This window comes from Lytechinus variegatus, chromosome 7 (assembly GCF_018143015.1).
Source record: "Lytechinus variegatus isolate NC3 chromosome 7, Lvar_3.0, whole genome shotgun sequence".
Classification (NCBI taxonomy): domain Eukaryota; kingdom Metazoa; phylum Echinodermata; class Echinoidea; order Temnopleuroida; family Toxopneustidae; genus Lytechinus; species Lytechinus variegatus.
Window position 1 is genome coordinate 4,714,027 of NC_054746.1, and position 144,179 is coordinate 4,858,205.

A 144,179-nucleotide genomic window follows, 5' to 3' on the forward strand; every position below is an offset into this window, starting at 1 on the left:
TACTTGAAACCTAGTACATCGTTAGTAGCACGGAAATAGAGAGGATGTATAAGCGTATTCATCTAGTCTATAAAGTAATCAAAACTTCCGATAACCCCTTCGGAGCTTCGGTACTAAAAAGGAACAAAAAAATTAAAGAGGAGATGGTTTGAACCCCTGTAACCCCCCACCCCTGCGGTACGCTATACTGCGTCCGTTCGTTTCCGTTGTGTTTCCACATTTTTTTTTTCGCTAATTGTGTCCATTTCTGGATCGGATGTAAACGGATGGAGCCACCCCCGAAATGTTGCTCTTCCGCTGTGTAATTTATGAATGCGTTTTGTATCCGTTGGCCAGTGGGACCAGGCCATAGAGAACACGATTGGCCCAATACAATTTAAAAGATAAATAATTTACCTATTCTGACCCTAAGCAAAGTACATCCACCGTGACATTGTACGAGTTAATCAAGTAAATCAACTGATATCTCAGGAAATATTCCTGAAGTTATTGCATGAAAATAATTACCATAACATGTCTTCATACAAATCAGAAAGGCTTACCTGACGTAGCAAATGATAATAGGTGGTTTGGAAAGAATTATGCTTGATATCTATGCTAAATTCTGAAATATATACCCGATATAAATAGAGTCTAACCCCAATGTTTGAAAGTGGTGTTAAAATGCGAGATTATTTCTTTTTACTCTTTTATTTATAAATGAGAATGTTAAGTCCTGAAAATCTTATGAATGAATAAGGGAATGAATCTATCCATCATTTCATTCAATCCCAATTATGTAATAAAGTATTTAAGTTAAAAAAAATACAGGCATTGTATATGGAACTACATTTATGTGATTGTTCAATCGTAATATATGTTAGTAATGACTCACTAAATAAAAAATATATTAGAATATGAAATGTATCCTGTGATATTGACTTCGTTTACGTAATTATGTAGGGGAAGGCGGGGTAAGTTGAGCATATGGACAAGTTGAGCCACCAGCCCCAGGCCAATAATGAATGAGTCAGACATTGTGGTGTTGTCATGTATTGATGACCCATAGCATAACCCCTAAACCCACCACATTGTTTTCAACTTTGAAACAAAAAGTAGTTTTTTAGAGGGAAAAATATGAATTTCAGCCAAAAAAGTAAAAAAAGAGTGTGAAATAGATAAGTGCTTTATACACACACACGTCTTTGAATATAATAAAGACATGATAACAACATTGTTAGTCCAGGTATGGATCTTCATTCTTGTCATAGTCTTTTATATGATGGATGCATAATAAATGTGTGGATACAAAATTATCGCACTAAGTTCGGACTGGGGTAAGTTGAGCCAAACAGCATGAGGCAAGTTGAGCCATGGTAATTCTTATGGTAATGTATCTTAAAAAACAAACAAACCATAAAAATCGATTGAAATGCAGGCTGAAAGGAGCAAATTTACATGACTGCTCTTTTCCTTTTAAAGGATGTTAGTAGATAGAGAATTAACAAGTGAAAAGACTTTAAACAAAAAATTGACATCTCCCCCATACATTTTGTACATAGTTTTTGTGGCTCAACTTACCCCAGAAGGTGGCTCAAACTTACCCCACAGATGGGGCAAGTTGAGCCATTTGACACCTCTTTTTTCAAAGGTGACAATGACTTTCAGTGTGGGGGGGGGGGGGGGGGGGGTAGAAAGTTACATATAGGTGAAAAATATTTCAGAAGAATTAAATTTCAAGGCAAGGTACTTATTTCGACAAGATTATTAATCATATCAATTCTAACATGCAAAAAGTAAAAACTGTCACAACTTACCCCGCCTTCCCCTAACCTTCTTCTACTTCTTCATTTGAATATGCAGCATATAAAATGTAGAATGTATTGTAATATATCTATCTCTACACCGTGATATTTGTATCATTGATAACGTATTTCATTAAGACTTTACTTCTTGGGTATAAAATAACAAAACATACATCGTTATTCAATAATTAACCTAACAGTTAATATTCTTTATCTATGTTGTGCACGGGGGGATAATGTACTCGAAATTACAAATCTGCTACCAAAAAGAACAGGTAGTGACTATATCGCTTCTTTCAATACAAGCATACTACCATCAGTGCGTGAACCCATCCAATTGAAAAAGTTTCATAAATGCACGAAAGGGAGAAGGAAGTTACAATGGGGGTATTACCCACGTGTCTTAAAAGTCAGATCAGAAATTATCCAAAATGAATTGTATGATATAAAATCTATATTTTCCCATTAAAGGTTTGATCATTTCATCCAAACATCTTTCCAAAACGATATATGTATATATATATATTTTTTTTTGGGGGGGGGGGCTTTCATTTTTCACCAAAGGGCTATTTGACAGAGGAACAAGCTTCAAAATTAAATTATACCATAGCATTTTATCCACATGAAATATTGAACGAATAAATATGACAATGCCTTATATTTATTCATCAAGATGAATATGTGGCCGACCAAAACATAATATGATCAAATTCGACAACAAACCCGATGTTTCTACGAAGACCTTTGGGTAATTCCGTAAACTAGTCAACCTTTTGTACATCCAACCCCCATTTTTGTCTCACCTGCAAAGCAGAGTGAGACTATAGGCGCCGCTTTTCCGACGGCGGCGTCAACACCAAATCTTAACCGAAGGTTAAGTTTTTGAAATGACAGCATAACTTAGAAAGAATATGGACTTAGTTCATGAAACTTGGCTATAAGGTCAATCAAGTATAACTGAACATCCTGCCTTAGTTTCAGGTCACATGACCAAGGTCAAAGGTCATTTAGGGTCAATGAACTTTGGCCAAGTTGGGGTATCTGTTGAATTACCATCATAACTTTGAAAGTTTATCGATCTGATTCATGAAACTTGGACATAATCAAGTATTACTGAACATTCTGCCGGAGTTTCAAGTCACATGATTAAGGTCAAAGGTCATTTAGGGTCAATGAACTTTGGCCAAGTTGGGGGCATCTGTTGGATTGCCATCATAACTTTGAAAGTTTATGGATCTGATTCATGAAACTTGGACATAAGAGTAATCAAGTATCTCTGAACATCCTGTGCAAATTTTAGGTCACATGACCAAGGTCAAAGAAAGGTCGTTGAACTTTGGCCATGTTGGGAGTATTTGTTGAATAACCATCATAACTCTGTAAGTGTATGGATCTAGGTCATAAAAATTGGACATAGAGTAAGCAAGTATCACTGAACATCCCATGCGAGTTTCAGGTCACATGACCAAAGTCAAAGGTCATTTAAGGTCAATGATCTTTGGCCATTTTGGAGGTAATTATTGCACTGCTGTAATAACTTTCAAAGTTTATAGATATAGTTTAGGTATTACTGACAAGTCTTAGGTCGCATGATCAAGGTCAAATGTCATTTATTATCAATGAACGTAGTATTGTATCATTATATGAATGGTGTTTTTTGTGAATAATTATTTTATAGTAATTTTCAAAGCCAGCACTGCTGCTATATTGAATCGCGCGATGCAGGTGAGACTGCCAGAGGCGCTCCGCTTGTTCTCAAGTTTTACTTCACTTCATAAACTGACCATGCCATGCATGGTCATATTTGAGAGCATTACAGACTGTCATGAGAACCAGAAATTAGAGACAGAAAATTTCATGAAGGTCTCACATACATGGGGTCGGATGAACATGTTGTATAGAATTGCCCCTTGGCAACAATAACAATGGCAAGTACATGTATATCCGTCAAAATCCGCAAATACGTTTGTTTGGCAAATTCATCTAATTATTTAATTACGTTTTACCCAATAATCATTTTCTATGATGTGCATGTGAAAAGCTTCAGTTTGTCCGTTTTCCGTATTTTCCGATTTTGCAGGATTAATAAAATCTATTTACAACTAAAGGATGTTATGTGTGTAAATCATAATAGAATCCAGAGTACATACGAGAGTATAGTACACATCAGTTCTTCTGTCTTAGATCTTAAATACATTCAGATAAGCGAATAAACAGATGTAGGATAAAATGAAATCAAAGACATGAATATGAATATGACCATCTTATGTAACAAATAAACGTACATTTCTCACTGATGTGTGCATTTCTTATGATCTTACATTTTAATTTAAGAGAGGTTCTTATCAAAAACGATATTATGCAATATTTTCTACAATAGTGATAAGGATCATGACGGTTATTTCATATTCATTCTGAGTTCATTTTTTTTTTCATTCCGGAATCTGAACTCGGCTCAGTCTCATTCTAACCTCTGATAGTGAACGCTGCATCCGATCAAAACGTCGTGGAACCTTTCTTCGCAATAAGTTCCTAAATTTTAAACGATAAAATCAAAACCAAATATTATACACGTTATAGAACCGATATGGATGCTATTCTCATTTTCCACGAGGATCTTTACAAGGGTTCAACTTGCATCCCTGCTCCCATCAAAATACAAACTGTTTCAATATTCATTAATCCTCTTAGCAGCGTGTGCCAATGTGTATATAGATTTGTAATCCCAACATGAATTTATAGCCATTAAGCCATAATCGCCACTTATGGAAGGGATTAGACAACCTCAAAATATTAGTGGAAGGGCCCTATACCGACACATAAAACTCTCAAGTGTTTGTTTATTGTCAGAGACACTTCCCCTGTTACCTTTTTTTTCAAAGTTTTCATATGGATAGACATCAATTCAGGTCCGATTGATAAATATGAAGCTTTAGAAATCGACAATTTATGCGTTGAGGTTTGTCATGAGGTGAATGGAAGCGCGTTGGAGCCTAATAATTTGGAGACAAAATATGATTGTGGGTGGTTTTCTTTCTTTTTTTTTGTGGCAATTGAAGTCGGAGATTGAGAGAATGAGCCAAAAGCCAGAGTAAACCCATTTGGGGGTAACACAGGTGTGCTTGGGTTATGTCGTGATTGCGGTATAACCTCTTTTTCTTTAATGAAAGGCGAAGGTTGATAGAAATCCATTCTACGGGCGTTACTATTATGATACGTCAGCACAGCTTAAGTAAAATAATTCTCCAAGCCACAATGCCATCGGGACGCTTAAAGGGCACTCATTGTGAACACTTCATGTACTCAGGATTTTTTGTGAGAGAACCCCCCTGTCCTTTCTTTTTTCAACCTTTTTATTCAATGTTTCTTCTCTACCAATGTAAGTTTCCTAAAGTTATTTGATGGATGGTTAAGCTATAAAAAGATACTGAAGTATCAGAGTAAATATCCATTTTATATCTTGCAATCGGAAATAATATTTACAATGTGAAGAACATTTCTCTTAGATTACATATGCACAGTTTACTTGTGTTAATTTGGAGGCCACGACTATCGTATGCGCTTAAGAAAACACAACTCCCTTACACACACACACACACACACCCTCACTCACACACACACCCGCGCACACATAGATCAGACAATTTCACAAAATACTCATTTTTCTTGGAGTAGTTAACCATGTATCCAGAGTGCAATGTGTTCTCCAAAGAACTTTGAATATGAGCAGCTATTGTGGTAAATCGACAAATATTGTTTTCTAACTTAATCCAGAATATGCAAAGCAATACGTGCTTTAAGAAGTGCTTTCAAGACAACATCAACAACCTGTTAAGACCGTGTGGAACCCTTACAGTCGTCGACAGTACGTACTTCCTGATTGGTGCATTTCTGCCTAACTTATGCACACTTTACAGGCAAATTCTCGCTCTGCATGTGGACGAGGTGTACGTTGAAGTAGTGTATGCCACCAGCCCGATCCCGATTTGAGAACCGAAAGGGTGCATTCATACACCCCCTCCACCATTTCTGCACCCCTATCCGCCAAGTGGAAAGGTTTATTCTGTTTAACGTCCTGCTTTGGAAAGGTAAGTTTGATTTTACAAAACAATCTTGATTACATTGTGTTCACTCGAGATGATAATTATTTTGCATTAGGTTTACAATAGTTTCTATTTCAATAACACGATTTTGTTCTTAAGGGATTATATCGACTATATAAGTTCATGAAAGCTCAATCTCTGCCTCGTTCTTTCGCCGAAACTTCGGCGGTGTCAATGGCATACGATGTAGGGGCTTTTCCGGCCATTCTGCGTGGTTTGACTTATATATTGTCATGTCATTTAAATAAACGTCTCTGATATGACATGAATGAGATGTGAGAAAATCTAGTGACGTGTATGTCCAGTGTGGAAATTTTCACATAGTGATTCTCAGTACTATATATATATGTATATATATGTGTGTATATATATATATATATATATATATATATATATATATATATATATATACATATACACATACACACACACACCCTCACACATATTATAAATCCTTATTATTGAAAAGGAGAGGAAATCGTAATGTAGATGCAGAATTTAGTCATAAAGCATTAAGGTAAAAGAAATAGTTCCATAGTCAAAGTTTTCAACGTAGCAAAAGTATGATATTCACAAACTAAGAAGTTAATAACTACATCAATATTTTCTACTGTTTTAATTTTCTCATTTTATATTTCTTTCCGACTTTAGAAAACCTGAAAACAGAGGGAAAATAAGAATCCTTTTCCCCAATCGACATCTTAATCAACAGGTAAGAAACTATCAGTAGATATTATACTGACGTAAATTACTGGAATTTTCTTCCGGAATTTCTAGTCATTATGCATACATGTGATTTGATGGAAATAGATCCTTGAATAATTATCTAAATTGCATTTTTATTTGAAAAAAGACACGTAAATGATGCAGAATCTATTTGTTTTTCTCAGTACTGTCAACTTTGTTAAAAGAATCATCAATATATGAGTGTTTTATTAAACTTTAGAAATGCATGAATTATTCAAAACAATACTCTATTCATATAATTCAACATGAACCAGCCTATATACTTTTCGTAATAGTTTTTAAATGATTAGTTGAATTAGTGTGTTAAGGGTATATGCTAGAAGTTTGTACCCCCAAAATAGTGAGAGTGTGTGGGTTAAAATGTGCGTGTGTATTATTTTTGTATATGGTGGAGTTTTCAGAACCTACAGTGGCGCTACAAGTGCATTTTTGGCAATCTATTAGACTTAGAACTCTAATGCATTTATAAGCTTGCCGATATTTTACTATATTGCTATTATACTTCGATATACTCGTATCAGATTGCTGAATTAAGTTAAAGGAATTTATTCTGCAAACTTTGCTGATAGAAATCGAATAAAAGATTGTTCCATTGTCTCACTTACATACACTCATTCACTAACCATTTAGAAGACAAAAAATGTATATGTAATTGTTAAGAAATTATTAGCAATAATTCGGTATGTAAGCGAAATCATCACGAGAAACATTGCCTATATTTCTCTTAAAAGGAAAGATGAGTATGTTCTCAAGTAAATGTTTAAAGAGTAATCCTGTGAACACCTCAAACATTTTCAAAGAGAAAGAATAAAAGTACTCGAAATCATTGCTCTACCGTCATGGCCGCCTTTTTTCTTGATTTATCGTGTATGACACTCAAAGAAAAACTTTGCATGCCAATTAACACAGTAATCTTAAATGTCTGATTTAATTTGAAATGCCTACAAGACATACAGTGTCAGTTGTATCGTGCATAACCACAAATATATACGTGATAACCACAAACTCCTTGTAAAATACACATTTTTCAAGTCTTTAGAGTACAATATTGCTCTTGATCATCGTCATTAATCATAGTGATATATGTAGTGATTATGACATATTGCCTCCTGCCCTGTTCGTTATGAGCCATTGCCAGCCAAACCTGGTGGCTCGAAAATTACTTTGTCAATAGAAAATGGCGTAATCTTGGGATTATCCCACTAAGTAGATTATAACCTTTTGTGCACTTCGCTTTCCAATAGAATATAACATTTCACTTATAATATCACGTTTATTTTAGAATAAGTGACAGAGTGGACCTGGAAAGTGCATCGAGGAAGCGGTATATATTTCGTACTCGTGGATATAGTCTTCAATTATTTTTTGCTTGGTATAAATCGTTGGCACTACTCACGATGCCAACAAGTGCGTACGGAGCATCGACTTCGCGCACAGTTATGTGTGTATCGTTTATGGTTTTTTTTATGGATGACATTAAAAAGAAAACATTTTACTATATTTGAGCTCTTATAATTTGTTTAAATATTTCCTTTATTTAAGCTAAAATGAACTAAAGCAATAAGAATATTCTAGTAGAGCTGTTCTAGTAGATTTCACGTCATGAGCTGGAGCGTTGTGGCCCAGTGGATTAGTCTTCTGACTTTGAAACATACGGTCGTGGGTTCGAATCCCAACAATGGCGTAATTTCATTCAGCAAGAAATTTATCCACATTGTGCTGCACTCAACCCAGGTGAGGTGAATAGGTACCCGGTAGGAAGAAATTTCTTGAATGCTTGAGCGCCTAGGTAGCCCACCTAAAGCTGGGGGTAATAATAAAAGCAGGGTCTGCTGGGAACAATTTTCATAACTGAAGTGGCTTACCTGGGTATATTTACCAATATCATTATTATCGTTAATATGAGCTTATGTCTTTCTTCATAACAATGATTGGGCAGTAAACATTATTATAATGTTTAACTGTGCATACGTATTGTATTATGTAGTACTAACAGAATGTCGATAATTAGATAACAAATTCAACCAAAACAGGTTAAACCGCAACTTTATCAACGAATGTGTGAGCAGTCACATCTGATGGTTGCATAGTTACGTAACAAAGAATAGGTGACGTCAATTTGACTTAGAAACCAAGTGCAATATCTATAGATCCACCCAACCCCCCACCCCCCCAAAAAAAAAAATTCCTCGGTGAGATTGGGCAAAATTGAGGAAAAACAAAAAAATCAGAAATATTCATCTTACAACTAATTACTAAAAATCAGTGATCACAACCAATTTCTGAAAACAGTATTTGCAGGTGAGGATATGAAGCCTTTGGCCTTAAAATACATATTTTCAATAGTGATTTAAGTTCACCTGATTTGAATATACAATTATGTCGTTTCTTAATTTAGATTCATCCAAAAACGTAGTGTATTAAATTAAATAGTACTCTAAAATCTATGAAATTCAACGTTTATGTTATCAAAAGTAAATTCGAATATGGGATATGATACTAGACGAACCTAACCTTATATGGGAAATTCCGTAAAATAATCAAACGTTTTGTACATTCGACCCCCAAGTTTTACTCCACTTCATAAACTGACCAAGTCATGGTCATTTGAGAGCATTACAGACTGTCAAAATTCAAATTGAATTCGAACCAGAAATCAGAGACAGAAAATTTCATGAAGGTGTCACGTTCATGTGGTCAGACGTACATATCTTATGGAATTGCCTATATATGATTTCAAAACTAAAGATTTTAATTTTGATTTTTTATATCTCCGTGACCACTGTACGTTTCGATTTGTTTTAAATCTCTTATATTCGGAGTGTACAACTGAATACAAATTAAGAGAGCTTTGAAATTAACAGATTACATGTTTTATGCTTTACAATGATTACTCTCCGTGCAAAAAATGACAACATAAAGAATTTGGAAGAAATGATTCTACGAATAGATTTGAAACAAGATGTGTTCGGTAAGGTTTTAGTGCTACTTGTATAGGGTATATAGGCCAATATAGCCAAGGTCTTATATCAGTGTAGAGTGTAAACTAATTAGGTAACCGGGTCAATATTTACATTGAGCCACCAATCAAGACAAGTTGGAAATCATTAATTAACTCCAGATCTATTGTTTCAGGCTAGGTTCTTTACCGAAGATAAATGTTAAATTCGTAATGACAAAATATCGCAGTACAACACTTAATAGTGCATGCAAGTAGGCAAGTGTATTAATGTTAAGAATGATTCGAAGTAGTATAAGATAAGCTCCCTTGTCTCTGATAAAATCGAAACATTTGGACAATTTTCATGATAACAAAAACATGTTTCATGAACACGCTGAAAATTATTTTATCTCCACATTCAAGCATTCATTTCCCAATTTATGTATCTATTTCTCATTTTCATGATTGATTTTCCTTATAATTCAAAATAACAAAAGTAAATATACTCTAATCTGCTTTGCTCGTATTACTTTTCTAGAAAACATGCTGTTTAATCTCATTGAAAATTAATCATCACTGTTCTGTTCACCCTGATTTCTGAACAATGCAGTGTGTAATTGAGTATGTAATGCAATGATTAATGAAACAATTAAGTTGATTGGTTAAATCATCGATCTACTCCCCCTTAATCTACCCCTTAATCGAATTCCACTGACAGGCTATATACCACACTTAACGTAACTTAAGGACTAATAGTTATGTTACTCAACCGCTAATGATGCGCTATCAGCCATTTAAGATTTATGACTTTGTCTTTCTCTCATAATTATCTGCACAGTGAAGTCTGTTAACAAAACGGTCTAATTGGTATATAGCCTCCGCAAGAGTCACCATAGGCTATAATAGTAGTAATGCATGGTGATAATGGCGCTTTGGACCAGTGAGCAAATGATGTATGCATACTTAGAAGAGAATCGCGTAGTCAATGTATACAATCTAAACAAAAACGTTGGGAGTGTTTGCGTAATCGGGTCTACAATTCAAACATACATGAAGTCAGTGTGGCTCTTGTGGCGGGGAGTGCATACAGTTATGGAGTTTTATTAGATAGCTCCATGAAAAAAGGGTCCCTTTTCTTATCATCAACCTGTTCCATTGCTTGCAGCAACGTCATCTCTCGTACACTAATTATTCACAGGACCAAAAGTACACATTTTCATCACTATCCTTAAGTTTATGTCCGATATTCACTGTAACAAAATTAAGGACAAAAAGAAAACAAATAAGTGAGAAATAACAACAACATCAATAATAATGATTATGATAATGATAAGAAAATATTCAAATAATTTTGTAAATCTTATCATCATTTTCACCATGTTCTTTTAGAAAGAGCATGATTTCTTTTTAAATTGCGCGTTCCAGAAGGAGAAAGTGTGTTTTCAATATTTACCAGCATGTTTCAACCCTCTCTTCCTTTTTTACAAGCTCATGGTATTCTCTTAATAAGCATATTTTACGAGGCCGCCATCATTTTCAAGCTTAACCGCTCACGATGGCGGTCTCCTGCATTCGTTTAAACTGATATTTTCTTTTAATCTAATATCGCTTCTTGTTGATATTTATTTTTCATTGCTTTGTTATGACTATTGCTTTATTGTTTTGTAAAACTGAAATGTATCACCTTTGTAGATGTTATAATGCATATTTATCTTGAATGCAGAAATAAAATAAAATCAATCAATTTTGACTGTCGGGTTTTAAACCACTCCCTCCCCACGCAATCTCTATCTCTCCACCGCCCCCCCCCCCCCTTTTTAATTCCCCGATCTCTTTTGAATATGTCTTCTTGTCCCAATGCGGCTTTTTTTATCACTTCAGGGGCCCGTTGCAGAAAGAGTTGCGTTTAAACGCAAGTCAAAAAATCAATTGCAAGTCCCAAATGCGCGCTGTTGATTGGTCGAAAATCAAGTTGCGCATGATTTTTAGAGTTGCAATCGATTGCAACTCTTTCTGCAACGGGCCCCAGATATGCTGTGGTTTGGTCTTCATACGTTACCAGAACTTAGCATGCCAATGCAGAATCATTCATTCAGCTGGCTAAAAATATGGGGAGCTTTTCATAAAACAAAATAGTGATTTGCGCTTAGCCAATCAGATGCAGGGATTTTGGTAGCTTATAATAATAGTCAATAAATGTAACGCTCCAATGGATGTGAATATAGAGTTGAGAAGAATAAGAGTAGAAATTGAAAAATATTTGAAATTATTTTCATGACATAAAAATGATCATACAACATTCACAACATTCAACAATGATTTAATGCCTAACCAAACTATTTTCATCAACAGCCATTTTCTTCTTCAATTTTGAGTGCTGCATGCTTGCATGCTTCAAGCATAGAGCTGGCTTCATGCTTCAAGGTACTGTAGATAAACACATTTAATTTCTTTGTGGCGAATTAAAAAATAAAATACATGTGGGTCGTCCTCGACAAGTGAAATATGCACCATATATAATTATTCTCATCTGTTTTATATACTCATTCATTTGTCATTCTAAATGGTATAAACTGCTTACATACAAACTCAGTGTAAAAGGGCTGATAAACAAATGCCCCTAACTGAAAGAACGCTGTCTACTCCTCTCTGCGCGTTATTCGTCGGATTATGAACGCTACACAGCACTTGAATTCTGCGTGGAAAACAAGATATTTCTTTTCAAAGGTTAGGTCAAAAAATGAAAACAGCCTCGTGTCACACGGAAGCTAGAAAGTAAGGGTATTGTTGGAGACGCCCTGGGCTCTGTTAAGTCTTACAGGAGTTACAACTTAGGTTACTCTCATACAGAGTAGTGTTAGACTGGGTGATACAGCCAGGGTAACCCCACTTCCTGTGTACAGATCATACTGGTAGCAAACTTGTACCAACACACACACAAAAAAAACATTAATTAAAATAAATGCCCGATGCAGAATGGATTTAGATTTCAGCTTTGTCTTTCACAAACATTGGACCAATGTAAGGGAACCCAAAGAGAATTAACTTTAGATGTAGATTGAATGATATTTCTGTGTTCTGACTATGCATTCGACTTACAGATGACAAATTATTGGGAAACCACATTTGGGTGAATCTATTCACCTGCCTTTTATATTTCACCCAATGATGTGGTTAGATGAAAAGATATTGTCAAAACTGATGAATGATTATCATGATTGTAGTATTGTGATGCGAACCAGTTGGGGTGAAAGAGCAGACCAATCCTTAATTCTGATTTTATTTTAAAGTGGTTACAAGCATTTGCGCATATTGTACCTCAAGTTAATGCGATGATTTCTATTTTAACTCTCTTATATTTTTTTGTTAATAATTGTATATGATATAAACATCTTGTGACCTCCGACCCCAATATCAATCGAGGTTAAAATTGGATTGAGTAAAAATAAAAAGATATCTAAGAAGTTATACTTAACGTTGTTATATCGTGGCTTTATTAATCGTTATGTATGCTGGTAAATGGGTTCTTGACCGATCCCAGCAGAAAACCATTCAAAAGACTTAAAATCAATGATCCAATATAATTCATCCATTTACGATTGGAATGATAATTATTATCAATCCTTCAGCTTGTATAACACTAATTTGAACATGGGAGAGTGAAACACGATATCAATAATTGAAAATAAGAGAATACAAGTTTAATGTAACCCTATATCACCGTCTTACGAAAGCGGAAAGCGCGCGCGAGGATGTACGCTCGCAGGTGGACACACACACTCGCCATTTTGGCAGCGTTGGGTTTCCAAAATGAAATGTAATTTTGACAAATCTAAGCTAACAAAGCGGTACATCAAAGCAATGGGAAAGAGAAATAAAAAAAAAGATTCTAGAAAATTCGGGTAATTATTGCAGATGTTTAACGAAATCGATTTGTTTATTTCATTTTTATTTGGGGGGAGAGGCTAAAAAGAACTATATAATAAAATCAATTTTAGGCCTATTATTTTGAAAAAAAAATGAATACAATTATGTCCCATAATTATCATAAGATGTTTTGATAGCATTTGATTTTATTTTAAAGTAAAATGTGAAAACAATAATTGGTGATACTAATAAGAGTGGATGGCATATCTGCGATGATTTCATGGTGGCAATGTGACATTGGTAGTCAAAAACATATTTCAGACAAGATAATGAAATGATTCATTATTTTGGTCATTATTTTGTAGGTTCCAGTTCATGGATTTTAAGGAAACTTTGCCTTACCCTTTTTTATACCTTGATTGTATTTATTGTGGAAGTGACTGAGGTTTGCAAAGTGACATATTGGTCTATTGCTAATAATGTCTACCAGTAATACATCATGAGCAATGATTTATGCATGGGTTTTTTAAGGCTAGTGCATGCATGTATCATTAGGCAAGAAAAAACATTCTTCGTTTCCATTTCCCCAAAACGACATGTGTCTAAGATTGAATGTTATCGTCGATGGTATACGTTGTCGTTTAATTTGGCTGGAAGCTATATATGAAGAGAGAAAAGATGAGAATGGGGAGAGGGTGAAATGAACTGACATTTTAGCAAAGTAGATCATCTGTCAACGAATTCCCCATTGCTGGACCTGTGGGATACATAGATGCCCGCGTGAGGCCCGCCTCGCATAGAGGCTCCACCGCCCGATAGACAGACAAACGCCCCCCTTGCTTGATTAAAATCTCCGCTCCAACTTGGGATACGGGCGGGGTGGGACGCAGCATGCAAACCACTGCACATTGAGATGAAAGAGAGAGATAGAGAGAAGGGGAGACGAGAGAAGGGAAGATGGGGATATTTTCTAAGATAATTAATTGGAGTAACTTTGCTCCTGCCCCACGATTGATTTATTCGCCAACGGTTAGAACGCCTTCAGCTTCCGCATCACTGTATCCCTTCCTCTGTGTCCATATGCCCCTCCGATCATGACGATGGTTGGACCGTGCCCGTGACACCTAATTGAATTAATTGTTAACGAGCTCACTGTGTTTATACCTGATTACGGGAGATTGATGATTAATTAATTGGGTTAGATGCCCCACACAAACGATACAGAACGACGGTAAGCGCGGTGGGAAGGAATTTTACACCTGACAGGATCCAAAATAACAAGTTCTAACCTCACTCAATTTTCAAAGACGTATATAAGAATTGATAGAATAGAGACCATGGCTTCACCCCCAAATTGAGAAGATGGATTCGTGTATTTTGTTTCCGACACCCCTCCCCATCAGAAAAAATCACAGGATGAAAAGAGGAGGGGAAACGGAGAAGAATCATCCGTAAAATGCTTTTAGGCTTTGAGTGAGCATCTAGCACCAGGGAATCTTTGGAGGGGTAATAAGGGGGTTTGTTTGGGAGCCTCGGGATTCGGCTAGGGGTAATGAAGGATGGGTTTAGATACTGGTGTCTTCATGGAAATTAGACATAAGATGAGATCTTTATTCTAAAGGAGGGATAGAGAGAAAGGGGGAGGGAGAGAGATATGGAGACGGGAGAGGGAGGAAGAGATAAATGACTTTAAGTGATTAGCTTACTGCATTTTTCTCTTTCCCATTTCAATTAAATCAATGTATGGATATAAATGCATTCCATTGGGGGTTTCCCCCTGCGTTTTTAGTAACGCATGTTTTTATTCATCTTCTCTTTTTTTTTGCTTCTTAATTACTTTTGATTTCGCCTTCAAAATGCGGTGCTGAGATAAAAAGGCGGATACTTTGTTTCCCGAGATCCTAAATCACTTAAATCTAGTATTCCTAGGACGCCATTCATCCATCATCTTATTACTGATATTGTATACTAATGAATGTGAAAAATCATTGCATGAAAATCCTCATTTTCCATCCAGTAACTTAACTCTGAAATTCAATGTTTTTTAATAAATTTCAAGAGAGAAAGAAATTGTTTCGAGTTTATTCAGACTTTTACAAAACATTTTCATATAAAAATTTATTTGAAATAGATCAAACCATTTTAGATGATATTTTTAATGGCATTTTACTTGTCAAAGGGTTGATCTGAATGTTACACCGTCCGTTCTAAATAGAATGCTTAATAATGATGATGACAATGATAATAATAATGATAATGATAAGTGATAATTATAACAATAAGTAATAATAACTAAGCACGAGAAATCTTATTGATCATCATCGTTATTATAAATATTGATTGGAAAAAGTATACTAAATATTCGAAATTCAATAAAATGGTATACAAAAAGGGTAATTAACATCTAGTCTCATCGACTTCAGTGCGCACACTCTTAAATAGTTGGGCAAATATATTTTTAACCAACACTGGTTAACATACTGGCCACACAACACTATTTGTTGGGTAATCAGTTTGCTATATGGTTGCTAACCCATGAGATTTTACCCAACTTTCCAATTGCCCAACAGTTGGTTGTATCGACATTAGGCCATTGTCCAACTCTAGAAAATCAGCTACTGGGCAATTGTAGTAGATTTAGTTGGAACTTCCAACTATTAATATTGGGCGACAGTCATGAAAGTCGGCAAGTTCCAACTAAACCTGAGTATCTCCTGTAACTTTCTTATAACTAATTTGAAATACGGGTTCTCTGAAAATTAAACTGCTTAGTATGTGAGTAAACGTTACAATAAAAATCATAATAGTTTGGGAACGCCCCAGGCACCAGCTGGTAATATTTTGCATTTGGTGCTGGTTAGTAAATTTAACTAATCTTTTGTGCATGATTAGAAAAGGTATGATCTCGTGAATTCCATTCCAAAAATTCCTCAAGACTAAATATTTAAGAAAGCCTTGCATTTTATTACAAGTTTAGTTTTTCTCATTGCATATCAATTTTGCTATTTTCACATGGCACACGACCGATTTCACAAAATGCAACATGTAAAACATAATTGCCCAGCTTCCCCATCTTTGGTATACGATGAGATGACAAGCCCTTATTATACCTTACTATCTCATACCCAATGAAATTCACCAAACTTTTTGGGGAAAATGTTCTCATCACCACATGGTGTCAGTAAAACATCATCAAATATTTGAGTAAACACAATCGCCCGAAAAATGGTAAAATAACTGGAATGCTCAATGAGTAAATAACGATTGCCCATAATCATGGTATGTATTTTTCAACCAACCAACAACATACCAACTAAATTAATCCATTTTTTAAGAGTGCACTACTGTTTTGTGGAACTATGCAGATATTTAGAGTTTGAACTTGTTTTTAATATTCTCCGCATTAACATGATTAAAGTAAGACGGAGGGGTAGTAATCCTGTAGACTGTGTGTTTTCCGTATCAAATTTACATGATCTTCTCTTGATATGAAATGACTGTGGACGGGTAAAGGCCTATATACTAACGGGATGGACGCATTGGAGACCGTTCATGAACGCATCGTGGTCGCCAAAGAGACCAAGCAATGATTTCTGTACTTACGTCCTAAAACAAGACGGAGTTACAACAACTTGTAGAGCGGATTGAAAGTGGCTACACGGCACGGGCGCGTTGGGTGCTTTTCAATGTCAAATTTAGATCATCTTAACTTGATATGAAATGAGTATTTCCGGGTATAGCGTGGACGCATCTGAGATCGAGTATGAACGCACCATGGTCGTATCAGAGGCGAAGGCAATACAGATACTATCCCGACTATACCAGCACGGTTTACGCTGTGAGAGGAACTGGTTGGGAGAGATAAAGTTGCAGATAATGGTTTAAATTAATTATTGTTATGAAATAATGTTTCCTCATATTTTCAAGATACAGTATCATACCAGAAGACTTTCAAATCAGTATTTTAAATGGAGAGGAATCGTGTCCTTAACACTTTCCAGGGTAACTTAACAGAATTCTTTGTCCATTTTATGTACATATATAATTATTATGTCAATCCAACACCTTGCACGTTTTGTGGAGCACTTCTGGGTTAAGCGTGTACTATTGCTTAGGTATACCAAAGACCCATGGTCTCTGTGTTTGAACTGATGAACACTCATGAATGTGCATTAAAACACGTTCAGACGATCTTTGTCTACCATTCATTAACCATTCATTGGTTAGGTTAGGCGGAGTAAATCTCTGTAAACCGGCTTAGCTCACGTCGATCCCATAAAAGGGTGCTTGGTTCGCCCCCCCCCCTCTTCAAACCCCCAAGGCTGACCCAGTACTTAGTACTCATCAAACATCTTCTTCTAAGACAGTGATAGACAAAGAGATGTAGAAATAGATATATAAAGAGAGAGAGAGAGAAGGGGGGGGGTAAAATATTAAATAATTTTAAGCTTACTCTAAAGCTACACAAAATTATTATTGTTATTATCATTATTTTTATTTATTATTTTCATAATTATTATTATCATTACTATCATTATCATCATTATAATATATGATTATCTAATTGTTATTATTGTAATTATCATTATTATTATTATCATCATTACTATTATTATTGTTATTATTATTTATCAATATCAATCCAGGCTTACATTCAATAGGTTTCTTCGTTCTGCAAATGAAAATTTCTCAACTGTCAAAAAACAAAATTTGGGGATTCATAGGTTATTTTCAGGCTCTGTTCCCACGTCTCTGGAATTCTCTTTCATCTTCGCTTTGATCTATTCCCAATATTACAGTATTCAGATTCAAATTAAACACTTCTGTCATGAAAAAAGAACATGTTCAACATCGCTCCATTTACAGAGACCTTGATATGTATATATTTTTTGTATAATAATAATAATTTCTAATTCACTTTGGTTGTATATTTCAATTTTTTTACATTGTGCAGCGCCTTGATATGGATTTCATGAAAAGCGTCATATATTAAGACTAAGTTATTATAATCATAATAATAATAACTATTAATATATCATCATCTTCTCATTATTCTTGTTGTTACTACGATTTTCCCATAATGACGAAAAGCGGCTACAAAAAGCAAACAAAAAAATGATACGAATATAAAATGAAATCTTACAATCATAGGGGTTTATGGTTTCCATTTTTATTTATGTAAATATTTGTGACTGTTTTGATGTTTTGGTATTTTTGTAACCATATATTGGTCTGTGAGCGGCCTCGTTATTTTGTGTTTTTTCTCTAATGACTTCTGTAGTGATTCACGAAGTTCCTTTACGGTCAAAATATTTTGTACATTTATTTTGTATAATTGTACTTTGTATTCCGATGTCCTGTGATTTCCTATACTGTAATGATGCCAATGATATCTATTTATATACAAATGTGGAAAATAAACGTAATGAACTTGAAAAAAAAATCATGAACAATCTTAAGAATCTGGATTTGAAAATAGACAGCAAAACTCAGTTGCTTTGAAATAATATTTTAAAAATGATTGAAAAAATGTTGTAATTATATACAATTCAGACGGTAGTGGCTGTATTTTTTTTAACCATTACATCAAGCACCGCGACGTTTCTCGAAGTGCCTAAAAAGTTTTAAATTGCGATGCATCTTTTTGGTATCCATGTCTTTTTGGAGACTATAAAATGTGCGTGAATGTTTGGTATTACATTCCACCCCCTCTCTTTCCTGCAATATGTGTTTTCAGTTGTATTTCTTTATCTCGACTTCTGTAAATGCTGGATGCCCTCCAAATTATGATAATGAAGTTAGATGAAGTAGCAATGAAAGATATCTATCATTTTGAATCATTGATTTGATGAATATCTCTAGGATAATCCCTCTCATCTTCGTCTTGATCAAACTCAAGATGACATCTCCCGTACTTTATCCCGACCCGGTTTCACAAAATATAATCATTATGCGTACGAGAATCCCTGATACAAGACTGATACTCCGCCAAGAGTGTCCTACTCGTATTGTTTCATTTGTATGGTTTTTTATTTTTCGACATACATACATAGTCGAAGGAACAAAACCATACAGACCATTTTTGTTTCAATACACATGACGCTCTTTTCACCCGAAATGGTATAAAAGCAACATTATTTGAAACAAAATAATTCATCATTTCGAACGCGATAATACTGTATCTGCTTGTTTGACAGTACCGTATTAGGAGGAGTATTATTTCTAAAACATGAATTTGAATGAAATCGCAGTCAAGCTTAGCTTAGTGGCATCCCCTGCAACCTTTCAAAAATCGATATGTTTTCGTACAAAATGCAAATTGTTCAATGTTTTGCTTGTCAGTTATACGTATATCATTATTGTATTTTCTTTGTTAATGTGATTATGAAAAAGTGTTGCAGGAACCAATAAATGAAATGAAATAACTTAATACCTCACCGATTTCACCTGTCATATCAACATATATCTGGACCCTTCAGAGAACCAGTCACTTTGACTGAAGTTTCAACCCATTTGTGGATAATCAATGAAAAAAGTTGGACTTGCTCGTAATTTAAAAAAAAAATATGCTATATACAAGAATTCAAAAACTCATCCTCTCATTACGTCATTGTGCAGTGTGGCCATTTTTTTTATATTAATTTTATAGTTGAAAATATGTCGATTAATCATCATGAGACATTTTTTAAGCTGTGCTTGATTTTACTGGAAATTGTTAGCAGATTATTCTTTGGTGTTCATGGTTCCATTTTCCATTTTAAGTTTGGATGTACCGTTTGAAAAGGTTTTTTACATAAATTATACACATCAACTTTGACAGTTTTGTCTACTTTCATGGTTCATACATGTATATTACCTGAGCATTGCGTCTGCCTTTTGCCCGATGTTTCCGTCCCGTTATCATCCCACTGTCTCCAAGTGTTCAAAGTCGTTCCTTGCAGACGATACGACATTAGTCGCCTCAATAATAATATGTGTGAAGTGCATTCCCGCCAATGGGATTAGAGCCGCCGCGAGATTTTCAATTTGACACGGAGTGTGGTGCTAACCTAAAGAGGGAGAGAGTCGGGAGCGGGACTTCGTAAAACTCGTTTAATCACATTCCAATGGGCACTGAGACTCAATCAGTTAACATCAAGAGTAGATTCAAGGTTTACATTGTTGAGTTATGATATAAGGTTTTCTTCTTCTACTACTCCTCCTCCCATTTTATTCTTCCTCCATCACCTCTTCTTCTTCTTTTTCCGCCTCCTCCTACTTCTCTTCTTCTTCTTCTTCCTCTTCTCCCTCTTGATATTACTGGAAATTATATAAGCAGGTTATTCTTTGGTATTCCCTCTTCTTTCTTCATTTTCTTCTTCTTCTTCCTCTTCTTTCTTCTTCTACTTCTCTTTCTTCTTTCTTCTTCTTCTTTCTCTTCTTCTCCCTCTTCTTTTACTTCATCATCATCATCTTCTTCTTTGTCTTCTTTACCTTCTTACACCTTCTTATTCTCTTGCTAATTGAGATGATGTTAATATTGCCATCGATAATGGTATACATTCAAATCTCAAAATCATCGAACGCTGTCAAAAGAAAATAAATGAGCTTGCCTATCAAATGCTTGTGTATTTATTACTTAGCTCTTGTTGTTGTACTAATACTACAAAGGAGGTATGCATGGGATACTTTTTAATGCATAAATTTGACCTCTACATAATCTCCCTTTTTCACGTTGAGAAAAACCAACCGAATTCATATCTTCGCTTGCAATCGTACGCATATACTCAGCATTTTCTCCTGAGAGGTATAGGATGGAATTTCTAGAAATCAGACTTCGTCTCTTTTTACGCTCTACTTGGCTAAAGCTAAAAGGGGCTCACCATCTCGCCCCTGAAAAAAGGAGAATAATATTTAGAAAAATCCAAACACAATATTCACAAACAGAAGTACATGGGGGTTATCATGCAATAAATGAAATAAGGTGGGAGTGAGTGTGATAGAACAGAAGATATAGAGGCGTAGCTATCTATCTTAAAAATCTTACCCCCCATTCTTATCTCTTCCCATCCCCCTCCCATCTCCCAATCTCAATCGTACGGGCCCCGAGTGGCCAGCCCGCTACTACCGGGTGAGTGAACTTTCAACGGTGCGCTAAATATTAATAGGATCACTGCTAGGTGGATTAAGCTGCCTCTGAGTTTTCCCGAACTATTTCCACTCGGTGGTGAGCCATTCTCGAAATTCAACTAGATAGATTTCACTTCAATTCGCCCTTTCCCCCGCGGGTCAGACACTATTAGGCAAATCAACTTTTTCTTCTTCTGCTATACCGGGAGCAGAGTCCAAGATTAAATTAATCACTTTGACGGCGGTGGATGTTCATTATCACATTTTATATCATGAATACCGAACCATTGAACTTTGAAGAGCCAGTATTAATACACACCTCTAACTAACATTTTGTAATAGGATACGATAATCATCATGGATATTGTGGTAGTATAGGCTCATATACAACCCCCCCCCCCACTCGGAACAGAAATATGTAGTGGAAATCAAATCTTCCATATCTGTGAATAATAGACCGTAAAGCCTAATGAATAGCTCGATAAAAAAAAGTACAGCGACCTAATTCATTTATTGAAACAAATCAAAATCAAATGATATTTGACCATTCTTTGTTTTTGAAATGGAAAGAGAAAACATCGGTTTAAATTTATTTCATTTTGGGCCAATTATATTTAGTGAACATCAATTCACACTTTAAAAGGGTTCGAATCCTAACTCGGAATTTGGGGAGATACATGTCCACATTTTCTAATTCTCTTGTGTGATTTTAGAGTATCTGAGAGAACTATTTCAGTAAAAGTTTTTTGGGTACTCATTAAGAGGGCAAATTGAAGTAATTAATTCAATATTTCCTTGTTCGTAGATTATTCAATCACCTTATTTTCTTCCTTGAAAATTGTATAAACATAAGTCGTTGAACAAAATAGAAATGTTTGAAATTATCTCAATGAATCTGAACAAGTTGTTTCTTAAAACCACCTTCCATTTTCATTATATAAAAAAATAGGTTTTAAAGTATCTACATAATCTCATATCGACTTGGATTCTCAAATAATGTTTTCATGCTTTTGGTTTTATTTCATTTCCCGGGGGATCATTGCTGGTATCATTATCATGACTGATATGTTATCATAATACCATTATGATTATCCTTCATAGTCTATCATTGTCATGTTTTTACTCCCTATCATCATTGATCAAATCATTATCATTATCGGTGGTTTAATGATAGCCAAGTAATCGTCACATTTTTTACTATGATTTGTCATAAACATTAAACAGTAAATAAAATCTTGTGGGGAAAAGTTTAAAACAGATAGCAAAAATCCATTGTATTTTTTTTCAAAATCATACACGGTAAAAACTGCGGTGTTAAAACTGACACCAATTGGCGTTAAGAGAGAACCACCCTGAGGTGTTAAAGTTACACCCTATAGAGATTAAACATAACACCAAAGAGTGTAAATGTAACATCAAAAGGTGTTTTAATAACACCTATAGGTGTAAAACTAACACCACCAATTTAACACCGGTGTAAAATAACTGGTGTGGTCCTCTATGTACACCGGTTAACACCACAGTTTTTGCTGTGTAAATTTTATATAATCCAATTGCTTTTCCATTTTGGCGACCATATTTATATAGATATAATAAAGGATAGAGTCGCGTGTGACCATTAATCAATGTTTGTTTTGGTTATTACTAAACTACTTATCTGAAGAGCGTAACGAGTAGTTGACCTGTGTTAAGATTTTATTTACACCGGGTCAAGTAGGAAATACTTTATACCAAAAGAGTATTCATACCGAGTCAATATTGAATTGAAAGTGATAGTCGGGAATAGGTAATGTTTGATCATCGCCACTGAGTATACAAAATGGTAGGTTCTGATTGATTCATCGCGAAAAACTAAATAAGAAATCAAATCTGTACCCTTCTAAGTAAAACCGTGTATACAAAAGCATAAAAATTACCAAATGATTATGATATTTGCATGGTCAGCCCCCCACCTTTGGTTCACAATGATAAATTTATATATATATGTTTCACTTTAATACATGCATAGGTCAATTACTAGTAATGTATAATTACAACAATCCAGTTCCTCACGTACTTGATTCAATGTTGCCTCAAAATCGTTCATTTCACCATTACCCTACAAGACAGTCTAAGGAGTTTCATCTACCTCTTTTTAGAACATTGTTAGCTAAAAAGAATTGATGGCCCGAGATTCTGGAACTCCCTCAGTGAAGCCCATGGCCACATCCCTCAGTTCTTTCTAAAAAAAAATACTTTAAAATAATTTTCTTAAATCTGACATCATTTCCTCAATTTTGATTAACCATATCACTAGATTCACCATTTAATGCCCTCTTAAATTATATATTTTTTTAAAACGCGCATATATAAGTCCTGCTCTATTATCTTTCTTGACCACTTTTCACTTTTATTTTCATATCCCTTGTGCGTGTTTCCATTCTATTCTTGTTCTTTTTTTTTGGTTCTGCTGTTCTCTGTTCTGTCACCTATGTGTCCGTCTTCGTAGGCAATTCTACGAAATCATTTAGAGGGGTCCACATTATACAAGCATTTGCTTTTTTAGTGGATACCTCCATTTTCTCAGATCTTTATACGTCTATGATAATGTCTATGATAATTTGCTTATATCATATACTTTGTTTCGTTTTACTATACTGTAAATATATACTGTACATAACTTAATTTATATTGTTTGTATAAATTTCATTTGCAAATGTCATTGTTATTATTTTCGACCATTTTACTTTGTTCTGTTGAAAATGAAATCAAACGAATTGAATTAAATACAAGTGTAGGTAGGGTTGAAACCTTTGGGCTTCAGTACTTATTTTTTATTTCTCTTTTGTCTGCAAGTATATATAAAGTAAATCATACAACATAATTATAATCATAACTTTCAATGTAAATGAAATGATCAAGACGTTTCCAATGCCAGATAACTCTCGCCTATATTTACCAAAATATAATCTATTCTTTTCGTGAAGTATGAATACATTATTAGAGATATTCATTTTGTTCTAGAATGTTTTGAGATGATTATATTTAATTTCAGAAAACAAGTGCTGCTATTCAAGGAGCCTTGGGAAGGATAATAGCTTATAGGTCTTCTTCCTTCTTAAAATCATGATACGAACACCACAGGTTCAGGTGGTTCTTACTTTATGTCACATGCTTAAAATAGGTAAAGATCTTGTAAGTTTTTGTCCTAGAAAAAGAAATATATATACGTTTTCGTATGACGTCGTGTGGCAGAAATAACATCAAGTTGTTGAAGAGGGTGGTTCTACTGAGTACTGAGTGATCTAACTATAAAGATTCTTCAGATGGGAGGACATAGGTCTTGATAGTTGTGGTTTGAATGAAACCTGACAAGTCTGACGCCAATGATTCATTTTCTTTCTTTTTGACGCATCTTCTGGACATCTTGTCTGCTGGTTTTTGTGATTAGCACTGAGAACGGGTCACAGGGAGAATAGGAAGACATATGATTGCGAAGATCAGCGGATCGAGCGCATCAATCGCGTTAGCATCCGCTCAAACAAAAAAATGAAGAACATTTTCGTCTCTACTGCATGTCGTTGAATGCGATTGAACGCCATTCGGACGGTAGAGAGCTCGCGAAAGAATCGGGAACCGCACACAACCACTTAACTTAGCATCATCAGTATTGGCAGATATGAGTCACGTGACCAAACACTGTGAGACCGGCTGTGATTGGTCAATAGGAATCCAGTGAGAATGAAAGGAAGTCGGTCAAAGAATGGCTCTTGTACTTCTAAACGCACGACGTCGTCATAAACTTCTCTCTCTCTCTCTCTCCCTCCCCCTCTCTCTGTCTTCTGCTGGGGATTTTTACTGTCATTTTTTTCTGTCAGGAGCTGGTATGTATAAGCAGTGAGAGCTTCGGGCACCAGACTTGACCGCTACTAGCTGCTTGGCCAGCACAAACCCGATTTTACTCTCCGACTATCCGCTAATATTAATACCTGATTTAATCCGAGTATGTGCGCTTAACTAGTAATCTCATAACGTCTATTGAACATCGTGTAATTATCATCAGCTTATCCTGTCGTACTTGTCGTTCAGTTGCTTTTTAGGAACGTCGTTGGATAATTTTGCAATTTTTTGTCTGCTCATTGTTTCAGTAAGATTTGCAATTTGACACTTATCTTTTAAAGATACAAACACCTGCTAAGCTTCTCTAACTTCAAGTAGAGAACAGAAATCATCTTTGTGAAGATTCTAGAAAAGAGAATTTGTGAATAACCAGTATACGGGGAAAGGCATTCCAAACCAGGTATTTTCACCGCTCCTAAAATCTTTACTGATACGTTTTAACGGAGAAGAAACATCTTTTTATGATCTCTAAGCGATAAAGTGAAGTTACATCCAGACAGCTTTGGAAGCAGTTTTCTAAAGATTGTTCTCATCACGGATTCTTATCCTATTTTTCAGTTCGTGAGGCGGATCGACCCTACAGCCGCCAAGCTGGATCACTCTACACTGACAGGTCCCCGGACCTTCCCGGTAGCGAGCATGGCGTACACCATCCCTCCCGTACCGCCGCATCACCACCACCATCAGAACAAAATGAACGCACTCGGTGGGCCGTACTCGGTCAACGGGCGTTCGCTGGCGTCGCCAAACGTTGAACTCATGCATCCCGCCATGTCCTACCCAAGTAAGTTCAATAGTTATCGTTTATTATAAATCCTCATCATGTTTTCCTATATATATTTTAGTCATCAGTTCGAAGTCCATAATGAAAATCATATTCTATTAATAATAATGATAATGAAACATTTTTGTAGAGCCCAAAATACATCTAGACAAAATTGCATGTCTTTAATCGCTTTTTATACAAGTGGAGATTGAGTGGAGAGAACTGGGTTCACAATTCTTTACAAAATTTTTAATAAAAGGGTTTTGAAACTCTTTCTAAATTTGTCCTAATTATGTTGGTATGTTCCTAGAGTATTCTGACAGATTATTCCACGAAACGGCAGCTGCATAATATTATGAAAATGATCTTTCCCCATATGACATTGCCACTGTAATTATGTGGGACTTGCTTGTTCTTGTGATTTTTTTAAACTTGAACAAAGTATTCTTTATGTATCTCAATTCATTGAGATATACAATGGAGCAAACTGATGGGTGCTTTATTTTTGGGGTAAGATCAAAATGATATGCTCATCCGTCTGCAATAAATAGTTTGATATAGTATACGACCTGTAACTTGTAATCAATGTAGGATCATCTTTTTTTTTGGCGTCTCAAAAGCTTGTATATCGGGCAGATGTAACGCGTCGGTTATCAAAATCTCAGTATCATTCGTAAAAAAAAATTTTTTACAAAACTTTATTGGTTAATTTCAATCTGGTGAAGTTTACCTTTAATCTGTGTACTATTAACCGCTTTATGCAATTTACATTCTATTCAGTATGTATTTACAACAAATTGTTTAGACGTTCTTCATCTCTCACGGGAAATATGGAATACACTGTTGTCGTCAATATTTCTAGATTTTAGAATCTTGATAATTAGCTATATTAATCTTATCAAATGGAAACTTGTTGTCGAACGGTAAAGGAAATGATAACAATGATCATATTTTGAGAGTGTGAATAAAAGAGAATGGTAGTTGAATCATTTTTTGTCGGAAAATCAAGATGCAATGCAGAATTATAGGAACGCCTTTTTTCAAGGTTGTGGAATTAATCATTCTATTTTAAATCCTCTTCAAACCCAAATCAGTTGACTATGCGATTTTACAAGTGAAAACACTTTATTGATTGATTTAAACCGAGCTAAATTTACCTTAAATCGGTGTAATGTTATTTATTTTTATTAATTGGACGTACATACGTAATTATAAAACAATGTAAGAGCATGAAGAGATTGCATTGTATAATAGAAAAATTAAAAATCATACATATTGCGTATCTTCAGCCTATATTTTGATGATTTTGTTTCAGAAAATTATGCAGGTAAATTTCACTTTAATGAGCATGCATATTCCATTCTTTATCAAACTTGCACAAAAACACATGTAAGTCGTAAAGGTCAAACTGATTGGTTAATTAGGATGCCGGTAAGTAATTATAATTTTGATGTGATCAGATAGACATTCGTCTGAAATATATTACATGGAAGTCGAGTTGTGTCGATATCTTTCTTTTTAAATTCGGTATGCGGCTATTTGTAAGAAGTGCTGTACGACTGACTATGTAAATACAGCCTTTTTGTTGATTCAAATCATTACCATTAAGACGCTTAAATTCGTGTTATACAGTATAGGCCTAGGGAGTGCATCTCGTATAGGGCAGTGCAAACTTATATTATCTTTGGACCAATCACAGAAACCAAACTCTTAGATTACCGATGGGTACCAAACTAATTTCATTTCATTGATAAATTGTTTTTATTTGATTGATTTACTGATGGTGAAAAACACCCTTTTCAAAATTGGAAGGCAAGAACGAGATTGACGCCATTGCAATATTGGTCGATGATGTACTGTCAAACTAGATGAGTCGTTTAGAATAAGAAATTCATCAATCAGAACTATTATGTTATCATTATATTGATTATGAATAATAATATGATTGTTATTATTATCATTATCATTGTTAATATTATCATCATTATTATCATCATTATTATTATTATTATCATTATCACCATTATTATCGGTAGTAGGTCAGTAGCAGTAGCAGTAGTAGTAGTAGTAGTAGTAGTAGTAGTAGTAGTAGTAGTAGTAGTAGTAGTTATTTATTCAATCAGCCGGATAATTATTTTAAACAGTTAATTACATTTTAAAAGCTTAGAATCTATTCAGGCCTAAGTAGAGTATCAAAAGAATCAACCGAAATATATTCACATTTTCTCTCCCACAAATTATTTTACCATTGGATTTTTCACTGCTGTCTTAACTATTGCTGACTCAATATACTGTAGGATTAAGTTTAGAATCAAGACACATATCAAATTTCTTTTATGTCTTCATCATGTATTTGAAGTATGTATGATAATAATTCGTTTCTCGTTTGTAAATTTGAGGATCACCCAATGATGCCAATGCAGGTCCAGTTAACATCGTAAACCAAAAATCTTCCTACCAATTAGGTTCCTATTTCTTTATTAATAATATTTATGATACTTCCGTGAGGTCTATGTAATCTTTAATCAAATGAATCAGTCATAAATCCACATAGAAATCATATGAGAATAGGTCAATAGCACGATGAAGTTTTATAAAAGAACAAAATTATCATTCTCATGCGGTGAATTAGTATCGATATCATTTTTGGTGTCGACAACACTCTTTTTATGATATTATTTTTCTTGTTTTGTATATACGCCAATAGCCCTGGGTCTGTTTTGCTCGTGCAAAATTTGTTTATACTATTACAGGGCAGTATCATAATCGCAGTGATCTGTTTTAAGTCGGCAATCAAAGCTATCACTGATTCAATCTATTTATTGAACTACTAGTTCTGGCTTAATATGTTTTCTTGCACTAATACCAAGTCGTGGAGCGCTACTATTGTTTTCTTAAACATTCTCTCACATTATAGTGAAAGAATAGAGCGGGTGCAAAGGCACCCATCTCCCTGTCATTCCTCTTATTCCTTATAAACCTTCTCGGGGAATAATAGTAATCGCCCACATGCATGCATGCTATTGTTCCTCTTTAAATTAAAAGTCCAGAGCTATTCTGCACCCCTTTCGGAACACCCCATCGTTAAAACCTGACATACAGAAGACAAAAATCGATCGCTTCGGGGCCGAATAGAACGGAAGGTTTGGGGGTTTAGGACCGGAGAACAGAAGGAGGCTGAGGTATGAATGGAATAAAGAATAACTCTTCTACCCAGATAGTCGAGTACTAATCAACCGACACCATACCGTGACATAAGCCATCTCTGCACCCCTTTTCACCGAATATCGATCTTTTTTTTTTTACTTTCTTTGTCACCCCTTTCACCAGCTATGCACCATGTGGAGTCATAAAAGATCCTTTGCAAGCTTTTAAATGAAAGTTATCTGTACCTCCCCGATGACCCAGTCACTCCGTTGAAGGGTATGGAGCTGTGTCCTTTGGTAGCATTTGGAATGCATGAATCTTGCAACATCGATTTTATCAAGGGAGTAATTTTAGACATAACAACCCCAAAGTATATATTAGAATGGAGGCGTGTCCTCCGATCGAATTCAAATAATATTTATTGTTCGTAAAATGGAAATCAACATAAGCGCCCTAAACAAAACGGGCGTTTCAAGTTTGAAAAACAATTCCACAACTTCAGTAAGCATGCTAATATTAGAGAAAAAATAAAACATTGAAATTATTTTATCAAGTTTCTCGTGTACCAGATAGGGACTTATCCAGGGCTTGATTGTGACTGAAGATAATACTATTAAAAAAAAATGTCTTCTAAAGCGAGTTATTCGGATTAAAAATGAAATGTATTTATTATCCAGACACAAATTAAAACATTGTGACAGTTAAAAGTCAATATTGAACTTATGTATCTAAAGCAATGTAGAATGCTTTCTATTTCACAATTACTGGCTAAGTAATAAATCAAATACATTTTCAAAATGCTACCGATTTACTTATAAAAAAAAACCACGGATTGTATGCTAATCTGTATGAGCTATTGAGTCCATTCAGTGATATCATTTAGACGATTGTAAAAGGGAAACTCTATACACTTAAAGAAAAATTACCCGACACTTGCTGTACATTTACTTGATTAATCAAGACTGACTTGTTTGTATAGCCGCAACTGACTTTTGATAGGCCTATCACTAGTTCATGATTGATTTCAAAGAGTAATTTGAAATCAAGCGACCTATAATCATTATGAAAACTCTAAATGTTATACGCATGCACGTGGTGCGATTAGTGAAGTTTAATCTGATGATCGCGATTATGAGCCTTCTGATCTCATCCTCAAGTGTCGTAAGTCGGATTAACATTGGTCTTACTCTGTTCGGAGAGCGATGGCATCAGCTTTTACTAACGGAGTTGTAGTATTGATATTGTGCTTAATTCGACGTTTAAAGATTATTGGAATGATTAATACTATTAATTCACAAACACGCCAAACAGTCTTTTGTACATTTACAGGAGTTGATATCAAATCCTTAAAATGTTGTTTTTCGCCTTTGATATTGGATTAGGGTTTTGAATTCAGGAGTTGACAAAAGGCGCAACAAGACACCATGCCAACGCGCGCCAATTACTGTGGTCATTACCACCGCAAATTCTATTTTCACAGAAGATAATCACAAATAAATTTAATCATTTTATATGGCAAATCAGTACATTTCAAATTTGAAACGACAATACTGATGCTAATCTAACAACTCATAATGTCCTTTAATGACTTGAGATCGAGAATACGATTTGAAACTTTTTAGACTGCGTGATTATTGACAAGGAAATATGCCATAAAATGACTACCTTGGGAGCTATTTTGATTAAGGAATCAAGTTTTTTCTTTCGTTGTACCATGTGTATTCTTTTTACACATTTAGGCAAAATTGTTAATCTGCTCGAAAATGGAATATATACATTGAAATAAAAAATATCCACAACATTCCTTTAGTTGTAGATGACTGCAATTGATTTCAATGACAAACTACATTTATTTATCATACTATTAGAAGAGATTGAATCCATTAATACTCTTGGTTGAAATTGCATTTCATTATCAGCATTGAAGGTTCTTCCATTTTGGATGCACAAAATGTAATGATTGTTTGGTAATTTGGAAGTCTAATGATAATTATTGATTGTCAGATCTGGAAGGGGACTAATCCAGGGTTCGATGTTAAAGAGTGCGTGAAAGATGATTTCTTTATTACAGACGATACCCTTCTTAACATCCCCTCTAAGGAGGGTTCGAGTGTCGTTTCAATTCTAATGATGACGTTCACATGAGGAGAAGTTAGTCAGGGTTGAGGCAAATGATGCTATGCTTAGCCTTCTTGGTACCCCGATGCCGCAAAGCCTCGTGAAGGATGCGCTCGGTCTGGAAGGAGAAAGGTATCGCCGTGAAAGCGCGGGAAACAACGCATCCTCGCAGACGGTATAAGAGCTCTCAAGTTGAGGAGGGATTTCAAGGAGTAGGAGTGACTTCGGAGGATCCCTGGGGGGAAATGATAGGATGGAAGATAACTCGTACAGTTGACGCAAGAAGGGGATATTTGTTAAACGGTGTCATCTGCGATTTCACTTTATTTGATCCTCAAGGAGACGAATCGATGTGGAGCACGTACGGCGCGAAGAGCCTCGACCTCTTGGCAAAGTGCGATTTTTTTTTGTGCAAAGATTTTTAGTCATCCGGAATTAAGAAAATTATCTGCCTATTCACCATTTTGAGTGATGGAGTAAATGAGACATAACTTATCTATGCAGGATTAGGTTTGCAAACTACAATATTTTGTTCATGGATATTTTCAAACATGCTAAAAAAGCGCTTAGAATAGTGTTAAGCACTATTTATATAACTATAACCCCCATTTCATTTTATTACGAATTTTAATCAGTTTGTGATGATCTTATTGAAAAATATTTCAACTTTTTGATGATTCATTAAGGATTTCTTAGGGGGAAGTGAACTAAGTCTTTCTTATATCACAAATTAAGCCTTTTAATCAAGGCGCTCATTAATCACATCGCTGCGTGAATCAAAACAAATAACAGTCTCTATAAATAATAAGATAGAAATTACAAAAACTTGTGCATCATTTTCATAAATTTTATACCATGCTCTGACATCATTGGTATTAAGTCTCTTATAATTAGATCAAAGGCACATTGCCTCTATGAATGTTCATCTGTAAAGATGTGCTATAAATGCATGATATGTATTTTGTTTCTTTGTGGAATGAAGGAGTGTTGAAGGTATGTATTTGCAGTCGATGGATATTACAATCGTAGCTTTGTAATTGATAAATTTTTCACTACAATAAGTCAATCTCGACTTTCCGTTGCGAGAAGCATTCTCATAATCTTATTACCAGATTAATTAGGGAGCCTGCAATTCACTTGTAAGTATTTTGGTTGCACCCAAAGGTTGCACCTCTCACAAAAGAGCTACATTATCGTTGTTAATTAATCAATGGCAATCAAATACAGATAGATTGATTTATGATAAACTTGATTTTACATTTTAATCACAACATCAATGATATCTTTAAAATTTTAATGTACTTTTTCAACATAACTAAGTAAAACAATCTCAATACGTTTGTCATGTTTGTTCAGAGGAGAAATAGAAGTCATTTTAACATATTAAGTTCAATTACAAAGGACAAATGACCGATTTCAGGAGCGTGGAATGTTTTTATAGAGGAGTATGATGAGTACAGGAAAAGTAACCTTTTTGTTTGTGTTATCATTTAAAAAATTCCTAAATTCTTTTTTACTTTCTTATTCTTTTCCAGAAAATATTTTTAAAAAATACGAAGTATCTTCTTGGCAGGCAACTAGGGATGGGTGAATGACCGTCAGAAAAGAAGTAAAACAAACATTAAGCGGAAAAAACAACATATTCCCACGAGCATTTCCTTTCTTAATCTGTCCATGTCAACAACAATAAAAACGATATAAATGTTTAATGGTGTCGGCATTGCGATGGTATGCTAAAGATGTGTAATGTTTTCGTGTTTGTACAATGTATATAGGAGAGATGGCTAGATGCGGGCACTCTTGAGAGGTGTTTGTGACATTGCATGTCAGGATATGTGTGTGTGTGTATTCACATTTTAATGACATTGTTTGATCGATATTGTAGGCGTAAGATAATTCCTGCCCCCAGAATGGGGTGTGAATGGATGGTAGTCTTTTGATTGGGGAGGAACCTTTACAAGATGCGGGTCGATCTATTGTTTATCACTTCGTAGGAATGCGAGAAGAAAGCGCTTTGTCCGCCACCAAGTCTGTTGTGGACGGACAATAGACCGTGGAGGAGTTTTGTTTTCTTCGAATTCGCTGACTGACCATCGTGAATGAATGAATGACGAGATCACATTATGGATAGGCTCATCGTGTTCTTCATTCTAATCGGTTTGCTTCCAGAGTGATCTCGTACACACACTCTCACAAATCGCATTCGGTGCACTCTTGATTCATACCCGCTGCCAGGCCGGACCCAGAGCTGGACACTGATTTAAGCCTTGTACTCTCAAATCTGAACTTGTGACCATGGAAACACTCGCCAACCACGCTAACCGTGAAATCAAAATGGAGTCTACTTCTCCACAGGAGTTCAAGATGTTGAACATCAAGTCGGAAAAGATGGAGAGATCTGGGTTGCCGTCGTCGTCGCCGCCGAGACTGGCCATCGACTGCGGGGACCCTGCTCGGTCACCAATACCATCACACATGGAACCACCGGGAGGTCACAGGGTACCCTACCCGGTACAACTCCATTACCCTTACCAGTATGCCTATAATAATCCTATGTACGGAGAGGGAACCTTACCACCACCGCCTGATCGCTATCTTCCGCCTCATCATCAGCAGCAGCAGCATCCGATGTATCAGCCACCCATTAACGGCCCAATGTCCAGTGAAAAGCCGCATTCTAATGGCATCGGTAAGGCAGTGGCGTTTTCATGTTTGCACGCCATAAAAGCTCTTGTTGGTATCGTGGTGAAGATCTTCCTTTTCTTGTTCTGGGTTGATATAACTCCTTCAAGATTTAATATTCTTGCAGATCTTGCAGATCCCTCAAAAGGAATAATTCTAAAGCTATTTGTTCCATATTCTGACATATGGTTTTACTATCCTTTGTCTGTCTACATGGTCTAGGTATATGTTAAAATTATGGAAAGCCAAAAAATATCAGCCAAGCTTATTTTTCATAACCGAATTCCAATTGCTTTTTCTTGTTTGCCCGCCATAAGTTATTTTTTTTGTATCATAATTATTATCAAGCTGTTTGGCCATACCCTCAAATCCGCTTTTACTCACATGTGTCGAAGTATTATATTGAATATGAAAATCCTAAAAATGTCAGCCAAACTTCTCTACGTTTTAAACACAAAGTCATTCAAACGCCATCGCAAGACGGAGGCGTTTATGCTTTTGCCCGCTTTAAAAGTTTTATTTTGTATCACGTTGAAAGTACCTTGAAAGGCATATACAGCTGCTTGAATCACGTTCCAAAATCTGGTTACATTTACATGTGTCCATATATATATTAACGTTATTGAAAGTAAAATAATGTCAGTCAAACTTGTTGCCTTTTATATTTCTTATATTTACGAATCTCTAACTGGGCGTTGTGGCGTGCGCCTGTAATCCAAGCTGTTGGGAAGTTACAAATTGATGCAGAGGTTCGAGGTTCGAGCCCTGGTCACGTCTTTCGGATGGTGACGTTAAAGGTCGGTCCCAGACGTAAATAATCATATCTGATTGATACACGTCTGACAAAACTCAAATACACACACTCTCTTTACCCGTGATTTAAATATGAAGACAGTTTTTGTAGTTTTAGGTTGAGTGCTAATTGCGATAATTTGAGCGTCTATGCGGCAAGCGCTTTGTGGCAACATTTGACATCCCATAGCTAAACCAATTTCTGAATCACGTCCCGAACTAGCTATGTGACTGTATGGAATTTTGTTATGCTCGTCAATAAGCATAAACGAGACAGTCGACACACTTTATATGGGAGCTTCTGCTTCAAATATTTGGAATCATATGATAATAATGTGCATGTAATAATTATCATCATTATGCAACATCTATATGGCACACAATGTTTCCGAGCGCTACATACTATTGTATGACATTGTAATAGATGATGGGTGTGTAGACCTTTCCAGTGACGTAATATATATATTTTGGTGTGATTGGTAGATAATTTCATATCAACCTTTTTGATAATCTCGATGAAAATTCAGTAATGCAAAGAGACACTGTCATATCAACCACGCTAACGATGGCTTTTTGTAATAAAACGATAGATACATGTAGGTCAGTGCACTATTCTGTTTGTTGTAGTGCTCAGGGCTTGTTTCCATTGATTAATAATAGTGTCAATGGCAGTACGACGCGAAGAACAAGGGTTGCTATAATTATGGTTAATGTTCCTCTTTAAGACTGTGGTAAATGATGTTTTTCCTCATTTACCTCAATTTGTAGTGGATTACCAAGGAAAATCATTCTATTCATCGTAAAAACTGTGGTGTTAACCGGTATACATAGAGGACCACACCAGTTATTTTACACCGGTGTTAAATTGGTGGTGTTAGTTTTACACCTATAGGTGCTATTAAAACACCTTTTGTTGATACATTCACACTCTTTGGTGTTATGTTTAATATCTAGGGTGTAAGTTTAACACCTCAGGGTGTGGTTCTCTATTAACACCAATTGGTGTCAGATTTAACATCGCAGTTTTGACAGTGTATCCATCTTAAAAGGCAATATTGATTTTTTTTTTTACTGAAAGTCCACATCCGGGTCTTACCCTCAACGAGAGGCGTGTAATAAAAGGAATGGTCAAGGTTGTTAGGAGGAATCAAGGCAACAATAAAATTAGAAGATAAAGTTTTTACGAAACAATTTGTTCTTTTTTATTCAAAGTGATTTTTAGGCTTCACTTAAGGCAGGGGGTGCAAGAAAGTATTTGCATTTAATTGTTATCGTTAATCTACAATATATCTTTTTGTGACTATAGCAAAATTGTTTGTCCTTATCTAGTCCAAAATCAATTGTGAATTTGCATATAAGTTGCTATTAGTTGCTAGACATATTTGATCAAACACTGACTTGCAGTTGATAATCAGTTCCTTAATATACCAAATTGGTATTTTCTACCACGTCTATTAGAAAGGAAAGTATATGTCTATATCAATATGATATTATCTGGATAACCAATCGACGGTTGGATCGGCTATCAATCCTGTTACTTGAGAGGAGATCGATTTTAACTTGATGGATACAAATCTATTAAGTTGTATTGTAATTTAGATTAATGATTATAACGATAGCATTATGTTGATCATTTTCTAATGCACCGGCGTTTTTACAGCGTGTTCGCTTACGGTAATAAGGTATGGGTCTGAAATACGAGGGAGAATTTTTCTAGACCCACACCGCATTTCCCTGTTTTCATCAGACTTGCCAAATAGAACCAAATCAGGTAGTTGATCAATGGTTGAATTTCTGTGACAGATTTTCAGATTTTATCTGACTCCTAAGCAATTATCATTAAAAGAGGTGACACCATTCATGTACATAATTTCTACACACTGCAGCACCGCCAAATCATAACAGTACCAACAAAATACGGAAGCTTTTGCGGCGGGGTTCTTTGTATCTATTCACAACTTCAAAGATACCATAAATCATTTTGACTATTTTTTTTTTGGGGTTCAAATCCTGTCTTGGTAGAAATTTGGCACATCCGATATTCATTCGCAGCATGTGATAAGTACACGTCCTCGGCTACTTATCTGAATTCATTATGGGTTTGGTATATTGTACGATGGCCACATGCATGAATTGAAGTTGGGATGTTTATGGCCAAGCTTCGTCCCAATTTGCACCTCTCTCAAAAAGAAAAGAGGCCAATTTTCCGGTTTTCTGAAGGAGCATTCTATGGAGCACAAACCAGAAAGTTTGTCTTAGCCATGCAGCTCCATTGAAGATGGATATCTGATAGGCCTGTACCCTATCGGCACTCGTTCGGTCTCCCTTAGAACACCCCCGTCCGCTGTCTTTCTCTCTCCATCACACCCACAATAGAACGGGGCTAAAGGTGGCCCCTTTAAGGATGCCGCACCCAACAAACTCCCAATTCATTTCATTATTGAATGTTTCATTTTATGATAGCCAACTATTAAATCGACGCTTGTGTTTTCTTTCTTTCATTCCTTGACGGAGCGAATTTCTTTTTTGGTTGTTGGTGGGGGGGGGGGTGATATGATCACGCGTGGCTATTGTAAGATTGACTATGATCCCTAAGGTTTATAGTACCAGTGTATAAGTAAACTATGCAGCAGTGCTATAGCCCGGTATTACCCATGTCGCTGTGACATTGAACTTGCACCCCTTACATCGGCTACTAACCCGCCATGCTTTGTATGTTTCGCAGGATCCACTTACCTCTCCTTCCCCAAAGCCTTCTTTTGTCTGGCTTCTCCAATTTTTGGTCTAATTATCTAATTACAAGTGAACATTGAGCTGCACCTAAACTTATGTGACCATCTGATCAAGTACGGTTTTGGAAAAAATACATTTCATCTTCAAGCTTTTATTGTAATTAAATTCATGCATGGTAAAAGTGACTGTTCGTCGCTCTAACAATAATTATGAACAATATGGAAGTTAATCTTGTAGCCACTTAACATCATTCTTACGATTCACTGGAAAGCAATAAAAAAAACTTTTAAAGATTTGTTTTCTTGTGTTTTCAGTGAATGGGGGTATTCTCTGGGATACAAAATGGTGATTTTATCTTGTTTATCGCATATGCTGAGTGAAACATGATTAGAACGCTCTTCGGAGTAAAATGTATTATTAAAAATAATCATCAGATGTCATCGACTTAAAACTGGGTTAATGAGTACAACAAAACAAAATGAATGGGAGTGGTGGGTCTTGATTGTAATCTTATATGACTTCAGTTTCGTAACATACACGTGTCTTTGAAAGCCAACTTGTTAATCGGAAGCCTTTGGTGAAATATTTTATTTCTGTTTTTAGACCCACCTCGTAAACAACGAAGAGAAAGGACGACTTTTACCCGAGCTCAGCTTGATGTTCTGGAGACGTTGTTCAGTCGGACCAGGTATCCAGATATCTTCATGAGGGAAGAAGTCGCCATGAAGATTAATCTACCCGAGTCAAGAGTACAGGTGAGTTATTACCCCCTCCCCCTCCACACACAGACTCTCTCTCAACCACACTTTCTCATACAATCATCACCCATTCCCTCGTTTACACAGCAAAAACACTGTTCGTACATTTACACAAAGGTGTTTACTGAACATTAAGGTAGTTGTTTAACAATCTTAACAATCTTGCTTTATTTATTGAAAATAAAATATTGAAAAACAAACTCTGTTGTCTAAGATTTAAAACGCTTGTTTAGTCCGCTAAAACAACTACTGTTGATCTGGTAAACAACGTTGTATAAAAATTAAACAGTTTTTTTTCTGTGTATATCTTCGTTGATTGTCGATAAGAGAGGGGCTTCCTGGTGTGTTCTGATGTAAACGTAATTCGCAATCAAATATTAATAATTTTATTTTGTATTTTATTTATTTAAAATATATTCACTCTGGAAAAACAAAAGATCAGTATGAAAACAATTATTATTAGTATTATTATTCATTTGACCAAACCATAAATAATGTGAATTCGGAAATTTGTAAAGCTTCAAAGATGATACTGACAGAAAACAAAAACTTTATGGCCCGTATTCTGAAGTCATGTTTAAAGTTGCGGTTTAAGTATTGGAAGCCCAAAGTATCAATTTTGTATTAAGTTGTATGTTTCTTATGTTTACTGTGCTCTTTCCTGATTCATCGATGGTGAAGACAATCATTGATTTATAATTCCTACACAATTATGAATGATTTGAGAGCCAAGGCTGAAGTATATCTCTACTGTTAGTGATTATGTAACAAGTGGCTGTCCATACTTAAACCACAACTTTAAACCTGAATTTAAGTTAAACCTGCTATCAGAATACGGGCGTGTGATTTTACACGCTTCTAAACTGCATGGGGAAGACCTAAAAAACAACCAATATCTGACAGTGATATGAAAAAAAAGGTTTGTTATTATCTTGAGTTCTAAAAATGGCTAGGTGGTTTCAAGAGCCAAAGATTTGGAGGCCATGACTTATACATATAGATATAGGTACTCATGTAATTCCTACTCAAAATCATCGTGCTGGCAGTGACATCTATATCATATATTATAATTTCAATACCAAAATATATTCAGGACTATTCACTCATACATTCAGCAACATATCTCTAATCTGGTACAATAGTTGATACACAGCAAAAACTGTGGTGTTAACTGGTGTACATAGAGGACCACACCAGTTATTTCACATCGGTGTTAAATTGACAGTGTTAGTTTAACACCTTTAAGTATTACAACACCTTTAGTAGTTACATATACACTCTTTGGTGTTATGTTCAATCTCTAGGGTGTAATTTCAACACCTCAGGGTGTGGTCCTCTCCTAACACCAACTGGTGTCAGTTTTAACACCACAGTTTTTACAGTTTATCAAATCTGTTCTTTTACTTGTCAATTTATTAGACCAAATCTGAAATTCAGTGAGTGTTGTCCCCACAGTCGGATTTTATTTTGTTTTAAAATAGAATTAGATGATAATTAGAAAGTTAACATATTTCGATGTAGAAATTATAAGCTAATTTACAGTATAGTTGGGGTACTTTGTATTATTACAAACCAGGGCGTCGTTTCATAAAGCTGTTCGTAAGTTAAGAGCGACTTTAAGAACGACTGGTGACCCTTTCCTACACGCTAAACAATCGCCAATGAACAAACCAATTACAACAAGAAGGGATCACCAGTCGTTCTTAAAGTCGCTCTTAACTTACGAACGGCTTTATGAAACACCCACCAGAAATGGTCCGTTGGTCCCTTCATAATATGACGCATGTGTGCTTAAGGGGTTTAATGACCGCATGGTGGATTGTTATCTGTATGAGATATGAAACAATAGCCGTATTCCATTAATTCTTCACTCTTAAAACAATTTAGCGAAAATTGCTGAAATATTGCCAAAAAATGAATAAATCCAGCTCACTTTAACGTCTTCTTGCATACCACACAACCCATGAATATATACAATACATTCAAAGGCTCAATTTGCATGAGGTATCCTTATTTTCAAAGAAAACTTTGTTCATAATCCTGCATGGAAATTAACGGAGACCGTTCTTATAATAGTCGAGAATATGCAAAATCCCTAACTTTGTAATGATACATAGCGCACAATCCAAATACCGAACAGTAACAACTTAATCTATCTGAATGGGTCAATAAGGGACCTCTTTGAATGCTATACCATTCATTTTTCATGATAGAGTAGTAATTACCATCAATTACAAGTGGCAATATCAAAATAAATCAAGGGTGAACTTAATATCAATATAAAAAAAACACATGACTGGGATACTTTGTATTGTACCTCTATTTTTTATAAAGTATCTTTATGTGGCGTGTCTGGATTGCATATTACCGAAAACTGTTAGTCCTTGCCGTATTGACATTCAACAAAAAAATGACATTTGTGGTCGAGTGTGACTTGTTTCTTGCACCCAGCCTCTTTTCATCCATCCTACTCGCGGAACATATCAAAGCAAAATTGTAAGATTGCTTTTCATACAAAGAACACGCGCAGTCCCGGCATTTGTTTTGATATGCAGTATCAGAAGTAGTGAATAATCGTTAATACCTCGTATGCCTTTGTGCAAACCGTTTGACTATGTACATGCAGATTTAGTATGCTAATCCTTCGATCGCTTCGTCTACTCGAGAACGCACTCCCGAGGATTACACCGACACTAACACGTAATCTACACTTTATTTTTTTTCCATGCATCTATGGCAGTAATTTGCCAGACTTCTAGCCCCGGTGTGCTGCACCATGCAGACATCACCCTACTGTGGGAAAAGGGAATTAATTCGCTACTTTCCACTAAGTGCGTGGCTCACTACTGTTTTTCTCATATTTTCTGGATTGACATAAAAAAAGGAGAATGGAATTCTCGGGTTTCTACTTGTTCTTGCTAGATTGTCGGTGTAACCAAGAAAAAAGAGAATAAGAGGAGTATTGTCGAGTCGGGTGCTTGAGCCGCGGGGGATTGGAGTAGGCTCACAATAGACCAATCTTACATTCAAACACTCAAAGACCATTGCAGTGCCTTGGGCGGCAGGATACGTGAATACTCGCTGGCTTGTCTAATTAGCCCCGCTTTCAATGTTCAGAGGTACCCCCTCCACCAGCATGTCGCCCCCATTGATATACCCCTAGCACAACCCGTTACCAGTGGAATGTAAGAAACAGACAGGACTTGGACCCACGTGTGGTTTACGGAGTCTCAAAGACCACAGGTGTACGCTACTTTGCTCCTTTTTCATATTCGCCGAGTCTTTTGTCGGCTTCAAAATGAATGAAGGTGAAAGAAAGAAAAAGAAAGAGAGGGAGAGAAAAAGGAAAAAAAGAAAGAAATCACCATGGAAGTGCCTCGGGCTGTGAACGTGTGGTAAGAAGTGAATTGGAGTCTATAAACGATGACTTGTTAATGTATTCTGGTAGTTAGAGTGTCAGGGTGACCCTCGTGAACTTCACCACAAGTTCTTCTTTCCTTACCCTTCGATTTTTGAACACGGTAATTGACCGAAATCTGAATCCCAAGTCTCGATTAGAAACCTCGCCAGGTATTGTGAGTTGCTGACTAGCCATCCATTGTTCAACGGGCTGTTTTGTGCGACTTTCCTGCATGTTCCTAAGAAAAGGGAAGAAAATTGTGACAGGTATCTGGAACAGCAACCCTCTGGTCCATTGAAACGTGCCCACCAAAAAAAAAAAAATGAAGGCCACTCAAACTTGAACTACTTGCTACCATCTGAAACCTATCTTCGAAAGTCGACACGGGGTAATTTAACAAGCCTGGTTTATGAACGATGCTCTTATTTGTTAAGCACAGAAACGTGGCCCAATTCACGGTCAATCAACTTGTAGTCATGAATCGAGTCCCAACTCCCCTGTTATTCACCAAAACCCATTTTCCATTTCCCCTCGCAAACAATTCTCATTCCATTTCGACTTCGATGTAGAGAGCGTTGTCACTCCGTTAAAAAATGCCTGAAATCTCAAAACAGCACAAGTGCTGCAACAACGTTGATTCAGTCACTTTGTAATATTTTGAAGGTCGAACATTAAAACATCTTTGGTCGAGCATTTCGAAATATTTCTTTGATTTCTTCTTTTTAATAGTACAAAATTATTTTTCGGATATTTAATTAAATAAGTACTTGTTTCGAAAGATATCTTCAAAGGGAGAGAACTTATTTTTGGAGGACGAGGAGGAAGTGAGAAGGGTTCCGACCTAAAGGGTGGGGCTGATGTACTTGAAGAATCTCTGAGGTTTCCTCTTTCATAATGGGATGGGAATACATGCGATTGTTCTCATTTCTCTTACTCCCCCTTAATCAAATGAAACAGTTTTGTTTACGAACAAACACGCACGCTCACCCACTCTCACCAGCACTCCCGCTACAAGTTCCTTTCACAAAAGATCGCTGAAGTTGAAAGAAGATGAACAAAAACAAACTTCCATTAGATGGCCATAGTTTAGGTGCAGTCGGTAAATATAACCAAACGCAATTACAGATCGAAATTCAAGATGAAGTTTTGAGGTTTTTGATAGAAAAGTCGACCCCCTCGGTACTTGACTCAAGAAAAAAAATGAGTAACTTTAATCATACGAACTATCTAGATACTTTCAATGGTCTATGTTTCAATCTGAACTCTCGGTGCATTTTGTAACTGTACTGTATGTCACCAAGTTTCTACATTAAGCATGATTACACTAAAGACTGTTAATTAGTGATGCAATTAGCAGTGTTTTCTAACCTATTATCATCATGATCATTAGAGGTGTTTGACGATCCGTCAAGTAGGAAGGAAGTGGCATAAAAGCCTCCCGTCTATTGAACTACATATTCCGTCGCAACTATTGTTTCATCTTCCCCTAAAATCTGCCGATGTACAATGATTACCTCATCAAAAATTACATGACTTGTAATTTGCTCCCGATGTATATCTGAAGAAATTCAGAAGAGAATGCAGTTCGAGCTGACATTCTTGCATCGGGGTGACGAGGCAGAAATTAATTACTAGATGATGAGGGGGTGCCAGGTACTTAACGCTCCATGATTAATTAAGCCTTGATTGGGTCACTTTGATTGTCGTCGTCCGATTGAGATTAGCATACTTCAGAAGAACAAAAAGACAATTGACAATTAAATAATGTCGAATGAAACGTTTTATGAATGAATCTTCTATAGAGTTTCAATATTTCTGTTCTTTTCGCGAAGGAGTGGATTTTCGGATGTATTTCAAAAAATGGCTGCTTATCAAAATCGGTATTACTTACACCAGACAACTCAAGATGGCTACGTTGATATATCCAAACAAATTATGGAGATAGTACTTATTAGATAGGCCTTTGAGATATACTTCATTTTCTATATACAGGAATTTTATACATCTTTGTACACTCAGAATTAATTTCAAATTCAATTTCACTTAAGAGAGTGATCACAATTGTAAAAGCATTTTTATTTTAACGTTCATATATGGATGTTTGACGAAGACATCATTAGTGCTCGGTATTACACCTTTTTGAATATTTTTTTACCATCACCCGCCGTTGGTTTACCATGGTTTTCATTCGTGGCGGATTACTCATGGCGATGCATACAAATAACACACACATTTCTCACTCTATATGGGTGAATATGCACCCATGGAATAACCGCAATGCTATTTAAAGTGTCCCATGCTCAAACACAAAGTACGTTCTCTCTTTACACAAGCCCCACTCTCTGTGTGCTTGCGTTCAAATCAATAAAGCTATCGCTCTTACGTAACAATTTGATATGGACCGAGTAGTGCTTGTCTTTACCATTTTCCCCCCATTTCTTAAGTTGCATTGACCATTAACTTAAGAGCTCGAATAACCAGAAAGCTGACATAAAGTTTATGGAAAAATGTAGGCTTATATCAAGCATACATTCAGTGAGTCGATTGAAGCTCACTTTATAAACTCATAGCTGAAACATTTAAAAGTAAAAAAATGAAAGTCTTAAATATCACTGTTGCTGGGGATGTTATTTAAGCAATGACGGTTGCACATATTAATCAGTCTGCTTTTTTACACAGCATTTTAAGAACACACATTAATTTTCATGCCCTCTACAACTTCTTGGGCATTTCTGACGTATTAAGCTCAATAATGATTTTTAATAAGCTGTCGAGATTGTACAAATAATTGGAAACAATGTATTCATAAATTGTATTAAAGACTTAACAAAGTGTATCGGGTAATCCCTCTATATCTACAGCTGAAATGGTTTATTCTTGAAAAGACTTTGCAAGACTGCAAATTGAAATAAATTTTGGGAGGGTGACGAAAGAATTCACTCCTGCAGGACTCGTTTTCGCCTAAATTTGAGACAAGTCCTGCAGGCTTTTGTGGAAAAAATAATCAGCTTTGTTGGAATGGTTCTCCTAGTGCAGTCTCATTACCGATCGATTGTTTGGACCGGTCCGTATACAGAGACTGGTCCCATCATCTCGGCAGGAGTTCCCTGCTTGGTTGAACCTTAATGCTCACCCTGTGTACTGAGTAATTATTGACATTGAGTAGGTTGGGGTTGAAGGACCTCTCGCCAAAGTTGTGTACAGATTAACCCAGCTAGTAATGAAGAATGCTCAGAATAAGGAAGGGGGGTATAACGATAATGGACTTTCATTAGAATCCTCCTAATAGCTGACCAATGCATTATCTAACATGGCAGTCATGAATTGAAACGTATTTCGTATATTGACGGTAGATATTTTGGGAATGTTGTTTGATTAATGGTCCTTTTTATCTTTCACTATTTTTCTTTAGGTTTGGTTCAAAAACAGAAGAGCAAAATGCAGACAACAGCAACAGCAGCAACAGAACGGTCCGAACAGCAACAGCACGACGAACAAACCACGCCCTGCTAAGAAGAAAACGCCACCGCCAACACCGCGTGAACCCGACGCGCCGACCACCACATCCAGCGATACGCCCCCTTTCAAAGCATCGCCATCCGTCTCGTCGAGCATGCCCAATAACAACAGTATTTGGAGCCCGGCATCGATAGCCCCTCAGCCCATGACAAGTGATCACTTATCAGCAAACATGAGTAATAACAGTTGTATGCAGCATTCCTATACCATGCCGAACGCGCAACCCGCTGCAGGCTACACGGCGCAGGGTTACCAGTCACCGTACTTTGGCGCCGGCCTTGACTACCTCTCTCACATGCCGCAATTCCCCGGCGCCATCAACCACCAGATGGCATCGAGTGCTATGAACAACGGGCCGATGACCACCATGGCGTCGCAGCTGCCTCCACCCCACCACGCCCATATGCCCATGGGGTCGATGTCGAGTGCAGAGTGTATCGACGGTAAAGAACAGCCACAATGGAAGTTCCAATCCTTGTAACCCACCCTGACAGAATCTCAAGCACCGAGACGATCCCATTGAGTCCATCGTATCAATCGGGCGTGGTTCGGCAGCCAGGAAAATGTCTGGAAAATGTGCAAAAATGACACTGATGTTAACAAAATGGCGGCTCGACAGCTAATTTACGGCGCGCACACGAGGTTATGACAATGAAAGGACCAATGGGTATCGGAATCAGATTTGATTTTTAAATTGATATTTTGAATGGAACCATCACTCAGGGAAATCTCGAGACAACATGAGGTTTCTACCGTTTCGTAATGACTCCATTCCTGAAACGCAAGACATTGCCGTTCGGACAATCTGAAATGAATCACATCTTTATAATGATTGATAATAATCCATGAGATATTCATGTTTTTCTCTTTCTTTTCTAGCCATTTATGGTGTTATTAATCAAACTCGTTATCGGCACAATATTTATTGTTAAATGAGCTCATGCTAACGCAAGCAAAGCGTATTGCAAAACCGATGTGTTATGTTTTCATACAACTTTGCATACAACTTCAGTTTAAGATAAATGAGGTTAAAATCCTCAATGATCATAATGGTGGATATTTCTCTATCGGGCAAGTACATAACAAAATACTATCTTTTGAACAACTGATCAAACTGAAAAAAGAATCTGTTCTTATTCAACAATGTGCATCATGTGACTATTTAGTATGCCTATTATGAAAACATGAAAATATCGAATCAGTTTGTGCTTAATGTTATTTTAAGTTTTAGCGTGAGATCATGAAACAGATTGTGTTAGAACCTTGAATGAACGCATCTCGCGTTGTCGAGTGTGTTTAATCGTAATTACTGTTGATCAAAAGACCGTGTGAGCAAGATGAACCACCAAAAACTTTCCCACCGAAAACAAAGATGTTAACAGGATCGTTTGATTTATCCAACATGCAATGTAAATCTAGACGGTTTTATTTATTACAGTAGTTATGTAAAGACAAAGTGACAATTATGATTAGCATTAAGTCTGCATTGCATTATTGTGTTGCTATAAGTGAAACAAATTTCTTTCGTTTTCAATCATAGGATAATTCCTTCAAGGATCCAAGAACTATTTGCAATCAACTCGTCTAGGTTAAGAATAATCAGCTCAAATTTATTTGTTTCTTTGTGTCTTGTATTTGATTGATTTGCTATTCTGTTATGAAGTTAATTATTTGAATAATAAGTCGACTTTCTTTTTTAAAATGTATTCTAAGACTAACTATCGGGCGTTTGTACGACACATTTAAGTGTTGAACGAAGTTAACTACTTTTTTCAATTTTGTACCCCCTTTTCTTTAGTTTTAATTTCACACGTCGGTTGGATATACAGGGTCAATGTTAATTTATGTGTTGTATAGAAGACAAAGAAAAGAATGTCACGTGACTGTGCTGATAAGGATACATAATGGGAAACTTTGTGATTTTAAATTGAAAATATACTTATAAGTACCCACTGTGCGGATTTTAACTTTGATAACAGCCCCGATTAATTTTTTTTCAAGCGGGGCTTAATTTATATATCTTATATTATTGTGAAAGCAATCTCTCTAACACCTCCAGTATTTAGAATTCTAATATTTATGTTTTGTAAATTATGTTTTTTTTTCCTGATATTTATGTTGTCTTTTTTTCTCTTCGTTTTGACCACAAACCGCATGGTGTGTTTGAAAATGTATTGACATAATTATTTTGTCTCGTCCTTTTTGCTTTATCTTCTCATACCTTTGCCTCAAATTCAAATATTCTAAGTGTAAATAAATGATATATAGAGGGGGCAACGTCTTTATTTTTTTCCTTGATTCTATTCATTCCATGTTTAAAGTAGTATCGGACAGACCGTGTAGTATACGTAGGTTATAGATATCTGAATATCTTCGTTATTTTCCCAATTGTTTCTAGCCTGACGCAACGTTAGGCATATTATGCACAGTTGAATGAAAATATTAAAAATTGCACGAAATATTAAACGATATTCTGCTTATTCTTTTTTAAGTTCGTATCAAATAATAACTAAGATTATCGATTTGATAAAACTTATTTTGTATTCATCTTTCCGTATGAAAAAGAGTGAGGAAGTAAAGGCGACGAGAGAGACAGAGAGAAGCAGAGAGGGGGGTTTAAGAAAAAACCCTGTGATGTGCATAAAATCACTCCTTTTACGATCAATGTATACAATGTTGAGAAAAATTATATCCCCGATTCTTACACAAATACGACCGAGAGAGAGAGGAGTGTGGAGAGAGCGGAAGGGGGGGGGGTGGCTAGGTTTGTTAAGGAATGGTGCATCAACCAAAATTTTGGTGCACCCCAAGCATTTTCTTTTTTTAAAAGGTCCAGCGGTTTTTTAACTTTTCAAAAATTTTGATGTAGAATTCACGAAATTGAGGGATATATTTTGGAATACCTTATCATTGTTCAGCATGACAGTTTGACTAAGATGAGGAGGAGAACATGGGTCCCGGTTTAAACACTTTTTTATAAATCTTGGCCATTTTTCGGTGAAATTTGAATCTTAACTCAACATTGTTGTCAATCGAATGATGTCTAACGGCTGATCTAATCTTTCGATTTTGGCAATTATATTAGACTTATGATATGTACATATATATATATATATATATATATATATATATATATATATATATATATATATATATATATATATATATATATATATATATATGGTAAGGTATTCCAAAATATATCCCTCAATTTTGTGAATTCTACATCAAAAATTTGAAAAGTTAAAAACTATATATATACCACTATATACATATATAGATTCTTTGAGATCTGGACATAACATGAAAAAACATCAACTAAAATGCACTTAAATTATTCTAAACGTATAGGTTCGCAGAAATAAGACCATAGGCCTACCATTTAAAACTGTATATATGGCCCGTATTCTGATAGCAGGTTTATCTTAAATTCGGGTTTAAAGTTGTGGTTTTAAGTATGGAAGGCCAATTGTTACATAAATCAATAACGGTATAGAGATATCATATTTCAGCTCATTTGGCTCTCAAATCATTCATAATTGTCTAGGAAGTATAATAGATTATTGTCTTTACCATCGATGAATCAGGAAAGAGCACAGTAAACATAAGAAACGTTCAACTTAATACAAAATTTTGATACTTTTGGCTTCCCATACTTAAACCATTACTTTAAACCTTAGTTTAAGTTAAACCTGATGACTTCAGAATACGGGCCTATGAATTGAAGCATGATATTTATCAAATATACAAACTTAGGCAAGTTTTGAAAAATAGATTGACAACATAGTAAATATTTTTCCTTGATTAAGCAAGTTTTCAATAATAGATTAAGTAAAGAAGATTTTTTCCTCACATTAGTTCTTTTTTATATAATAGACTTTATAAAAAAGAAAGGTAAGAAAATGCTTGGGGTGCATCTAATTTTTGTTGATATATTATTCCTTAACAAACCTTCCCCGCTCTCTCCAGACTTTTCTCTACCCCCCCCCCCCTCCCTCCTTCTCTCGATTTTATTGTGTAAGAATCGGGGATATAACACTCGAGGAGGGATTCTGCTCGTCACTTTTGAAATTAATGTTCAAAACCAGCCGAATACTCCCCAAAATACTCCCGAATGTGACCACAAGAAATTTCATTCGGGATGTATTCTGATGACACCCTGTTGGATTAGGGAAGGCATATTCGGAGTATTCTGGGAAGATTATGACCTATTCGTAGCATTCAGGGAGTAACGGTCCGAGCTCGACGTACATACAACCATGCATATTCGTTCCGATCCTGGTCAACATTAGGCTGTGATCGGAGCCTGCGGGCCACATTCGGGTTGATTCTGGTCACGATTCGGGTGGGATTCGGCTTCATTTGGGATTTCCGAAATCGATTCGGGTCAATGAATTCTTGGTAAATCTGCACTCAATCGGTACCTATTCGGGATCCTTTTTATCTCTATTTAGAGAACTTCCCGAATCACAGACGCGTAGGTACCGAATCTAACAAATTCCGCCGAAATAGGCAAGAATCGGGTAGAATCAGTCCAAATTTATTCTAGAGAATTCGGTTTTGGTGTAACCCTAGCTTTGGCTGGATTACACCGGAACCGAGTCAGCTGCGAATCTATCCAAATACCCGTATTTGGGTGGTTCCGGGAGTATAGTTCTCCCTCCGAGAATGCAAGAAAATTCAGGAAGGATTTGGGGAACATTCGAATCCACCGAAACCAACTGAATTCGTTTAGAGTTTATTCGGGAGTATTCGGTTTTGGTGTATAACCCTGGCCTTAGTCAGCAGACATGCTACAACACAATTGATTGAAAAGAGCCCGAGCAAAATTGATTTAATTCGATCTGGACGAGAATAATGAATTACACATTATTTGTAAGATTATCTGGGAGTGAAATGGCAAGGATCTGCCTTTGCGACACACTGGATATCTGCAGTGATGTCAGTCACTGCGACCATGATAAAAATGATACTTGGTGATGACCATTATGAATATATTGCCTTTAATTTCATTTTTTTTTTCACTTGAAATGTTTGGCGTGCTTCAGTCATGTCAGTTGGGGGACCGCAACTGGGGACGAGAACATTGTTGAAATCTTTTGTCTTTTTATGTGGGCAATATCCGACGTTCATTATTTTCACATAATCATAATTTGCAAAGTAAAAAATACTAAACCATATAATTCAGTCTTGATGATCTCACGGTCTATACTAGATACTGGACAAGGAGAAATCACTGAATTGTAATAGAAAAAATCTCTTTATTCAGTGGTGTAGTTTTAAGTCATGAACCTATAACTTTTAACTGGCAAGTGAAATCCGAATGTTGGCGCTATTTCAAACTTGATGCGCATAGCAGGGGTCTCTAACTGATCACTGATCGCCCTCATCAACTATACTGAGATCTGTTGAATTTTACATCTTACCTTGTCTTTGGTGAAGTCACCATGAAGGCTTTCTATACTCCACCAACTTTGTTGGAGATGTAAGGTCACCGAGCTAGCAGGCTACTCACTTAGCTTTGGGTGACTTTTGTTTTGAAGGAGTCCACTGTCTTATTAGAGTTGTATCCAAAATGCAAAAACTCCGGTGTTGATTTAGCACCAGCCCGGAATCTATATGTCCACACCAGAGAAGTGTCAAACAACACAAGTTTGGTATTAGTCTAACACCATGCAGTTAGGTGTTTATACAGCACCAATTAGTATTAAAACAGCATCGGTTTGATTCCAAACTGATGTTGTATCAATATTCTCTGGTATGGACATATAGATTGCGGGCTGGTGTTAAATCAACACCGAGGTTTTTGCAGTGCATGTTCATTCCAGTCCGAGGTTCGAGGAAAGAAGCTGTATTTATGAGCAAACCTTTGGACTGGTTGACATCGGAGTTTGTTGCTATTGCTGTGCATAATCACTTTGTAGTACATTGATTCTAAAGGTGACATGAGATAGATAGATAGATAGATAGAAAATAGATAGATAGAGAGGCAGACAGATAGACAGACAGAAAAATAGATAGATAGATAGATAGACAGACAGACAGACAGATAGATAGATAGATAGATAGATAGAGAAAGAGAGAGAGAGAGAGAGAGAGAGAGAGATAGATAGATAGATAGATAATGGCCTGATAATGAAAGAGAGAGCAAAACTGTTTTAGATTTGTCTAAGTATATAGTAAGAACAGATCTGAAACTAAATTTGCTATTTCAGTTTCATGATTTAATCAAAATAACTCTTAATTGAATATTCCGAAATCTTTTTATTCCATTTACGGAAATATATTATTATCACAAAACGTTTTTTTTTCGATTTGACTTCTCTCGAAACTCCAATAATAACGCCATCTTACGTTATCATAGCAACACAGAATTTAACGAAACAAAATCGCTGGTATTCTCCCAAGAACATATACTTGTAACAAAGAATGTGAATAAATAACAAGAATATAACAAAGATGAAACATTAAGAATGGGACGCAATCATCGGAGGCTGCTACATTTTTCTTCCAAATTCTCAAAAGAAATACCCCAAAACTCGTTTACCAAATTAATGGACAAAGTACATCGTTGTGGAAGAGCGCCACCTTTTGTTGCGTTTACAAATTTTCCAAGGGGGATCATTCAAGCAAGGGTGTCTTAGACCCCCCCCCCATAATATATGTATGATTAATGATAAATCTTATTTACATTGGTTATTTTAAAGAATTCATCAGTGCTATCACTGTAACAATTAGACATGTTATTTTCTCTGAAATACACAAAACAATAATACATAAATTATTGATTATAGGGGTAGAGGGGATGACCCCATTTAAGAAAGAAAAATATGCTTAACCAATCATCCATGTATTATAATTGAGGTAAAGAAATATTAACTACATAGAACCCGCAACCAAATAATGTTGGCATAAACTTTAGCTCTTATATCAGTGGCGTAACGAGCGAAAAAAATTGAGGGTTAATTATACACGATATGGCGTATCGATCAGGCAAAATTTAAAAAGTATTTAGTAAGTTGCAACCGACATGAGCATAATTTTGATGTTTTTGTTACAAAAATCCAATTGAACAATTTCGAAAGATTCTCTTTCCTTTTTCTCTTTTTTTTTAATTGGGCCAGGGCATGCAAGACCCCCCCCCCATAATTATAAAGCACCACTCTTTGTTATGCCACTGTCTAAAATTGGATTTAAACTTTAAGAATTTTAATCTCTTATCTAATTAATGTAAAGGGATAAGAATAAGACAAAAAATAGTTCCAGATTACTTATTTCAAAGTATTTTTACTTAACTCCCCAACTCTGCTCTTGCTGCACTGCACGTAACGGCCTTCCACCTAAGGGCCAGGCCGACTCGCCCCGTGAGCAAGTGACCGCGTTCGCGTAAGTTCACCCGAAGCCATGACTAAATTCTGACCATAAACATCACCTAACTAATCACTCTCTGACAATATTTCAAAGAGTATTTTATTACAGTCGATCCTTTGAGCCATTAAACGATAATATTTCCAATGCTATCATGACAAATAATTTTAATGAGATAGTGGCATTGTAGAAAAAACAAATTTATAAGCACGAAATGGCACCAGATATATCATCAAACATAGAGCGCAGCGTTCGGGACTGGTGAGTGGGACGGCTCGCTTGGTGTTTTCGCCCCGACGAATTCGGCGAAAACGTTACCATTGCGCCGTGCGAATGTTCAATCTGCGGCTCTCAATCAGAGACTTGAATGTCTCTTTTTGCATTATCGAAAATGAATCATAGACTTTGTTTGATTTATTTACAAGTAAGTTGCATTTCCGTCGTGATAATTAGGAAAATCCATGATGTCTTCTTCTAATTCTGTAAAAATTACGTCTTCAAAATGCCTGTGTCAGAAAATTGCCGGAAATCATAAAAACTTGCCTAAAATATCTCTTTTTGAAAGTTCATCCATGGTCTGGAAAAAAATGTTACAGCTTTTGTAGACGTATACCGTAAACAAAGACATCCTCGATCACTGAAATAAAGTGCTTGCTAAGCTTTTTTAATTCCGACCATGTTACCATGACAACTTGGGAAAACCCTTATTTTTTCGAAAAAAAACTTTGGTTTTAAGGGTCATTTTACAGACATAAAACTAACCCAATTTTGAAGAATTGTGTTTAAGTTTCACATAAAACTGAATTATCTATGTTTATACTTTCGTATTTGAATATTCATATTTCTTATAGAATCTTAGTTTTTGATTGGTCAATGTTTCAGTCATGGATAATGACTGAGCGTAAAAAAATCTGAAAATGCGCATTTTATCGGCAACCAACAAGCAAGATGGCGGAACACATTAAGTTGGCGCTTTGCACATACGTGGACTGAATAAAGCGCTGCTGTATGAAGTGAACGGTGGTTCCCTATATCACGATAATGCCGTTATGTTAAGTACTTTCGAGTCACTAGTCGTAATATCGGTTGACGTGCCATCAGATTGGCTGGCACATTCGTATGCTGTGTACAAAACTAAAAATTTTCAGTATTTACAATGTTATCAACCCAAACATCTTTGTTTATTTCTCCAGCTACTCAGCCCTTCTCCTGGAGTCCTGCTTTCCCAGCACCATGCACCAGTGGTTATTATGCAGAGATTGGGAACTTCACTACCACCAAAGCCAAAGGTAACTCCTGCTCCTGGTTATTATGCAGAGATGGGGAATCTTCACCACCACCAATGGTAGCTCTGGCTCCTGGTTATTATGCAGAGATGGAGAATCTTCACCACCACCAATGGTAGCTCTGGCTCCTGGTTATTATGCAGAGATGGGGAATCTTCACCACCACCAATGGTAGCTCTGGCTCCTGGTTATTATGCAGAGATTGGGAACTTCACCACCACCAATGGTAACTCCTGCTCCTGGTTATTATGCAGAGATGGAAAATCACCACCACCAATGGTAGCTCCGGCTCCTGGTTATTATGCAGAGATGGGGAATCTTCACCACCACCAATGGTAGCTCTGGCTCCTGGTTATTATGCAGAGATGGAGAATCTCCACCACCACCAATGGTAGCTCTGGCTCCTGGTTATTATGCAGAGATGGAGAATCTTCACCACCACCAATGGTAGCTCTGGCTCCTGGTTATTATGCAGAGATGGAGAATCTTCACCACCATCAATGGTAGCTCTGGCTCCTGGTTATTATGCAGAGATGGGGAATCTTCACCACCACCAATGGTAGCTCCAGCTCCTGGTTATTATGCAGAGATGGGAATCTTCACCACAACCAATGGTAACTGCGGCTCCTGGTTATGCTGATATGGAGAATCTTCAGAAGTAGAGAGATGATGCTGTAGAATAGGCAGAGAAACTGCAGGTTGGTCAAGACCTTTTGAAAATGATAATTACTTATACAGTGCTTTTCTCATTAAGCTCAAAGCACATACAATGCAAATAAAAGGAATTATATAATGCTAAAGCTATAAAACTACAAACTACTGACTTAATGATTTTCATTAAAGAGATACCAGAGATTAAAGATCGAGCATGCGATCTTAATACATAAGAGTAATGCAAAAAATTTGTTTACAAATTATTATTGCCTCCTACTAAAGCCTCTTTATTTAATATTTATTGTCCAAGGTGGACTGCATTTGCATATCAATGAGTCAGAAAGAAGAGGATCGAGGGTATTTGAATTCTAGTTCATCGTGATTTAGCCGTGAACCAGAATAGCCTGGTGGTTAAGTCGCTGCCCGGAAAGCAGTAGATGGCAGGTTCGAACCCCACTGGTTCCAATTTTTTCTGACTTATGATTTTCATTAAAGTTCGAGCATGCGATCTTAATACATAGGAGTAATGCCGAAAATTTGTTTACAAATTACAAACTACTAAATGACCTTTTGTTGCTGTTATGTTTCTACTGCATTCCCTCTCCTTTGATTCTTTCGAATAAACTAATTTCTTCTTCCATTATTGAAGATAAGAACCAGGGGCCGAATGCACGAAAACGTCTTTGCAAGGACCGTCTTTTTAGTCGCCTATCTTTTATGATGCGCCATGTGAAATGCATTTTAGATAAATCATCTACAAACATATTTCATTCGTCCGTTAGAATAAACAAAACATTTGTTTATAAAATGATGTGATATATCATGAAATTGTATAAAATTTGATTGAAAAGCAAGCTAACGAATCTTATTCTTTATCATAAATTTCAAAAACACCCTGCTTATAGCGTATCATAAAAGACGGTCCTTGGAAAGACCCTTTCGTGCAATCGATCCCAGGAGGACTGTATGAAACACCTCTATGGATGATGTTTTATAAAGATCAGGGACCTGTTTCATGACTAGATGAGCAATATGTAGGAATGTCCTTGGACCATTCTTTCAAGATGAAGAAGATTTGCACCAAATCAATGCTCTCCATATCATGTAGGAAATTCTTATGGCCCATGTTCACACCAATGTGATATCAATATTATCCACAAAGTGAGCCTTGAATAGGGTATTGATTTCATAATTTATATTTCAATAAATAAAGATCAGGTAGATTTATATTTCCTACGGTTTTCATAATTGCTGTAGGAAGTTTGTTTTATGAGATAAAAGGAGAAACAGCTTTGAAGTAGGGCTGAATCAAGATGTTTAAATGCAGTTCCAACCACCGTTTTTGTCTCACCTGCAAAGCAGAGTGAGACTGAAGACAGCATCAACACCAAATCTTAACCGAAGGTTAAGTTTTTGAAATGACAGCATAATTTTGAAAGTATATGGACTAGTTCATGAGGCTTGGTCATAATGTTAATCAAGTATTACTGAACATCCTGCCTGAGTTTCAAGTCACTCGATTAACGCTATATAGCCCGGGCTATTTTGAAATTGCATAGCCCGGGGGGGGGGGGCCTAATAGGCCCCCCCCCTCAGATCTCGGCCGTTTATCGACCGATTGCGACCAAATTTGGTGTGTGGGTGTCTCATGTATTTTACAAGAATGCGTTGTCAAATTGGTGATATTTAATATCATTTTTTATTTATCTAATTAATTATGCAAATATTCAATTTTTTCAAGGAATTTTCATTTTTTGTCTCACCTGCGAAGCAGAGTGAGACTATAGGCGCCGCTTTTCCGACGACGGCGGCGGCGTCAACATCAAATCTTAACCTGAGGTTAAGTTTTTGAAATGACATCATATTCATAACTTAGAAAGTATATGGACCTAGTTCATGAAACTTGGCCATAAGGTTAATCAAGTATTACTGAACATCCTATTAAAGTTTCATGTCACATGACCAAGGTCAAAGGTCATTTAGGGTCAATGAACTTAGACCATGTTGGAGGAATCAACATTGAAGTCTTAACCTGAGGTTAAGTTTTTGAAATGTCATCATAACTTAGAAAATATATGGACCTAGTTCATGAAACTTGGACATAAGGTTAATCAAGTATCACTGAACATCCTGCATGAGTTTCACGTCACATGACCAAGGTCAAAGGTCATTTAGGGTCAATGAACTTTGGCCGAATTGGGGATATCTGTTGAATTCCCATCATAACTTTGAAAGTTTATGGATCTGATTCATGAAACTTGGACATAATAGTAATCAAGCATCACTGAATATTTTGTGCAAGTTTCAGGTCTCATGATTAAGGTCAAAGGTCATTTAGGGTCAATGAACTTTGGCCAAATCGGGGGTATCTGTTGAATTACCATCATAACTTTGAAAGTTTATTAGTCTAGTTCATTAAACTTGGACATATGAGTAATCAAATATCACTGAACATCCTGTGCGCGTTTCAGGTCACATGACCAAGGTCAAAGGTCAATGAACTTTGGCCGAAGTGGGTGTATCAGTTGAATTACCATCAAAACTTTGAAAGTTTATGGATCTGATTCATGAAACTTGTACATAAGAGTAATCAAGTATCACTGAACATTTTGTGCGAGTTTCAGGTCACATGATCAAGGTCAAAGGTCATGTAAGGTCAATGAACTTTGGCCATGTTGGTGTTTTTTGTTGAATAACCATCATATCTCTGTAAGTTTATTGGTCTAGTTCATAAAAAGTGGACATAAGAGTAACCATGTATCACTGAACATCTTGTGTGAGTTAGAGTAGTATTCAAAGTCAGCACTGCTGCTATATTGAACCGCGTGATGCAGGTGAGACGGCCAGAGGCATTCCACTTGTTTGTAGTTTTCCCCCCATTTTTTGCAGAAAATGCAATGGAATCAAGCATGTTAGTAGCCAGTCATGTAATCTAAAAGACAGCTCACTCAACTGTATTGAAATTGTATAATTATTAGATTATAATAGTAATTAATTATGCGCATATGCTAATTTTTTGCGAGAATATTCTTGTTTCCTTCCTTGTTTTTAAGTTATTATGTATTTCTTTGTTCTGAAATCTCTATTTTTTATTGTTTTTTTAAATCTAGAATAGTTGGTGATAGCCCAAAAGAAAGTTATGTGAGGAAAAAACAGAAAAAACATTCATCTGACAACATTTCTTGTAAAACCCATACATTGTACACACAAAAGTCAATGGAAATTGCCATTTTCGGTGACATTGGTCACGAATATGTGCTATATCTCCGCAAGTACACCCCCGATATTCGCAAACAGGGTCTCAAAATGTGCGGGAGATGTGAAAGAAAAAAGTCATGAAATTTCAGCGTATTATTTTTTGCATTTAGGCCCCCCGGGCTATATAGAGTTAAGGTCATAGGTCATTTTAGGGTCAATTAATTTTTGCCAAGTTGGGGGTATCTGTTGATGTACCATCATTACTTTGAAAGGTTATGGAGCGGATTCATTAAACTTGGACAGAACAGTATTCAAGTATCACTGAACATCCTGTGCGAGTTTCAGGTCACATGATCAAGGTCAAAGGTCATTTAAAGGACAATGAACTTTGGCAATTTTGGAGGTAATTATTAGATTGCTGTCATGACTTTCAAATCTTATAGATAAAGCTTATAAAATGTGGATATAGGGGTAATCAAGTATCACTGACAAGTCTTAGGTTGCATGATGAAGGTCAAATTTCATTGATTGTCACTGAACATAGTATTGTATCACTATTTGAATGGTGTTTTTTGTAATTATTTATTTTATAGTAGTTTTCAAAGTTAGCACTGCTGCTATATTGAATCACGTGATGCAGGTGAGACTGCCAGAGGCGCTCCACTTTTTCTGTTTTGACAACTATTTGCACTCATAAACATTCATTATTTGTATGTTTTATAATGCTGGCCGAGGCATTCCCTTTTTTAATGTTGAGATATAGGGCTAGGGAGAAGATCAAGCTCAGGAAAAACAAATGCAGGGCTCGAATTAAGAATTTAAAGGGGCAAGGCCATTTTTTAAAAGGGCACTTAAGGGAAAGGGCAGGCAGTTTTCACTTTATGGGACATCCAAGGACACCAAAAAAGGGCATCAATAATATATGCACTTTTCAATGGGGCACATGCACTGGATTACCGCAGGGCACCAAGGCCACAGCAAAAAAGGGCAGTTATTTTGGCCTTAAGTCTACAAATATTTGAAAGGGCATCAAGGCCATTTCTGAGGGCATCTAAGGCCATGGCCTTGGATGGCCTTGGATTAATTCAAGCCCTGCAAATGTTTATCATTATGATGAAAAATCCATGCACCTTTCATCTGTTGATACCTAAATACTATGGCACAATCTGTTTTATTTACAGGTTGGAAGAATAAGGGTCAAGGACAAGCTGGTAGCTGTCAACAATCAACCATTAATTGGTATGACCTTGAAAGAAACCCAGGCTGTTACAAGAATCAAAGTAAGTGCAGTGTTGATATTTCTTATTGAATTGATAACTTTATTATCCCCTGACGGGAAATTTGCTTTTCACTTGTGCATAACAAATACAAAATAATGCTTACAAGAAAATGAAGTTTACAAATGAGATGAAAAATATGAATAAATCAACAAGTCAGCATGAATAATTAAGTTAATTTAAACATAGGGTTTACATGGTCAAAATCTTGTAACAGTAATTATAACTTTCGAATAGAGATTTAAGTATAAAGAATCGGGAATCAGGGCTTACATTCATTCGGTGGCTAATTGTCAAATTGATCAGTGTCTTTTTGCAGTAGCGTTGAAGAGGTGAAAGATTATCTCGTCCTTGCTCGGGCAGATCTCGGCATGCAAAGGTGAAAACCCGACCTATTGTAGTTACAGTTATAATGGAGTGGATGGGCAGGGTCATTCATGATTCTTTTTACTTCAGCCAATACTCTTTCCTCATAATTTGTCATCGAATCTATATCATTGCATCCAATTATATGTTCTGCTACTCTCCTTGTTCTCCATGTATCTAGCTTGTTTTATATCTATCTGGGTTGCATTACCGAAATAGTAGATGATGTTGTATGTAGCAACACTTTCAATTAGTGATCTGTAAAAGAGCATTAGTATAGTTTTATCTACGTGCATTTTTCTCATACTATCTCTGATTGCACTTTTTACTCAACAAAGTGACATTTGGTGACCAGTCGAAAGATTCACATACAGTTATTCCCAGATATTTATAAGTTTGCACTCTTTCAATTTCTGACCCTTGAATAATGATCTGTGGATTTCTCTGGAAATCTATGACCGTTTCCTGTGTCTTTGAGACATTAAATTTGAGGTAGTGGTGTTCACACCAATCTTCAAACCAATTTTTGCAACTGACATACTTATTTTCTCTTCTGATATCTGATATATAGCCCAAAATTACCCTATCATCGGCATACATGTACTTGTTGATGTGGCAATTTGGCAATACACTTTTACAATTACTTGTGTAGACAGAAAATAGCACTGGGGAAAGAACACAGCCTTGGGGTGCTCCAATACTAATAGATTTGACAAGAGAGTTTGCATTTCCCATGTGAACATATTGTTGTCTTTCGTTTAAAAAATCTTGAATCCATAAAATAAGGGTAGGATGTGCTTTCATCTCTACAAGCTTGTTAGCAAGTATATGCTTACAAATTGTATTGAAAGCACTTGAAAAATGTCACAATTGCATCGTCTACTCCTCTACCTTCTCTAAAAGCAAATTCAAATATTCAAATATGAATCAGTATGGGCTGGTGTCCTGTAAACACTGATGGATTATGATTTGATCATTGTTTACACAGACCATCGTATCCCAGAAGTTGAATGACCTCTGAACTTCTTCGTCAAGAGTGAAGTTTTGATCAATGTTGTTGATATAATCGGTGAATTTGTTGATATGGTCACAATCGATTACTAATGTGTCATCCACGTATCTCTACCAAATCTGACAGGTGTATTGCTTCCATGAACGTGTTATAGGTTATAGGTATAGAGAAGTGAAATTAAGTTGGTTTTTGTCTCACCTGCGAAGCAAAGTGAGACTATAGGCGCCGCTTTTCCGACGGCGACGGCGGCGGCGGCGGCGTCAACATCAAATCTTAACCTGAGGTTAAGTTTTTGAAATGACATCATAACTTAGAAAGTATATGGACCTAGTTAATAAAACTTGGCCATAAGGTTAATCAAGTATTACTGAACATCCTATTAGAGTTTCATGTCACATGACCAAGGTCAAAGGTCATTTAGGGTCAATGAACTTAGACCATGTTGGAGGAATCAACATCGAAATCTTAACCTGAGGTTAAGTTTTTGAAATGTCATCATAACTTAGAAAATATATGGACCTAGTTCATGAAACTTGGACATAAGATTAATCAAGTATCAATGAACATCCTGCATGAGTTTCACGTCACATGACCAAGGTCAAAGGTCATTTAGGGTCAATGAACTTTGGACGAATTGGGGATATCTGTTGAATTCCCATCATAACTTTGAAAGTTTATGGATCTGATTCATGAAACTTGGACATAATAGTAATCGAGCATCACTGAACATTTTGTGCAAGTTTCAGGTCACATGATCAAGGTCAAAGGTCATTTAGGGTCAATGAACTTTGGCCGAATTGGGGATATCTGTTGAATTCCCATCATAACTTTGAAAGTTTATGGATCTGATTCATGAAACTTGGACATAATAGTAATCAAGCATCACTGAACATTTTGTGCAAGTTTCAGGTCTCATGATTAAGGTCAAAGGTCATTTAGGGTCAATGAACTTTGGCCGAATCGGGGGTATCTGTTGAATTACCATCATAACTTTGAAAGTTTATGGATCTGATTCATGAAACTTGGACATAATAGTAATCAAGCATCACTGAACATTTTGTGCAAGTTTCAGGTCACATGATCAAGGTCAAAGGTCATTTAGGGTCAATGAACTTTGGCCGAATTGGGGATATCTGTTGAATTCCCATCATAACTTTGAAAGTTTATTGGTCTAGTTCGTTAAACTTGGACATTAGAGTAACCAAGTATCACTGAACATCCTGTGCGTGTTTCAGGTCACATGTCCAAGGTCAAAGGTCAATGAACTTTAGCCGAATTGGGTGTATCTGTTGAATTACCATCATAACTTTGAAAGTTTATGGATCTGATTCATGAAACTTGTACATAAGAGTAATCAAGTATCACTGAACATCCTGTTCCAGTTTCAGGTCACATGATCAAGGTCAAAGGTCATTTAGGGTCAATGAACTTTGGCCGAATTGGGGATATCTGTTGAATTCCCATCATAACTTTGAAAGTTTATGGATCTGATTCATGAAACTTGGACATAATAGTAATCAAGCATCACTGAACATTTTGTGCAAGTTTCAGGTCTCATGATTAAGGTCAAAGGTCATTTAGGGTCAATGAACTTTGGCCGAATCGGGGGTATCTGTTGAATTACCATCATAACTTTGAAAGTTTATGGATCTGATTCATGAAACTTGGACATAATAGTAATCAAGCATCACTGAACATTTTGTGTAAGTTTCAGGTCACATGATCAAGGTCAAAGGTCATTTAGGGTCAATGAACTTTGGCCGAATTGGGGATATCTGTTGAATTCCCATCATAACTTTGAAAGTTTATTGGTCTAGTTCGTTAAACTTGGACATTAGAGTAACCAAGTATCACTGAACATCCTGTGCGTGTTTCAGGTCACATGTCCAAGGTCAAAGGTCAATGAACTTTAGCCGAATTGGGTGTATCTGTTGAATTACCATCATAACTTTGAAAGTTTATGGATCTGATTCATGAAACTTGTACATAAGAGTAATCAAGTATCACTGAACATCCTGTTCCAGTTTCAGGTCACATGATCAAGGTCAAAGGTCATGTAAGGTCAATGAACTTTGGCCATGTTGGGGTTTTTTGTTGAATAACCATCATATCTCTGTAAGTTTATTGGTCTAGTTCATAAAAAGAGGACATAAGAGTAACCATGTATCACTGAACATCTTGTGCGAGTTAGAGTAGTATGCAAAGTCAGCACTACTGCTATATTGAACCGCGTGATGCAGGTGAGACGGCCAGAGGCATTCCACTTGTTGGAACCTCTCTGCCACATTGCTGATGTTACCACGTTGAACTGCTCGGCCTACCTCTTCCATCTGTGCTTATCCCTCCATGCCCCTGGAACATGGTTGTAGACTTCATCTTCTCCATACATCTGGCCAAAATCCAAATTGGCATTCCCCATTATCGTAAGGTTGTGAAGGAAATACAAGCAGTGGCTATAGTCCTCATAATCTTTGGAGTTTGAAGTGTTGTTGCACCCAATTATTGACAGTTCTTGTCAACTCGTCTCCTTTGTGAGAGATGGTAATTGAAGATCTTCTGCTGATGTGTGACATTGGCATGCCTGTAAGGTCTTGTCATTGTGGTTCTCATAAGAAAGATGTCATCCTTAAGTATGACAAATGGAAAACATTTAAAAGTGTCCTGCTGTCGTTGAAGATTGGTGATAGATCTGGGAACCCAATGCTATTGTCTTTGATACTGTCATTCGATTCGCAGTTGTTATAGATCTGCGCATCAGATTTTTGGTCGGATTGGTCCAATCCTCTGGTATCAAACCAAACCAACTTGTAGTTACTGTTCTCCAGTATAATACAAGAACTCTTTAGTCAGGGTTTCATAGATAGCTATATCTATTATGTTCAATATCAGAAAGTCCAAACTGAATTTTTAGTATATAATACTGTTACCTGTATCAAGAAACTTTTCTTCGCACAAGAAGCTCTTCTGTCTGCACAAGAAAGGTATTGTGAACAGCTAAACAGTCTTGAAATGCAAAATTGTAAAATTTTGGATTGGCAATGCATTTTAAACATCATTTCACAATCACTTAGAGAGGATTTTTTTTCATTTTTCAAATTCAATACTGAATAGCAAGAATTAAATTTTGTCTTAAATTAATGTTTTCTCTCTGCAGCAGGCACAGACTACTATCCAAGAGAGCAAAGTCTTGAAATCATGGGTTCATCTGGAAGTCATCAGAAGTCACGTAACATGAAGCAAGCTATATGGACAAGGTTATGAAGAAGTCATTGTCATGCTGGAGGAATTCCATGACATTTGCTCCAGCAACAATTGCTCTGTTTTAATTTCTGCACACTAAACAAATGACTAACTTCAACCCTGGATTTGACACTCTACCCTACCCTAAACCTAACATAAGACACATTGCAAACCTAACCCTAACCCTACATTGTAGACAAAATAAAGCCCAGTGCAATTGTCGCAGAAGCAAATGTCTTGTCACCACTGGAAGATGGACTCAACAAACTTCAAGAACTCAACAAAGGTCAAGAAAATAATCAGAAATATGCTGTGAGATCCAGTGGTAAGTTGTGCAATGTTTATGATTTTTGTCTCACCTGCGAAGCAAAGTGAGACTATAGGCGCCGCTTTTCCGACGGCGGCAGCGGCGACGGCGGCGGCGGCGGCGTCAACATCAAATCTTAACCTGAGGTTAAGTTTTTGAAATGACATCATAACTTAGAAAGTATATGGACCTAGTTCATGAAACTTGGCCATAAGGTTAATCAAGTATTACTGAACATCCTATTAGAGTTTCATGTCACATGACCAAGGTCAAAGGTCATTTAGGGTCAATGAACTTAGACCATGTTGGAGGAATCAACATCGAAATCTTAACCTGTGGTTAAGTTTTTGAAATGTCATCATAACTTAGAAAATATATGGACCTAGTTCATGAAACTTATACATAAGGTTAATCAAGTATCACTGAACATCCTGCATGAGTTTCACGTCACATGACCAAGGTCAAAGGTCATTTAGGGTCAATGAACTTTGGCCGAATCGGGGGTATCTGTTGAATTACCATCATAACTTTGAAAGTTTATTGGTCTAGTTCATTAAACTTGGACATTAGAGTAATCAAGTATCACTGAACATCCTGTGCACGTTTCAGGTCATATGACCAAGGTCAAAGGTCAATGAACTTTGGCCGAATTGGGTGTATCTGTTGAATTACCATCATAACTTTGAAAGTTTATGGATCTGATTCATGAAACTTGTACATAAGAGTAATCAAGTATCACTAAACATCCTGTTCGAGTTTCAGGTCACATGATCAAGGTCAAAGGTCATGTAAGGTCAATGAACTTTGGCCATGTTGGGTTTTTTTGTTGAATAACCATCATATCTCTGTAAGTTTATTGGTCTAGTTCATAAAAAGTGGACATAAGAGTAACCATGTATCACTGAACATCTTTTTTGTTGAATAACCATCATATCTCTGTAAGTTTATTGGTCTAGTTCATAAAAAGTGGACATAAGAGTAACCATGTATCACTGAACATCTTGTGCGAGTTAGAGTAGTATTCAAAGTCAGCACTGCTGCTATATTGAACTGCGTGATGCAGGTGAGACGGCCAGGGGCATTCCACTTGTTATCTTTATAGGGCATTTTAACAGTGAATTGAAAATACTTATTTTTTGTTAATGGTTTGTTGGTGCAATATCAGGGCATATTTAACAATGGCCAAAATCTGATTAATTCTCCATATAGGCAACCTGCTGTGCAATGTCAGGCCTCAGGTCACTTTGATAAAAGTATTCAATTTCTTTGTGTGAGATGGTTTAATATTTGATATCAATAATTATATTCTGTCATGAAATTTCACCTGAAACTTCTACTAATAATAGTAAAAGAATAGCATGTTTTCAAGTCATTGTCAATGTTATTTTAGGTCAATTAACTTTGGATTTTATCATCAAATTAACGAATTCAGGGTTCCCACGGTCATTTTATCCTGTAATTTTGAAAAAATGTTCATTTTGATTACTTTTAATGAAACTTCTATAAAGTGTCTCATTTTCAAACATAATTTTGAACCTGATCTTATCCTCTCATTATTATAAACCAAATCCAGTCACTACCTTCAATCTTATGTCTTCCATGAAACTTAGATGGGAGTGGTCTGTCACCATAGTAACCATATGGTCAGCCATTGATAGGAGCTATGCATTGTATCAGATATCAGTACAGAGAAGTTTACCTCTTTTTTTTTTAATAAACTTGATTACTTTTTCATCTTACAAGGACTGGAGTAATTAAATTGTTACTTTTCTTTGGTTCACAGCTTTACCTCATGGCTGAGAGGAGGCTTACAAAGCTGATAGATGACAGTGCTATTTAAAGTGAGTATAGGGAAATAAAGATAGTTGCAGTGCATTGAAATAAATCTTGATTATGGAAAGCCAATAATGCAATATCAATTTTGGTGTTAGTTTGCAAGCACGATCGTGATCACCTACCATAACACCTATTGGGACTTTATAACAAGAATGATCCAAATCACTTTGTTAGCTCAACATAAAGTGAGATTTGTTCTTGAACCAGCTTCACTTAAACATAAATGCCCAGTTCTAGTGACAACATATAAATGGGTTCAAACAGAATCCAATAAAATGACCACCTAAGTGTTTATATGTATTTGATAATGAACAAATATGTACCAGATGATTTTAGTAGAAAAATGTGTAATTTGGGAGAAATGGACAGAAGAAACAAGGCATTCCAGGCAGACGTTGGTTCTTCTTTTTTTTCTTCCAAGCAATGATGATACACTGTACCACATGTGCTTATCTGTGTTTGTGATCTTGAGTGTAATAATTTTCAGCCAAGACTGTTATTTTAGATGATGTGTGATTTCAGTTATGACAAAGAGGCACTTTTCAGAAGAAAACATTTTGGAGAAATTATTTTTCAATGTTGGAAATATATGTGTGTAAACGTCATGCCTTATGCTGCAATATGCACATATGAAAAGTAGATAAAATGTAATCAAGTTAATTAGTAAGATGTGTTTGATGATGTCAATGAATTGATGCAAATCCCCAAATTTTGCTTAAAGTTTTCCAGTGTATTCTAATGGTAGTACATTTGTCCTAAATGCAAAATTTTAATAAATCCTATGTAGATGTGTCACAGTACAATTTTTATACAGGATATCTTCTTAGAACTTAGAATAATGTTTTGTTCTATCTCCTTATACTTGCAGTCATTTCACTTGGTGTACAACATGGATGCACCCCCTATCTGGGAAAGTCTACCAGAGCTAAAGATGTGACACCAATCTTGACATCATCATCTGCACTGAATGTCTGGTGTGATCATTTGTTGGTACATGCATGGACATGATGTATAATCCACCTGTATAGAAAAACAGCCTGCTCAGAAAGACCAAATTTTATAACTTTGAAACAAACAACAAAGGAACCTGTTTTGTAAATACCTCTTTTTTTTATCTCTGAGGGCAGGGGTGGATCCAGGATTTTCCAAAGGAGGAAAATTTGACATGCCCCCCCCCAAAAAAAAGGTTTCAACCAAAAATTAATGATTTTTCGTACCTGAAAAAATTTGACAAGCAAAAAAAAGTCTTCATTTTCAAAAAAGGGGGGGGGCACACCTCAGTTTCAATGGCATTTTTAAAAAGACTACCTGCATTCGCTACTAATGAACCAGGGTAGGAAATGGTGTCTATTTTTAGGAGCTAAAAGATGATTGCTGACTTTTTGGGGCTATTTCTTTCATAGTAAGAGCTACATTTTTGTGCAACAAGCACTTACACTGCGAAAGCATTACTCATCTTTCAAGACAAGATTAGCGCCTCAAAGTGTTCAATTTTTTGAATTTATAGGGAATTTTCCAATACTGTCATGAACCAATTTTCAAGTATTTTATGATGACTTTTTTGTGTAGCTCAAAGGAGCAGGTCCAAGCTATTATCTCTGAACAGTGATTTTCAGTTTGAATTTTTTTTTAAAGCCCTTTTCTCTTTCTGGAAACCTTTTATTCTGTTTCAAACGTGATCTAGAATGAAATTCTGTTTTTGAGAGAAAATGTACACATAAAAAGCACAAATTCCATTTTGCAATGAATTTCTCCCTAAAAGTATAAAACCAAAACAGATTTTTCGTTTTGATTTACGGGTAAACAGAAAATTACTGTTCCTAATTATTTGCTGACTTTCCAAATTATCTGAAATATCTGTTGTTCCATTCATGAATACAGACTAAGTAGGAATGATTACTAGGAGGAAATATGTGCTCAAGGTTACAAATAATTTTCAAGCATCATGAGGTTTATCATTAATATGGCCTGTAGGTTTTTGTGGAGTTAACTTGGTTTACATAAAGTTAGTAATTGTCTTTATTTTGTGGTTACTATTCTGCAAAAGTGGACCCAAAGGTTTTCCAGAGTTTTCCTCGAATGAGTTTTACCTCTGGTTTTTTACCCTGGATCTACTTGTCGTAGGATAATTGTTTAAAGGGGGAACGCAAGTCCTTGACCATGGGGGAAATTGGATCGCAAGCAGTTTGCAAAACACTTGTTTACTTTATACACACAATAATAATACTGTAATGCAAGTCTGTTGGATTAATGAGATAAAAATTGAAAAGCATGAATTCAACCCATCCCAGGGTCGTCATTTATTTTGAGTTGCCGGACAGCTCTTCAATCTTTCGCCCTAGACTCTTTACTGGTCTCTTGATTGTTAACCCTTTGAACCCGATGGGCCGGAATACTGGCCTACCAGTGAACGCGCAAATACCCGATAGGCCGGAATACCAGCCTACAGCCATGTGACTTCAAATGTCAGGTGATCATTTACAATGACGTCATCTCTCTAGTACGTGTACGTAGCAAAACGTGTAGGAATATTTAGTCGATAATTTCAGACAAGGGTGGCAATGGTTTCGGAAGGCATTGGCATAAAAAATGGCCAAAATATGCCACTTTTTTGTGGTTGCTCGTGTCGTATGTGTGGTAACACATTGTGTAATACGTGGCGAGTCACGTGCTTACTATGGGGAAGCAACTGATGTATCTGACTTTGGTAAAAACAGTGATTTTGAGCCCAAAACAGGGAACATGGAAATAATGTCAAAATTTTTAATAACAAAAGTTGAATAGAAAAAAAATAGATACAACAGTTTCTTTGACATTAGTTTTTGCAGACTGCTTGAAAGTTCCACAGTGTACATCTCATGCATGAGTGAATTCCAAATTTCAAACGTTTTCTCAAAAAAATTAGAAGCTCTTGCTTAGTTTTTCTGCATTTAATCAAGTACATGTTTGGTACAAGCTTAGGATGTGCCTTTTCAAACTACAAAAAAATCTCAAAATTCTTGGCTGTTTGATTGATAGCGCGAAATTGGAAATGCAGGGTGATATATAATGTCACTTATCCTATCGAATCTAATTACGGCTCGGCTGAGCAAGACAGGCTTCCCTATGATTTATGACTTGCGTTCCCCTTTAACACAAAGGCCCTCCCCCCTATTTTAATTTGTGTGCAATAGCTTACACTTATTTTCCATGAATATCATCAATATGTTCTGTCCAGTTTCATAAATTATTACACAAAAAAAGTTGTATGATATGAAACTTTTTATTTCAAATTCAAAATTATAGAGATTAAGGTTATTTCAAATGCAGGAATAGCAAAGTTTGCTATTGGCTAATTCAGTCTATTTGTGCTTTTAATTTTACAAAGTATTTTTTGTATCTTTTTAGTTGTGTCATCTGCATAGATAATGAAATTTGATATTTCAAAGGGTTCAATGATGTCATTAACACAAATAAAGACAACAAACACCCAAGTACACTTCATTGCAGGATAACATGTTATGGAAAGAATATCTTTAGACAAAATGTCTGATCAAAATGTATTAAAAGAAGTAAACTAAATTGGTCCTAAGATGTGCGTAATGAAAAAGGTGACTAATAGGTCAAAAGTCACAGAGGTTATTTCGTACTGGAAAATATCTAGTTTTCATGAAAAAAAAATTTATAGCCTTGTGAAGATTCAACTTCAAACTTACCTTTTGGCCAATGGGTATGACAAACATCATGAATCAATCTATTTTATTTCAAATTTTCATATATCCCAGTAATATATGGTGCTAGTTATGTGTTTTTCTTTTCGTTTGAATATATTATCCAGAGTATATAGTCCTGGTGATAAATTTTTGAAAAGTTTATGAAGCTAGAAAATAATTCTTGGAACTCTTTCAGGAATAGATAAATCCAACTAAAAGTCGTGCCTAATTGTTCATGCGCATACTGTATGATATTTCTTGTGCGGTCTCGTTGATTCATACACTGTAGAGGGCATCTTCTGCAGGTGATCCAATCAATATGATCTTATACTTTCTACATGCAAGTGAAAATTAAGAGCAATTTTTTTTTGGTCACACTCAAATCTTTGTGAAACACACGTTTGATTTGTTTCTTATGTCACATGTAATGCCAGATAGCTTGGACCTGCCCTATAATGTTTGCTTTTCTGTACTCTATACTTGATTTGTATTCATGATTTTGTATTTATTTTTTTATAAAGGTATGTAAGACCAGCAGCCCGGAAGATTCATTCAAGTTGCAGGACCATAGCAGTTGACCTCGATTGATGGTGGTGGGCCCTAAACCTTACAAACATGGCTTCCTGTCTGGTTTGAGCTGGGATCTTCCTGCCAGAATCACACAAATAGTGACGTCACTACTGAGAGATCTATTTTTCAGTATGCAGAGAAGGGCACTGGACAGTGTTGTGCATGGTATGCAACTTACCACAATGTAAGTGCTTTAATAATGATTTCAATGATATTTTGTGTAGCCTAGAGTATGCAAGACAATGCAATCAGTTTTCCAGTAATTATGTAATGAGGGCAATAACCATTATGGAAATATTGGGCGGCAATTTTCCCCATATCAGGATTTTCTTTCTCTTTTCTTTTAATGACTGTAATCCCTTCTCTTGACTTTTACTGTTATTTCTTCCCATTCCTGTATCCTTTTGTTGGGTATGTGTCAATCCATTGATTATATAGTCTTTCTTTATATACCTCCAAGTACTATTTGTTCTAGCTGTTGCTATAACTTTATCTTTGTTTCACGTTGTTGCAACATATTTGCCATGACTGATTTAATAGTGTGCTAAGAAGATACACAATTTTATACATATATACAGACTTTGATCTTAATTTTGATTGCGGAACAATAATGAGCAAAGTGCATTGACTTGCAATGTATTTATTCTCTTTTTCTGTATGTGTCATTTTTGGGGTCAGACAAATTTGAATTAATATTTCAAAGTTTATCGCGGTCACTTTGCCATGTACAAGTGTCGAGTGTGTATCCATCATAAAATCACAGAATGAGAAGAGATATTGTGGACTGCACGAATGTTTAGATATGTGATGATCAAGGTAGGTTCTCAATATAGGTTTGTCTGCCCAAATCTTCAACTTCGGACATAAATTTTTCACCCATTTTTATGAGGGTTGTACACTTCAATGGTTTTCCATAATGTGTAAAAAAAATGCTCCTTCAATCAAAGCAATATATGTAAGTCTGGAATCTTGTTTCAGAAGTACAATGTCAAATTTTGATTTCTAGAGACTTGCCAGTGTGGTGTTTCAAGTTTACCCATATTGATATTTGAAATATTGATGGAGCGGTTTAGCCAATATGGCTTTGGAGCTCGGTGGTATTTATGTATATCCTTCAAAAACTGGTTTGCACTCCAACAGGATGCAGGTAATCAATAATTTGTTCTGCACAAAGATGAGAGAGAGGAACTGGTGACGTCTGTATGAAGAGAGCACTGCTAATTTTGTTTCATTTTGTTTCAGTTGCATGTGACATCTTATATTTGGTGTTTGGAATTTGGTAATGTTGCGATTATCTTCAAGTACTGTCTGACCACAAGCAATGGTGCTCTTTTCAGCTTACGCATGATATCCAGAGCTCTTCTAAACCTCATCCAAAATACAAACTTCTTGGACTCGCAAATGCTGATATCTTGTGAGAATGTTGGCCTCTTTGTGGTGGCATTAGAGGAATTCTCAGTGGATCTAGATCCAGTTGGTTATTAGTGTCTTTTCCAGCCATTTGATATTTTCCTGTGTTTATTAGAATTTTCCGGATTTATTTGACATTGATAAAATGAAAGCCAATGTGAAGTCTTGGTATTATAGAGATGAAGTCAATGAAGACCATTTTGTGCTCCTCATGCATGCCGATATTATCACCAAAAGGGAAGCTTCATACATCTGATACATTTTCTGGCTTCGTCTGTAACTCTTCTATTACACTACCATGCACTTGTTTGAATTCTAGTAAGGTAGATTCTTAAAATCTTTGTGAGCATTCATTTTCTGCATCCAAGAGGAAACGTTCTTTCTTCAGAAAAAATTTTGAATAGATTTCCTGTGTAGAGGAAACCTCATCATGTTCAGGTGTTCAGAAATGTAAGAAATGAAGGGAAGTTATTGTGTTAACCCTATATAGCCCAGGCTATTTTTAAATTGTATAGCCGTTGGGGGGGGATAAAAACTCCCCCCCTGTTTTTCATCTTTAAAAAAAAAAGAGGAAAATCGTCACCATTTCAGTCATAGATACATGAAATCAATAGCTTGTAATCAGTAAAGGTAAAAATTATACATTTATGAGTTTGGCTACATAAAGAATTTGCATTTGATTTGTAAAAGGAAAGGAAATCATGTTTTTGAGCAATATTGGGTCCGACATGCACTCGCAAAACGTTGCCTAAATTCGTAACCACATACAATCGCATTGTGAATTTCATCTTAAAAGTTGCATGAGATCTTTACAGATTTATTGCGGAAAATGTTAAGGGGGGTAAAAAAAGCCGGGGCCAGATAGGGTTAAGGTATTGATGATCCTGTTTGCCATTGCCAGTTTTATTTAGAGAAGGGCCTTCACTCAATGATTCAATTTGCTTATCCTTTGATCTTGTAACATCTACACATCTTTTATGGGAACTTTCGAGTCTTTCACTTTCTTTGCAATCATCATACGATGCATAATTTGCAGACCATCATAGAATTATTTCCTTCTTGTTGCTTATAATTCGTCTGATCATGTCAGAGAAGTTTCTCAGCCAGGACCTGAAGCTTGACATGAAGTGATGCTAGGCTGTTCATTCATCCATCTTCCTGTCTGTGGGTAGGGCAGTGATTGGTAGATTTTTCCAACACTGTCCCTGTGGCTAAAGACATGATTTCCTATAGTGATTTCCTGTGAGAGTTGTCATTTGTTCTTGATGACCATTTGGCTGTAGAATTTTTGTTTAATAATTGTTTGGTGCCGTCTCTGAAATTTGACATTTAGCTTCATTACTAGGGTTCATGCATTGTATTGTAATGATTGATGGGGGATTATAAATCATTGTGGAATATGAAGTGTGCTCCCTCAGGACAAGCCTATATCGAGTTCCAACCTTATTAGATCTATCTATCATTGTCGGTGCCTCGCCTGATCACTCAGAGTTCATGGTGGCATGATGGATACAGTACATTTGGTTTTTGTATGATGGTGTATTCTAAATTGGCTCAACGAGGAAAAGAAAATCATTTTTTTCCCCTATTGGTTTCTATTTTTATCAAAATGCAGTTTTCTTTTGAATTCAAAGAAACCCAATTGCATCATGTACAGAAAAGAAAAGCCCCCCCCCAAAAAAAAAAAATAGCCAAGGAACAATATTTTGTTTAATGTGAAATGTTTAAATAAAAATATGAAATGTGAAAATGATTTGTGATTCTAGCAAAATATTTAATTGAAAATTAGAACACTGTAGTATCAGTCATGGATAGCTAATGTTGAAAGGATGTGAAATTATGAAAAGCTCCCCTGGATGGATAGTACAGGGAGGTATACGAAGAGAGCATAATCAGTTCATTAATTTCTATTTCTGTTTAGGGGGGAGATGGTTGGAAGAAAGGGTGGTGGTTTTGTTCAAGGGCGAATGAAGACTACAAAGGAGATTAACAGACTAGATTCTTATGGCAAGGAAGGAAGAAGGGAGGGTACGGGGTAGGGAAGAGAATGTGGGAAAATTGAAAAAGATTTTAGATAAATGCAGAATGTGGGTAAAGTCCCCCCTCCCTCCTGAAAAAAAATTAATTCTTGCCCACCCCCCATCCCCTGAAAACATAAGCACTAGAAAAGTCAATGCATTGTCTTCCATACTCTTTGCTACACAAAATATTATGGGGAGTTTTCACTCCACGATGCACAACAAATTCAAGAACAAAGTAAATGTACTGAAAAATGCCTGTCAAATGACAAAGAACAACCAAGAGGTCCTTGTCGAAAAGTGGCGAATCAAAACGGCAGTTTCGTTCTTTACCGAGGACAAACTGCTGATCCGGTTCACAAAATCTTGACAAAGACCTCCCAGCTGTTCTTTGTCATTTGACAGGCATTTTCAATACTTTTACTTTGTTCTTGACTTTGTTGTGCGTTTTGAAGCGAAAGCTCCCTACTATCATTGGCAAAGCCCTTTCATTGTGACAAGTTGTATACCATGCTCAACGGTATCCAGTGCCCTTCTCTGTACACTGAAAAATAGGTCTCTCAGTAGTGACATCACTAATTGTGTGATTTTGACAAGGAGACCCAGCTCAAACTAGGCTGCTGGCCATTTTGTGAGGATGAGGGTTTGCCCCATTGAATCAAGAGGTCAGCTGCTGTGGTATCCTGTATACTTGAATGAATCTTCTGGGCTGCTGGTCATTTTTTTTTTTGTTCACTTTTTCTTTGAAAAAATTAAAAATCTTGGAAATCAAAATTTTATGCTTATTTGTGTATTTATGTGTATCTGTATGCTGTGACAAATCCCCCCTCATCAATTTGACTTTCCCGCCCTGCACCCACACCATGAATTTCAACCTCCCCCTTTTTTCTTCCATTTTGACACCCCTTTTTTATTTGGGGTGGGGTTTCCAAGGGCCCTGTTGCATCTGTTTCCATGTCAGCTACCATTGGATGGTATGACCGTATATGATACACATCATGGAGGGCATTAGAAAGAATCATACAATGTTACTTTGAAAAGTTCTAGCATGCCCAAGGAAGAGCTGAGGGTGCTTGGAATGTTTCTAAAGTAACAAGTGTGTACAATTATTCTAATGCCCAAGCAACATGATGTGCATTATTTGTTTTATAAGATAGTGATATGGATTCGTATTTGATAAACCATCTCTTCACCACGAGAGGTCAAAAGAAGCATTTTTTTCCTTATCGCAAAGAGAAATAGTAATATGTGATATGCGCTACTAGTATATGGAATTTGAATATGATCATTAGTAGCACCAGTCATTAGCCCTTTTTTCTGTTAGCTAAAATGTATAAATGATCATGTGATCTTAGCCAATCATTTGATTAAGATCCATGTCATTCTTTTATGCAACAGGGCTCCGGGCTTGTATTCAAAATTTAGCCAATCATATGATTAGGATCCATATCACTATTTTTTTATGCAACAGGGCCCCAGGGCCTGTATTCTGAAAATCATGTTATTTCTACAACCCTGTCATTAACTTATATAGAATGTCATATCATTTCTGTACTTTTCCTTAAAATAATATATTAAGTAGCCTAGACTTATTCTCATTGTACATCCCTTTTTTCATATCGAATATAGGCAATATGCAAAAAATTAGTATATAAAGCAGCCATAAATACCATTTTGAAATTTGTAATGGCATTCAATATAGAAAAGGTAATGCAAAGATAACCCAATTTTCAGAATACTGGCCAGCTTTGCAGTTGTACAATGTGCAGAAGGTAGACCAAAATAATGGTTGACTGTATTCTTCCAGTTTCTTAAAGAACATTTCTAAGGCCTACATTTTCCAGGTGCAATTTCCATCTTTTCAAAGATTTGAGAAGAAAGGCGGAGATGAAATTTTAAGTTATGAATTTACTGAGTGATACATCACTGAACATTTGTAATAAGGAGTAGGTGAGTTCCTTTTTGTTTTCAACGACCCCCACAATTCAAACTACCTTCTGCACTGTATAAACCAAATATTCTAGTTAGTGGCAATTTTGCAAGATTTTCTTGTAAAATTAGTGAAATGCAAAACCACAACAATTTCAGCTTATAAGTTTCGAGAATCTTGTCAGTTTGACATTTAAAAATATCTTCAATTCTTAATATTTTAGAAGAGCTTCTCAAAATAAATTTATTGAATACATTTTTATTTTGAAACTAAATTCTAAATTTGCTTGAATAGTATTTTAATGCATTAAGAAATGCAATACATAACGATTATAGGGAATTTACAAAACAAAAATGAATATAATTTCAATTTATTTTATAAATTATATTTTCAGTTATACAAATATGTGTTTACCAAAGTTTGTAACATCTATCATAAGATGTTTTGCCCAAGTTTTGAATATGCTCAATTCATATGCAGATGCATTTCACTAAGTTTACTTTGTTTTCCAAAATATGTAAGAAAATGAGGTAGTAAGGCAGAATGTACATGAAGGGGCTTTCAAAATTAGTAATTCGACCGTTGCGGGCATTACTATCATGTGCAAATTTTACTCTAACCAAACCGTCTCAAAACTAAGTGTAAAAGTCCCGTCAGAGGTAGATCATCATCTTCTTTGCTCATGAGCAAAGAAGATCTGCAGGAGGGGGGGGGGTGAGAAAGGGGAGGAGAAATACAATGGAAGAAAGAGACAGAGGGGAAGAGAAGGATGAACAGAAAGAGAGGGGGAAATGGCAGAAAGGAAACCGTTTTGTACTAGAATAAATACAAGTAGCAAAAATGAGCTTAACCATTGGTGGCGATTTCATGGAATTTTTGGTCCATATGGAAGGGGGATGGATGAGACAACCCTCTCCAATAAACTGCTGTAAAAAAATTTAAAAATCAAAGGGGAGGAGGGAGGGGGGGCATGTTCCCTTCCCCCTGAATCGCCGCCAACGGTTGTAACACAATCATTTATTAATAAACCATCATGGCAAAATAACAAATTCTTTAAAAATTTGGCCATATTTCATTTACACAGCAACTTGTAGTTCGGATTTACCCAGCGTTCTCCAAAATATAGCCCTACCGTATTTTCAATCTTCTGGGAGATGGGAGCAGACAAAAGCATACAACGAAACATTTTTACTTTTCAAATTACATACCTATAAAACTTAATTTTGAAGACCTTAAAATTTATCAGGTGATAATTACAAGAGCGGACTAATTCATTAAGAGCAGATGTATATATCGTTACTTAGTCCCACTTCAATCATCCCCCCCAAAAAAAAAATGTTGGATATGTCCATAAAATTGATTCATTTCAAAACGGTCTTTTGAAATATTTGCCTATCACATTAAAAAAAAATCTGTAATCTGAATTTGCATCTGAGAAGGGGTATGGTCTTCAAATTTTCTACACTTCAGAATCTAACCTGTGCACCAAGAGTGAATGAAGGATAACCACCCTAAAAAAAAGTACATGTACCAGAAGTGCTGAACAATTATATAAAAAATTACAATTTACAGTTAAGGCAAGAAGTTTACATATACCTAGGAAATTCAAAGAAAAGCTGACACTTGCCAAGCATCATAAAATTCACTGTATGTTATAAAATATTTGGGCTATCATGACAAATTTGATATCAAAAGAGTATCTCATGTTCCCCTTCATCACATTGCTTTGTCATCTGGAGCTGAAAATATTTAAGGTGTCATCCCCCCAAATCTTCAGAGTTTAGACAAATTAAAAACAAAAACTTGACAAAAAAAATCAAATTTGTGGTAGTTACTTCTCAACACAAACATTTCAGATGACACTTTTCTGTTCAGTGGTGACATATCATGACAGAAAATGTAATATAAATCATAGATTTGGCATCTACATATTTCTATGAAATGTCTGAAAATGTAATAACTAAAAATATAATGCATTTGGCACAAGTATTACTTTTTTTTCTTCTAAGAAAATTCCACCTGAAATATACTTTGATCCAAACGGCATCCCAATCGTGTGAAAGAACTTAATATGCTCTTCCATTTAGTTCCAAATTCGTCATGTCAGTATTTATATTTCTGAAGATATAGTAAATTTTACTTTGTTTGGCGAACAAATTTCACTAAATTCCATGGGTGCATGTAAACATTTGGCCTCAACTGTAGTCCTATATATAAAATCTTTGTTCATTTGACATTCGTATATGAATTAATGAATGGATAGATAACTGAACAAATGAGTGATTGAATGAATGAATGAATTGATTAATGAATGAATGAGTGAATGAATGAATGAATGGATGGACAAATAAATGAATGCATGTGGTCATACACAAGTAAATGAATGGCTAAGTGAATGAATGGATGAATGACTGAATGCATGTATGCGAGCATACATGAATTAATGAATGCATGAATGGATGGATAGATGAATTAATAAATGGATGTATGGATTGATAGATAGATGAATTAATAAATGAATGAAAAATGAATGGATGGATGAATGAATGAATGAATGAATGAGTGAATGGATAAATTGACAGATGGATGGATGGATAGATAGATGAATGAATGAATGGATGGATGTATGGATAAATGAATGAATAAATTAATGAAAATGAATGGATTGATGTATAGATGGATGGATGAATGGATGGATAGATGAATGAATGAATGAAAAATGAAAGGATGGATAAATGGACGGATAGATGGATAGATGAATAATAAATGAATGAAAATGAATGAATGGATGAATGAATGGATGGATGGATGGATGAATAATAAATGAATGCATGTGGTCATACACAAGTAAATGAATGGCTAAGTGAATGAATGGATGAATGAATGCATGTATGCGAGCATACATGAATTAATGAATGCATGAATGGATGGATAGATAATCATTAAATGGATGTATGGAAGGATGAATGGATAGATGAATGAATGAATGAATGAATGAATGAGTGAATGGATAAATTGATGGATGGATAGATGGATAGATGAATGAATGGATGGATGAATAAATAAATGAATGCATGTGGTCATACACAGCTAGATGAATGGCTAAGTAAATGAATGGATGGATAGATGAATTAATAAATGGATGTATGGATGGATGGATGAATGGATGGATGGATAGATGAATGAATAATGGATGGATGGATGCTCGTTCATGGACTTGCAAAACTGACCCTAAAGCCAACATTTTCATTTCGGATCCCTTCTCAAAGGAACTCATAGTAGTCCTACCCTAAGCAAGTAATTCCCATGTTTTCCCCTGCCTAATAATACCATTTTCACGTATCCAGAGTTGGATAACACTTCTTTCACTAAACGCTCCTACTGGGCTCCTACATTTTCTCACTTTTGGAAGTGCATGATGTTGTTGGTACACCTTAAATGGCAGGACCCCCCCCCCTGGGTTTCTCAGGCAAGCGGAAGATCAACTTGATCTTGATCACCTCTTCTCCACGATGGACTACACAGAACTTTCACCATGGTATTTTCAGGATGCTCGTCGACAGAAGTCTACCATCCACGTCCTACTCCTTCTCATAGTAAAACTGGGTCCTTTCGTGCATGAAGGAAGTCAGTCGACTTGCATGGCCATTCGACAGTGACATCATCAGTCCTCATCTCACCATCAGATAGCTGCGTGCAGATGGGCGGATGCCTTTCAAGTTCCAAGCAACTTTCTCCTATGAGTGCGTCCCACAAAAAACGAAATCGAGATTTATCGTAACTTAATCACAAATATAATAGACAAATGACCTACTATATTGTTGAAAAGCTTAGAATCTCTTCTTTCATCTGGAATTACTAAGATTATTTTTCATTCACGCATGAGTGAGCAAAAATAATTTGAAGAGGGGATACCAAAAAGTCATTTGGCGGGCTGTATCTATAGGTTTAAAAAAGAAAACCACATTTTTAAAATGTTCATTATCTGTTCTTTAATTTGATACCTCTATTACAGAAAATGGTCAAGAAATAATAAAGTTCTGGTTATTTGAAATAAGGCTTCAATTTCAATAATTTCATAAAATGAAGAGGTTCTACAGGCTAGCGTTCAAACTCACTTGACGCTCCATTTTGTTGACGATCAGCCATGCATTAATTAAGTATTTTGTTAACCATGTGATAGCTTCTGTGGAAAACCAGTGAAAACACGTTTATTTAACGAAATTATGGAAATACAAGCATTGTTTCGAGGGAACATAACTTTTTTATTTCTTTACTATTTTTTGTGATTAAGGTATCAAATAAAAGAGCACATATTTTTAGGCATGTGATTTTCTTTTTGAAATTCAGATACCCCCCCCCCGCCAAATGAGTTTTTGTCATCCTTTCTTCAAATGGTTTTTGCTAACTCATGCGTGAATGAGGAATATTCTAGGTACTATCAGTTCAATCAGATGAAAGGGGGGATTCTAAGCTTTACATTGATAGGTCATTTGTCTATTGTCTTTGTTATTAAGTTATGATAAATCATCGCTTAAACTCGGTTTAGTTTTTTCTGGGACGAACTATACAACTTATTCCTGCTCCATGAATTTCTTCGCTGACCAGGCCACATGGATGGTGATGTGCAGTCTTCTCGAGTGTATGTATCTATTCCTCTTCCAATTGTGGCTCAGGGTGTACTGCAACAGGCGGCGATCGATCTTGTTGAAAAAAGTCTTCGACGACTCCGGATTAGTTCTTTGCTGATGGAAAAACAAAACATAACAGAAAACAAATTAAACAATCTGATACATGTTCCGTTTTTCTTCTGTGTCATCGAACAATAAAGCTAGAGCCCATCTTGTAAAGAGCTACAACTTTGGTTTTGCATTATATGACAACTTCCATCAGTCAATCACAATCATGGTTTCAATGGTAGTTACCAAATTTGTCATAGTTTTAACACTAAAAAAAACCAACTCTACTCTTTTTTCTAGTGTCTACTATCAATCTGAAAAACCCCTGTAACCGAATTAAGTTGATTCCGATTGACACACATAATTGCTGTTCAAGACAACAAAAATAATATATAAATTTGCTATTTGCATAAAATGAGCAAAATCGACAAGCACAAGAAATTTCTATCTAAATTTAATGTAAAACCAGAAAAAGGAGAAAAAAAATAAACTAAAGGTACATTAAAATACATTTCTAGGGGGCATCAACGGATAATTCTAAATTTGAGCGAGTAGACCACTATATCTAACATGGGCAACATGACAGTATGGAACATGAACTGTAAGAAGTTATAAGGAGGACAAGAGCTAGATGGATCGATTTTGGGAATTTCAATGACATTATCCAGAGTAATATGCCAATTTGCTCCAAGAGAAAAGTTTTTAACCTATGTGTTTTTTTCGGCAATGACTTATGGTTCCGAAACCTGGTCTGTAGCAAAGAAAGGAAACAACTCATTTCATACTTTATAATGAGGAATGAATTTAAATATTTGTTATTTCTTATAAAACTAAAAGTATATAGAATACAAAATGTATAGTGAATGGAAGACGCCATGATATAGAAAGGAAATAGGAAACTTTTTGCATTTTAAGAGGAAATTGAAAGAATATATTTCACTTGAGAGTCAAAGAGAAGATGCAAATGATATGTTATACGGTTCATTTAGCCTGAATACTGACCATGTTCTATCCTCTTCTCTACCAGGTATCATAATTTATTTTACATAGTTTTATTTTAGCTTTTTCTATCGATATGTCCTTTCTTCTATTCTATTTTTCTCTCTTCTTTCTTGTTTATGTAAGTAGAATTGTAAGAGCAATTACATCAATTTATTTAGTTATTTCCTCTTTAAGGATATTCATAGCATAAATGATTAAGAATATTCCAGAATATCTCAGTAAAGCTTTGTTAGGCTGAGGAATTTCATTATTTCTGAATAGAAATTACTACACAATAGACTGCTCTGCTAGTGGCAGTAAAAAGGATTAGGATAGGAAAAAGAATAGGATTGGCTATGTTGTTTACATTGTTAATTTCACTGAGGACATTCAAGAGTCTTCCAGAAGTTGACTATTATAGAAAGGATAATTTTCTTTTTAAAGGACAATACTAGAACCCTCCAGAATAGTGAATATATATATATATGTAAGCTGGCAGTTTCTTCAAGGACGTCATCATATCGGATCAGAACAGAGTTTCACACCAGACTTTACATGTCAGAGAATAGTTTCCAAATGGAATACAACATTTATCTCCTGTGTAATTATTTGCATGCCATCAATGAACTGTTTGCAGTTACTTTGAGAGAAGAATTCTCAGTTCTCATCGAGATCATCAAGCTATTTTAATGGATGCTTTTCAACCCATGGATTGCTTAAATTGACTATTGATAATCATCAACATCGTCTTCACAGGCATTTCAACTTGTTACAGTGACTCTTGTTGCTTCAACATCAATTTCATCATTGCCATCATTGTGAACTTTAATTTAAGGAATCTTTGCCAGCCAACCTAGATACTATCATTTGGAATATAATCAGAACAGACACTTCAAGAGATGTAAGATCATTGTTTGTTTTTGTTATGTTTAGAGATCTATTTCCTGTAATAAAAGAAAAATAAATCCAATCTAAACGAAATTTTCATTGTTATTTGTTGCAGCATCGTAACACTTCTATTCTCCTCTTCGTGTTGTTGTTATTGTTGTCGCTGTTTTTGCTGTTGTTCTCCCTATTTTTTTTTCTTCCTCAGTCTTTTTCTCTCGTAATTCTCTTTCTTCTTCTATATATTCCTCCTCCTTCTTTTCTTCTTCTGCTTCTTTGTTATATTCTTGTATATATTATCTCTATATCTTATTTATTGGTAATAGTAAATTCTAAATTTTTTCATCGTTTTTTTTAATATGTAAATAGTATAATTTTACAGATTTTATTATCGTAATGCTATGTCGAGGACCCCACTGGAAATAAGCTTTCGAGTGTCATCCTGTGCAAGCCTATTGTTTTTAATGCTAGTGTGTACATGTAATTGTGACTTGCCAAATAAAATCAATCAATCTTTTCTGTTTTTGAAAATTCGAAGATTAGAAATGGTGTAACTTTCTTATTTACATCCGATTTTAATCAAATTTTCAGACTTATGATTGTTGCATTTTCTCTGCTTATTCAAACCCTTTTTGTTGGGTAGACTTCACTTCTAGAGGCGGAGCTTAGTAACTTTGATAATGTTCTTTCAAAAATCTACGAAACATCCTATGCACAAGCCACTCCCCCCCCCCACCAAAAAAAAGGGGGAGGAGGTAAATGGAGAGGGGGGAGGGAAAAAGAATGAGAAAGGAGAGAGAAAGAGAAGGAAATTGGGGAAAACGGAAAGGACGAAAGAGAGGGAAGAAAACGAATGTAAAGAATCAGGAAAAAGTAGGAAAAAGAATAGAATTAAATGCCCGATTTTAATATACCCTTATTTATATACTTTTAATAAATGCCCCTTTTCTTTTCTAGTTTGTGCTGTTAATGTTCGGATGGCGTTCCTTTTCTTTGAGAACAATTAGACTTCCTATAATGAAGGGGAAAAAATTAAGAATAATCCTACTTGCCTTGAAGATCCACACCAGGTCAAAAAGTGAAATTTAAAAAATCCATAGGCAGATCCAGGTGGCGAGGGGCCCGGGTCCCCTCCCCCTATTAGGGGAAATAAAAAGAAGGAAAAGGAGAGGAGAAGAAAAGATAAGGAAAAAAGAGGAGAAAGACGAGTGAATGAAATAAGGTGAGGGGAAGACCAGGGGAGTGTTTTCGACAAGTCCCATTTTATCCGAGAGTTACTATAGTAACAGTGTTTCTTAGCCAATCAGATTCAAGGAAAGATGTCAGATCTGACAACTTGTCGGACGAAAATGTTGATAAAACGCTCCCCTTGGGAGCGTTTCATGAAAGGACTTGTTGGACATTTTATCCGACAGTTACCATAGGAACAGTGCCTCTCAGCCAATCAGAATGAAGGAAATAAATAACAATATTTTCATAAATTCCTGATAATGACATGGTCCATTTTTTTTTGGAAAGGAATATCAACAAGCAGTATCTCGCGCTTAGGAAGAGGAATAGGAAAATAGTCGTCATTTTTCATAAGATGAGAAATTGTCCTTAGAATGTCCCAGTCCTACTCCTAGGTCAAAATCATTTATTAAGTGCTACCCATATCCACTTCACAATTTTCCTAAACAGTGCTTGAATTAGTTTTTAAATTGATTCTTTTTACGATCGGAATATCAAATATTTCCAGCTCGCGCTTCGCGCTTGCATTATTGATTTTCATGATAAAAATGTACTTAGAATGCCAAGATTCTAGGTCTAAATCTGAAACACGAGCATGTTTGTTTATCGAAATTCACAGCTTGTTCTTTTTTTTTAAATGGTGAAATTAAGCAGTTTCAGATCAGAATATATATAAAAAGAAATCAGCTGGTAAGCGGTGAAATGCATAAAGATGGCATATCTGTGTTAATTAGTTTTAATTAAGCTTCCGACTGGTATGATTTGTCAATTTCACTTTTGGGCTTGGTCTGGGTCTTCAAAAATTCATGAGTCACGTGAGTGGGGCAGATAAGTCATTTTTTCTTATTTGTGTTAAGATTCTTTTTTTAAGATTCTTTCTCCATGTGCCCCTCTATATGCACTTCGCTCTGCATTTTTTGTTTACTAAGATGCGTACTTGTAGGAATTTGTAAAATTGCCCAAACTGCTTTTGAGGTAGTCATATTCCTTTATTGGAATAGATATCACATTGACGATTACAAAGAGTGCTAGAATATTCGTATGTCAGTGCAGTATATACAAGGGCGCCGGAAGCGGGGGGCAGGGGGGGGGGCAAGTGCCCCCCCCAAAATAAAATTTTGGGGGGGCAAAACGAGATTTTGCCCCCCCCCCAATGTGCCCCCCTGAAAGTAGAAAAAAGATAAATTATTTAAGGACAAAAGCAAACGAATGCGCTTTTCTGCCTAAAAATTGTCATTTCCATTGTCAAAAATTAAAAATTTTGCCCCTGACGGGGCAAATACATTATCATAGTAACCCTCGCGTCTTTCGACGAAAAGTTCCTCTGTGAAACATACCTTTGATAAGCCCCTTTTCCATCTTATTAAAGTGTGATAACGTTTAACCTTTTAATGAATACATTTCAGACTAAAAGCGAATGGCAAATTGATAGTGGTCCACCAATGATTAGGTTTATAACTCTATGATGCTGGCTGTGTCGTCTAACAAACGCGCGGTCGCCCAGAAACGCTCAGACCGGACCCGATATCACTAACGCGCGTGAACACTAGTTACTCGAGCATATGGAATCTATGTCATAGCTGTCAAGCCCAGAAACCATAACATCTCGAGAAACTTGTTTCAATTATTTTATTTTCAACTAAATATAAATTGAGTTAGTACAGTGCTAACAAGTCAGTGCCCTAAAGAAAATACCAAGGTCATTTCAACTCAATATAGACATGTTATCAGAAAATTACACGCAGAATAATCATGTGTAGAGGATTATAATTTATAATTTGTGAAAATGGTGAATCCCACTCGAAAGTAACTTGAGATAATGTTTAGACATGAAAAAATAAAATCATCTGTGAAAGTGTCTTCTTGACCGGACTCATATTATCCGAGATATGAATAAAAATGTAAATAAAGAATATAAAAGAAAAAAATAAGCGTTACAGTACTGCTCTACTATAAAAAAAATCTTAAGATATTTTCACAGCCCCGTATTTTCCTCTAGTCCTTTTCATTGGCATGATTGGAAGGCGTTTTGTCTGATGTATTTTAGATTAAAAAACTTCTTCCCATTTCCTGTTACTAATCAGATCGAGATCAGTGGCAGCTATGTTCTCTGGTTCATCCCAGCTTTTGTTATTCATGGACGTTTGCAAAAAAAAAAAAAATCCGGGAGTGGGTGGGGCTGCAAGACCTAAATTTTCGAAGAAACTTAAGAGCGAGGGGGGTTGTGATGGGGAGCTTAAAAAATTTCAAGAATAAAATTGAAGGATTTCGTGCACACTTTTGGTGAATTTTGCCCTCTCGATCGGCGGCCCCCGGCTGCGTACAGTCATGTTTGTCATCTTAAAGTCTTTAAAAGGCCTATATTACATTGGTTTGAAACAATATCGTTTGCAATAAGGCTCGTAATTTGCTGAAACTGCGACCCTGATCATGAAGAAACATCAGTCTGGGTCAGAAGGGACAGAAGGAGCAAAAAGAACTCCAATACTGTTTAATTCTCAAGAAATTTATTTTGAATGCTCTTAGAAACGCAACTTTTATACTCAATTTTTACACAAAGTCCTTACCGTGGGGGGGGGGTGTCCCACAGCCTCTTCCGCTCGATCGCTTCGGTATCTCACACTGTCAAAAATATTGTGCCCCTTCGGGATTTTGCCCCCTCAAAACTGAAAGTGTTCCGGCGCGCCTGAGTATATATGCTCCACGTCTGCATGTTTGTTCGATGAGATAGGACATATCGTATCTCTGTCTATAATGTTTTATTTTTCAAGTCAATACATATATCAAAGTATTTTAACTCGCTGCTTTGTTTTTGCAATATTTTAATTGATGCCGTTTTTCAGATTTAAATATGGAAAAAAAAATCAGCTCGTGCTTCGCGCTCGCAATATTTGTTTAGTGATGTAAACTAATACATATCTTCTTAATAAATCCAAATGGCACGTGAAATGCATTGTTTCAGGTCGGTACATAAAAAATAATGCTCTCGCTTCAAACTTTTTAACTTGACCAAACTTAAAAAAAGTTGTTCATTTTTTTAAGAACTTGCTTAAGATTTAAATTGTTTTAAAAGTTTAAACAATAGTTGTAACTTGAGTGACGGTTGTAAACAACGTCCTTGAAATATTAAACATTTTTACTGCAATATACAACACAAAAATAATCGAGATATTACTTTTCTAAACAGACTATTACTAAAGTTTATTCATTTATGACCTGTTTTTCCCTATAATCTTAAGGTTGTCATTTTGTATGTATTCACCAAACATACCAAAGCGCCGACAAAATAAGCATATTTTCGAGAGGCCCCTATTGATGGAATTGGTATTTTTATTAGAAAAAAATTACAAGATTTGATTCACAATGCATATAATGATGAATAACTGGAGTAGAAATTAAAATAACTGTGCCCAGAAGACAAGCATTTACCCAGCACTAGATCAGAAGAAATTGAGTCAAACATTACCAATCTTATTTCACCACACAGTGTTACTGAGCACAATGTTATGTCATTAACTTGTACATAGTAAGAGTGAATCTCGGTGATTGTAAAACACCACTTGAGCAACTTCTAAAGACGTCCTTAAAACAATGTTTTTGACATTGAAATAATCATTTCACTTACCTGATTATCAACAAACCTATGTTTGAAATCGTCCCCGAAGTTCCAAATCCTTTTACTCTCGATCGTACGCAGTAATAATTATCAGGAAAAGGAAAATCAGAAGGATACCCAGTTTTGTTTGAGATATACATGACCGCTGTTTAAATCCTCTGGTTGTTGTTTTGTTGTTGTATTCCGTGTGAGTAGTTAGTTGTCGTACTTGATCCTGTTTGCGAAATTCATTCACTCTCTTCTGCCACACAGCTTTTCAAAAAATTCCCGCCATGAATCGCTAAATTTCGCCTCAGTGCGTAACAATAGTCGTTTCGTGAGGGGGGGTCTTCATTTTACTTGGCAACCAGTCAAATTTACTATTGTGAGTAGATTCATAGCAATTGTCTCCGTCAGTGTCGTCTCAATAAAATTAAATACTGCATGATTCTTTGGTTTGATAAAATGTTAAAGGAAATCCACCGTTAAAAAAGTTGGATTGTATAAAATTAGAGTAAACAAATATGGAAAAAAAATCAAATTGGATGAGAAAGTTAGTTTCGATTCATTTTAAATGAAAGTTAGGCTATATAGCACATCTCGTTCGGTATGCCAACGTGGGTAGCCATGACACCCCCACTCATCATTTCTTTTGTTTTATTACGTAAGCTATGAAATATTTTTATTTTTTTACCCCATTAGTAGCCTCCAAAAGTGAAAGACCATTCCCCCCCAAAAAAAATGCTTAAACAAATATCACAGTTTTATTTTGAATATGGCAATTACAAGTGATTAGTTCATGAATTCAATTGAAAATATGTGATAATTCACCCCCTCCCCAGGTTCGGCTATGTTTGTCTCTTCGCTATTAAAAAAACAAGTATACATTTCCAACTAAAACCATGACGATTAACTTCAGAATTATAAGTTATGATTTGTTTTATTTCTAAAAAGTGCCTTGAACGCCCTAATAATTGTTAAATATAGGAATGGCAATCCTACTCTATGTGAGAAAACGATAATACCGATACACCCCCCCCCGTATTTTTAGCTTAAATCATTAAACTGATCCTTTGCCGTTTTGGTAAAACGCGTTTAGAGTACTTTTAACAAATTTCAAAAAAATCACAACTCTATTCTGCGGACACTCGCAAGAAATATGAGTTTAGTTGAAAATTTGTGATATTGACTTTTAATAATGTTGACTTAAGATCTCAGTATACAATTACTGTTTACCTGTCTCGTTTTACAGCTGCTATATTCCTCCGCCATTTATAGCTCTACCATTTTCATCTCTGCCATTTTAACAATTTTTTATTACATCATATATCGGATAACAAATAACGGAGATTTTTATTTTTCTTTAAAAATTTATCAATATATTGTGAAAACAGTTATATGCACATCGTCTTGAATATTCACTAGGTGGGCTGATGATGTCACATCCCCACTTTTCTTTTTTTTATGTTATCAAATGAAAGGTCAAGTCCACCCCAGGAAAATGCTGACTTGAATAAATAGAGAAAAATAAAACTAGCATACTGCTGAAAATTTCATTGAAATCGGATGTAAAAGAAGAAAGTTATGACATTTTAAAGTTTCGCTTATTTTTCACAAAACACTGATATGCACAGCTATATACATGTATATTATTATGCATTATACAAGAACTGTTTTTTATTATTATTAATATGATGTCACAAATCCTAAACTCTAAAATGTCATGACTTCCTCTTCCTTGATGGATGTTCAACATTATTTTTCTGCTTAAAATATCAATTAAAACCAACTTATTGACAGGGTGAATTTTCCCTTTAAGGAAAAGGAAATACAAGATAAACAAGAAGAAATATTATTTTCTAAATAAGGACTACAGTGACTTTCTGCAATGGGAGAGATCATGATTTGGGAAAAAGATCTACGGCAAATGTCTTGAATGATAATAAATTTTTCAGAAAACTTTAAAACGAGTTCAGTATCTCCAAAACAGACTCCTGCTGCAGCTGGGCACACACTGAACCAAAAAAGAAAAAAAATACAGTTAAAAATCATATTCATAGCATTCTCATTATCAAAGGGTTTGCAGACATAATGAATCCCAATTCTCAGTATTTTATTACATCCCTTGTTACAAAATATTTAATTTTTTAATAAAATCTTGCTTGAGCAAACAAGAATACACTGCAAAAACTCCGGTGTTGAATTAACACCAGCCTGGGATCTATATTATGTCCACACGAGAGAAGAGTTCAAAAACACCAAGTTTGGTTTAGGTGTTAACCCTAACACCAGATAGGTGTTTATGCAACACCATATTACAACAGCATCGGTTTTATTCCAAAGTGGTGTTGATTCAATACTTCTCTGGTGTGGATGTATCATCAACACCGTCGTGTATGAGACCTTTAGAAGGTGGCATGACGGAAAGGCTTGAAGATACTTCAAAACTATATAGACACAACATGGTGGTAGTATAAGAACTATATACATAGAAACTCAATTAGATTGAGGATGTTTCGCTGACAAGGTGTAAAATCATAATATTTATATGATGGGTTGTCATGGGCAGCTGCAACAAAACAAAAGATTTTTTAAAAAATATAGCATACACACTTGCTGCAGTTTACACGCATAAAATTGTATTTAAAAAAAGCCTGAACATAAACTTTTATTGTTTAATCATGGATAGGATTACCAATACACTACCACAATCTCTTCCTGTGGGACTATAGTTTGATTCCTCTATTCAAGATCAAAATTGAAAAAAAGAAATTCCAAGGAATCCCATCTTTGACACAAAAATCAAGATTATCATCTGTACAGAGTTGATCCATTATCTTGCCTAGATACACCTGCATGCTGGGCAGCGTTTCATTAAACTCTTTGCAAAGTTACGAATGATATTATGAATGACTTCGAATATGGCAAGCTGAATGTGATTCTTATTACACCAAATTATCTAAAGTTTGTATACCATTGAGAAAAATACAGATTATTATGATGGTTCACAAACACTCTAATAAAGAATAACTCAAGTCGCAAAACAGAGTAGAATACGGGTATAATTATAAAAAAAAAGGAAGTAGGCTATTCCTTCCCACGAATGGCATTGAAGCTCTGAATTTTAGAAATTTCTCTGAAATTTCAACCTGTTCTTATTTTGATGTTTATATAGAGAAGAAAAACGAGTTCAAAATTTGAAAGGGATGGCGCAAGCTAGATAGAAGAGGGACTGTTCTTTTCACATGCTCGCGAAGTACGGAAACCTTTTTGTGTGTTTTTTTTGAAGAAAAAATGAATTGTGTATTTTCGCTCATGTTAAGCGCTTCCTTTTGTTTAAGAAACATCAGTGAAAATAAAAATGTCAAATCAATGGTGCAAAACAAGACAGGGGGTGGATGTTCAGCGATATAGAATAAAGTTTAATATCGTATACTTTTGCATATAGCATGGTACTTTTGCATATAGCACGGTACGAATTTAATGCCTCCCCTTTGAGCAGATACATTATCAAAAATCACTTGCTGAAGAGTGGAAGAAAATAGCATTTGGGGATTAGGGGTGTCTGGAAAACGAAGACCGAAGACCGAAGACCGGGGACACGTATCACACTCGTGTGAAAGCGTTTGTAGTTCACGCACGAAGCGTGTACAAAGCAGTGCAAAGTGTGTACAAAACACGTGCGCGGGTTAGAATGGACTTTGGACCTTGCCCCCTACACATGTTCTCCCATTGACATAACGCATGTCCCCGGTCTTCGATCTTCGTTTTCCAGACCTGTTGTTGGGTGTCTGGAAAACGAAGACAGAAGACCGGGGCCATCGCATCCGTCTAGCTAAAATAAACCATTATTATATTCAGATCAAATTCAGGAATATTCTGATATTGGATATGTAATGAATTATGATTGGTTAATGATTAATTGTATGGATATCGTAATGTGAATGATAATTGATTGAGCAATATATCGCGCTCAGCTCAGCTGGCATTACAATTTTATACCATTGACATAACGCATGTCCCCGGTCTTCGATCTTCGTTTTCCAGACCTGTTGTTGGGTGTCTGGAAAACGAAGACAGAAGACCGGGGCCATCGCATCCGTCTAGCTAAAATAAACCATTATTATATTCAGATCAAATTCAGGAATATTCTGATATTGGATATGTAATGAATTATGATTGGTTAATGATTGATTGTATGGATATCGTAATGTGAATGATAATTGATTGAGCAATATATCGCGCTCAGCTCAGCTGGCATTAAAATTTTATACCATTGACATAACGCATGTCCCCGGTCTTCGATCTTCGTTTTCCAGACCTGTTGTTGGGTGTCTGGAAAACGAAGACAGAAGACCGGGGACACGCGTAATGTCAATGGTAGTAAAATTTTAATGCCAGCTGAGCTGAGCGCGATATATTGCTCAATCAATTATCATTCACATCACGATATCCATACAATATTAATCATTAACTTATCAACCAATCATAACTGATCCAATATCAGAATATTCCTGAATTTGATCTGAATATAATAATGGTTTATTTTAGCTAGACGGATGCGGTCCCCGGTCTTCTGTCTTCGTTTTCCAGACACCCAACAACAGGTCTGGAAAACGAAGACGGAAGACCGGGGACACGCGTAATGTCAATGGTAGTTGCAAACGGCAGTTAAGTTGAGACTGCTTGTACGTGATTGCGCAGTATGAGGTGTATTGTACGTTATAATTGTTATGTATTAATTATGCCCTAGCTGATAACGATATCCTTACAATTAATCATTAACTTATCAACCAATCATAACTGACTACATATCCAATATCAGAATATTCCTGAATTTGATCTGAATATAATAATGGTTTATTTTAGCTAGACGGATGCGATCCCCGGTCTTCTGTCTTCGTTTTCCAGACACCCAACAACAGGTCTGGAAAACGAAGACGGAAGACCGGGGACACGCGTAATGTCAATGGTAGTAAAATTTTAATGCCAGCTGAGCTGAGCGCGATATATTGCTCAATCAATTATCATTCACATCACGATATCCATACAATATTAATCATTAACTTATCAACCAATCATAACTGATCACATATCCAATATCAGAATATTCCTGAATTTGATCTGAATATAATAATGGTTTATTTTAGCTAGACGGATGCGGTCCCCGGTCTTCTGTCTTCGTTTTCCAGACACCCAACAACAGGTCTGGAAAACGAAGACGGAAGACCGGGGACACGCGTAATGTCAATGGTAGTTGCAAACGCCGGTGCAAACGGCAGTTAAGTTGAGACTGCTTGTACGTGATTGCGCAGTATGAGGTGTATTGTACGTTATAATTGTTATGTATTAATTATGCCCTAGCTGATAACGATATCCTTACAATTAATCACTAACTTATCAACCAATCATAACTGACTACATATCCAATATCAGAATATTCCTGAATTTGATCTGAATATAATAATGGTTTATTTTAGCTAGACGGATGCGATCCCCGGTCTTCTGTCTTCGTTTTCCAGACACCCAACAACAGGTTTGGAAAACGAAGATCGAAGACCGGGGACATGTGTTATGTCAATGGTAGTAAAATTTTAATGCCAGCTGAGCTGAGCGCGATTATTGCTCAATCAATTATCATTCACATCACGATATCCATACAATATTAATCATTAACTTATCAACCAATCATAACTGATCACATATCCAATATCAGAATATTCCTGAATTTGATCTGAATATAATAATGGTTTATTTTAGCTAGACGGATGCGATCCCCGGTCTTCTGTCTTCGTTTTCCAGACACCCAACAACAGGTCTGGAAAACGAAGATCGAAGACCGGGGACATGCGTTATGTCAATGGGAGAACATTGTGTAGGGGGCAAGGTCCAAAGTCCATTCTAACCCGCGCACGTGTTTTGTACACACTTTGCACTGCTTTGTACACACTTCGTGCGTGAACTACAAACGCTTTCACACGAGTGTGATACGTGTCCCCGGTCTTCGGTCTTCGGTCTTCGTTTTCCAGACACCCCTGTTGAGGGGGTTGGATGGTAATGTTTACCCGCTCCGAACAGAAGAGCCAAAATTTTGCATTAATGCAATATGGAAAAAAAAAATTTCATACTCTTTACCCACATGTATTATTTATAACTTCTGGCAAGAACATACCATTCCCACAGCCGGGAAGGGTAAAAACTGAGAAAAAAGTGTGAGATACAAAAGGGAATGGCAGTTTTTATAATTTTCCCGCGCGGAGCGCGGAAGCAAAATTTTGTATGAAAAGAGAAGAATGTCTCGTTTAGGTTTTTATTCTTTTGGTTTTTATTCTTTTGACCAAACAAAGGAAAAACAGCAACAAAGCTACACCTTTCTTCACTTTCCTTCTTTCCCTTTTTCTTTTTCTCCTTTCCTCTTTTTTTTTCTTTTTGGGGGCGTTTTTTGGGGGGCGAGCACCCCACCGCCCCTCTGGCTACGCGCCTGTGAGTTATCCATGCTACATTGTCAGTGGAAAATTTAATTGTCCAATCATCGTTCAACCAATGAACCCCCTCCCCCGAACTACCCAGTGAGCGGATCAAGATAGAGAGGCCCCGAGAGAGGCACATCCGGCTCGTGCCTCAGCACCCCTTAACAGTTTAAAAGAATGCATTAAAACAATACTTTGTTAATAATGGAATATTATTTATGTCGTGCTTACGCAAGTACGGACCCCTTTTTTACTTCTTTTTGCTTTTTAACATTATGACATCTTGGCAGAAATAATCTCCATTAATTGGCAGAGAAAAACTTTTGGGGGGCTTGTTGATTTTTTTTTACATAGAAGACCCCTTTTGGAAAATTCCGGATCCGCCGCAGAAAACACGTTTCATTTCATCATTAGTCACATCAGATTTGATTGTAAATACTTTAACCACATTAAATTTCTTTAACTCGCAAAACAGAGTAGAGAGCTATATGCAGCGAGGAAATATTTCTTCCCGCGAATGGCAAGCTCTGAATTTTATAAATTTCTTTAAAACTTTAACCTGCTCTAATTTTGATATTTCTTTAGCTCAAAATGTGAAAGGGATGATGAAAGCTAGAAGAGGGGTTTTCTTTTCCCATGCACGCGAAGCACGGAAACTTCTGTGACTTATTTTGGAAGAAAAACAAAAATTGTGTAATTTTGCTCATAATGTTAAGCGCTTCCTTTTGTGTGATTAAGATAGTTCAGTGATGTTCAACATTTTAAATCAATGGCGCAAAGCCAAAACAGGACCGGAGATGAACGTGCAGCGATATACAGTGCGTATCAAAAAAAAAAGTTTACACTTTGGAAATGCCCTGGGAATTAAAAAATATACAACATGTGGGTATTTTTTTCACATCAAATCTTGGGTTTAGGTCTCATCTATCCAATAAAAGTAAAAGTTTTGTCAGAATGTTACACTTGAGTGAGCACTGTCCATTATTTGTGTAAAGCTCGCAGAAATCTGTTTGCGCAGAAATGCTCGTTTTCACGCTGTGTCAAGGGGAAAGGGCGAAATCAAACTTACCCTGCGAAACATTTTCATACATTTTCCTTGCACTTTTAGTCAACTGAAATAAAACGGATACATTCAAACATTTTGTAACAATTTTGCCACCCAAATTGAAATTTCAACACTTAGTAAGCACAACCTTTACCCTTTTGTGCCAGCTGGATCTGAGGACACAAATGAATCTGAACAAAAGTTTATATTAGACATCTGCAGCATTTTTTCATTAAGTTTTTATCATTGAAAAGGGGTTTACATTTCATTTTTCATTTAATACTTGTTTCTCCACACTTTTCCCAAGCTTGGCAATGATAAACAAATTGAAAATCAAGCTTAAACCATTCCATGTAAATCACAGCTCAGTGTAAAGCAAATATCGTCACAATGACCTCAGTGTGTGGGGGAGTGGGGTGGGACGAACTGCACTCTTCGAAGTGTTTATGGCAAGGAAACAAGTCAAACTTAGGTAAAAGATATCTTCAAATCAATTTTACTTGCTAAATTCCAAGTGTTCTTCATGATTAAGGTCTTTCGCATAACTATTTCAAAGTTCTGCGCAAATCATTTTTCAATAACTTTTCAAAAGTAATTGGTGCTCACTCAAGCGGAAATATTTTTCGACAGTTGTATCGTCATTTGCTTAAATGGATCTGTACCAATGTTAAAATGTGGAAAAATCTTCAGGATATTACAAATGTATAATTTTACAAGAGTTTTTCAAAGTGTAACTTTTTTTTATACGCACTGTACTAATAGAATAAAGCTTCATCGTACCTGCTTTTGAATAAAGCACGACACGAATTTAATGCTCCCCTTTGAGCAGATTTGCCAACAAATTGCTCAGTGCTGAAAAGCGGAAGAAATAGTATTTCGGGACTTGGGGAGTGACGGTATAAAAGTTTAACCGCTCTAAACAGAAGAGCCGAAATTTTGTGTTAGGCCTACTGCAAAAAAAAAAAAAAAAAACTTTTCATACTAAAGACCCATGTATACTTTATGAATTTCCTGGCAAGAATGCGTTTCCTATGGCCGGGAAGGAGAAAAAACGGAGTAGAAAAAATGTATGGGAAACAAATGGGAAAGGCAATTCTGATATCTTTTCCCGCGCGGAGTGCGGGAGCAAAATTTTGAGAGAAAAGAACATCTCATAGGTTTTTGTTCTTTTGACATGTTTGACCAAAAAAGGAAAAAAACAATAGAGCTATATATACCTTTCTTCCCTTTTCGTCCTTCCCTTAAGTTTTCTTTTTCTCACTTCTCTTTTTTTTTCTTTTGGGGCGTTGGGGGGGGGCCCACAGCCCCTCCCCTCCAGCTACGCGCCTTAGGGTCTATAGATTTTACAATAAGTTACAATTTACAATTTTTGATCGTCATGCCTTTTGTTGATTAAAAAATATAACGTGACGATTAGGCCGCCATCTTATAGGCCAACCTCCAAATTGTAATGAGGAGCTTGGAGAGAGTGGGGGAGCAAATATTCTAATGGGGGCGGCGAACGGTTCGGCTCTATATAAAACCCTACCCGCTCCTCGCCTTCTTGCTTGGATGATTTTACCCAAATTAAGCTTTTAAACTTCGTTCCGGTCTTCGACTTCGATTCTTTATTCTTAATTGTCGAAAAGTGGGTCAGCCTTGGGGTCACCCTTTTATTTATCTTGGTCCAGGCTGTTCTAACCGTACCCGTTTATAACCCTATAAATATGGATCTTTAAAATCAACTTGACCCTTGGTTTAATTTTTAAGAGCTGCCTTGGATCGATGCATGCTGCTGCATAAGCGCGAAGTGGCGGGTTAAGCTCGTCGCAATGCGCAGTAATATGCCGCATTGCGGAGCAGTGATCTGCCTTTCTCATGCTTTGCCAATGACTTGCTAACATAGCAATGCAACGCTACCACAAAAAAATTTTGGGGTATTAATAAACGCCCTCACGGAAATCCGCATTGACTTTGCACTAGTTTTCAGCTTTATCTCCATCTCAGCTCAGCTCAGCATAGCACCAGCGCGCCCACGATATCTTGAAGACCATCATCTCAATCCATTCGAAGTTGATACTACGGCGGTAACTCATTTGATTTGTACGTCCAGTTATTGGAGTGAGAAGTTGCAAACATCACCTGCTTTTGAATTATACACCATAAACTTCTAAATATTCCAGAAAGATGGTAAGATTTTAATTTTTTTTTTTATTGTGTGAGGCAGTGTGAGAGAGAGAGAGACGCGATAAAGATGATACCGTACCGGTAATGATTTTGAGCCTGAAATGATTCGATTGAAATGGAAACGATACCGGTACATTCAAAGCCAAACAGTTTAAAAGTTAAATAAGTTACACAAACTTTTTTAGATAGAGTCTACGGGTAATTTTTCTAGATCTATACCTAGTTTTCATCTCAAGTTAACCTAAAGAACTTAAAGACAATTGTCCGATGTATCTAACACTACAGTTTGATCTAGATAATTTTAGCTTTCGTACTTCGTAGGTCTGAGTGATCACAGATAAAGTATTCAAGTAATCTGGCAACGCCTAACTTTTTACTCCACGATATCGTATAGATCTAGAACTACAGTACTGGTTCTGTTATCGTTACATTAGAATGTGAATCAGGCTTCATGCCTGGTTTTAAGTCAACAAACTATTTTGTATCCAGTAATTATTAACTGCAAATTATTGTCAAAGCCGGTTAGCGTTAGATCCTAAATCGAAATTTATAGAATTATAGAAAGTCATGGAGGTGGACGTGTCGTGGTAGGCCGCTACTCCGCCTCAGTTTCTCAATAGAGTTAAATCATTTCAATTTAAAATGAGATAAATAATATTAACAGTTGATATCAAGACCTCAATAGATCTAGATCTCTAGATCAATATAACAAGTATTATAATGATGGGTAGCAGCCAAAAAGAAATGAAAATGAAAAAGTTTGAAGAAATTTACAAAATGTTTTTTTTTCATTCCATTTTCATTTTTGGCCTATTTAGAACTAGTTATCAACAAAATTTCCAATCATAACAATTTAATGTCATAAACAATATACCGTTTAGATCTAAAATGCAAGGTTATTAAATAGTAACTGGTAGATTCTACATGTAGACATCTAGACCTCTATAGATTAAGTGACGAGAATCTGAATCAATTTAAGATTAATTCCATTTCCTTTTCCTTTTTTTTAGTTATCCATTGTACATGTATGGTACCTAATCTAGATACGTGATTAAATGAATTTGATCCAAATAATATCTAGCCGTGACATTCTGCTCCATTTTAATTCCTGTTCGCTCAACGATTTGCTTTGTTTCAATCAAGCCTAGCCTTATCACTTCATTTCCCACTACTTTGCTCGCCTAAAACTACCAACCAAGCTATCCCTTCAAAAATATTACAATGATCCCAATTCATGCACATTGCCTACATGTAAAACTCCCTCGCCCCACCCTATCCTACTTATGTACTCCATTCCCACTAGCTCTCATTCGCCAGCGAATTTATTAAGCTAGCCATCATAATAATAGACCCACGTTTCATATATAAGACGTTAATAACTGCCTCTGGGCATTCAGGCGAAAGTGAAGGGATGACATTTATTAATACTAGGCCTAGAGCATATATTTCTTAATTATTTGCTGGACAAGAAAGTGACTTGCAAAACTAAGAAAAAATAAATTTTACAGTGGGGTGGGGGTATGGGGTTTAACCTCTTCCCTTGGGCTGCAAAGTTGTCTTTTTTTTAAGTGATGAATTACATTTTGGAACTAACCTCTTGTTGTGCTTTTCAATTGTTTCGGGACTAAAATCACCGTCATTGTATAGTGAACCATATTATTTCTAATTTTCATTTTTTGCTAGTCCCAAAAAAAAATCGGTTCTAAAATGACCCTAATTTGGTAGTGAAACCCCCTTTTTTTGTTCGCTTGTCAAATTTCTCGGTCAAACCTCCTCCTTGGAAAAAAAACTCGATGCACCCCTGCTTTATGGGTAATACGAGTTCTTAATCAATATAGAGCGAGGGGACCGACTCTCCTATAAAATGAAAATTTCTTGACTCATCCAGTCAATAAAAAACCGCTCAATCTTACTCTTGTGAAGAATATAGATGTTTGTAACAATGTAATACCTTTGATTTGGATGGATGACCGAATAAGTAGGAGACGCATGTTTATTGTTTTTTTTTACAATTTAATGCCACACTTCTTTTAAAAATATATTCTTTACTGTCTGAGATTCATTTTCTTCAATCAGTGATCATGATTGGTCGATTGCACGCATGTTGTGTGTTCCCCCAAATAAGGTACGTGTTTCCACTCCCTCTGCAAACCTTTGCTTTCCCATTAGATCTTGAAGTGAGTTGATATATACCAAGCTGTTTGATGCATGCTGTGTTCTGAAACACATAAGGCTGCGGGCCAGCCGAGAAGAGATGTTATGAGAAAGATGGCCTGGCAAGTTCATTGGCGAGGATGCATGCTGATATGCCAAATATTCCTGGAATCTGACAGCTGTCTCATGGCTGAACCCCTTGTAATGCTTTTCCAACCTTGTAAACCGACTCGTGGAGCCAATTTATCCATGTCGGATAAAAAGAAACGACAGAGGGTTTCCAGTGACCAGTAAATACAATACGACGATTCTCAACCCACATGCCAATGCGAATTTGAGATATATAGGGCATTAGCTTAATATTTTCTAAGTGATGGAACCCATTGGATGCTCGCTCAATCAATTGCCTATGCAGATGTGTGTGTGATCTTCCTGGGAATGTCCATTTGAAACCAATTGAAATCTCTATCAGCCCCTGGTTCTCATTAACCCCCCCCCCCAAATGTTTGCTTGCTTCCTTGCTGTGGTCTCCTCAACTGTATGAGAACGCTCTGAAATGGAAATGCATGCATCAATTTTTGTTTTCTTCATTAAAAAGAAAAGATTTTTGAAGAGAAACAATTAAAAAAAAACGGTTGTCTTAGACTTGTTCTAATCTTTACCCTTTTTTATCTTTTCGATTTGAACCATACCCCCCACCCTTCCCTTCTTTCTCTTCCCCCTTTTGAATCTTCTTGTCTCCAACTTGTATCTTGTCTGCAATTGTACGGGCAGTCCCAGGAACTCACCATTAATGTAAGCAATCTCGCTTCTTGTTATGTCTTTTGTCATGAATATATCAATGTTGGAAATCGTTCAATATCTTCTAGTTCTTTAAACAGTATCTTGTTTGCACCTTCTGTCAAATTTGATTAAAGACGGCCCTTTCTGATCCCTGTGGCATTTTACCCGTGTACTGTCTGTAGAATTAGTATCTCGTAACGATGTACTTGTACGTGTAGTGCTGATATTGATTTAGTCAAATATTAACTTTATTGTACTATGACCATGGCGTTTATGATTGATGACAGTTTTTATCATAATAACAAAAACAGGGAGAGAAGGCGTACTCACGAAAAGCACTTTATTTTATTGCATTCTGCGCTTGTTGAAGTACAGTATTTATGAATAATCAAGAGTGAAAACAAATATTGATACAATCTTATTCTAACAGACTGTTTTTATAGAATCCCCTAGTAACTCAGACTTTAGCAGTCTAATTTACCGATTAATGTTATGTTTACTCAATATACTACTCTCTTCAAGCTGTGTTGTGTTCAATATGTTATAAAATGTGTTCTGTAATAGTGAAATAAACTTTTTGTATTATATTTGTGCAGCTGATTGCCAAGCCTATATTCACTAAAATAAAATCTAGTAATCACTGTGGCATATGTAATTGGGTGATAAACTTTTTTGATGAATATCCACAAGATAATCTTTTTGTTGATCAAGTCAAGTGGTGATTAGTGTTTCGTAGTGTTCATTGTTCTTATTGTTGATCACATTATTCATCATACAATATGCCGTGGTAGTAAAAGAAATCAAGTGTTATGTTTAATAATTTCCATTTTCTCTATCTTCTCATCATGCAGGCCGATCAACTTACTGAGGAGCAGATTGCAGGTAATAATACCTCAATACTCAACATGCTCAATATCATACATTATGATAAAGAGACTGTCATGCACTTATTATCAAATAACATAATTCATCGAACATTAAGTCCAGATAATGAATTGAAGGGATGTTGAAGACATCTTTTTTATGATGGGCCGTCCGAGATAAACTCACGGCGGAATAAAATCAGGCAAACATGACATACGTGCAGAAAACACAATAGGTGATTGAACTGCTTTCGGTATTAGTAGCAATCGATAAACTCTGGTCTGGCTCTATGGGCTAATGATCTAATCATCCAATTATTACTGACAATCTATCAGACCTTACATATGTTACAGTAGGTGCATGGGGGAGAGAGTAAGAGTAAATGAGAAAGATAAAGAAAGAGGAGAGAGAGGGAGAGAGGGGAGGATGAGCAGGATGCGTCATTTTTAACTCATGCGTGGCGTGGCGTCCGTCCACAATTTCAAAATGCTTCTTCTGCGTCATTTCAGTTCTGTTTGCTCTATAGGTGGGGATTCAAAACTTCTACACAGAGATTTGAAACTCATTAATAATGCTAATTCATGCGCATTTTTCAAAATCCACAAAAATGCAACTTAGTCATTTTGTTGACCGATTTTGATTTTTTGCTTCCATCTGGTGGGGGTTCATGAGGTTCACCAACCTTCTAAACAGAATTGTGAAAGTTTGATTAGAAAAAAATTATTCTAATTTATGCGTATTTTTTAAAAATTCACATAAATGCCTCTTTTTCTCTATTTGACCGATTTCGATTTTACTTCCTTCTGGTAAAACTTCATGAGGTTCACCAAACATCTACACAACTAGTTCTACATAAACTTTCACAAACAATTTAGACATTTTGATTAGAAAATTATTTATGCTAATTTATGCAAAATATATTCATAAATCACAAATAAAACGCTTTTCGCCTTCATTTGTTGATCAATTACAATTTTGTTTGCTATATATGATAGCTGTAGGTGGGGATACAAAGTTTATGTACATGATATTGAAACTAGTTAATTATACTAATTTATGCATATTTTTCAAAACTCGCGAAAAATGCTTATTTATTTGTTGACTTATTTTGATTTGTTTGTGTTCAATCTGAGAGCTGCATGAGGTTCACCAAGGTTTTACACATAATTTTGAAATTTTGACTAGAAAATCATTTACGCTAATTTATACTAACATAAATCATAAAAGTGCTTCTTTGTCATTTCTTCATCAAGTTCAATTCTGTTTCCTCAATGTATGTCACCAATATAATGCACTACAGAGTCAACTCGGCTGAAATTAAAAATTGTGTTAAATTTTTAGATCACATATTGATATCATGGAGTAGGGTCCTACGAACAGTTGATGTATTGCAAAGTACATGAATGGATTAAAAGTTATGAAGTGTTTTTACGAGCTTTTAATCAGGAATCGAAAGTATCTTGATGTTTGAAGTGTTTATTGCGTTAGAAATTTGTAGTTTTGTTTGTTATCATGGCACTACATACATTGTAAATCGTCTCTCGAGTCTAGTTTTAAGCTTTAAGGTTTACTTGTAAAATTCAATAACTTCAAAGAGAGAAAAAATATATATTTTTCGCCCTCCTTTCAATTTGATATAATTTATGGTCGCGTGAGTAACTTTCTTTTTTAAAGAATATTCATCCTCCAAAATCCAGATTAAAAGAAGAGTTTTTAGATGCATTATCCTATGGCCATTGTTTTTCCTGTTTTCCTCAGAATTCAAGGAGGCTTTCTCCCTCTTTGATAAGGATGGCGACGGCACCATCACTACAAAGGAGTTGGGCACAGTGATGAGGTCACTGGGTCAAAACCCTACTGAGGCTGAACTTCAGGACATGATCAATGAAGTAGATGCTGACGGTGAGCATATGGGGGAAAAGGGAAAATGACTAACATTTATTTCCTTGAATTTGAAGTGTCTAAATAGATTTATGTGGAAATAAAACTGATCTATTTTGAATTATTTCCAATGACGAAGTAGGCGGATGTGTTTCAGTGAAAAACACAGCCTGAATAGAAAGATACATAGAAACAGGAAAAATTAGATGATGTCTGAATGATCATGAAAGAAAAAAATAAATGTTAGTTACCGGTATTAGTAAAAGGTATCGTATGTGATGTTTCAGAACCTAAACTGTGTTTAATGGAAAATAATTCCATGACTGTTGGAAGCGGGACCGGTTTTGCTATCATTGTCGATCTTACGAGAAAGGTAGCTAATAAAAGAATGGAGACATCAGTATTTGAGATAAATATAATTTTGTAATACGACACCTATCTCTTTACCTATACACATTGTAGAGGTGAATGTAGACAGCATGAGAGCATTACAAATTTGAAAGTTCAGATCGATTTGTGAGGGTGAATTATACGCTAGATTATGATAATGTGTAAATGCGCGGTTATTCGCTTACCACATTGATTTTCTAATCTCATTTTCGCCTCCATCAGGAAACGGAACGATCGATTTTCCAGAGTTCTTGACGATGATGGCGAGGAAGATGAAGGATACAGATAGTGAAGAAGAGATCAGGGAGGCTTTCCGTGTATTCGACAAGGACGGCAACGGATTTATCAGGTTAATGTCATTTGCAATTGTATTCATCATTAAATCTAATGTGATATAATCTGAGGATATATAAGTGTGATAATGTTGATAATGTGGAATACAATCATGTTGTATTAGTAGTAAGTCGTGTGATGAACTGAAGTTTGGTCCAACATTAGCCATTTATGTAATTATCACTGTTCCCGTGAGTTTATAATAGCTTTCTTATGAACCACCACTCAAAATAATGGCACCAACATAATATAAAATGCGTGGCGCAGTTCATTATATCCATAAAAGCCGTTCTGTCAAAGCCCTAACATATGCGTCAGTCGCAGAGATTTATTTATAAACCCATATGGCGTCAATCGATGCGAATATGTTTTTTTTTTAATATGAATGCATGCTTGGGGTTCCGTCATTGAAGGTAACAAAACTACCCCTCCCTGTGGTGGAACTGTTTCTGATTCAAGCAATTGTCACATTTTGGCGTATTATTACTTTTTAGACAATTTCAAATAGATCTGTCGGATGAGAAAGAGAGTAGGCCTAATCTAAGTTAATTATTTCGCCTTCGACACAAATATGTCTCATTGCCTTAAACATCGGTCATTTATTTTACTTGTCTTAAAAAGGGATAATACTAAGACAAAGAGTCACTTAACTGAAATGTTAATGATTACCATTGTAATTTAAAAAAAGTTTGTTATTATCATCATTCTACTTTCCGCTTTTTCATAACGCTCAGTAACAAGGGCACTGTTTCAGGGAGCGCTGAAATTTATCATCTTTTTACAGGAAACCATAGTTAAGGAAAATTAGTGCTTCTCTACCAACCAATCAATTTAATCGAATTTGTTCGAGCTGATGAACAGTGCCATTGGTCCCATTTCATAACAAATGCAAACTTTCTATAACAAGTTTATTATCAGCCAATCAAATCGAAGGAATTCAGTAACTTTAAACTGTTATTGTACATGTAACAAGGTTTATGAAACGGAGCCCCTGGTTGGCTTCGTCACTTTGGGGCCTTTTTTAAACGTTGATATCAAAGGGTCTGTACTTTGTAGAGCACAAAAAGTAGTGCCGAAAGAAAACGACATTCTTATATGTTGTGATTAAGTTCGGTATGGCGCAGTTGATGCAAAACTCCGTAAAACTAAAACTGGGATTGTTGTAATACTTGATTTCAGTGCTGCCGAACTTCGTCACGTCATGACAAACCTTGGAGAGAAACTGACAGATGAGGAGGTCGATGAAATGATCAGAGAAGCTGATATTGATGGTGATGGACAAGTCAATTATGAAGGTAACTTTTTTTTGTTCCAATGGCCCATATTCTGAAGTCAGGTTTAACTTAGACCATGGTCTAACTATGTGCTAAAATTATGGGAAGCCAAAAGAGTCAAAATTTTTATTAACTTGTACGTTTCTTATGTTTGCTGTGCTCTTTCCTGATTCATCAACGGTGAAGACAATCATCTATTTATGCATCCTAGACAATTATGAATGATTTGAGAGCCAAATGAGTTGAAATATGATATCTCTACAGTTAGTGATTTATGTAACAATTGGCTTTCCATACTTAAACCACAACTTTAAACCTGAGTTTAAGTTAAACCCTACTTCAGAATACGGGCCATTGAGTCTGGTATTGTTTTACCATGGGAATGAAATTTTTCGATGAATCAGAGGAAATTTCATGTATTATTATGCTCCTCATGTAAAGCCGTTGTCATTACCGTTATGGTTGTAATACTAATTTGCATAATTTAATTTTCACATGATTATCATACAATAAACATGAATCTAATGAAGAGCAACAGCTAGTCAGGTTTCTCGAGTATGAATTGGAATGGTTTATTATGACGCCGGCAAGAGGGGCAGGTGCTCTTACGGTTTTACCTCCTCGCTTTATACCTTTACTCAGCATTTTGTATTATCATTTGGTATTTTTATTTCTCATTATTATCCCACTTACATAAACAAACGCGACTACTTCTGTTAAATCAGAACCTCCCCGGTCAGTATTCTGAAATCGAGTTTAACTCTGTACTTAAATTTCACCATGCTGTTATGGAGAAAGAAACCAAATCAGATACAAATTTAGTTCTCGACCAGTTACGAATGATGCGAGTTACAGATGACATTGATGACCTAATAAGATGAACTTGAATATACCGTGAGAGATTTGTGTCACGATAGGCCATCCATATTTAAATCACATCTTTATACCAGATTTTGAATTAAAACAAAGTTCAGGATACGCTAAAGTCATCCTTTCCCAACCATGTTAACCTCATTCCGGTGATTATGTGTACAGACCAAATAAGGAGCTTTCGTTTTGGACGATGGATGCTTCTACGACGATTGACGACTACTTCCATTGCGTCTGATATTACCGGGGTTTCATCTTTTGTGGAAGACCGACAAACCTTCAGAGTTGACGCATGCGCAGATGGTTCAATCGTCAATATCATACGGTAGTCGTAGAAGAAGCATAGTTCGCCATAGATCGATCAAAACAAAAGCTTCTTAATTCACCGACAGTGGAAATTACCCTCGAGGCATATTGGCACGCGGTGATGTTCATGACGATGAATATGACAAAGATAATCGATAAGTACTGGGAGAATTATAAATTTTGACAGCAAGAGCCTCACCATTCTATGTACTTGTCATTTTCTATGATTACACAGAATTCGTAACGATGATGACATCAAAGTGAAGTGGAGGCCTGCCATCCTATGTCTGTCTTGCCTTTCATTTGGACTTTGTACACGCCAATCAGCCATCGGTCAATTTCATCTGCGTATTCAACCCCCAACCAATCAATAATATACTGTATATAATACGAGTAATGTGATGACTGAAATAGCCAGGACGTTGTCGATGAGGCGTGATTGGCCTGAAGGCCCGTTTGTTTTCCAACACAGATGGCGCTCTTCAATCAATGATCAGCACTCTCAAACCATGGACCTATTATCGAGGTCCATGCTCAAACCATCTTAATTAGTCAATAATTTTTCTGTTCCAATCTCTCCAGTCAATATCAACGCATTACAATGCGCTGATGTTCGTCTCTTTACCCACTACTATTCCCATTTTTTTAATGATTTGTTAACATGATTATTTATTAAGAAAATATGTAAATGTTGAAAGACTCAAATTAAATTAATATCTGATGGTGATAAGAAGATACTCCCATAACATGTACTTGATATGTACATTTCTGTGAAGTGCCTGATGATGTACAATTCTTAGGGGAAAACATTCTTTTTACTTTTTAGATTTTTCTTTTTTATACTTGTAAAGATTAGTGTACTTCTAATGTTTTGACGAGGATTGTTTACTATTAAAAAAAATAAAACAAATATCTATCTTACATCAGTCATAATAGTGGTGGTGATGGTTAGAGTTGAAGATTGTCATGGTGTTGGTGGTGGTCACAGATGAAGATTGTCATTGTGGTGGTGGTCACAGGTGAAAATTGTCTTGGTGTTGGTGGTGGTGATATGTGAAGATTGTAATGGTAGTGGTGGTGATCACAGGTGAAGATTGTTATGGTGGTGGTGGTGATCACAGGTGGAGATTGTCGTGGTGGTGGTGGTGGTGGTCACATGTGAAGATTGTCGTGATGGTGGTGGTGATGGTGGTCACATGTGAAGATTGTCATGATGGTGTTGGTGGTGGTCACAGTTGAAGATTGTCATGATGGTGTTGGTCACAGGTAAAGATTGTCATGATGGTGTTGGTGGTGGTCACAGGTGAAGATTTTCATGATGGTGGTGGTGATCACAGGTGCAGATTGTCATGGTGGTGGTCACATTTGAAGATTTTTATGGCGGTGGTGGTGTTCACATGTGAAGATTGTCATGATGGTGTTCGTGGTGGTCACAGATGAAGATTGTCATGGTGATGGTGGTAATGACAGGTGAAGATTGTCATGGCGGCGGTGGTGGTCACAGGTGCAGATTGTCATGATGGTGTTGGTGGTGGTCACAGATAAAGATTGCCATGGTGGTAGTGGTGGTGGTCACAGATAAAGATTGCCATGGTGGTAGTGGTGGTGGTCACAGATGAAGATTGTTATGATGGTGGTGGTAATCACAGGTGAAGATTGTCATGGCGGCGGTGGTGATCACAGTTGATAATTTTCATATTGGTGGTGGTGGTGGTCACAGATGAAGATTGTCATTGTGGTGGTGGTCACAGGTGAAGATTGTCATGGTGTTGGTGGTGGTCATATGTGAAGATTGTAATGGTGGTGGTGGTGATCACAGGTGAAGATTGCCATGGTGGTGGTGGTGGTCACAGGTGTAGTCATGCTGGTGGTGGTGTTGATGAAAGGTGAAGATTGCTGTGATGGTGGTCACATATCCATTATTGTCAGACAAAGCCAACTGCAATGTGTCGGGCCAATAAGTGGAGAATGGCGCCAGCTACGGTACATGTTGCGCTTTAGGGAAAGTTGACGCTATCGGGCACACATGAGTAATACAGACCCCCATTCACTCACGTGTTATATCATAGCTCATCAAAAAATCATTAAAAATCAATCCCTCGATAGATTTTGCTTTAATTCACTGACATTAGTCACAATTAACAGTGCATTAAGACTTGATATGTTAATCAGGTACTTGACCAGCTCAATCAAAAGTTAAATGGCCTGAAATAAGACTAACCATAATTTCGGCCAGTTCATCGCCAGAAAAACCAGAACTGCATTGTGGGTAATAATGATTAAAATGAAATACAAAAATGCAGTCTAGCCTTCTCAAACGCCTTGATTATGAAAGAGTATGAACATAGCATTATGTCTATCGTTTTTCTTTTGATATACAAACATTTGATCTATTTTTAATGAATTATTTTAATCAACAAAGTCATGTGATCTTTACTTACGCCTGTCCGGCATGCATTGCGCGCAGATGAATTACACTCGTGTGCCCTATCATTTATGTGATGACAATAAAATGAATGGTATACATCTGATAAAAAACCCTCCAAGACATTAAAATTGAAGCATATATTCGCATCATGATCAATTAGAAATTAGAAGTTGACCAGCAAAAATTACCATAAACAGAATTAGAAATTCATCAATTTGATTCAAATCGTGAAAGTTGATTATCAAATGAACATAAATCGCAAAGATACCAAGCATACCTTTTCTGTCTGAACATATTGGTTAGTACTTTTGTATTATCTTGATAATTACTAGACTACTTTTCTTTTTGTTTTGGGGTTTGCTTTTTGGAGGATGTTAACATACAGGGGCAGATCCAGCTCCCGCCAAAGTGGGGGGGGGGATTTTTTCACCCATATTTCCCCCGATCGGCCGCTCAAACTTGATATTTGTTTGTTTCTTTGAAAGGGGTTGACGTCTCAATAGCGTAATTAGCAAAAAAAAATTGAGGGGGCTTTATCCGGCATATCACATAAAATTTATAAGAAGTTAATACGCCGATGTCCTAAGAGTGTTTTTTAGCTTTATTCTTATAGAGCAACATAAAAAAAATAATCTCAAAGCCCTATTTTGAATACTTCGAGCGCGAAGCGCAAGCTGAAAATTTTTGTAATTTCATGTATTTTGTCCTGAAAATTGAAAACTCTTGGCAATGTTTGTCAACCTGAACAAGATACGTATGCAACTAAATGATTACTGCGAGCACGAGCAGAAATTTTTAATATGGCTTCTGGCTTGATCGAAAAGGGACCTGGTAAGGACGATTTGCAGTTAGGCTTTAAGACGATACATATTTAGGAACCTTTTTTTTTTTACATTCCGACCTAAAAAATGATATTTTAAGCACTTTTTGAAATAAACGGTATAGGTATAAAACTAAACAATTGATGCAAGCGGGAAAAAAATGAGATTTCAGACCTTGAAATGGGACACTCTATTCTTGTTCTGTATAAACCATGAAAGAGGAAGTTAATTAATAATGCAAGCGCAAACTGAATAGTTTTCGCACATTTTGAGGAAAGGTTAAGCTGCGTATCTCAATAAACATGCGTGCGCGTGCTTTAGAGTTAGACAGAATCTGGGCATTCTGAATACATTTTATTATTTTATCATGGAAATTAATAATGCGACCGCGAAGCGCGAGCGGAAAATATTTGATATTCCGGTATGAAAGGGTGAATATAAGCACCATCTAAAGCACTGTGTAGGGAAATCGTAAAGTGTATGTGGTTAGAACTTAATAAATGATGCGAGTGCGAAGCGTGAGCTGATATTTTTTATATTATTATTTTGACCTAGGACCTGGGGCCCGTTTCATAAAGGACTTGCAACTGTTGTAACTTTGCCATAATGGCAACTACCATGGTAACAGGGCTCAGCAGCCAATCAGAATCAAGGTTACCATGGTAGTTGCCAAAATGTCAAAGTTACAACAGTTGCAAGTCCTTTATGAAACGGGTCCCTGGATATTCTAGGCCTAAGGACATTTGTCATCATATGAAAATGATGACTATCTTTCTATTCCTCTTCCTATAAGCGCGATTTGAAACTTGTCTATATTTCTTTATGAAAAAGGGACAATATAGTTGTTAGGAATTCCTGAAAATGTTATTATCATATTTATTAGTGTAATAAGCCTAATGAATGAGTAAAATTTGTTGACATTTGAGGCCTGAAAACTGGATATTTTAAGCACTTTTGTAATCATGAATAGGATTTATGAGTTCATATATTTTTAACTGTCATATGGGATTTTAAGTAGTTTGTTATAGGATTATAATACATGTATAAAGAATATCATGGAATAAACAAAGACAATATGTAGGCTTACTTGGCAATTCAAATAATGCGAGCGCACAGCGCAAAAAGCTGCAAATGATATTCACACCATAAAACGCACATTTTACAGAGCACTTAAAAATAAATTTGTAAATCAAACAAAATAATAAAGCTCGATGTCCGAGCTGAAATATGTTTTGTACATTGACTTAAAAACTTGATATTTTAAGTTAAATATCAGCCTATTGAGCAAGATATGTATCTCATCGAACAAGCTATACGAGCGCGAAGCGCGAGCGAAAATTTAATAAAGTAACATGAAATATACGTTTTTAAATCATTTTCCAAGTCTCCCCCTGACCTTATCTTATTCACGTCTACCTCCTCTTATTTTATTTTTTCCTCCTTTCTTTCCCCTTCTTTTGTTTTTTTTTGGCCTCCTTTTTTCTTTTTATTTTGCTCCGCCAAAAGGGGGGGGGGCGGGCCACTCGCCCCCCCCTGGATCCACCTATGAACATGGGCACACGAAAGACCATCAATTTGGTGATATGTGCCAAGCTGTATAAATATCAGAAATAAATGAATGAATTAGCAGTCATACCAAGAAAACATGGCCGTTGAGAATGACCGGGTGTTAGAAATACCTCCTTTGATGTACGCTTTTCATAATGCATTTCTCAAACAGTAATATTTTTTTCGTTTTGTCGACAAAGTGCCATGTGGTCGATATAGCTTACATGTAGAAGAAAACACCGATTCTGTAATCATTATCATTGTTAGAATTGACAAATCATCATTATAATTATTATTGCTGCTTGTTGTTGTTTCGATATTGGTGGTGGTTACCATCAACAATAGCAGCACCAACATTTGCCCACAGGCATTATTTCAGTATCATTACCTATGTAGAACACTGGCTTTACTGTTGCTTTCTCAAATTTACTTTTGTCGCAAGATGGCGCTGTTTGACGAAAGTAAACGATGCGCTTCCCTGCACAATTTCGGCCAAAAAGGACGCATTGCGTCTAAATTGTCGGCATTCTTCTTCTTTTTTATTTTTGCAATATGCAACTTTCTTCCGCGTATTTATGTGATGAGAAATTTACATTCGTAAAGAGTTTAGTCATGATTAATCGATTAATTGATTGACTGATCGTTCGATTGATTGATCGATTGAATATTTCTTCAATTTCTTCGATATGTGTTTTAAGTATTCCCTGAACGAGCAAATCAGTGCTGTATAAAAACCAATTCAAACCATATATGCACCGAGCAGTGCACTATCGTTATCTGTAACAATTTTCTCCCCACTCTAGAATGCTAAGCACTTTCAATTAAAATTATTTATTTGCCGCAAGACAAACAGAACAATTCATCTTACTCTCCGTTTCAAAAAATGAGAATATATACGTATTTGTTGTACGTTTATTCCTTCGCCTTTAAAAAATATTAGAGTAAAATGCAAGGTATTACCACTAGTTGGTTTGCTTTGGGCAGTTGACAGATAAGGTAGTTTCATGATGTTAATCTGTGTAAGTCTCGTCGTGATTGGGAGGTTTCTTTATTGCGGTGAGGAGTATATATAACACAAATCTTTCTATGTTGGATATCAGGCGTGCTTTTGTTGGTGTTTTTAACGTACGGCATATATAAAATAACATTTTTAATGTCGATACATGGCCCCTTAGCTGGATTTTTTCATGACAATAATGGAATGGAACGACGAAATAACTCTAAATATAATCATGTAAAGATACAAAATGTTTTATATTTAACATCCAAAATATGTTTTTGTATTTCAGTTCATATTATTTCGGAAATTACTAGTACTCTTTTTTTTCTATTAGTTAACCAAATGCATATTAGAAAAAGAGAGATTCGGTGATAAATTCAATTCATCATCGACGACTATTTCATGTTGTATATGTTTTTGTCAAATTGTCAGAATTTAAAAGAAAACACTAATACTTGCCATCAGGGGCCCGTTGCAGAAAGAGTTGCGATCAAACGCAACTCAAAAATCTTGCGCAACTTGATTTTTCAGCCGATGAAGCACTCGTATTCGGGAGTTGCGCTTGATATTTTCACTTGCGTTTAAACACAAGTATTTCTGCAACAGGCCCCAGATTCATAGACGGGTGTCACTCTGACGAAAATAACAGATTTCTATTGTTTATGGAATTGTTTTAAGGAAATACGTAAAAAGATAGTTTTGTGAATTTAGTAGATACAGCTGTAGGAGAGCTGCAGTAGATTTTTGGCGCGTAGAATGTAGACTGGAAATTGAAGACAAAGTTGTTTTCTCGTCACGCTTCTATAAGAAGGGTTTCAGGGTTTCAATGGTTTTAATAGACCTTGCCTCTGGGTAGGATCATTGTGATTGAACAGAAAGAACTTCATCCCCCGAGTTAAGATCTACACATCTTTATCTTCTCTCTGGTTCTCTCATATCCAGAAAAAGATTAACAAAGCGATTAAGGGTCAGATTAAAGTCTGAACACGATTGTTGTGTGAGATGAGATCGAGATTTACACCATTGGATAATCTAAGTAGATGTATGGCGAGAGAGTTCCTTCATCTGCCCTCTGGCAATTTGGTGGCATCTGCCGATTGGATGATCGTTTTATTTATAATAATAATTATGTACAGAACTATATAATAGATTTATGAATCATTTTATTTATATAAAAGTGTTTTTCTTGGACCAGGGACCTATGTTCATTGCCAATATAAGAAAGAAACACAAAATTGAAAACAAAGAAAATGAACAGCTAAATTGATTTTGAAATAAGGGAACAAAAAGAAGCTTGGTTTGTTTCATTTCAACTCATTTCACCAACAAAGAAAATCTTGATACGGTATTTGTTAATCATTTGATTTAATTTGATTTGAGTTATTTCATTTCTTTTCCCTTTTTTAGATATACAAACCACACAAACAAATAAAAGATGGAAATGCAATATAATTCATAAGCATTCCCATAATAAAACATGAATTCAAAATATATTTACGCATATTGTCTATGTCCTATTATAGAGAATCTGAATAATCTATATTAATCAACAAAAGTTTAACAGGGCAAACAATCGACACAAATGCTTATTTGGTGTTCAGCAATATGACATCAAGAAAATGAGTGATTAATGCATAGCCTTTCATTTATTGCTAAGCATAAATGAAAATCTGAAATGTCAGAAAGGATATAACACCAGTTTCTTGAAAACTGTGATTACAAATGATAAAAAAATGAAAAGATATGAATTTCTGCACTTCATTAACTTCCTCGCTAATATCAACTTTTTAAGAAAAATAACAGTCTTTCAGTAATTAGCAGCTTACACTTCCATGGGACTTTTGAATAAATCGCATTTAGCGTTGGAAGTTCAAAGAAGTAAAATTAGTTTTTTTTATATTTGGCATAATGTTAGGAGTAATATCTATCATAATGATAATTTTGCTTTGCGGCAAGACCATTGGTCAAAGTAAAGTCGAAATCGGCTTCAAGTCTTTTACGATTTGGAATTAAATTTGCTTTTATTCCCATAGGGAGGCTCGAAATATACTGAATTTGTATTTCAATAGTTCTGCCACTTGTCATATTGATTTTATTGGTTAGAATGTTCATTTATCATTACAAGAGATTTACATTATCATTACATTTACGATACTTTTCAAAAACTGAACATCTTGTTCTTTGTCTAAACTTCAAACCGGCTGTCTTTAAACCAAAATGCTTGTTTTCAGAGATCGGTTTATCTATTGGTACATTTATAATACTTTTTTTTCTAAAAACAGCTACAGCTGAATATCTTTATAACCGACTGTCTTGATACCAAATGCTTGTTTCATTATTTAACTTGTTTGTTACATATCATCTTGGATTACAACCAGATTATCCCCCCAAAATCCTAAAGGTCACTTGGATCCATTATTATTCAAGAAGATTGAAAAGTGAAAGGTGTGTTCTTCTGGTATCCTAGAAACAAGAAAACGTCTTTCTCCTATAACGACGTGTTATTGTAATATTCGCACTATTTCATTATGTATTTTCATGTCTTCTTAGCGGCTTAAAATGGTAATTCCTGGCCATTTTTTAAAGACATGTCTCTTTCCTCTCTTTTTTCCCCACTCCATTTCAAAGCAGGGGTGCAGAAATGATCCCCTTCTTAAGCTGGTGGTGTTTTGGTTTGTCGGTGGACTGTTATCATCTTGTTTCGAATCAAAATCGGAAAGTCTTTGGTCCTGACACAAAGGTCTTCTTTGGCCGATTATCTCCTTCAATCAGAATACATCTATCCAGCTATTATCCTAAAATACTCAAATCTCTTGCTAACTTTGATCCATCCACATACTGTGTCATGTGTTCATTTTACGCTTAACCGCATTTGACTAAGCTATATTCTCTTTTTCTGCTTCTTCTATTCAATTGTTGGGGGAAATCTGTGCAGTTGCCGGTAAACAGGTCTCGAGGTGGTGTGCTCAAACAGATGACATGGTTCCTTTTTGTTATTCTCCAATCTTTGTCATGTAACTTCTTTGTCTGTTCTGTGCCCATCGTCAAAAGCCCTGTCCAGCTTCTCAACAAGAACTCACGCCCCGGGCGCGAATTACGCGATCAGCAGAAACGCATTAGTTTATTTGCGCTGCGTAATCCTGAGCTCCCAACAAGCAAACTTTAGTCTCGCTTTCTTCTTCAGTTTGCCTGGCTGAAGAAGGTGAAGAAGGGGGCGAATCAGGAGCAGATATAGCCTAGGGGTTCAAGGATGGTAGGTGGTCTGTAAGCTATTGTACACCCTCTTCCCCTGTCTTAACGGGGCGTCTTACAACCCTCTAGTGCCCCGTCCCATTGGTTCCACTACACACTCGTACCCACTTGATTTGTTAGCTTTCAGGATTATTGTGTAAACTTTAAAAAAAAAGCATAATGAAGAAAAATTAGAAATTGCTAAGGCGGTTGTTATCCGTTCCTTGGTCAAAAGATGTAATGAAGAGAATTAAGTTAAAAGAAATGCTTTACCCACGAAGGTGTTAGCTCGGTTAGGCTTGAGTTGTGTTAATAGGGGTGACTATAGCGACCCAGGTAAAGTGGGTTGTTTTTCACGAAAGGGAGCTAAGAGATAAATCCAATGAAAAATACAAAGAATTACACCTTTAAGACGAGGTGAGTTATATAAGAATGAAAAAAAAATGAACAAGACTCAGGGAGAGAGAGAGGGGGGGGGGGGGGTAAAAAGGTGGTGTGGTAGTCACAATAGCCACACCCTATAATTACTATTCACGGGTCGATCCCCTTTCTTTGTTTTAGTAGCCCTGGTATAATTTTCATACAAATATAATTAATAGAATCTTTATTATAATGATCATTAAAAAGAATTAGAAATATACTCGTTTCACATTGAAAAACACTCTTAAAAATGTTTGGCTATACTGTCCACACAACAAAATTTAAAACTTGATACAAGTCTGGGTAGTTTTAAACCAATAGTGTGCGCTTTGGGTGAAAACAAGTATTGGTTGAAAACTACTCAGAGTTCGAACCATTTTTAACCAATGATGGGTGGAAAATATGGTGCCCATTATTAATTATTGATATCTGGCGACCAAATGTGAAATAAACAAGAGATTCCAAGACTAATAATGTAAATTACATTAGAAAAGTTATACATAGTCATGTATAAAGAAGACAATGATACCTAAATTTGTGTGCCTCGCCGGTATTTCTGTTACCTTAATACTGAAATTATTTCTATGTATTCATTGTGACACTTCTGTGTTCACATCTACAAAAGATAGTCTCAGACAAGTTTACAACAAAAACTAACTAAAATTCTCCGTTAAACGGTCTTTTTTTTATAAATTCAAACATATCACCTTAACAAAACAATTTCTTACAGATGCTATTGCTGATAATCTTAACTTTCAATTTTAGTATTTAAATTACTCATGAATATCGACAATGTTGGTATCATTATGACAACAGCAGGTGAGGAAAGAAGACCCCCCCATAAACAAAAAAAAGGAGGAGAAGGGAAGGGGAATTTTTTTTTTCATGCGGACTTATCATTAATGAAATCAAGGGTATACACTTTCCAACCGCAAACTTAACTTTCTCTGATATGTCTTAATAATCACAAGCTTGATTCAACTCTCCACTTGATATGAAATATATATTCTCATAATTCTTGCAACGACCTCTTTTCAAGTCCCTCTCCGCGCTTGAATTAGAGGTCGAATACACACAATGTAAAAAAAAATCAGAATCAGATTTAACAATCTCTATATCCTGCTTCAGGGTATAGGCTAAGCTCATGGGATGAGTTAATCCTCTGTTACTAATCTGGACTAAATGATTGTACTGCACCTGCGCTTGGTGTCGGATGGGGTCGATCGTAGGACGTCACGCTCAATGAAGCACAAGGCAGCATATCCGATACGGGTGAAGCGGCCAGAGCGGGACGGCAATGTTCCCGCTCATTGCTTCACCAATGATCAGAATGTCTCTAAAAACAGCGGTTTATCATACGACGAGCTAATATCAACACCAAATCTGACAAGTATCATTCCTAAGAACAATTAATTTTTTGAGGAACGAATTCACCAAGGATTTTGAGATCAGTATTAATGCTAAATATTATCAGACTCATAGCGAACGGTCACCGGCGCCGTATCTCCAGAATACGCGGAGGCCTATTATCGTTGTGGGGACTTGAATATCTTCTGATTAATGATACAAATATAACTATTTTGTAGGCGACGAATTATTGAATCCTTACCCGAATATTTTTTTTTTCAAATATCAATTACTCTAGGAAAGCTGAAAATCATAATGTGGGTGGGTCGTGGTTTAGTGTTTCTGATTCTCGCCTTTGAAACAGAGGGTCGTGTGTTCGAATCGTAGCCATGGTGTGTTTTCCTTCAGCAAGAAATTTATCCACACTGTGCTGCACTCGACCCAGGTGAGGTGAATGGGTACCCGGCTGGAGTAATTTCTTGCATGCACTGAGCGCCGATGATGGTAGCTCGAGCTAAAGCTGGGGTAATAATAGCAGCGCTTTGCAAAAAGCGCTTTATATATCCAGATATTATTATTATCATTATCACAATATATTTGTATTGTTGAACATAGACAGGTCATGATCCATTTTGGGAAGATTGTATTCAATTTCTAGGTATTATTATTGCCATCTATAATTCCTGTTCCTACATGTACAATAAATCAGAATTCATATTATATATAGACTTTAATTTGATGTTACCAGAACTATTCCATCGTTTGCCATGCTCATTGAGCTTTTGTCTTGCTACATTAAAAAAAATTCAAACCCAATATATATATAATTTGTACCAACGGAGCCAACACACCGGCGCGCCGCGGCGTTCACCTGTATCATGAACTCTTTTCTATGCCTCCAATTTTCATCGCCCCCTCCTATTGCAATTCGAATCACACTATGGATCTATATATATGGTATAATCAAACAAGTTTGTAAAAGAGTTGAAAACTGTCAAGAGATATTCTTACTCCCCCTCCCTCCGTGATAAAAGGGTACATGACTTGTGTATGAATGTAAATGAAAAGGATGATAAATTCAGCAGTAATCATTGGTCTCATTGTTAATCTTATATCCCCAGACGAATCCATTGCAACTGATTTGTCACTCGCACAATGGTTCATATGTCTTTTCTTCGCCCTCTGCCCCAAACCACATGAAATGAAAATACCGATTACATGTAATTACAAGTATTTTCTCCTCAACTCTTCAAGATTATCGCAGTCTTTTTCTTTCATCTCCTCCTCCTTTTTTGGGCTCGTAAGCATTGCCTTAGGATAACATTATTTGGTGAATGATTTTTCGGCTAATACTGGATGAAGGGATATTATTGAATAAAGATTGAGGGTAGAACGTTTACAATGTGACGTGATGAGGAAGAGAAGGAATGAGAGATAACATTATGATAGTGTCAACCTTTCTACCAATCTTAATAACTCATATTTATTATAATACTTGACCCGCGAAACAGGGGGAGGGCTACCCTCCTCCACTTTTTTTAGCAAACATGTACAAATACGTGAAAAACTTGTATCAAAGTATGTTCCTTTAATGATGTTCAGCCCCCAAACTTTCAGTTCAGCCCTCCCTATTATCCCAAAATCTTTCCACGGTCGCTGATACAGGAAAGTCAAGATTATGCAAAAATACATTTTCGGTTTTTTTTTCAGAATAAATGAATTATTACAAACAACGTTGGTCTTTATTTTTTCGAATTTTGTCGCTATTGTTGTTTATAAAAAGGAAATGAGAATAGAACACTGTGAAAGGAAACACTGGTGTTATACGATTCCAAAGGATCTGAGGGACCTCGTTGAAATCACTGCAGAAACTCCGGTGTTGATTTAACACCAGCCCGGAATCTATATATGTCCACACCAGATACGTATTGAAACAACACCAGTTTGGAATCAAACCGATGTTGTTTTAATGCTAATTGGTGTTGTATAAACACCTATCTGGTGTTAGACCAAAACGAAACAGGTGTTCTTTAACACTTCGCCGGTGTAGACATATAGATAGGCTGGTGTTAAATCAACACCAGAGTTTTTGCAGTTTGTGATCTTTAATGGAAGCAGCAACGGTGACAGTTATGGACATGGGGACCAAGATAATGAAAATTATGATAATAATAATAATAAAGATAAAAATGATCATTATAATACTAATAATAAACAGTTCTCGTGTAGCGCATCATATTGAATAATGTCTCTATGCGCTTCCAAAGGACCTGGATCCCGGGGACCTGGATATTATTACCCCAGCTATAGCTTGGCAGCCGTAATTGGGAAGATTACAGCGCACACGCATTTCAAGGAATAAATTCCTGCCAGGTACCCATTCACCTCACCTGGGTTGAGTGCAGCACAATGTGGATAAATTTCTTGCCGAAGGAAATTACGCCATGGCTGGGATTCGAACCCATGGCCCTCTGTTTAAAAGTCCGGAGACTAATCCACAAGGCCACAACGCTCCTTAATGATAATATTGAATGATGATTATAACAATAATTATATAATATTCAGATAATTGATGACGATCATAATGTAGGCCTACAGGAGAGTATTGTGTTTATTTTGATTTTACTTCAACCTACAAATAAAATCGAAATTAATACATTCTGTAAGAAAAATAACTTTTTTTCAATCTTTATAAAAGTACACAATGTGGATGTTAATAAACAAATGTGTTGTGTTAATAAAAGATACAAACAAATGGTGACATGCTATATGAATGCGATGACAAGGGGAGACTTAGGAAAAGAATATTTTCCTCCGGAGAAATATTCATGAATAAAATTCAAGCTACTCGTGTACTTTTTTAAACTTTAAAAGTGAAATATTTGATGCACTTTTTTTTTCAATACCATTAATTTGTACATGGTTTTTCTAAGGAGTTGAATGCCCAACTCCTCCTTGTATACGAGTGATGCGTACAGCCATGTCAATAAGTTACGGAAAGAGATAAAGATTAAAAGGAAGGGAAATAATGAAAGAGAAAAACAGAATAACAAGAGAGAGAGAGAGTGATGGAAAAATAAACGCGAAGATTGTGAAATGATTATTAGGATTCACATATTTAATCTTCAAAACCTAGGTTCGAAAATTGTCCGACATTTACAGGTTTCTATATTCAATTGCCTCTTCCCCGTTCTGTTTTGGTGGAAACTGAGAATTTGGTTAAATAATTGAGCAGATATATAGACCATGCATGCGTGACCAAAGATCCGACGGCGCATTATCATCACCATCACGATAATTTGTAACTTGTCAGAAAGTCTTTTTCTCTTTTTCCTCTCCATTCGGACCGAACAAAGAGTGGAATCTGAGGGGATTACATGGAAGTCAAACCCGTTTTAAAGCCTTATCTTGATCAAGAAGGGAAACTGCATTGTAATCCTCATCATCGTATAGAAAGTAATCTTCAAACTCTGTCAGACCAAAAGTGTTTACCGCAGCTCTTAATTTTTCGTCGTTCTAATATGGGTATGGAATGAAGTCTGACACACACACACACAAATAAAAACAAAGAGGAATTGTGAATATGCATCCTAATGATAATTCTAAAAATGTATAAAGGACTGTGAATTTTTAATCGCACACTGAACCGTTTATTAAAATATAAGAATTACACATGTTAACGTTTCCAACGTAATTGTGCAAACCAGTAGCATGCAGGACTAGATGTGAGTTGGGAGATTCTGACCGTCTTGCCTTTGGAATAGACCCTCTGGTCTATTCCAAATTAACCCATTAACCTATATAATATATAATGATGTATAATAAAAGAAGATTTATTCCATAGGAAAGAACAGCGGAATCCAATGTAATGACATCTAAGATAGATATGAAAATAAAGTTAGAAAATTTTAGATTTATATACTTCGACAGTGATAATTAGGTCTCCATAGTCCTTGTAATGTCATTCTGAAAGTGCATGGATGATTAAATCACTTAAAGGCGATCAGAATATTAGGTCATAATGAATTATGAAAATTATTTTTTTCAAGACAAGATAAATATAGGTTTAATGGTAATGTGCTATGAATAGGTTTACCGATGGTGATGATGGTGAATAGAAGGAAAAAGATGAACATCAGGAATGACAAAAGTTAAGTTGACTGTGGTCTCGCGAGATGGTAATCCTTCACGCCCAACTTGCCATACATCTTTCATAATTAGCAGGGTTTTGTATCTTAAACCATGACTTGACCAACGTTTTCTGAACAGGCAAGCGGCTTATATTAACCTATTGGGCATGGACAGGACACCTTTGTACAACAACAATAAGAACGGGCGCGATACATCTGGGAAGAAGAAGAAGAGTAAAGCCTTGTTTACCTGTGTCGGTATTTACTTTATTTGAAGAATTGTAAGTGAAAATCCACTAAGACTTTTCAGGAGAATGATTGTGAGTAAAGTGGTTCTTTTGAAATACCTTTAGACGAGAGGGATGGTGGGGTTAAAGCCACAAGAGTACAGGTGAACTGATGGTAAATGAGAGCAGGTATGGAGGGGGTGATGCAGGGCCCGATCCGTGGGCCGCCCACCGCCCCCCCCCCTCAAGGAGCAGTGTGAACATTTTAGAAATGGACAATGGATAGGTGTACCCCTGCCGTCAAGGGCAAGAAAAGGCAAGGAGGTCGTGTGGTTTAAGCGGAGACCCTTATATATTTTTTTCGAATGCAGTTACTTTGAATCGCAAAGTAGTTGTTTAAAATTTTAATTACTTGTTTAAACGAATTTCGACAGAAAATTCGGTTACACTGTTAAAAAATAATCTAAGCAACGCCGTTTAATGTGAATCGCAAAGTGGTTGTTTAAACATTTTAAACAAGTGTTTAAAATCTGAAACAACAAAGTTTAGATTCAAATATTTAGGTATCAATAATTTAAGCATAGTTGTTTAAAATGTTAAGTACTCATTTAAACTGTTTAAACAACTACTGAGCGATTCACATAAGTAAACAGCGTTGTTTAAACTATTTTTAGCAGTGTATCTTTTATTTTATTTTGTCCTTTCTTTGGCTTGTAAAAAATGATAATCACTATTCATATATTCAATACTTTATACTTGATACTTGAAGGAGTAATCCCTCTGGCAGCTCATACAAGAAACTATACTGGGATGATGAATAACGTGTGCACTGGAAGGAGTGTTATGAAGTGCAGAAATGGTGATGGGTAGACATAGCAATTTGTATATACAGTAAAAACATGCTATGCCGAGTGCAAGTAAAAACCAAACTAGTGACTTTACATAATTTGGGATCCAACAGGAGGCTGCATCATTCTGATGGCAGGGAGAGCAGCCTCCTTGAAACTGGACATTCCTAAGGTTGTTCCAGTTACTTATCGTTCTTGGATAGAAGGAGAACTTGAAGGGGTCGATTGTGGCTTCAGGTATGATGTACTAAATTTTGATCATTTCTTGTGAAAAATGTTGCTGGGGTGACGATAGGTGGATGAGTGATGGAGACAGACATGATGGTAGTGGATTTTGTGAAAGAGAGAACATTAGGCAAGGATTCGGCGTGGGTGAAGTGCTCCCCATTTCAGTGACATTGGAGGAGCAGAAGGTGATGTGGAGATCCAATAGTCACAATACACAAAGCTAGCCGCTGATCTTTGCTCGAGTAGGTTCATGACTCTAACTGTATATGGATTCCAGACCTCACAGCCATACTCTGGTTGATGGCGCACCAAGGATGTGTAGGCCATCGACTTTACATCTCTTGTACAAGAGAAAAGAGTCCTACGCAGGAGACCAAACGTACGACTCTCTTTCAGCCGAATGAGATGGCAATGTTTGTTCCATCGCAGATCAGAAGAGAGTGTGACAACCAAGTATTTGTACCGCCGCACGCCGAGCGAACACTCACTCCTGAAGACGGACAGTCAACCTGTCCGAAACGTCGAGTCTCTCTACTACTCACCATCTCTACTCACCGACTCAAGCCAGCATCTCCTCATCAGCTCTACTACTCAAAACGTTCTCAACTGATAATCTTTCCTGGTTTACAGTCCTTTTCAGGACTACTTTAAAGAAAGAATACTCTGCTATCAAATCTCCACTTTCTCACCTATCCATTTCTTCTCTTCTTCTATCCACTGTTTCTATAACACTCCACATGGTGTTCCGTAAACCACATCAGCGACGGCAAGTACTTGTAGTTGCTAACTCTAGGGAGTTTTTGTCAGATGGTACTACTGGATGTTGGGAGTGCGTTTTCTTGTAATAGATAACACTGCACACTCTTTGATGTTTAAGTCTATCATCTATTTGGTAGAACAACTATACAGTTGTTGAAGGTCATTTTGGAGGATTTGGTGGTCGTCACAATGCTTGATCTCACGGTTAATGACAGCGTCATCTGCGAAGAGACGCATCGTTGACTGTACAGTATCTAAGATGTCATTGATGTACAGCAAAAACAAGGTTGGCGCGATCACGGAACCCTAAGGCACGCCAAATGTTACATCTATCCATGTTGATTTTGACCCATCAACGACAAATGCCTGCTCCCGATCAGCAAGAAGTTGACATTATCCAACGCAGAGAGTTACCATTGATTCCATAGAATTCAAGCTTGGAAGACAAGAGATGATGTGGGACTCGGTTGAAAGCCTTCTGAAAGTCGAGGAAGATGATGTCCGCTTGATTTCGACGTTGAAGGATAGCAGACCAATCATGTACGACCGACATGACCGATGTTAGTTGAGTCGTAGTTGAGAGGCCTTGTCTAAATCCATGCTGAGCGTCAGTAAGGATGTTGTTTCTGAGTATGACTCAGGATGATATGCTCGGTGCATATGAGATGGTACAATGCCACAGTTGTAGCTTTGCTGGAAGAGGAATGATAGAGGTGCAGCGATCTCGTTAGCTATCAGCTTCAGAAATTTTAGAGGAATTTCGTCGGGCCCACTAGCCTTGGATGGATTCTAAACCCAGTCCTGTGAATGTGCAAGTGGCCAATGGATGGGTAAGGAGATGGTCCCTTCTGCACATGAGACATAGGCTAGCTACAAGTGAAGATTGACTGGAAGATGCCATTCAATGCCTCTGCCTTATCAAAGGCTGTAGCACAAAGCTTGGTCAGAGTAAGTTGGGATACCAATGTTGATCGACATGTTCTGATGTAAGACCAGAAAGACTTTGGATTGTCTTTAAGAATATCCCAGATGATGCTGTTGATATACTCACGACGTGTTCTATGCACATTTTCGACAACCTGATTACTATATTGCCTGTATGCTTTCCATGCTTTTGAACTGGACTGTTTGTGTGAATTGTTGAAAAGCCTATCTCTGTTCCTCATCTGACGTTTAATGGTTGTGGGGAGATGCCTCTTACCCTTTCTCATTTTCTGAAGAAACAAGCTCAGACATACACCTATTTAAAAAAGTCAGTGATTGTTTTCCAGTTTGCATCTGCTGAATTCCTTTCTGGATTTGACTGAAGAAATTCAGTTGTAAAGTCCGCAGCTGCACTCTTCAGTTGCTGTTGGTTAGCTCTGTGGAACTGGAAGACCTTTCTAGGTGATTTTAAAGAGGTCCTTAGATTTGCAGCAAGCGTGAAGGTAATAATATTGTGATCCGATAAACCAGACTGAATAGACACATTTTCTACCAGGGCACGGAGAATTTGAGGTAACTACCATATCAGAGATATATTATTAGAAACGGGACGAATAATCTCCCTTACTACTTGAAACAGAGAACTGTTAAGTAGAATAACCAAGAGATTCTGGTGGCTGGTAGTACTGGTGGGATTTGTAGTCATCCGGGTTGTTCCAGTTGAGGTCAGGATGATTGAAGTCACCGCCGATTACTAGTATAATGTTAGGGTGAGTGCGTCTGTGCCTTGCCATGACCTTGCTCAATGGATGATGCAAGCCATCAAGGCCTTGTTTTACCTTTTGTTAGGAGGGCAGTAGAAGCTGCCAATGTAGAGTGGTTTGGCATTAGCAAGTCTTGACAAGTGCGTTCCTCTTTGCTTTCAAAAGGGCGTTGTGCATGGTGCAAATTTCCTGAATGAGAAAAGATGACATTGGGTCAGATGCATAAAAAGAAGCAATTACTTCAAGCACAAGCAATAGCTAGCCAAGATCATGCTTCAGCAATTGCCTTATTTCTGATATTCCATATGCATAACCCTTTTGCTAGTGCTTGAACCCTTTCCTTGCCCTCAGAAGCAATTTCTAGCGGTTTGAACAATAGCGACGTCACGCTCGTGCAAACACGACTCACAGAGAAGGCGGGACTCGAACGCCAAGGTGTGGCAGTGAAAATTACCGCGTTTTTCATATCTTCAGACGTGGTGTCAAACTAACTTGTTTGTTTTTGATAAATTTATATATTTGACATTTGATTTGCACGTAATAGGACAAAATATGTAAATTTATAGGCTACGGTACCTTATCTTTCTGATACATGGCATAAAATTTAACAGATTGTAGATTATCAGAGTAACATCCTGTTTGTGTAATTCACTATAAAGCCTATTCTGAAGTAAAGTTTAACTTAGTCCATAGTCTAACTCTGTGCTAAGATTATGGAAAGCCGAAAGTATGAAAAAATTGAACATTGTATATTTTTTTTGTACGTTTTTTTCCCCCTCATGGTTTTAGACTGGAGAAAACATTCTGATTTTTATTTCATGAGAGGTGTGAATGATTTGACTGTAAAATGAGCTAAAAAAATCACAAACTGAGCAAAGTGAAACGAAACGAAATCTTCAAAACATCAAATAGTCTACACACAAAAAACTGTTTTGGTATACATCGAAATTTGTTAACAAATAGCATGGCAACGGAAACAAAATGTCGTTTCAACAATAGAATGAAATTCAACAAGAGTTTTGCATCTGTCTGGACGGGGAATTGGCAAACAATGCACCTGCGTTGATGTTGGCACAACTCTCATTAGCATCGAATGGCTTTAGGCATGATTTAGCAAGAAACTAAAAAAATTGTTTTTTTTAGAAAGAAAGTGATATTTGGCGTTGTAATTGTTGATGTGTCCACGGGTTTTAACATGCACGCGAAGGACGAGTCGTGCGAGGTATTCTTTGGGGGATGATTAGGGATCACATTGTTTTGAATTTTTTATAGACTACCATCTAACTCTCTCTCACCCCTTCTCTCTATCAACATTGTCATCATCACCACCATCATCACCACAATCTTCATCATCATTATCATCATCAACATAATCATCCTCCTCCTCATCTTCGTTGTCGTCATCATTATCATCATCTCTCACTCTGTCAATCTTCATCATCTGTCTGTTTCTCCCTCTCTCTTTCTCAGACCCCCTCTTTCTATCTCTTTCATACACACAAACACACACGAACGCGCGCGCACCCACACACACACACGCACACACTCAATCTTTCTCTTCCTGACTGCCTCACTCCATCTCTCTTTCTTTCTCCTCCAATAACTCCAAATCAAACCCCTCCCCCAATACTCTATTGTTATTTCAATCGTATCTATCATATCTGTGCTCTTTCTTCATATTCCACGTGCACACTTTTCTACCATCTTTTCTCTTAATATTCTACATTCATTGTGACGTCATATACCATCCCGTCCCCTGCCGAAAGAAACCTCAAAGTGTTCTTCAGCTGCAAATATTTTTTATGCTTCGTGACCAATTATGTACTCGGTATCAAACAATTACGCGCAATTCTCTCAATGCTTTTCTAGCCTTTAGAATAAAGGTCGTACATACATGGTAAACATAATTACTAGAATTGTAGGGAAGACATGTGGCTATGTGGACTATAATTTTACATGGGAAGTCCTTTCAATAAACGATTAAAATTACACAGCTTCATCCTTGAATAGATCCATTTGATTGGCTAAATATTAGAGTTCTTATCTTTGACATAATTTATTCCATATCTATTATTTACCCTTATCATAAAAGAATACCGCCCTGACGATAATGGGTGCGGATTTTTTTTAAACCGTGAAATGTCCATTAATTAAATATTCAATTTGAATGAAATAAAGAGACCATGGCGTATCTGTGGATTGAAGCAATGTGAGATACAACAAAGTAATCGAACGAAATCGCACATTTTCTTTTTCAGAGGAGTCTCAATTTTTCACGACGACATTTATAGACATTTTACGGATTAAGAAAGCAGTGGTGTGATATTTTGGCTTTTATTAGGCTGGTCCGACCATTATCTCCATGTTATGGTCTGAATTACAAGATCTTAGTCTAGATACGATCAACAAACTTTGGGTACACAACTTGACTCTCTTTCACACAGGAAACACATATCATTAGGTATACATACACTGCTTTTCTTAAAGAGTTTGTTATTCACTCCTACCATGCAAACAAAGAATGGTAAACGAAAGGGCAGATGAGAATTACGAGGATGATGTATTGAAACTGTGGATATTGATTGTATTTTCAAAATAAAACTTGTTGAAATGAACAAAAACAAATAAACAAACAAGCTAAGTTACTATACATATAGTACTACATGACTTTTCTCCGTATTCGCTTTCATACAAAAATCAAAGTTCTTTCCCATGGGGTCGGTGGGTAGACACCCGGGCAATCAACAACTCAAGTACCCCTATCTCCTCCGCCGAACGTTCTGAAAATCTGTAGAGTGCAAACAGACAAGACATGGATAACAACTAAGCAGTCGCGATAAAACACACAGAATAGGCCATGAGAGTGAAAACAGAAGGTATCCATTTGCACATTAAGCACTTAGTTTGCTAAGCAAATGATTAAGTGTTTAATTTCTCATTTTCTAGTCCATCCTTCCGCCTCCTGCACATAGGCGGCGGAAGCGGGGGGACGTGTCCCCCCCCCCCTAAATTTGAGGAGGGGGGACGGCCACCCCTAAATTTGTTGTTGATGACTTTTTTTTTCAATTTATTTTCCTACGTCCCCCCTAAAATTTTGTGTTGAGAACCCTTTTTTTTGGGGGGGGCTTGTCAAAATTTTTTTGGTTGTCCCCTCATAAAATTTTTTGCTTCCGCCGCCAATGCTCCTGCATCGAGAAGTCTCTTCAACATTCATGCCAAGCTTCTAGATTGATTCTCGCTAGACGTTGGATAATGACTCGATACTGTGATAATGATATCAGTGACAAACAAATCATTTGGATTATTGTCGAAAATTATCTTTAAAAAGTAATGGTTTTGTTTCGTCTAATATACACGGTTGGGCAAGACTTTCATCATATACCCTGTAAGAAATATATAATTTTATTTAATAATATAACGGTAGATTTTATGATATTTCTAATCAAAGGTATGCTAAATTCTTAAGAATTACGCACACAATAATATGAACTTTAACATATACTGATCATGTTAAGAACATATAACACACAAATTGATGTATTTTTTAAGTTGTAAATTGATAATGATAATCAGTAGCTATGAACATGCTGGTGAGCATACTCTCGTGAAATAATCATTAAATATTAAACCTTAAAATTCTCGGGTTTTATTCGGAACAGATAAAGATAAACATAGAAAAAAAACTTTGAAGGTCCGTTCGTCATATTTTAATTTGCAAGCACCATCAGAACAGGAGCCCAATCCTTGGGGCTAAATTCGCATTTTGTTGTCTCAAAATCTCAGTAGTAATTAGTGTTCTGTTATAAATATCTTGTTTTAGAGAATATTATCAGGTTAACGATAATCATCCGATATTATGCCACTAATATCTGACATGGGATGCCGTCTTATTGTATCGATCAGCTTGATGTTATAGTAAGACAAAGATTGACTTAATAATACAAATTTTCTCATCCAAGATTCAATGAAAGTAGAAGCCCCTAAAGTGCCTGAAGCTATTTATCATCTTCTTTTAGCATCAGCTTTCTACGACGAACCCGCCATTAATAGATATCCCCCAGCTTACATAAAGTGAGTGTACTTAAAAGAAACCCGGTGGCCATTCTTGCTACAACCGTCCACTCGAGTCCACTAATTAGTACTCAATTGTCTTCTCATCTTTCGTAAGTCCGGCCTCAAAATTACTTTCGAGATTCTGTTGTTGTATTATAACAGTATATCGGATCTTAGAACTCATCCAGTCGTTTTAATAAAGCCAAGAAAATATATATTAAAGTGACGAGCAGAAAAGGTATTAAGTAATTAGCATGTACCTGCTTTGCATCATAAATCCCAACAGCTATATTAATATCCAGGCAAGCCTATGACTTTGTTATCGTTAAATCTATTTTAATGAAAAGACTGGTATTTATTGTTGGTCTCCATAAACCTAATTGGGTATCTCTATGGGCCAACTTAGCTCAACCTTTATTGGAGAGTACACCGTTAGGCCTATTTGTATTTTTTTTACTATTTAGTAGAAAGAAATCTCAAGTTGAGAAATGGTTATTCCCGAAAAAATAGAATTGCTTCTGTATCGTACATGAAATACATAAAAACGCTGCAAGCAGTATGAACTATTTTTTGCAAACAAAAATGCTTGAACTTATGCTTGCTTGGAAAAAGAAATATTTTACGTGCATGATGATGATGATGATAACGATGGTAATAATATCAATTGTAATAACAAGAAAAACCACAAAAACTATCAATATTGATGTTGATTGGTAGGAAATGCTGTGCAATGTGTTAAAATGATAATATTAACTAGTTTACTATGTTAACTGATATGCACTTTTTATTATTACCAAACGTTCTTAAATTCATAAGGTTATGATCAATTTAAAATATATATTGCTGAGTAATTCAACATTGCTGCTTATTTTTTTTCGGGGGGTGAACTATTAAAAAACAACCAATTAGTTGAAAAAAAAGGTAAACCGGGTTAATGTGTGTTTGATGTTTATGTAATATGCTCATGACTTCAAACACCAGTGTACATTCATTCTAAATTTACTTTACCAGATTATAATCGGCTATTTCCATCTCTCTCAACCCCCACCTTTCTCTCTCCTCGTCTCTCTCTATTTTTTTAAATATGTTATTATTAAAGGACAAGTCCACCCCAACAAAAACTTGATTTGAATAAAAAGAAAAAATTCAACAAGCATAACACTGAAAATGTCATCAAAAGCGGATGTAAAATAAGAAAGTTATGGCATTTTAAAGTTTCACTTCATTTCACAAAACAGTTATATGCACATCTCGGTCGGTGTGCAAATGAGGGAACTGATGACATCACTCACTCACTATTTTTTTTGTATTCTATTATATGAAATATTTTCATTTTCTTGTCATTGTCATATGAAATGAAGTTTCATTCCTCCCTGAACACGTGGAATTCCAGTATTTTAACATTTTGTGCTTCAGGCAAGGAGGTCCTCATCGTCAAATTCGTAAAAATTTAAATATTGTATAATTCAAACAATAATAAACAAAAGAAATAGTGAGTGAGTGACATCATCGACTCTCTCATTTAGATGTAACTGGCTTGTTCATATAACCATTTTGATAAAAATAAGCGAAACTTTAAAATGTCATAACTTTCTTATTTTACATCCGATTTTGATGAAGTTTTCAGCATTGTGCTTGTCTAATTTTTCTCTATTGATTCAAATCAACATTTTTCTGGGGTGGACTTGACCTTTAAGGATTTCTTTAAAATGGATACATAAACTCCGGATAAATACACAAAAATTACAAATCTTCATTTTATATCAACAAGGATATGCTGAAGATATGCAAACAAATATTTACCAAAAACTGAAGCAAATAAGGACGGAATGAAATTCCTTAAAAATATACTTTTATATCTAAAAAAACTAACTAACTTAACTGAGCCCCCAACTCTCTATGTATTTTGATAATAATTAATATTGAATGACTGAATGATTTGCAGGAAAACAGAAATCACCATACATGCATAATCATTGTATCACATTTCATATCAAGCTTTACATAATTATACACACATAAACACACCCACCTTAACACCCACACACACATGCACGTACCATGCATACGTAAACCAACATAATATATACAAATCTACACTCCACTCTCTCGCAGTCTCTCTCTCACACTTTTTTTTTGCACGCAATCAATCATACACACGCACCCTTTTTTTCTCTCATACCCTCAGACACAATCGCAGACACACATAAACAACCACCACACACATCCACACCCTCACACACACTTTCTCTCTCTCTCTCTCTCTCTCTTTCTGCCTTTCTCGTATCTTATTGAGTACTTTCTCATGTTCACTATTATAAACTACCATCAATTGTCATATTATGACTCTTGAATGAAACAGTAAATGAAGCCATGACGTATTTTGATAGTCAGTTTAATTACTAGTATACGATTTCGTCTTGTACATCTCGTCACGCAGTCTTTCAAGTTGACACGAGGACTAAAATATATATACATTTACAAACTCAAATCATTTGGGAATGGCGATTTCAAAGTGTCTTTTTCTTGGAGAAAGACTAGTATCCTATATGTGAAAATGATACATTTTTCTTGCTCATGACATTTTCTTCATGACGTAGTATGATAATGATAATAATAATAGTAATAATAATAATAATGATAGTAATAATAGTTTCAATCAATCATATTACTACTACTACTACTACTAGTAATGATAATAATAATAAAGATAATAATAATAATAAAATGATCCATCCTCAGTACAGTTCGACTGAAAATACTTTGTTGAATTTGGAAATGAAATCTGGGACATTTCAATATTAATAATGTGCATTATGTTGTATGGTCTACCAGCATAAATCGAAGCAGTATTGCTTATTCATTGTTCTTCAAGAACGATAAACAAACTCAAAAGGTCTGTATAGATCATTTCTTTATCACACTTTATAAAATGGAATAATTTTGAAATCTAGCAAATAGAAAGTCATCGCATACTTCCATTTGTTATATTATTATATATGTCAGGATCCATAAGCGTTCATTGTCATAAATACATTATATGTATTTACAAATATATACATACAGATTTCAACATCTCAGATTAGTAAGATATTTAGAAAACAGTGTTATTTACATGTTGATTGTCAAAACGCATTCTTGACCGAATAGTGCATTACTACACGTAGGCCTATACATTTGGAAAAAAAAAATCATCTGATAATAATTCAACAATAATTGTCAACGAAAAATGACATCACACACCGTAATAAGTACTGCTTCATATATATATATTGTCAGCAGCTAGCATATTTTTAGCAAATTTCCGTTTTTAAGATTAAACCTTCCAGATTTGGGGTATATTTTGAAACAATTATGAAAATTAGCATACTGTATATGAACACATTGCCATGCTATATCATAAAGCAGTCAATTATTGGCGTCGCAATGCTTAATGTAACTTTAGTTAGACCACGTGATGGCGTACTTGTGGTGGCGCCAATCCAAATACGGCAGGGAGAGGGCGTTGGGGGAGTAGGCAGAGTAGAGAGGCAGAGTGTCCGGGTTGATTGCGGAAAAACTATCAACAAAATGGGACAGAGAGGGGGAGAGATAAAGGAGAGAAGAAAGAGTGGGAGAGAGAGGTGGAGGGGGGGGGGCACAAACGGACGCAGTGATCCAGAGAAAGATGGAGAGAGACTGAGCAAGAGAGATAGATAGATAGATAGGGAAATAGAGAAAGAATATGAATAAACAGAGGAATGAGTGAAACATTAATTTATCAAAAGGTATATACTCTTTTAATATGGAGTTTATGGAACAATACACATAAAGTGATATTTTCTTTTTTTATTACGTTGAAGGAAGGAGAAATTAAATTACACCGGAAATAGAGGTAATACGTACCGTTTTTTGGGTCGCTTTAAACCGAGCCCCCCCCCCTAAAAAAATGTGGAAACAATAATTATGAGCGCGCCTTGTTTGTTTTTTTCTCTCTCTGGCAATGTGTTTTTTCCATGCAGATGTTTACTTGATTTGATCCTTGCTTCCACCATAAAGCATCCATTTACAGACATGTTTGATTAAAGATTACCTTCTATGGAAATGAAAGTCTTACATAATAAGTTTTCTTCTTCTGGTATATAGAAAAGGGTTACTGCATACCCGTGATATATGCACGGCGGAACCAATCCGCACAAATCCCATCACTTACGGGGATAAAGCTTAAAGGTAGGGGGAGCTCAACCATCATCATGCATTTCTTATGACCCTCTTCAACTTATAAATCAAAGAACGGGGGTGATTACAGATTTTCGAGCTTCGACCTCGAGTGAGAGCTAATCTTGAATAGGCGAAGAATAATATTTCTTCAAGAGGACTTCCGAAAAAAAAAAGTTTCTTTCACCAAAAAATACGAATACATTTACATAAATATATATACTTTTTTTCGTTACAGAGATACATCTCAGACTGGAAAGACACTAACTTAGCGAATAAATGCTTAAATAATAATTCACATCAAAATAGTCAAGTGAATCCCATGTTAGATTATGAATAATAAACGATACATATTGCACATGATATAAGTTGAATACATTGTCAATAGAAACTCATATACCCCTGCATTGCAAAATATAATAATGAAATATACTTTGCTAACGTGAAGTCAGTAAAGCAAGTGATTTGAAGCTATACCTCAATCTGTTTATTTTGTTTCTCTCCAACATAGAACGATGAGAAAGAGACAGTGTGTAGGTATAGCTGTATAGCATGCAGTTCACCAAAACAAATTATCATCTGAATGCGAAAAGAAAGTCAGTCAATGTCATTCAAAATGACAAAATTCATAAAATATTTTATTCATACAGAAGTAGATTAACATTTCGTCAATGTCTTGGTGAGGTTGAGGGTGAACGGGATAGCGAGAGGGGGCTAGACCGAGTGCTTCCCGATGGAGAGTCCATGTCTAGCCCGTCAGAATCCGACTCGTCGTCCGCCGAATACTCGGACGTATGCCTCATGAACGGGTTTGTACTGCCCCGTCTTTGCGCGGGTTCCCCGGGGTAGTGTCCCGCAGCGAGCCGGCTGGCTTCGTTCAGTGACGGTGGCAGCATAGATTCGTGATCATGTTGGGATGATGTTGGGATACTTGAAGTGGTAGTAGTAGTAGCTGTTTTCTCTGATTTGGACCCGTACTCGGTTTTATAAGCCTCACATGCCCTCTTTGCAGCCTCCTGTTGTTCTCTCTTCTGTTTCCTCCACTTAGCTCGACGATTCTTAAACCAAACCTGAACAGAATGATAATATAAAAAAGAAATGAGAAATTTAAAATCTTGGAAAATAGATTTATAATAGCAGATCGATCGTCGTTTTTGCCATGTATATCGTATACTTTCTGACATCGCCTATGTGTGTGTCCATATTTTTTTTGGTATGATAAGGGAGTGTTAATTTCTTTCAAAAAATACAGACAGATTATGCTAGTATCGCTTTAGTTACCGAGGTAGCAACTTTAGTTTTAGAAAACTGCTCTACCAGCGGGTATATACTGCAAATCAAAATCATTTTATTACCATGATTACCTTCCCAGTCTGAATGCTGAGCGCCAAGCTAGAAGGCAGAAGTTCCCATTTTTCCTTATTCCCCCCTCCCACCGATATATCAGTATCGGTACTATTCGTCACACTCATTAGCAATTCTGATTACTTATCCACGCATTTTGGGAGGAAAGTGGAGTTTTATTTCTTTAATATCATATTAAATGTGTGATTTATATTCAAAGATATATCAACCTCTTGCTTTGACCTCTACTTACATTGGCGAGTGGATACCATGCGCGACCAAAAAAACACGTAAAAAGGATGTCTTTTTCACGATAGGGCACGTTACGTACGTAACGTGATAAGGGTGTCAAAAACACAAAAATAATGAAAAAAGGGTATCTATTTCGCTAGGAAAATTACGTGTTTAGGGTCGAATATGTGGGGATGATAAAACAAAATTAAAATGTTTTACAAAGGATGTCCTTTTTGCCCCAAAACTTCGTGTTTAGAGTCCGATTTGAGCGAGGTGTAGAAGTTGGGGTCGTACTAAACCAAATAAGGTAAAGCCGACGACCGAAGGACCCGTAACATTAAACATTCCTATACTTGTTTAGGGGTTCATTTCAGGGAATATTTGCCAAGAGTATCGTTTTGTTTCCAATACTTGTTAAGGGTAGGTTTTCACACGCCAATACTTGTTAAGGGGTGCATTTTCAGAAAATGGAAATTACGTGTTTAGGGTGCTTTTCGAGACCCCATGGTCGCGCATGGTATCCACTCATGAATGGAAGTGGCCCCCCCCCGCCTAAAACTTCCGTGCTAAGACCTGTTTTTTTTCAACCAATGCATCCGTGATTTTGCAATATTATTCACGCCCCATCGTTAAGTGACATTCCATAATTGACGTCTCACTGCTGGGTACCAACATGCAATATTGAGTTTTAAAAAAAGTTAGCAGTTCTAATAAATCATTCTATAATTATTTTGCTAAAAATATCTTATGTATTACATCGCATCTGTTTATGAGAAGTCATCTTGCTTTGAGTGTTAATGACACTAAGGGTTATTGCCAAAAAAAAATGTCTGCTATCAATTGCAAATTTACGATGTCAATTCATAATTGTTATACAAATTATAATTAGAGTAAATTGCTTTTAACCGCTTGTTGTCACAAGGACTCCAGTTATTCGACCCAAAATCAACTCGTTTCTTCCTATGCTCCATTATAGTAGTGAAATTATTATGGAAAGCAAAAGTCATAGTTTAAACAGCTAACAATCATTCTCCATTATATCAAGATCTCGCTGAATGTATCGTTACCTCACAATTTGTCAATATTGACTTTGATTTATCGATAAATATTCAATTATCCGATTCTAATAAATAAATTTTAAAGCACAACATGTTTTTTTTTCAATAAAGAATTATAGTCATGATATTGTAATGTTTGTAATCACCATTTCATTTTTTTAATAACTTCTATCGAATTTAGAGAATGCAACTCAGGGCACAACAGGGCATATTTATTTTCATCATAGGATGAATAAGGGAGAAGCGGCCTCTTATTATCAGGGCTTATTAAAAAGTAAGTCATGAATACCCTTCTTCTAGCAAAAGAATGGTCCCCTGCAAATGCAGGGGGTCCCGGCAAAAAATAAGCCGGGAAAACTTTGCTCTGTATTGCTATCAACTCGCTTTTCTATTCATTCCCTTTTTGTTAACTCTTCAACAATCTAAAAACGAACGCGATATTAAAAAAAAATTCCCATCACTTCTTTAATATTTCAATTTTGGAATGATTTTGTAAATATTGCCCACCAATTTCTTACTGTATGCCCTGGATTGAATGAGACATACTTGAAGATTAAAGGATATAAATATGTTTATCCGCTAAGTCTGCTGCATATAATTATGATAGAAGAACACGCCATAATCTCGCTTCAACATGCAAATTCATGATTAGTGTTTATTTGGGCAAACCTGAAGAAAATCCCGAAATATAAGACTTGGCATTTTTTTTTCTCCCCCGCTCGTTTCAATAGCTGCTAAAAGCTCTGGGAGCTTTCTTAGTACTAATCTTCATTTCTGAATACTTATCTGTGATTTTACTCATAGCTGTCTTTTGATGGTTAGTTTATGCACGTATTGAAAACACCCGATATTAACCCAAATCAGTGTTTCTTTTAAAGTTTCCCTCGGGGAAGAAGATGAGTTCTCAGATAAAGATACTTAGGATTGAAGGATTATCATACTTCTCCATTTTTTTATGAATATTCTTCTCGAGTACATCATCAAATATTTTGTCATTTCTTTCGCGCAAGGTGTAATCACCCAAACGACATTCAGCCTTTTCAAAAGAGTATAGGCCCGATATATTTTGCTAATATTTCACAGTGAATGGAAATATTCCAATACTAAGCAAACAGTTATTACAGAAATGATAGTCATTGTGGTCTTGAACACTAACAGAGTCTTGCAAAAATGTGAGCTTTGCTATGTTTCATTCTGACAACTCAATTTTTATCGTTTTTTTTTCCCCCGATGATATTACACTCTAGATTTCAAGGATTCAAATCAAATAGAGATCAGGTAGTGGCTACTTATTTAAGCTCTAGGTGATTCAAATATAAATAGTTTGAGATTTAAGATTAATTAAGGGAGTAAAGATGCTCACGGAGAAGTGTAAATCAGAGGTAAAGATGTTTTTTTATTGCCTTAATAATCATATCTGTCATTCTGCAATGATTGTGACTTTTTGTTCAGAGAGAACACGAAACTTGTGGTGGTTCAGTGGTGGAGAACCCGCCTCTTTAACGGGGGGTCGTGGGTTCGATCCCCGGCCGAATCATACCAAAGACCTTTTAAAGGTCAGGCACTCAACGTATTGCACTTCAGATAGGAAATAATAACTCATTATGCAGGGATCACTCGAAGATCGGATAATGGCTGAAGAAGCTTACCATAGTGAAATATGAGTTGTCATAAATACTTTATACAGCAGATAGATTTAAATCATTCTCTATAATTCATTCATAGGAATATTCATTCTTAATCCAATACCAAACTTAAAGGACTTAAAGGAAATAGTGAGTGAGGGGCATCATCTACTGTCTCATTTGCATGTCACTGAGTTGTGCATATCACTGCATTTTTTTTTAAATAAGCGAAACTTTAAAATGTCATAGCTTTCTGACTTTACATCCGATTTTAATGGAATTTTCAGCTATATGCTAGTTTCATCTGTCTCTATTTATTCAAATCAACGCTTTTCTGGGGTGGACTTGACGTTTAAGTTATTTCCGAACGCTCTATTAATTGACACATGAGCCTACATTTTCAGTTAGCTGCCACATCAAACACACATCCCATGTCCATCCACCCACCCTCACTTACCCACACATCCCCCACACTAACCGTCAAACTCACCTACATACACATTCTCACACGATATCAACCTTACTTATTTTTTTTTAAATTTTTTTTTTCATATTGTTTTATTCTGATTCCATGAACAAAAATATATAACATTTCAATTTAACATTTCAAAACACATAATATTTTACATTTCATATTTTGACTTTTTTCACTAACTTAATACAAGCGTAAATCATATATAACTTAAAGGAGAAACAATGAAATCAGTTATAAAAAATACTTACTTATATATAGTTTACATACACACACACACCCACACCCCCACTCCGCACAAACATACACCCACACACACCCGTTGGTAAGTCTTACCTCGACTCGTTCCTCTTTAAGATCGACCTTGATAGCCAGTTCTTCCCTCAACATGACATCGGGATAGTGAGTTTTCTCGAAGGTAGCCTCTAGTTGTTCTAGTTGTTCTTCGGTGAAGATAGTTCTATGCCTTCGTTTTCTCTTCTGATTACGTGCCAGTAGGTCCATATGGGGGTAGGCAGTGTATGCATGGTAAGCAGCTAAGGACGAAATCAAAAGAAAAAATACATCTTTCATTATTTCTTTTGTTGAAAAATATCGTATTATTTGTGGGAGAATATTGTAAATTTTCATAAACAGCTTTATTTTTATTCTCATTTTCTAAAAAAATAAAACTTTATTATGATTAATGCTGTTTTCAAATCGTATTTAGCTGTGAAATGGTTTTGTTGTAACTAGCAACAATATTTGTCTCTTGCAATAATATTGTTGATGATTTTAGAGAAACTAATTAAGCAGACAAGAGAAAGCTAAGTTCAAGTTCAAGTTCATTTATTTCTTTCCACAACCAAAATACAATGTATACATGTACGATATCAATAAGGTTAAAAGAAAAAACGCAACAGGAATAAAAGCTTATGGACAATGAGCTAAATAGATATCGAAAAATATGGGAAAGAGGTGGTCTGTATAGAAGCAACGCTTGTTAAGCACAGATCACCTTTGATACAACAACAAAATATGTATGATACAATATAATTAAACGTCTGCATTGAGAAAAAAAAAGCAGCAGATAAGAAGAAAAAAAAGTATATATACATTTATATACAGTAATAACATAAAAAAAAACAACTAACTAGAGTAGGGTAAAGGAAGGTAAGTACACACGACAAAACAGGGGCGGGGGGGGGGTACTAATCCAGTTGTCTGTAGTAAGTATAAATGAATAAATAACAGATCTAGCATTAATACTTAAGTATCGCTATGAGGATTTTTCTAGTTAGACACTCAGAATCAAGAGTTGAAGAGGAGTTTAGGCCTACAGAGGTTATATATATAAGTCAAAATTATACATTATTTACATTACATATATATATATAGTGAAATTCAGTATCCGTTCATAGTTATAAATCAAATTAGAACAATATGCCACCGAATCTCTGATTTCCTGATCATGCTGAAGGAAACTTTTAAGACCTGGGATGAAAATGAACGACGTATAGAAATAGTAGAGTAGTAGTTTTGTCCTTTTTTGAATGATGTCATGTTGTTTTAATAATTGCACTTAAGTAGTGCACCGCCCTATTGAATGCTAATTGTTAACTTTAAGTCATATGCCGGGGCCGGGGGGGGGGGGGTTCAGCCCTCACTTACTTTTTTCCTAAACCGTGTTAAAAAAACGTAAAATTTACCATATGATTGTGACTTTTTCCATGGTCAGCCCCCCCCCACATCCCACTTTTGGCTCAGCCCCCCCCCCCACTTTGGAAACCGTTCCGCGGCCCCTGATATCTACTCATGCAACTAACAACCATTTTATGTTTTTGAATGTGTTCTTATAAACTCCTTTCAAATTCCAGAGCCAAACGAGTTTTAAAATTGGTAAAATATCTGTTAGAGAGATGACACACCGACAAGGTGCGTACATCTGAAATTTGCCATGATATATGAATGTAATTTAGTACGTTGTTGAGAGTAATCTTATCAGTATACAAGCAGACTAGCATATGCTAGCTTGATAATCAAATGAATTAAAGAATGATCGATGGCTCATCTCATCCATCAATGTCACGTGATTAAGGCACAACTTGGTAATGTGGAGATTAAAACAAAAAGAGTGTTGAGTTTATCCTACAATGAACTTACTTTGGAAGGACTTTGACCCCCCCATTCCTGCACGATATTGCAGTATATAGTTTTAAATAGAGAATAAAGGATGTGAAAGCCTATATGTAATATGCCTAGCAATTGAGTCTTGGAACTCTTGTTGGAATGCTCCCCAGGGAGTGGAGAAGGTGCATACATTGTATGCGGGCATGTAAGGATCCGATGACCGGGGTAATAATATGTCTGTAAAGCGCTTAGAGACGTCGTTCCGATGTATTAAGCGCTATATAAATGCGGAATATTATTATCATTATTATTATAATCGCACTCGGTCGTGTCGATTTTGTGAGATTTTGGCCCCTCTAAGGGGGGGGGGGGGAAGCTGACGCTCTCCCAAGTGATGTACAACATTAGATATTCGAGGGGGTGGGAGACACCCCTCTCGATATCCGCCATGATCGCATTCGAACATGATAAGATATTTATTTATTTAAAATAAATCCGATATGGTTTCATTCCCCCCCCCTGAGATTCATCATTACTAATAATACTTTTAAATCGGGGGGGGGGTGCCCCCATATGTTCCCGAAATATTACAACCTTTTATTCCTCAAATATGTTAAGTACTGTGTGATAATACACCACCTAACGTGCAAATCACATGTAATTCCTTTTGTCACGCATGTATAGCTTGTACTTAACGAAATATATTTTAGGAAGATTGGGATACAAAAGTTTAACTCCTTATACCAGTTGTAATCTGCTAATTCTCTTGTCAGATTTCTAAAAAATATCCGTTTTGGTTTGATGTAATCTGTAAATCTTCTTGTTAGAATTAACTAATCCTGAAATGAGCTTTTAAACCGCTTTGTGTAAGTAAAACCCGAGATTTTAGCAAACGAAATCTTATTAAGTGAAAAGTTTCAAATAATTCTTTACTTATTCTCTTTGGAAAATATCGGCCCCTTCTTGCCAAATTGCCATGTTAAAGCAATTCAACAGTATGAATGTTGTTCTATCGTCCTTTCAGAGTTCATTAAAATTTGATAATTACGGATTAACATGTAGTTATTCTTTGAGAATGTGATTAATAGATTCCATATTCAACGAGGATTAAGTTTTGATTATTTTTCAATTAAAATTATGTTGGCTTCTTCGAAGGTTCTGTGCGATAACAGGGTCGTATAACACTTAAAGTATTGGGAGAGGGACATAAATATCATCAAATTAACTAAGGGTAATACGATTTTATTTCAAGAAAGAGAAAGAAGAAGTACAGTAGCAGAAGTACAATAAACACCAACACGAACAAAAATTTAAAGACGGAAAGAGAAAGAGAAAAGGAGTGAGATGTATAAGGGGAAAAGAGGGAGAGAAAAAACGAATGTTGAGTTATCAGAGTCAAATTGTTGAATACAAAAAAAGAGGGGCCGATTTCGGTTAATGGTTTTAAAAGATTGGTTATTAAAAGCCGAGATGAAATGACAACCCCTCTTCAAAAGAATTATTTCAATCGGATTAAAGTTCTCTTCGTGACCTCTTCTCTCTCTCTCATTTCAACCACAATTAGGCTCAGGACGTTGGCCTCTTGACATACAAACAAGGTTCTACTGTTAATATTCATCACATCAATTTATGAAATTGAGATTAACCCTCATGACGTAATCCTTTTCCCAACCCCTCATAATTAGCCAGAGAATTGGGTTATTGATTTGTAGAATGTTTTGCGGTTTTGGGGGGCCAACTTTGACCAGACCTCACCCCAACATGGTCTGGTCATTTACACTGTATTCCATACCACCAACCACGCATTCGCAATAACACCAACACCTTGTGCTCATCTTAAGAAGCTGTTTTTGGTAAATGGCTTGAAAGAAAATGAGGGTGATTACGAGTGGCCTTTTTAACGGGGGGCTGATTGAATGGATGGGGAAATTGGCTAAACCATCGTTCTTTTGTATTTGATCTTAACATGCTTAATGCTGTTGCATTCAACCCCAAATCGATGTCCAATAAAGGAAGTTGTTCTAGGGAGCACTGTTCTGTGGTGTTAATCTTGACACGTTGTGCATCACGTCCAAGGCTTATCTCGACCTACTATATCATTGACGATGAAAAAACACAGCTCAACCTGAATGACAACCAATTACATCCCCTCAGCTAAAACCCTCAGAAGAAAAGTGATAAGATTGCGCATCATCCTTAAAAAAGAAAAGCTGAGCTTGATAAGACCAAACACACCTGTTTTTTACGTTGCGATTACATTCTTACTTGAAGAACGGAATGCTAAAACCATTTACAACCGTCTAATTTGGTCCAAGTTTTTTTTTTGTCGACCATTGACCCCAACGAAATCAAGAAATCGATTTCCCCTTAAAATGAAGCGTTTGAATATCAAATCAATTTATCGACTAGTTCTTTTAAATTTCATCAAAGTTTAGTGATAATTTTCGCCCTTTCGGCATCTTCAACTAATGTATTTTGAATAACAAGATTATTTGACAATATTACATTAATTGATTTCACCAACATGACAGACGATTATTGATGTAAAATCAGCCTGATGACTGTCTTTCATAACGAACAATAATTTTCAAATTATTATTTTTTACTTTTTAAATGAAATTCACAAGTTATATACCTCTCTTGTATCTAAACTAAATAATAAAAACATATGTTTTTCTGTGCTGAGAGAGAACATGAATTGGTCTATCACAAAAATTATAGCCACTTTCAATAAAGGGTTGACTATAGATAGAACATGCAGGAGGAAAGTCTATGTTTTGAAGAGAAAGAGAGAGAGCTCGAAAATTGCAAAAATTATTGCCCAAAAAATCTTTTCACAGACAAACTAATAAGTGCTCGATCATAATCTTCTTTAAAACTACGGCTAAAAAACAACCCAGTCAGTTTTGACTATTTTTCTTAGGACATTTAACAAACTTACACACATTTGTAAAACTTTAGATAAGTTGACACAAGAATTTATGAAAGTGAGTAGAAATCCTGAAAAAAAATGGTTAACGCGATAATTATTTCTTTTAATTGGCAAAATGTGAGTGAAATATTTGTGATTATCAGTTTCTGTTCAAGCATGTTAATGGTACAGTCATGTAGTTTATCAGTAATGACCTCGATTACAGTTTATATTATATATTTATTATATTATATTAAATTATATTATTAAATCATATATTTTGTAAAACTAAACAAGATTATTATGATTCTAGGTATTTTTTTAATCCTAATTGAATTAGTATACGCGTGACTGGAACACTGGTATTTTTTATAACGTTCACTAATCTGTCAATTTCATTTGAATAACATTATATATTTGATTTTTTTTATTTTAACATATTTGCTTAATAATTGTAGTTTATATCGTTTTTCGCAGGCTTCCCGTGTATTGCCACACTGCAAAAACTCCGGTGTTCATGGTGTTGATTTAACATCAGCCCGGAATCTATATATGTCCACACCAGAGAAGTATTGAAAAAACACCAGTTTGAAATCAAACCGATGCTGTTTTAAGACTAATTGGTGTTGTATAAACACCTATCTGGTGTTAGACCAAAAACGAAACTATATGTTGTTTAACACTTCTATGGTGTGGACATATAGATTCCGGGCGGGTGTTAAATCAACACCAGAGTTTTTGCATTGCATGCGACTGATGATTTTGGGAGAAAACTCTCATAGCTTTATCGAGGCTTATAAAAATCTAAGAAAATGAAGCTCATCAAAATGTTATGGCAAGTTTTAGAATTCCATCTAATTACGCCTCGCTTGGGAAACATTTATAACCGAAGACTTGACAATATATTTTTTTCGGGACATCATACAGTATTTCGATACATGACAAGGCCGTGTCACTCGGAAAACTGATAAATACAACACTGCAAAAACTCCGGTGTTGATTTAACACCAGCCTGGAATCTATATGGAATATGTCCACAAGAGAAAAGTGTTAAACAACACCAGTTTGGTTTTGGTCTAACACCAGATAGGTGTTCATACAACACCAATTAGTTTTTAAACAGCAGCGGTTTCATTCCAAACTGGTGTTGTTTCAATTCTTCTCTCGTGTGGACATAATAGATTCCTGTCTGGTGTTAAATCAACACCGGAGTTTTTGCAGTGTATGAATATCTAAATGATAACCCTGAATAAAGAAGACTCAATAAATGAATCGAAAATAAATACTATTTGATTTCACAATGTAGCCAACAATTGGTGCCTGCATACATACATTAATGATATTTTTGACAGTCCAATTGATCCAACGCATGGATTGGGTCGTACGGATTATTTCAGTAAAAAAAAAACTATAACATTGCTCTTATTATTCAATAAGCATTTTCATAAAACGAAAGACATGCATAATCTAGTGAATAATTACAAATGTGCTTCAAATTAAGGGTATTATATCGATGTACCCAATAATTTGAATCAGACTTTCTAAACACACACATGCTATTAATGCGTTGTGATAATTTTGACTAACGGAAATGCATGCAGAAATATTGTATAAAGTTTTAAATGATTTAAAATTTCTAAAAGAATAGCTATTAACATGACAATACTTGGCCGAACATTAATGTTACTCATTTTTGTTTTCTTTCGATGTATTACTCAAGGAGGAATTGACAGGCGAACGCTTTTGTTTTAGTTGTGTAATTCTATAAGGAGGTGGGATTCTTTTTCCGCGTTCTTTTATCTACATCACGAAACAACAGGGAAATACATGAACAGTGATGTAGTGATCTTTTCTTTCCTCTTGTGAATTTGCAGTGTTTCAAATTTGTTTCAGGATAAAGTTCCTAATATGTTTCCCAGTTCTCGAAGAATGAGGCATTTACTAACTTTAACGTGATGATTAAAAAAAAAAATCACAATTTCTTATCTCGTGTTTTAAGGAGAATGGAACCGTGTTATTAGAGAAAACATACAATCGCATAATTATGGTTCAGATGTTTGATAAGATAAGATTGAACTATTTTTTC

The 144,179-nt window shown here is 36.0% G+C and overlaps 3 protein-coding genes and 1 long non-coding RNA gene across 9 annotated transcripts in view; 3 read left to right on the forward strand and 1 right to left on the reverse strand.

The window, feature by feature from the left end:
* Positions 1-5,771: 5,771 nt before the first annotated feature.
* Positions 5,772-47,807, forward strand: LOC121418261 (homeobox protein OTX). Of its 5 annotated transcripts, XM_041612031.1 has the most exons (5): positions 5,772-5,872; positions 6,539-6,599; positions 25,989-26,214; positions 38,272-38,423; positions 45,239-47,807. In XM_041612031.1, the coding sequence occupies exons 3-5, from the start codon at positions 26,070-26,072 to the stop codon at positions 45,824-45,826; spliced, it is 885 nt and encodes a 294-aa protein (XP_041467965.1). In that variant the 5' UTR covers positions 5,772-5,872; positions 6,539-6,599; positions 25,989-26,069; the 3' UTR covers positions 45,827-47,807. The 5 variants fall into 5 exon arrangements, with proteins under 5 accessions (XP_041467965.1, XP_041467964.1, XP_041467962.1 ...); XM_041612030.1 differs by lacking the exons at positions 5,772-5,872; positions 6,539-6,599 and adding an exon at positions 25,309-25,414; XM_041612028.1 differs by lacking the exons at positions 5,772-5,872; positions 6,539-6,599 and adding an exon at positions 25,326-25,830.
* Positions 47,808-54,622: 6,815 nt separating this feature from the next.
* LOC121418262 lies at positions 54,623-67,049 on the forward strand. Its single transcript, XR_005970438.1, has 6 exons — positions 54,623-54,697; positions 59,033-59,131; positions 60,821-60,823; positions 63,661-64,071; positions 65,837-65,894; positions 66,758-67,049. It is a non-coding gene; the product is annotated as an uncharacterized LOC121418262 (long non-coding RNA).
* A 29,274-nt stretch (positions 67,050-96,323) lies between these two features.
* On the forward strand, positions 96,324-106,336 carry LOC121418263 (calmodulin). Of its 2 annotated transcripts, XM_041612032.1 has the most exons (7): positions 96,324-96,563; positions 99,489-99,509; positions 100,349-100,379; positions 102,120-102,263; positions 102,855-102,981; positions 104,145-104,260; positions 105,651-106,336. In XM_041612032.1, exons 1-7 carry the CDS (start codon positions 96,561-96,563, stop codon positions 105,677-105,679), a joined length of 471 nt encoding a protein of 156 aa, XP_041467966.1. In that variant the 5' UTR covers positions 96,324-96,560; the 3' UTR covers positions 105,680-106,336. The 2 variants fall into 2 exon arrangements, with proteins under 2 accessions (XP_041467966.1, XP_041467967.1); XM_041612033.1 differs by lacking the exon at positions 99,489-99,509 and having other exon boundaries at positions 96,325-96,563.
* Positions 106,337-130,522: 24,186 nt separating this feature from the next.
* Positions 130,523-144,179, reverse strand: part of LOC446163 (goosecoid) — a 14,518-nt gene continuing 861 nt past the window's right edge. Inside the window, exons 2-3 of the mRNA XM_041612035.1 lie at positions 137,410-137,609; positions 130,523-133,410 (exon numbers count right to left, since the gene is read on the reverse strand). Of these exons, the coding sequence (XP_041467969.1) occupies positions 133,009-133,410; positions 137,410-137,609 (602 nt within the window). The 3' untranslated portion in view covers positions 130,523-133,008. The remainder of the gene's footprint in view (positions 133,411-137,409; positions 137,610-144,179) is intronic.

What these genes read in the sequence shown, in the direction of transcription:
- LOC121418261 (XM_041612027.1), top strand. Translation starts at nt 33,757, where the DNA reads ATGGAAACACTCGCCAACCACGCTAACCGTGAAATCAAAATGGAGTCT. An exon ending in GCCGCATTCTAATGGCATCG is followed by an intron (nt 34,151 to 38,271) that starts GTAAGGCAGTGG and finishes TTCTGTTTTTAG; the next exon opens with ACCCACCTCGTAAACAACGA. An exon ending in TACCCGAGTCAAGAGTACAG is followed by an intron (nt 38,424 to 45,238) that starts GTGAGTTATTAC and finishes ATTTTTCTTTAG; the next exon opens with GTTTGGTTCAAAAACAGAAG.
- LOC121418263 (XM_041612032.1), top strand. An exon ending in CCCAGGAACTCACCATTAAT is followed by an intron (nt 99,510 to 100,348) that starts GTAAGCAATCTC and finishes CTCATCATGCAG; the next exon opens with GCCGATCAACTTACTGAGGA. An exon ending in CAATGAAGTAGATGCTGACG is followed by an intron (nt 102,264 to 102,854) that starts GTGAGCATATGG and finishes CGCCTCCATCAG; the next exon opens with GAAACGGAACGATCGATTTT.